At 38.0% G+C, this 131,787-nt stretch overlaps 1 long non-coding RNA gene across 1 annotated transcript; it reads right to left on the reverse strand.

The window, feature by feature from the left end:
- Positions 1–46,020: 46,020 nt before the first annotated feature.
- LOC125083187 (uncharacterized) lies at positions 46,021–119,454 on the reverse strand. Its single transcript, XR_007122209.1, has 5 exons — positions 119,260–119,454; positions 118,107–118,233; positions 95,350–95,872; positions 52,966–53,012; positions 46,021–46,657 (listed from the first exon to the last, which is right to left on the reverse strand). It is a non-coding gene; the product is annotated as an uncharacterized LOC125083187 (long non-coding RNA).
- Between the last annotated feature and the right edge of the window lie 12,333 nt (positions 119,455–131,787).

Below are 131,787 nucleotides of genomic sequence, written 5' to 3' on the forward strand. Positions count from 1 at the left end.
CGCTCTGGGGTAGAACGGTATAAAAACCATTGTATCCCCTCCCCAAGTCATACTTATGATAATGTCTTCTCACATAAATTTCAGATATTTTTTATTATATAAATTAAGCATAAATCCATCCCTGTCTATTTTCCTGTCATTTACCATTATTACAAGCCACAAATGCAGACCATTCCCAGTCAATTTCCTTACGGATTTTCCTCTTATCAGTGCTCTACAATTTCTATTTCTAGGAACTTGCCTTTTTCTTATTATTTTGTTTAGATCTTCAAAGATTTCCTTTGAACTGTTCTTCCTATACGCCCTCTCCTTTGGCATCTAAAGCTTTACATTTTCTCTTTTTCTCAGGTTCTGTGTTATCACCCCCCCCCCCATATTCTGACACCTAGTGAGTGATAGAGTCTTCTACTTTGGGCTTCTTATTCTTACGATTTATTCTTAAATTTTCTCCCATTTATGCATCTGGAATGATCTCTGTGGTTCCCATGTCTATACCTCTGAGGACTTAACACTAACTCTCTGACCATATGTTATTAATGGCTTCTTCTTCAACCACCCCCTGCCCCCACCAGATCCTCTACACAAGTCTTTGCACAGCAGTTTTGCAATTAATGCTTATTCTTATTTTGTTTTCCTTCTGCCTTTTCTTGCTATACAATTGGGTATCCTATTTTCCATAATTCTTCCTAAAGTGCCTTCTCACAGCCTTGCTTTATCTAACAGATAAAGAGATTGCACTCCAATCCTACAAATACAGGTTTCAAGCTCAAGGGAAGGATTGTTTTTCTCTGCTGCATGTTGTGTAAATACACATAAGCAATTTTTATCACTCTTCAGACATTATACACTCAAAATTTCCTAACTGCGTATTAAATCCAAAATAATTTGTATAATATGCTGATATATGAAAAGTAGCACAACACTAGTTAAAAAGTTAAGAAACTTGGACTTTAGTTCTAATTCTGTCACTAATTTTATGGATAGTTTTTGTTTTGTTTTGGTTGGTTTGGTATTCACCAGGGAACACAGTCAAATAAAATGGTTGATTTGTATAATACCTGTGCTCCAAGTGAATATGTCACCTATTTAACCTTCAAAAAATTATTTTTAAAAAAATAAACATTCCAATTCCCTAGAACTAGTTCCAAAGAAAAAGAAAACATTTTTTAATTTTTTAAAAGATTTATTTATTTGAGAGAGAGTGAGCATGGGGAGGGGAGGGGCAGAGGAAGAGGGAGAGAGAAAATCCCAAGCAGACTCCTTGCTGAGTGCTGATCCTGACCTAGGCCTCGACCCCATGATCCTGAGACCACAACCTGCGCCTAAACCAACACTGGATGCTCAACTCACTGAGCCACCCAGAAAACATTTTTTAAATGTATAAATGTCCTACAGGCATCTTTTGTAATTTTGTTCTGTGTACTCTTTTATATCCTGAATTCTATTGAAATTTATTAGTTATTTAGAAAATGAACTCTCTTATTTACTTTTGTAGTGGGCATGGAACCCTAAGAAGGTACCACTGCATGCTTATCATAAAGCTACAACTAAAAACACCAACCACATCAAATATTAGTGAGGACGTGGAGGAACTGGAACCTTCATTCACTGCTGGTGGGAATGCAAAGTGGTAAAACCACTTTGGAAAGTAGGTTGAAAGCTTCTTAAAAAATTAAACACATACCTGCCAAATGATCCAGCCAGGCCACTCCTACATAATAATGCAAAAAATAAAGTATATGTCCATAAAAAGACTTGTTGTTAATGTTCATAGCGGTTTAATTTGTAATAGCTAAAATACTGGGAACAATCCAGATGCCTATCAAGAGGCCAATAGATAATGGAGGAATGGATAAACATATGGCAAACACATAAACATCTCGGTATATCCACTCAGCAGAACACAACTCAGCAATAAGAAAGAATAAATTACCTGGTGGTGGGTATTAAGGAGGGCACGTATTGCATGGAGCACTGGGTGTGGTACATACACAACGAATGCTGGAACACTGAAAAGTAAAATGAAAAAAAAAAAAGGGAATAAATTATTCATACACATAGAAACATGAATGGATCTCAAAATAATTTTGAATAAAGGACTCAGACAAAAAAATATTATGCGAGTCCATTTAATAAAAATTATGGAGAATGCAAACTAATAGAAAGAATAGAAAGCAGGTCATCAGTTACCTGGGAAATGATGGTGAGGAGGTGCCTGAGGGGGAAGTGATAGAAACAGACTTTTGTGGATAGTGAAGTCTGTTTATTATCTTGATTGTGGTAATGGTTTCAGTGATATATAAATAGGTCAAAACATAACAAATCACACATTTTAAACATGTGCAGTGTATCACATATCAGTTATATCTCAATAAAACTTGAAAAAGAAAAAGAAATTGGAAGTGTGGAGAAACGTCATTTCACTCAACATTTGGAAAGTGAAATTTAACGTATATGAAGACATCATTCTGAGATAAAGGAATTTTTAGCTTGTTGAACTTAGTTAGATTTTATAAATTTAACTGTTGCTTTTTTTAGTATAATCTTGTCTTAGAGACAGGAAAAAATAATTAAAGCATATTTCTTCTGTTTTAACGAAGGTGAATATGATTAGAACCATGACATTTGCGGGGCACCTGGGTGGCTCAGTGGGTTAAAGCCTCTGCCTTGGGCTCAGGTCATGATCTCAGGGTCCTGGGATAGAGCCCCGCAACGGGCTCTCTGCTCCATGGGGAGCCTGCTTCCTCCTCTCTCTCTTCCTGCCTCTCTGCCTACTTGTGATCTCTGTCTGTCAAATAAACAAATCTTAAAAAAAAGAAAAAAGAGCCATGACATTTGCTTAAATAATCACGTTTTCTTGATTATGCGAAAACATTCCTTTCTGATCAAAGTGGTCAGAGGCACAAGAGAAGCTTGAGGACACTCTCAGCAGTTGGTATAGAGCAGGCCCCAAAATAGAGGTGGGTTTTCAGTTATGGGTGTCAGGAAACCAAAGGGAACAAGAGCCAGTATAACAAAGTAGTTGACAGTGTGGAGTCCACAACAAGATGTCCTGGGTTTAAACTCCAGCCCTGGGGCACCTGTGGCTCAGTAGTTAAGCATCTGCCTTCGGCTCAGGTCATGATCCCAGCCTGCTTTCTCTCTCTCCCACTCCCTCTGCTTGTGTTCCATCTCTCGCTGTGTCTGTCAAATAAATTTTTTTTTTAAAATAAAAATAAAAAAATAATAAATTCCGGCCCTGATGCTGACTTACAGTATAACTTGGCAGATTATGGAACTTCTCGGATCTTCAGTGAGCTTATCTGTAAAGTGGGTGTGATAAGAGTGCCTACCACACAGTGCTGTAACAAGGACTAAATGAGCGAATTCATGTATAACACTTAAGTATCTCACACTGTAAAGTGTTATTATTTGTCACTCAGAACGCATTACTAAACTACAAAATGATCACTTAATGTCACCCTGGAGCTGGAGTCAAAACAGTCACAATTCTATCAATTGAAAGTTTGACAAGGAAAACAATAACCTGAGTCTGAATTATAAAAAAGTTATTATAGGGAAAACAGACTTAAAATTCAGTTGGAAGAAGTATGTATGTTTATAAGCTTTAACAGATCACACTTCTTTTTTCTCTACCTCTTTATTTTCCATTAACTAATTTTAGAAGCTTTGTTTCTTGACTTTATACCCCATGTAATCATTACATGAAGAAATTCAATGTAGATATGAACCTTGGTTTAAAATGACTTAGTAGGGATGGCTGGGTGGCTCAGTCGGTTAAGCATCTACTCAGGTCATGATCCCAGGGTCCTGAGATCCAGGCCGGTGTCTGGCTCCCTGCTCAGTTGGGAGTCTGCTTCTCCCTTTCCCTCTGCCTCTCCCCCTGCTTATAAATCTAGCTATCTCTATCAAATAAATAAATAAAATCTTTAGAAATAAATAAAATAACAGTATACAAAACTGTTGATAAAACCTAAAACTATATGAAATAAAGTACTTTTTAATCTCTTCACTTTTCTCAAGTAACACCTGGTGATAAAAGAGTATTACCTTATAAATGTACTGCTACAAAGTGTTACTATAACATCATCATTTTCCTAGTGTATCTGTTAAGCTTTTTTGAATTTTAGTAAAGAAAGCCCAATCTCAATAAATAGGGAGGCCAATATCTGCATATACATGGAATGGAATTGAACTAGAACAAGAAAGCTTTCACTTTTATTGCCACATTCCCAGCATTTAGAACGGTCCCTGGAACATAAGAGAGTCCCTGTAATATTTGCATATTGAATGAATAAACAAGAATCAAGGTAACTCTGGGGACCAGGAACTCTGCTTTTATCTCATGATCTTCATGTGTTCTCTCTCTCTTACCTCAAATTGGCCCATTGTCCCCACATTCTCTATTTCCAGATTCCAGAAAGTGATCATCTCCTTATTGTAGCATTAGTATTCATCCCTGCTAAGCAACATGGGTACTAGTCAATCTAAAAGCATAGACCACTCTTACATTAAGTATCCATTCCTCGTTCACATTATGAACAGTAACAGTGAAAGAAGAGCCTACCGGTATTTTCTGGGGTAGGACACTGTAAGTGGAGTGGAACATTCTCAGCGATCATAACTACAATTCCAGTTTAGTGTGCCAGTATCTGAGAGAAGACGGACCTAACTGGCAAGTCATGAGGAAAGAATTTATATCGAGTCCTTGAAATATTCAATGTAACTCTGAACATCAAGAGAAAATATGATACAGTTACTGAAGAAAATTGTTAAGAGTAAGAGTTAGAAAGAAGAGTGCAGCTATAAAAAATATTCCCAAATAATCTGAATGACACCTACCAAAAAAAGAATTACAGGGCACCCAATCAAGATTGTCAAATGATTTTAACTTTTCAGTTTCAGTGTGTCAAATCTTGACTACTGACAGATTAGTTAATATTTTTACCAAATTGTCTGTCTTTTTCATACAAACTCTTTGAAGAAATGGTCTGGTCTTTATATTTACAAAGAACTGTTCAGAATACTATTACTGCATTCAAAAATGTGATGTTTATTTCATCCTGGGTTGTATGTCTTAAGATAAATAACAGCTCTAAAATGACAAGAGGAGAATAGAAATATACTCATAATTTTGCAAAATTTTAATTTTTCCCTAGGACAGATGATATTATAGCAAATATAAGTAATCTAAAAATGCCTAACTTACTGTGAAAGAGAATATAGTCATAGAGGGGGAAAATGACCTAAAACATATGCAAAATTAAGTTCTATTAAAAAACTTTTAGCTTAGCAAGATTGTCAGTGTCTTTATGTGTTATCCAGCCCAACATTTCAATTACATAAAGTAAAACTGAGCTTAAAAAATATTGATCATCCCTCTTTCAGTAATTGGTGGACTAGAGAAAAATTTGTACACCATCAACAACCTTGACCTTATTACAACTATAGAACACTATCCCTAACATTTGCAGACATACACACTTTTCAAGGACACCTGGTATATTCACCATGGAAACAATGTGTTCAAAAATAAAAATAAAATAAATAATGTGTTAAAGCAATTGAACGAGTGATACATAAATTTTAAAAACACAAATCATACAAAATATGTTCTCTGATCCCAATGCAGTAGAACTTCATTGAAAAAATTAATATATCCAAAATATTTGGAGATTAAATAATTCACTTTTATTTATTTTTATTTTTTTTTAATTTATTTTCAGCATAACAGTATTCATTGTTTTTGTACCACACCCAGTGCTCCATGCAGTCCGTGCCCTCTCTAATATCCACCACCTGGTTCCCCCAACCTCCCAACCCCCACCTCTTCAAACCCTTCAGATTGTTTTTCAGAGTCCATAGTCTCTCATGGTTCACCTCCCCTTCCAATTTCCCCCAAATGCCTTCTCCTAACTCCCCATGTCCTCCATGCTATTTGTTGTGCTCCACAAATAAGTGAAACCATATGATAATTGACTCTCTCTGCTTGACTTATTTCACTCAGCATAATCTCTTCCAGTCCCGTCCATGTTGCTACAAAAGTTGGGTATTCATCCTTTCTGATGGGGGCATAATACTCCATAGTGTATATGGACCACATCTTCCTTATCCATTCGTCCGTTGAAGGGCATCTTGGTTCTTTCCACAGTTTGGCAACCGTGGCCATTAGCTGCTATAAACATTGGGGTATAGATGGCCCTTCTTTTCACTACATCTGTATCTTTGGGGTAGATACCCAGTAGTGCAATTGCAGGGTCATAGGGAAGTTCTATTTTTAATTTCTTGAGGAATCTCCACACTGTTCTCCAAAGAGGCTGCACCAACTTGCATTCCCACCAACAGTGTAAGAGGGTTCCCCTTTCTCCAGATCCCCTCCAACACGTTTCCTGTCTTGCTAATTTTGGCCATTCTAACTGGTGTAAGGTGATATCTCAATGTGGTTAATTTGAATCTCCCTGATGGCTAGTGATGATGAACATTTTTTCATGTGTCTGATAGCCATTTGTATGTCTTCATTGGAGAAGTGTCTGTTCATATCTTCTGCCCATTTTTTGATATGATTATCTGTTTTGTGTGTGTTGAGTTTGAGGAGTTCTTTATAGATCCTGGATATCAACCTTTTGTCTGTACTGTCATTTGCAAATATCTTCTCCCATTCTGTGGGTTGCCTCTTTGTTTTCTTGACTGTTTCCTTTGCTGTGCAGAAGCTTTTGATTTTGATGAAGTCCCAAAAGTTTATTTTGGCTTTTGTTTCCTTTGCCTTTGGAGACATACCTTGAAAGAAGTTGCTGTGGCTGATATCGAAGAGATTACTGCCTATGTTCTCCTCCAGGATTCTGATGGATTCTTGTCTCATGTTGAGTCTTTTATCCATTTTGAGTTTATCTTTGTGTATGGTGTAAGAGAATGGTCAAGTTTCATTCTTCTACATATAGCTGCCCAGTTTTCCCAGCACCATTTATTGAAGAGATTGTCTTTTTTCCACTGTGTATTTTTTCCTGTTTTGTCAAAGATTAACTGACCATAGAGTTGAGGGTCCATATCTGGGCTCTCTACTCTGTTCCACTGGTCTATGTGTCTGTTTTTATGCCAGTACCATGCTGTCTTGGTGATCACAGCTTTGTAGTAAAGTTTGAAATCAGGTAACGTGATGCCCCCAGTTTTATTTTTGTTTTTCAACATTTCCTTAGCGATTCGGGGTCTCTTCTGGTTCCATACAAATTTTTGGATTATTTGCTCCAGCTCTTTGAAGAATACCGGTGGAATTTTGATTGGAATGGCATTAAAAGTATAAATTGCTCTAGGCAGTATAGACATTTTAACAATGTTTATTCTTCCGATCCAAGAGCATGGAATGGTCTTCCATCTTTTTGTGTCTTCTTCAATTTCTTTCATGAGTGTTCTGGGCTACAAGGATGGTTCAACATTCGTAAATCAATCAATGTGATAGAACAAATTAATAAGAAAAGAGAGAAGAACCACATGGTCCTCTCAATTGATGCAGAAAAAGCATTTGACAAAATCCAGCATCCGTTCCTGATTAAAACACTTCAAATTATAGGGATAGAGGGAACATTCCTGAACGTCATCAAATCTATCTATGAAAAACCCACAGCAAATATCATCCTCAATGGGAAAAAGCTTGCAGCCTTCCCGTTGAGATCAGGAACATGACAAGGATGCCCACTCTCACCACTCTTGTTCAACATAGTATTAGAAGTCCTAGCAACAGCAATCAGACAACAAAGAGAAATAAAAGGTATCCAAATTGGCAATGAAGAAGTCAAACTCTCTCTCTTCGTAGATGACATGATTCTTTATATGGAAAACCCAAAGACTCCACCCCCAAATTACTAGAACTCATACAGCAATTCAGTAACGTGGCAGGATACAAAGTCAATGTACAGAAATCAGTGGCTTTCTTATACACTAACAATGAAAATACAGAAAGGGAAATTAGAGAATCAATTCCATTTACTATAGCACCAAGAACCATAAGATACCTGGGAATAAACCTAACCAAAGAGGTAAAGGATCTGTACTCGAGGAACTACAGAACACTCATGAAAGAAATAATTCACTTTTAAATAATCCATAAAGTCAAAGAAGAAATCTTAAGAGAAATTAGAAAATCTTTCCAAATGAATGAAAATATATCAAAATTTCTTAGATGCAGATAAAGTAGTGCTCTGAGAAAAATTTAAGAGCTTTAAACCCAAAAGAAGTGTGGTATAATATCAATTGCCTACAGTTTCAACTTTGGAAGCTTGAAAAATACGAGCAAAGTAAATGGAAAATAAAGAGAAGGGATGAAAATTGTTCAAAATATAAACAACAGAAAAAAAGTAATACATTGAAATTTGTTTCTCTGAAAGATCAACAAAATTGATAAATTCCTTTCTAAATTGATTAATAGAGAACATAACTCACCAATATCAATAATAAAAGAGAGATGATCACTTCAGATCTTACAGATTTAAAATGATACTAAGAATATTTTCAACAGACTATGGACTCTGAAAAACGATCTGAGAATTTTGAAGGGGTGGGGGGTGGGAGGTTGGGGGCACCAGGTGGTGGGTATTGTAGAGGGCACGGATTGCATGGAGCACTGGGTGTGGTGCAAAAATAATGAATACTGTTATGCTGAAAAAAATAAAAAAATTTAAAAAAAAAAGAATATTTTCAACAAATTTTATTGCAAAAAATCAATAGTTTAGATGAAATGACAAATTTATTGAAAAATAAAGCATACCACTACCAGCAGAAGATGAAACACAAAATCTGAATACCACTGTCAATGAAAGAAATTAAATTGATTATTTTTTTTAAAGATCTTATTTATTTATTTGACAGAGAGAAATCACAAGTAGGCAGAGAGGCAGGCAGAGAGAGGAGGAAGCAGGCTTCCCGCTGAGCAGAGAGCCCGATGCAGGGCTCAATCCCAGGACCCTGAGACCACGACCCGAGCCGAAGGCAGAGGCTTCAACCCACCGAGCCACCCAATTCATTATCAAAACAAACCTCACAGGATGCCTGGGTGGCTGTCGGTTAAGCTGCTGCCTTTAGCTCAGGTCATGATCCCAGGGTCCTGGGATGGACTGCATAGGGCTCCTTGCTCAGCAGCGAGCCTGCTTCTCTCTCTTCCTCCCTCTGCCTGCCACTCTGCCTGCTTGTGCATGCTCTCTCTCTGTGTCAAATAAATAAATAAAATCTTTTAAAAAAACCCCATGAAGACCAATGCTAATATTTTTGATAACAGCAACATTATTACAAAAAAGACTTATAAAATGTTTATTGTTTTATGTTATATGATTATGCTATAATTAGTTCTGTAATAAAATTTGTTAATCATAAAATATGAAACTGACAAATTATTAATTATATATATTATATACAATGCACTTTTATCTAGTATATTACAAGTTGTTTATTATATACATAATGTTTATTATGTCCAGATAGTTTACATACAACATCTCATTTAATGCAACAATACTGTGACGTAGGTTGTATTATCTCTACTTTACCAAGGAAGAGATTGAAGAACAAAGAGGTTAATTACCTCAACTCCTACAACTAGTAAGAGGCAGAGTAGGCTCTAAAGTCCATTGTGATGGACTGAATTCAGAAGGCGGAAAGGAGTTTAACACTCAACTGTTTCCGGATGTGGTGACCAGTGTATCGTGGTGCCATTATCAGGTTTAAGAAAGAGTAATAACCACCCAAATTCCACATGTTTGTGGAACTCTTACTAAGTGTCACACAGTATGTTCTAAGGAGTTCACAACTGTCACTAGCTTTATTTTTCACACCAACTCTTGGATATGAGATAAGGGAGACCCGCAGATACAATGGCTAACTTACTTTCACTGGATGATGCAGCTAGCCAACAAAAAAAGCCAGGATTCAGATCCATGACTCCAAAGTCTTGCATTTTTAGCTACTCTAGTGAGAGGGAAAAAAGTGATTCCAGGTTAAGATATACTAAGATATCTAGGCTTCTGCTTCAAACCTCAGAAAGCAGTTACCCCAACCAAGCAGTCACTGATGCCATATTGAAAGGTGATATGCTCTGTTCTGCTTGTGTGGACAGAATAGCTGCCATTTTAGTTCTAGGAAAGTACCGTCAGTCTCATGAGAGCCCCTATTAAAGCTGGCACATTAAAGCCAGTCTTCAGAGTGGACACCCCAAGAATGCACATTCACCTCTAACCCCTCAGGTAGCATAATTCATGTTGAGAGTAAAGAGCTTCGTGATCTGCAAGCTTGGTTTCAGTGTGGAGAGAAGAAAGGGGATGATGTCAGAAGAGAAGAAAGATTTTGAGTGCTTCATTGTGTGGTCTCACCTGAATTGTGTGGACTCTGATCTGGTCCAGCAGCAAAACTCAGAACAGAAGAAAAAAGTGCATTTCCTCCCATCCCAATGCAGACAGTGAAAGATTGAGCTACTTCATCCCTGGTATAGGTGCTGACAGGAGAGGACAGCTGGTACCACACCTTGACCAGGACCAGGGCAGCTCCTGCAGTGACTGTGGATCTACACCCCACACAGTAAGCACCAGGGCATCAAAAGAGGGATCATGGGTACCTGTCTGGGACCCAGGGACCACTGATGGCTGTGCAAGGCAAGAGTCCATGGGAGTCTGCCGAAGCTCTGAGAGGCGGAGGAGGCTTGGTATCCCTACCAAGGAGGACATGGACAACAGAAGATTGCTTCTTGCTCTTATACCATGCATCTGGTTGACCTGTCCTGGTTGCTGGGGCCTGAGCAAACCCACATTAGCAATTGTTCATTCTTTCCTGTCTCTAAGCAATTTTTCTGAGCTCTGCATATCCATTTCTAGTCAGTCATTCTAAAACACGCTCCAGGAAACCTGAGCATCTAATTTAAAATCAGGATTCCTTTTTACATAGAGGGTGCCGAGTTAGTTCCAGATTTATATCGCAAGGTTTTATCAATGCTAGACAGAGGCTAACATTTTCCAAATTAGATTTATTGGTATATTTTAATGCCAAAATGATCTATAATTTCGCTTAGCTCTTTGTATTTAAAAAATAAAGTTATAGGGGCGCCTGGGTGGCTCAGTGGGTTAAGCCGCTGCCTTCGGCTCAGGTCATGATCTCAGGGTCCTGGGATCGAGTCCGGCATCAGGCTCTCTGCTCAGCAGGGAGCCTGCTTCCTCCTCTCTCTCTACCTGCCTCTCTGCCTGCTTGTGATCTCTCTCTGTCAAATAAATAAAATCTTTAAAAAAAAATAAAGTTATACATTGACATAATTGGATATGATAAATGCTCAGAGAAGTATATGATGAACATTAAAGCCTTCCACAAGCCCACACCCTGAGTCCCTCTTCTCAAAGGGAGCCAAAGAGCCACTATGAACAGATACTTATCTGTAAGTCCAGAAACAATTTCCATGAGTATAGCTACATATATATTTTTAAAACCTAAAAAATGATTGTACGATACTCACTTTTCTATACCATAATTTTTACTTAATCATTTATCTTGAAGATTTTTTTTAAAAGATTTTATTTATTTATTTGACAGACAGAGATCACAAGTAGGCAGAGAGGCAGGCAGAGAGAAGGAAACAGGCTCCCGGCCCAGCAGAGAGCCCAATGCAGGGCCCGATCCCACGACACTGAGATCATGACCTGAGCCGAAGGCAGAGGCTTTAACCCACTGAGCCACCCAGGTGCCCCTTGAAGATTTTTATTCAATTGACATATACATATCTTTGCTTCAACAGTGTCTGTTACAAAGCCTTAGTTACAGTGCCTTATTGTGATTAAATTGTTCTTATGAAGAAAGCCATAATCACATCAGTGTACTTGTACTTTAAAAAAATTTTTTTTGGGTATAGTTGACACACAACATTACATTAGTTTCAGGTATACAACCTAGTAGTGATTCAACATCTCTATCCCTGATGATGTGCTCACAAGTGTAGCAACCATCTGCCACTATACAATGCTATTATGATATCATTGACTATATTGCCTATGCTGTACCATTTATTCCCATGACTTAAGGAAACCTCTTTCTCCACTTCTCCTCACCCACCTTGCCCATCCCCCTACCCTCTTCCCTCTGACAACCATCAGTTTGTTCTCTGTATTTATAGGTCTGATTCTGCTTCTTGTTTGTTTACTCATTTGTTTAGTGTTATAGATCCGAGATGTGAATGAACTCATATATTTGTCTTTCTCAGTCTGACTTATTTCACTTATCTTACACCCTCTAGGTCCATCCATGTTGTCATAAATGGCAAGATGTCATTCTTCTTAAGGCTGTGTAATATTCCTCTGTGTGTGTGTGTGTGTGTGTGTGTGTGTGTGTGTGTGTATCTTGTCTTTCTTATCCATTCATCTATCTTTGGACACTTAGGTTGCTTCCATATCTTGGCTATTATAAACAATCCTGCAATAAACAGGGTAGCATATATTTTCTTAAATTAATATTTTTTGTTTTCTTTGGGTAAATACCAAGTATTGGCATTATTGGATCATATGGAATTTCTATTTTAACTTTTTGAGGAAGCTCCACACTGTTTTCCATTGTGGCTGGATCAATTTACATTCTCACTGACAATGCATGAGAGTTCCTTTTTCTCCATATCCTTGCCAACACTTGTTATTTCTTGTCTTTTTTATTTTAGCCATTCTGATAAGGTGATGTCTCACTGTGGTTTTGTTTTGCATTTCTCTGATGATTATTGATGGTGAACATCTTTTCACTGTTGGCTACCTGTATGTGTTCTTTGGAAAAACATCCATTCAGGTCCTTTGCCCCCCTTTTAATTGGATTGTTTGTCTTTTGGTGTGAGCTGTATAAAGTCTTTATATATTTTGGCTATTAAACCCAAGCCTATATGATCAATTAATCTATGACAAAGGAGGCAAGAATATCCTTTGGGAAAAAAACAGTCTCTTTAGTAAATGGTGTTAGGAAAATGGGACAGCTACCTGCAAAAGAATGAAACTGAACCACTTTTTTATACCATAAACAAAAAATAAGTTCAAAATGAATTAAAGACCTAAATGTGAGACCTAATACCATAAAAATCCTAGGGCAGAGGCAGTAATTTTTTTGACATCAGCTATAGCAACATTTTTCTAGATATGTCTCCTAAGGCAAGGGAAACAAAAGCAAGAATAAACTGTTGGGACTACATCACAATAAAAAGCTATTGCACAGCAAAGGAAACCATAAACAAAACAACAAAGGCAATCTACTGAATGGGAAAAGATATTTGCAAATGACATATCCAACATCAGTGTACTTACATTTTGATGTGCTTTAAATTTCAAATATTTAATATTTAATTAATATTTAATAATTAATATTATTAATAATATAATTAAATAATATTTAATTAATTTAATATTTAATATTTAATATTTAAATTTCAAATAAATATTGCCAGATTTCATTTGAGAATAGGTTTTGTTGGGTTCCAGTTTCACCAACAGTGTATGATAGGTCTTCTTTCCCTCCAGAACTGATGTTATTAACATTTAAAACCTTGTTTCACTGATTAAACCATTACTATATGGTAGTAAATAATACTGGTAATAAATAGCAGATATTTGATATTTTGAATATAATAAAAATAATAAAAAGATAACAGATGAATGTACCATGTTTGTTCATTAATTTCAAATTATGGTTCTGTGTTTCATGGGTTGTGGTTTTTTTATTTTGTTTTGTTTTGTTTGCCCCAGTATGATTTTGAGGTATTTAAAAAGGTGAGAGAAAAAAAATCATTTGGGATTCCTTTGAAATTAAATGAAAGAAGATACAGACTTTCTTCCTATTATGAATTGTGTATTTTCTACATCTCCCTTAACAAATCAGCATGGAATTATATAAGAACTCCAAATATTGAATTTTCTGGAAAATTCAATATTTGTCTTGGAAAGGAGAAATGATAGTCACTAAGGATAGTTAAATGAATTTACAAATAAGAAATACATTTTATCACATCATAGGATGTATCTCATTGACAAGAAGCTTTTATTACATTGATTTTAGGAAGTAATTTTTATTGTACATTTGTACTTTTCTGGCTGGCGTAGTCACTGGAGAAAGAGGAGTCAAGGAGAGAGGAGTCACAGGAGGGAGAGGAGGAAAGACAAGGAGAGTGAAGAAAAGGAAGAGAAAGACAGAAACGCACTGGTGTGAAATGGCCTATTTTCATTTCCTTGTGGGATTCCCTTTACTTACTGAAAGAGGTTTCTTTCTGACAGAGAAGATTCATGCTGAATAATCCCAATGAATATAACATTTTCTCCTGAATTTTGGTTTGATTTTGATGAAGCTGATCGCTGAGTAGACTGGGTTCACATGTGGGGGATTATCAGGTGTAAATCAGCAGAAAACAAAATGCTTAGATGAGAATGGATGATAACAGACTATATGCTTTAAACTGTTCAGCTTCAAAGAATTCTCATCCAGAGTGATCAAATATAAAACTAACAAAGACTTATTCACCATTAGTTTTGTTTTAAATGGTACAGGAGTGTTGTGAAAAGGGAGCATGGATACACACGCTACATGGTGTAAATATTAAATAATGTTTATAGGGTAAAAGCTTACAAACAGAGAAACAGCGGAGAACACTACACCCCCAATCCTTCATTAGTCCATAGAGATATATGCTAAGATGAGCCCAGCTGGGCTGGATGACTTACTGCTGAGGGCCCTGCCCTTCGAAAATCTCAAGTATTTATAAGAACCAGGGGGCAGGGGAACTTAGGCAGCTATACAACAATGGAAGCTCCCTTGTCTAGAAGAGAAATGGTGGGGGTGGGGGAGGGTGCTGGGAAAGGGCCTTCAGCTTGTTCTTCCACCAAACTAACCCAAATCAGTAAGCCAGGTCTTTACTTAACTGCCAACAAGCAGAAGGAAGATGTGCTTCCAGAGTCATCCAGATTTGTCTCTCTATTAGTCTGGATATTATTTCACTGAATGAAGGTCTTAGGAATACAAACCCTGCTACCATTTCACAAAACACAATTAACATGTGTCTTGGATTTGAATATAATGTAGGATAAACACAACCTAGCTTTTTTGTTTCTCCATTTATCTCACCGGGCATGTATTCAGTATTTTGGAATTCTAACTCTGCTCCTCGCGCTGTATTTATGACCTCGAGCAAGTTACTGAATTTCACTAAGCCTCAGCTTGCTCTCTTGGAAACCAGGGCTAATGATTCCTTTATCTGAAGATACTGTTTAAGGAAGAAATAAAATAAGTCATGTAAAATGCTTATTGAAGTACCTGTTCCTCCTCCCCCACCCAATAGAGAAGGAAAGAAACAGACTTTTCTAATTTCATTATACTGGAGAAGGAAAACCATCTAATACTAAAAGCCCCATTTAATAAAATTCTTACCTGAATAGGACATGTTAAATTGACATCTCTAAAAGTTGTTTCTTCCTAGTTTTTATATCTCAGTACATAACATCTTCTATTTTAAGAAAACAAAGTGGAGTCTATGAAATTCCTGAATCTTATGGAAGGGGGATGTTTCTGAATAGTTGTCCCATCTTTGAGACAACATGTCACAAATGGTATAAATGAAGCATAGTTCCCAAACTAATCTGAATGTCCAGTATAGTCATAAGTGCAGAGCAATTATTTCTCGTTGAGGACAATAGACTGAGGCTACCAGGAAAGCTGTGTTTATTGTAGATATTTAAGTACTAAGTAACAGAAAGGTCATGATTCTCATCTTCAAGCCTACAGTGTTGAAACAGAATTGTTTAATTATTTTAATGTGAATGACAAGGTCATAAAAATTAATCTCCAAATATCTCTAGTTTTAAATTCATAAAACTAAATTAAGCTCAAACTCTAATCACCTGAGAATTTTTAATTTCTTTGATGTAGTTCTTGGTAATTCTTAATATGGTTAATGTTCAAGCTCAGACCTGCTGTCAGCCCACTTCAGCTCATGAACACATATTCTAAGCAGAATAGAATGTCTCTTTGGTATTAGTTTTAGAGAAACAGGACATCAAATTCTTCTTTGGGTATACTACAAAGGGCTTTTATTTAAGAGTGTCTCAAGAATATGTTTGACCTGAGGCATATCTGAAGTGGAATAACAGAGACATGTGTCAAAATAGACTATTCTGTTACATGAAACATTTCCCCAAATCTCCCACTGGTAAAATAATGACATTTGGTTCTGAAAAGTAGGTCCATTCTGGTGGGAAAAGGCAGAGTCATCACTTCTGGATTTCCTAAAATCTTCAGGTGCCAGAAAAATGCCACATTTTTCCCATGTGAGAACTTAAGTTAAAATGCCTTCAAAAATAGGAAATAAGTGAAAACTTTATTGTCTTTTAGACTTGGGGCAAGAATACAAACTGTTATCTCCTTTTGTAATGTTTGCATCTATAGGATAAAATGGTGGTATTTTTGCTCACCTCGCATCGTCCATAGGCATTATGGAAACCTCTGAATTTGAGAGTGGCTCACAGACCACCTGTCCCCACTGGGCAAGCTAACGAGCCTCAGTTCCTCCATCCTGACTTCATAGATTTAAAATGAGGATTACATGTGGACATAAAGAGCATGACCATTGTGTAAGAACCTCAAAAAATGCAAGTTCCCTTTTATTTTGTGGAAAAATCCCAAAACTATCATCACACAGAGGCATAATAGAAGAGCAAATGGCTGATTCTATGCCCCACTTGCAAAGCCATAGTTCCTGAAATTCACTACAAGACGCAGTAAGTTTAGACAGTTGCATTCATCAGTTCAAATGGCTGGCAACTGGTCTCCCTGCCCCACTCACTAGTGTGACTGGAGTGACACAGTGTAGTGTTAAGAGCCTATCTTTTAAAGTCCAAGAGTCACAAGTTCGAACCATGACTCCACCGCTCAATTATGGCACCACTGACAAGGGACCTATACTCCCTGAGGCCATCTACAACATGAGTTAAGTGCTAAGCACACTGTTGTATCATACACTGTACTGCCTATTATAAGCACTCTATAAATATTATGTTTTCTCCAATGTTGCTTTTTTCAAAGAAAAGAATATCAGGTAATGCGTAGAGTTTGAAAACTCCTGCTAATCAAGAAAAAAAAAAAGGACATTAAACAGAGAGCTTTGAGCAGAAGAAAGAGAAAATAAAGGTATTAATTAGGTAAACACAGTAAAGAAACTGAAAACCACCTAGTTCAAAAGAAATATGTTTTCCTCTCCTATCGCTGACATTACAACAAAATGCTATGACATCCACACAACATCTCAAAATATCAGAGTGGGCACTTTATTGGAGGGTTTTTAAAAAATATATATATGAGATTCTTGAATTTGATTTCTAGCTGTCAATCAAAATGCTACCTTTAATCTTAATAGTTCCTGTCACTGAATTTTGACATGAATCCCATTAAATTTTATTGAAAAGCAGCCTTTATAAACAGTTGCCATCTAAAGCTAATGAATAATGCAACATATTGTCCATACTAATTGATAAAATCCATAAATAATGAGACATGAAATGTAATCAGTACATTTTAGACATCAATGTTAATCTTTAAGGATGACATGCTGAACCATATTCAATTGGAATTGTTATTTTGTTAAGAGATTTGCAATTTAATCCATATGACATCTGTATCCTGTGCCTTTTAGCTCACTCCTAGATAGCTAGCTGTCTGCCCCTAAAATAGCACGTTGTAGAATTAAACAGTGGTCATCCCTTATAGATGGTCTTCAGTTTTTACAAAAGACAGCTATCTCACAGAAAGTCAAAAGAATTCTAACCCCCTCTCCCCACCAATAAGGTATGTGCCAAGTGGAATATAATTCTCTCAGAAAATAATCACCTCCAGGAAATCCCAAGGGGAGAAGTTGTACACATTGTTCCATAGGCTCTGCATTGATTCAGCATAAGGTACCAAGAAAATTAAGAAAACCGGTTTTGTGTACAGAAGACACTGTCTTTCAATACTTTTAAATGAACTCATCTCATTCTTATTCATGGAAAGAAAACACCTACACACTTCTATGAAACCAAAGTCAACAAAAATATCCACATATCCAAGATAAGGATTTCTCTCAAAGAGGAGAGATGTGCTGAAGGTATTCCTAACATTAAATAACTTTGTATTTTTTTTAAATTTGACAATGTTTCTTCTGCTGAAATAAGTCAAAATGCAGCCTCTAAATTCATAAGCTATTTTTTTCAGAATCTACTCAACTGTCCAGAAGTATAAAATCTAGATTCCTTCAACTATCAAGTGAAAGACATTTATCCTTACTTATAATTGCTTAAATAAAAAGCGAAACAATATTAGAGAAACACTTTTCATTATAAGGAAAATGTTTTGGCACAAGCAGTATCAGCAAGCTTGTGGAGAAAAGAGTGCTTTGACATAGTCTTGGTCAGGATGCAAATTGGCACAAATGCTGTGGAGGACATTTTGACAATGTCTATTAAATAAATGATTTACAACCTTTCAAGTCAGAATCCTTTCTGTAAGAATGTACTTCTACACGTGAGCATGAAAATGCCAGTTGCCACGTTTGTTCGTAATAGCAAAACAGTGGGAGGCTCCACCACCAGTGAAAAATATATGACTACAAATTTGGTGGCATTAAGCAAAGATGTAAATCTGGTTGGGTTAAGCATTCAGTCACCCAAAGAATCTCAAATGGAAATATCCTCCTCAGTTGGGCTAGGAGACAGTGAGCCACTTTCCTAACATCTAATGGAAGGGGAAATTAAAAATTCTAAAAAGGAATGAGTTAATGAATGAATTACACTTCTCTAGTGCTGAACTAGTAAACTTAAAGTTATAAAATGCACAACAGGCTGCCACAAAGGATATTTCTATCTCTCCCTCCCAAGCTTTTATTTTTACAAATGGTGATCCTGAGCACTGTCATCCTTAGAGATATATAATTTTTCCTCAGGATAAAGGTTATGGAAATTATCTTCACAATTAATTTCAATTACATAGAAAAGCAATTTAATCTCAGGGCACTTGGGTGGCTCAGTCAGTTAAGCAATGAACTCTTAATTTTGGCTCAGATCATGATCTCAGGGTTGTGAGACTGAACTCTGCACTAGGCTCTGCACTGGGCATAGAGTTTGCTTAAGATTCTCTCCCTGTCCCTCTGCTGCCTCCTAAAAAAAAAAAAAATTAAAAAGAGCAATTTATCTAGTTCACTTTGAACTATATGTACTTGAATGTAAATTTCTTAATGAGGTGTAAGTTCCATGAAAGCTAGATTTTGTTTATTCAATGTTGTATCCTTAACCCCTAGCATCCAGAAGAACAAGTGACCCACAATAGGCAATCAATATATATTTGTTGAAAAATTAACAGGGTAATTCTTTTTCTTTTCATTCATTCATTCATTCACTCATTCATTCATTCATAGAGAGGGAGGGGGCAGAGGGAGAGGAAGAGAAAGAATCCCAATCAGGCGCCACACCAGTGTGGAGCCTGAGAGGGGGCTCGATCTCACGACTGATCCTGAGATCATGACCTGAGCCAAAATCAAGAGTTTGCCACTTAAATGAATAAGTCACCCAGGTGCCCCTCAATAGGGTAATTCTGATGAAGTTCTTCAATTGTAAATATTTCTGATGTAGGGTGGCTCAGTCATTAAGTGGTTGCCTTTGACTCAGGTCATGATCCTGGGGTCCTGGGAAAGAGCCCTCCACCGGGCTCCCTGCTCAGTGGGGAGCCTGCTTCTCTCTCCCACCCCGCTGGCTTGTGTCCCTCTTTCACTGTGTCTATCTCTGACAAATAAATAAAATCTTTAAAAAAATCTTTCTGATATAATTGCATTGTTCTTCAAAATAAAAATAAAAATAATGAAAACATCATCTTTGTCCATGATGCACACTGGCCATTACTTTTATATATTTGTCTTAAGAATCTTGGATCCTGGGGCGCCTGGGTGGCTCAGTGGGTTGGGCCACTGCCTTCGGCTCAGGTCATGATCTCAGAGTCCTGTGATCGAGCCCCGCATCGAGCTCTCTGCTCAGCAGGGAGCCTGCTTCCTCCTCTCTCTCTGCCTGCCTCTCTGCCTTCTTGTGATCTCTCTGTCAAATAAATAAATAAAATCTTTAAAAAAAAAAAAAAGAATCTTGGATCCTTTGGGTCATCCATGGATTTAAAGATGTCTAAGAACTTCCAAAAAGTAAAAGAACATCCAAGTAACTGGTAGTCAGTTTTACATGAAAATGGTAGAATCAATTTTCATTCTATAGATGTAGTAAGATTATGACATTAATGAAAAAAAAAAAACAGGAATATTAAAAAAAGACAACTTGTAAAAATGGCTCTGGCTTTGATTAGTTTTGTCATTTAATCATGCTTTTGAATCCTGGGTTTCTTTAGTTTTACCTGTAAAATTGCAGGATTGGTGTTGGGGAAACTCTGAGCTTCATTCCAGCTTTAAACTATTTGATTCTATGACTTCGCAAATACCGACATTAACAAACTGTACCATCAATATGGACTTATCCACAGAACATAGATGCCAGATAGAAATTCACCCGTGAGGCAAAAAACAGACAAAAACAGCTAACAATCTATTGTCATTTCCACTCTTGTGCTGCTGTGTACTTCCAAAGACAACCAGAAAAAATTTGTGACATGGATATTTCTCTATGCTCAGCATTTCTTTTCTCTCTCCCTTACCTCCACGCTTTCCACATTTCCACAGTCTACCATCTCCAAGTGAGAACTTGCTGATGAATTTAGCAAAGAGAAGAAATCTCTTCTCTCCATGGATTATTCATAGATCACTTGCTAATTGAGCAATGAAACAGATATTCACATACTGCTGTACCACATTTTGGTATAAAATGACAATATAAAAAGAAAGCTTTCAAAACATGTATAACATTTGATCTAATAATTCCACTTATTCAAATGTACTCTTTTAAATTATTTTGAGATAATTTCAGAGTTACAGAGGCGTTGTATAAATAGTTCAAAGAATTCCTGTGTATCCTTCACCCAAGTTATCCAAATGTTAACACTTTACCACATTGTCATTCTCTCTATGTCTTGTCTGTCTCTTTAGATATTAAAAGCTATTCACTGGAGCATGACTTTAATGGGGGAAACTGGTAGAAATCTAAATGACAAGCATCAGGGAAATGGTTCCTTAAATTACAGCGTATCTACTATATGGAATATTAAACAGGAATTAAGATGTTGAAAGTGATTATTGTAAAGTTCAGGCTTATTAGATAATGCTAAGTCAAAAGGAAGTTAATAAAATTTTAAATGATCATTATAAAGACTACAGAATAATGCTCATTAATATTGCCAAGTGAAAACTCAGGATACAAATTTGACAATATTTAAATAGATTCATATAAAAAAACAAGAAGGGAACATGCAAAAATGTAGTTATATCAATTTGATTAGGATTAGGAATGTGTTTTCTCTATTTTCTAAATAATATAACTTTTTAGGGACAATTCTTTAAGATCTTATGAGTGGCTGCTTGAAGGTAGGTGGGAGAAAATGCTGAATTTGGGAAATTAATCATGAGATTGTAGAAAAGAAGCTGTATAAATCACATACTATAAACTCTTATGTTTCATGGGAGAAACAAGAAAATGTGTCATTTTTCCCAAGGAGAAAATAAAGCGGAGTCAAAACAGAGAAGAGATTATTTGAACTGAGATTTCCAGAAAAATCAAAGTCACACAAGTTAGTGATGAATGTTTAGCAAACAGAAATGCTGAGTTCTGCTACACAGTGGTTTAATTTTTTTACCAAAGTACATGATACAATTGGATTGCTTCTACCCTGAAATTTCACTGAGACAGTTCATTCTCTGGGTATTACTACCAGATACATGCAATCTGACTGCCAGACTGAGCACAGTAAAAACCAATGAAACAGATCTTTTGAAGCACTAAGAATTTCTGATAATTAAAATCTAAAAGAAAAAGATGAGAATCTTTAGCAAAGATTTGACTTTTAGAAGTATATAACTTTTAGAAGTTTAATGGCATATGCAACACAAAGGGAAACATTTCGGAAAACAAAGTTACATGTCCACTGAATTCTGCTGTCAAGGTGACATGGGGTATAAAGAGATCTGTTTTGGAGATTTCAAGTTTAAGATGTTTATTAGTCATGCAAGAGGAAATAATTAAAATATCAAGTGGGCAGTATCAGTCATAATACATGGTGAATTTCCGACAAGAAACTGCTTTACCAGAAAATCTAGTCTACAGGGAGTAGAGGTGATCAGTCCCTTAGTAAGACAACCAGGTACACACAGACTGGATCCCTTCCCAACGTGAGACCACCTGAGTAGGTTTAACACTTTAGAAGCTGGTACTTCAAACCCAGATTCTATTGAAGAAAATATCTTTATTGTATCTAAGATAGACTTCATGGTGTGTTAAAACTTTGCTCAAAGAACACTGAAAATCTAAAGCTGATCATAACTCTAAAGGGAAACTCGCTTTCTTCTCTTTTTAAGAAAAGGGTGCTTTTATTCTGCTCACAGCTGAGTTTGTCATCTATTGTTATTTCACAGATGACATAATTCACAAGTTATTAAAGGTTTCACTGCAGTCTGAACCTTTTATTGCTACACATTCCAAAACACTTTCAATTTTTTCTAACTACTCTCTAAAGTAATTTCAGTCCCAAAGAATAGAGGAGGAAAAAAATATACATTGAACGTATAAAATAGAGGCAGAACACTGATCTATTATGACATTTATCTTTATGAAAGAAAAGACAGGATGACTGCTTGTGGCTATATTATTTATAAGTTCCTTCTTCTCACTCATCTTATAGACACTTGTTAAAGAGAGGTTAGGATTTCTTTACACTTTATACCAGCTATCTCTCTTTGGTTTTCACGATTTTCATAGCTGTCAAATTTCAAATACTAGAGGACAACTTATTTTTTTCAGAGTTATCCCAATAGCCTTCAACATACCCACTATTTAGGACTCATCCCGGAATAGAAACAGCCATAGCTTAACATTTTATATACAAAATCATATGCAAATAAAAATTAGTATCTATGAAATGCAAAATGGTATCCAGATCTGGTAATACTCAAAATAAAAGGGACTTTGAATCTCTTCAATGTGATATTTATTACAGTTTTAAATTATATAATACTAAAGTTTTGGTTTTACAAGGTGAATAAGTTCTAGAGATCTGTAGTATATCACTGTGCCTCTGGTTAACAATACAATATTGTGCACTTTAAGATGTATTAAGAGAACAGATCTTACATTAAATGCTTATAAATAAAGAGGTAATTAAATAAAATAGTACTATATCCATCATGATACACATGCCTATGTGAAAATATAAAAACAACAGCACATGTTTGTATATGCCTGACAGGAAATTATATAAACTAAACATATAAACATATATACTAAACAATTAGTAATGATTACTTTTTATTTTATACATTTACATATTGTTTGTCTTTTACAACAGGTAGGAGTTGTTTTGAAAAACACAAAAACACTAAGTTAGAGGAAGAATGAGAAATACATGGAATAAAATAAATATACACTAATCATAAGCAAATTTGCATTTGTGAATTTGATTCAGAAGCTTAATGCAATGTCAAAAATAATTACAAAAGATGCATTATATGAAAATAAAAATTAATTCTAGTTAGAATAATCAAGCTTATATAAAAATGGAAAAATAGATATACCAAAGAGATCACCCTCAAATTCTTTTATTTAATTTGGAAAATTGTTACTAAGCCTCTAGTATACAGAAGGATCCATGGAAAAATTTAAAAAGTTCTAGCTTTCAAAGTATATGCTACTATAACAAATATCACATTCATGTAGTCTGACAATTTAACTGGACCATACAGGCATTAATGTTACAAATTTGAATACACTATGATTTTGAATATAATTGATTATGATTTTGAATTTATGCCTATTATTAAAAGAAAAAATTCTTTCCCTCAATCAGGCTTTAAAATATCCTTGGAAAAATTACCTCTTAAGAAATTAAAAGATAAACTCTGGGTCAGTTTCTGTCACTAGGTTCTAAAACTTCTTCTCTCAATCATTCTCCAAATATTTTTCAAGTCTTTGTCATGTGTCAGAGATACTGACGTAAATAAACAAAATTGCTGATCTAATAAGTGTGCATCATAAAGGGAGGACAGAGAATAAACAAAATTAATAAGAAAATTTTATAGAGAATGTTACATTGTGATAAGGATGGGGAATAAAAGCAGAGGAGAGAGAAACAGGGATTGAGAAGGTGGTTATGAGGTCACAGAACCACTGAAGAGGGTGTGAGCGTCAGGATCAGAGAGACGCGAGGGTAGGAGTCAGACCACTACCTGGGGGAAGGGCTTTCCAGGCAGAGAGCGAAGCACCTACAAAAGCCGAAGAGGGTGCCTGCTTTTTACACTTAAAGAGCAAGGAGACCTGTTGTGAGGAAGTCAGGTTGGGGCTGATCTTGTGAAGCCTCCAAACTTATGACAAGATTTTGCTTTTACCTTGTGTAATACAGGAAGCCAACAGAGGGTTCTGAGTAGGGGGAAGACACATCTGACTTGAGATTCATCAGTATCCTTCTCACTGTTGTGCTGAGATTATTTTGAAGGGAGATAAGAGGGAAAGCTGGAACACCAGATAGGAGGCAATTACAAGAATTCAGTGAGGGATATTGGCTTAGAGCCATGCCTGCATTAGAGGTTAGAGCAAATACCATCAGTGCTTGGCTCATATTTCTTTTGTCTCTTTCAGTCCAATCCATCCAACTTCCAACTGCCATCATTTACATCTCTTTGCTTCAGGGTCTTCTGGGGTTGGAACTAAATTTTCCCGTACACCCAGAAACCCCGAAATACAAAGTTTGTCCTCTTGGTTAGACCCTCCACCGATGATGGACAGGAACTGACTTCTTAGTACCATAGCTTTCTCACCCATGGAGTAGGATGAACCTGAGGCATGTGTTTGACAAGGGGTCCAGAGTTCACCAGTGTGATTTAGGACCAGGAGCCTACTGTGGAAACTTGCTTGATAATGCACATTTTACCAGCTGTTCTTCCTTGCTCAGCTCATTCCCCTGCTCCCTACTGAAGTCTTCTGGAATTGCATTCAAAATAAATGACTAGCACTCAACTCATTGTCTTGGGATCTGATCTGATTCTGAAAGAAATCTAAACTAAGAAGTTGTCCTAGAAAGCAGAACTTCAGGGTAGAATTCTGGAATTTGACAACTCTCTGGTTGGCAATAAGGATACTGATGCTGTTATGAGTAGGGTGGTGATAAACCATGGATTGTTACAGCATAATAGTTCCTGAGACTCTCACTTGTGATGGACTGGGTGGAAAAGTGGAAGTGAATGCACTTGCTTTCGCAATAATGCCTGCATTTCGGATGCAGGGTCGATAGTATTTATTAAGGTCTATGTGGTTGGTTGGTTATTAAGTGAATCAAAGGGCTAAAATAAGAATACCTGGCTCACATCAGCCAACCATTACTTTAGGCACCATATATAAGCCAGAAGACCTCCATGAAAGTGTTTAAGCACTGTATCTCCTATGGCTGATGGTAGAGGATGCTGAAAATCAGAAGTAGGCCCTGGTTACAAGAGTACTACAATTACAAAGTGGGCTGAAATCACAACACCAGCACACCTATACACGAAGCAGGATCCTGATAGAGAATTCATACTCTGATGTCAGAAAAGGGATCATCTGAGAGGATGCATTTACAAACCCAGAAAACTCAGCTTCCCATGAATTTGCCGGAGAGTAGAAGTGGCCTACAACCTACTCCTTGCTAGAGGATAATAGCCTCACTTCTCTGGACCCATGCAAAGACCTCACTGAGGCAGATGGCCAACAAGATGATGCTTACCTTCCTCAAGATCTTTTATACCTCCTCACATTTCTTCTTGGTCTAGACCAATACATATAGTTAATACATGGGCTAATTGTGGAAGTACAATCTCTTCTGTGAGAGGAAAGAGATTACTCTGAACAGATTTACTCTGTTCGTAAACAGAGCTGCAGGACCTGGATAACATATTTGGCAGGAACTTGGAGAATGTGCTAGGCAATGGATCTGGAAGTTAGTGGACCACTGGAGACAGAATAACGAGCTAAATAGGGAATTTGTATTGATATTTGAACATAAAGGATGCTTTTGGAGTGTGATAAGACTACAGAATAATAGAGGTGGGACTATAATGTTTAACTGTCAGAAGGCAGATGGGTGTCAGTTACCATAATGAACCCCCCAAAAGTACAGAATAGCAACTAGAAGTTATGATCCACAGGGATCTAGGTAATGGTGGTGACCACAGTGTTCCTAGAAGTGAGAGAGCTGGGAAACCAATGCAGGCATTATTTGATAGACATAACAGATAAAGATCCAAAGTGGGTGGGCAGAAAGCAGATGCTCTAAGTCTAGCAATAGAGAATTATGATCCATTGGCTCAATTTTCAGTCTTGAGCCTGTTTTTGACCCAAAGGTCATCAACTGAAAGGGAGGGTAAGACCACATGGAGAAAGATCTTGCAAAGCCGCTATAAGGCACCATAATGATTACTCCATTTATTTCCCAGAGGACTGGGCCATTTATCAGAGTAATTGTACACTGTGGAGAAAAGAATATCCAAATCATTCGGGGAATGTGAAACACAGTGTATGAGCTAACACTGATGCCAGCAAACTCAAATCATCCACCCTTGACAGAATGGGGGTATACAGAAGCTAAGTGGAAAATGAAGTCCTCCAGATTTGTCTCACAGGGGAACCAATGGTCCCTTACTCACTATTTCCCCAGTCCATGAGGACACAATCAAGATGGATATACTGGCAGCCAGCAGAACACTCCTATTTTGCAGACTTTCATTCCCCAGTATACACCACTTCCTTTCCCTACCTCCACAGCAGAGTATGTTCGCTTTTGCCTTCAGACTTGTTTTGGCCAATAGTATATTAGCCAACAGGGTACAAGCCGAGACTTGAAATGTTATTATGTGGCTGGACTTACTTTTTTGCACCTCTACCAACACACTAAGAAAACTTCTCTGTGTTGCTGCTGCCACATCAGCATGAGCAGAAAACTGAACAAATACAGAATGGACCTCAACCCAAATAGTGTTGTGAGATCAAGGCCAGCCAGACATCCAGATTCAGAGTTTAACGCAGAGCGGCCCAACTCAGCCCAGCCTAACTCAGCAAACCCCCAGCCAACTTACAGAAAAATAAGCAAAAATAAATAATTGCTATGTTAAGGAGCTGAATGTTGTGGTTGGCTTGTTGGAGAACAACAGACAACAGATTCCTGAAACATGTGATATTAGTTTTGCAATATGACATTGGCCTGTGAATGAACTGCTCTAGGAGGCCAGGGGAAAAAAAATGGTGATGAAGCTGTCATATGAAACTAGAAAAATAGTGACCTGTATTATATACTGCAACATCTGGTAAAACCCTTGCCTGCAAAATATAGGCATAATGAACTGGAAGAACTGGAAGGAGGAATCAATGGGAACTTTTTAAAGGATGAGGTAGTTGCTGCTAGTACATCTGATAAGGTACCACAAGAAAGAGATAGGCTTCAAAAAGAATTGGATACTTTACAAACCCATTTTAGGGAGCATACTGAAACCCACAAACTGCAGTGTTGATAATTTAACTATTTTCAACCAAATAAAAAGCAAAGGCTTTATAACGCAACCTTACCAAATCCAGGAGCTTCCAGACATACCTTCAAAGTGGGACCCTTTGCTAAGACTTATGATGGAATTAGATTGGAGCCTTGTTAATTCTTTCACTAGACAGAAGAACATCTAGAATGATTTAGGGTGCAGTCTCACAGAACCCTCTCATGTCTAACCTATATACATAATGGAATGTAGGAGACATTTGTCTCAAAATGGAATTGTACGAGTCACTGAAATTAAGTAACATAAAAAATTATAAAATTCTTTTGTATCAACATGGACGGGACTGGAAGAGATTATGCTGAGTGAAATAAGTCAAGCAGAGAGAGTCAATTATCATATGGTTTCACTTATTTGTGGAGCATAACAAATAGCATGGAGGACAAGGGGAGATGGAGAGGAGAAGGGAGTTGAGGGAAATTGGAAGGGTAGATGAACCATGAGAGACTATGGACTCTGAAAAACAACCTGAGGGTTTTGAAGGGGTGGGGGGTGGGAGGTTGGGGGAACCAGGTGGTGGGTATTAGGGAGGGCACGGATTGCATGGAGCACTGGATGTGGTGCAAAAACAATAAATACTGTTACGCTGAAAAGAAATAAAAAATTAAAAAAATATTCTTGGGCGCCTGGGTGGCTCAGTGGGTTAAGCCGCTGCCTTCGGCTCAGGTCATGATCTCGGAGTCCTGGGATCGAGCCCCGCGTCGGGCTCTCTGCTCAGTGGAGAGCCTGCTTCCTCCTCTCTCTCTGCCTGCCTCTCTGCCTGCTTGTGATCTCTCTGTCAAATAAATAAATAAAATCTTTAAAAAAAAAATAAAAAAAATATTCTTGAGAAACCCATGTTTATAAAACACTGCCAACATAGACTAAATATGGTTGAGACTGAAATGTAAAGACCTCTTAGTCTATGACTTTCTATAGTCAAGAAAGTTGCCTAGCCACAAAGAGGGCATAATCTACAATGCTCTCTTCAGAAACAATTGAGGACAATAGAAAACAGCTTCAGAAGTCAGAGCCCTAAAGGGCCGTGGACAATAATAGACATGGAAGCTACTTTCAAGAAATGAAATTAGGCACTAAACAAGCAATATTTCCTATATCCTGGGGAAAGGGCTCTGACCAGTTTGGCTTAGAGAGCTATCAGAAATGTCATCCCTGGGTTACTTTGTCTTCCTCTTTTCCACTTTCCAAGTGGCGCTATTTCTTGGGTCTCCCCTGCCCCTTTTTCACCACAGGATATTGGATGTATGTGAGGCAGATCACCCTTTTTCTTAGTTCATGCTTTTTCAGATCAAAGGGTGCCACATCTGGACCATGAATTCCTGATGACCCTGACACCGTGATTAGCCAAGAGTTTGGGGAGTATTGAGGGGGGTGACTATTTAGCATTTGAAAGTACCCATATTTATGAAAAAAAGAACAGATGGTGAAAGATTCAGTTATTCAAAATTGTTCATTTGCTCCCCTCCCAATGCCTATCTCTACCCCTTGACTGCGGCACAGCTATGTGACTGGCTTGGTTAATGGGATATTATAAAACATGAGACTAGCGGAGGATAAGAACGTTGAGCTGTACTTCTTGTAACTCTGCCATCACCAGAAGAGGAGGCCTCCATAGGGAAGCTGCCATATCCACAAATCTCTAAGTTTAAAACAATTCAAACAAGAAGCTAAGCTGCCCCATAGAGATTTTTACTTTACATATGGGTCAGTGGTCCAAATTAACTGGCAGGATTATCAGATACTAGATTCCTCCAGATATGGTTCCCTCCAAGTGTTTCCCCATGGTTCTGGACTACCCCAAAGCAGATGGGTTACAGAGTAACTAGCACTTCAAAGATCTGTATCATGGTTAAAGGACTAAAAATAGGAGAATGTATTACATACTGGTAAAATGATTATATGTTCTTCTATTTCTACTGCTATTCAAATGTGTTTAGGATGAGGGCGAGGCAAATCTTGGTCATAGGAGAAAGGAGAGAATTGTACATATAGTATGTTACAGGGTTAGGCTTGGGCTCAAAATACTTAGAGTTGTCATCAATGATTTTGACACCATAATTTGATCAAGAGGTTTGGGTCAGGATTTGAAAGTGCACCATAGAAGGCTATAAGGAAAAGGAATCAGAAACGCTCAGAATGAAATTCATCAGTGATGAGCATGAGAACAGCATAATTCACTTGCGGGACTAAAACCATTTGGGAATCTAAGTTAGGTTCATTTCTATCAGGAGAGATTTAACATAATCCTACCTGAGGGCAGGAACTCTCTAAAATTTTTTCCAGTTCTTTGATACTAAGATCTAAAAGGAAACGGAAACTTTGAAAAACATGCATGTATGACTTGAAAGACTATGCATTTGGATTGATATTTAATATTACCCTCCCATTTCAAATGCAGTGTTTAAAAATGTAGTATCGATGGGAACTGTAAGGATCCAAACACTCAAACCCCCACAAATTAATTCTATAAAATGACCTTGCTTGTATTTAAAAAATTTCTAAGGGATATACACAAGCTTTTGGAGGTGAAGGATATGTTCATTACCTTCATTGTGTGATGGTATCGTGGGTATAAACATATGCCCATAAAACAAAACAAAACAAAACAAAACAAAACAAAAAAAACATATGCCCAAACTCAGCAAATTGTACGATAGTTTTTTTGTGTATCAATTATACCTCAATAAATCTGTTTACAGCTTTTCCTATGGATCCACACATACTACTTCGTAAAACTTTCCTCTATTCTTCATGCATTTCCTTCTTCCTTCTTCCTTTCCAAATGTCATAAAGACCAAGGAAGTCAGGGAACCATGTGGGCCAAAAGTGATTGATAGTTAATAGTCTATTTTAAATTTTTGTTTAAAAAAATAATCCATGGAAACATCTCTCTTTTTCAGCTTATCTTGTATCAGGAGGGCTACTATCTAAGTCAGTTCAGTTCAGCCTCATTCAACATGTGGGTTTTGAGCCCTCTTTTATCATCAGGCAGGCTGCAGAGAAGATGACAAGAGTTGAGAGTTCCCTGTCCTCAGGAAGCTTAAAGTTTGGGATAATGTTATTTGTTGTTGTTGTTGTTTTGTTTAGTTTATAATCCATCTTTATTTGATACCATATAAGTTATGTCAGGTGAATTATAAAATACAAACATAAAAGGGAAATTTAAAGTCACATTTAAACCCACCACCCAGAGAAACTACCATGATCAATCAGATACAGCTTTCACCTTTTTTCTATGCATATTTAGACACACCGAAAAAAATCATTTTGTAAACAGTATTTTGCAACATGCCTGTGTCAATATTTTGGAACAGTCTTTTCACATCAATAAAGTAAGTCTAGCATATTGATTTTGGTTGCTGCCTATTATTTCATGCTACATATGATGAATAAGCCTAATCTATTGAACTGTTCCTTATTTTTTGAAACCTAACTATGGTCAATATTTTTACTATCAAAAACAAGCATCCTTCATTAGTCCCACTTTTTAGTAAAAGTGAAATCCTGGTTTTAAATAAATGTACCATGTTTAAGGCTTTTAATATATCTTCCCAAGCTACACTACTTTTTTAGTAATATTTATAGAATTATCCAATCCTAATATACTTACCATAACAAAGGGAAAATTGCTCAGAGCAGTACTTCCTGAAGGATGTTGGACACATCTCTTCTGCCTTCACTTGAGGCTGCCCAGGAAAAGGGTTTGATTCAAAGAAGTTTGGGGAACATATTATTTCCCACACTTTGATATTCACAGCTCATATTAGCATTTCAAAGACTCTGAAAAGTCCAGCACTAAAGAAACATGTTCAATTTTGTTTAAGTCAACATTTACTAGCCAGGGAACACTGTTTGATGTAATCCTTATTGGCATGCTTTAGAACATCCCTTGCTGCTTGAGAAAATAATTTAAAAATGCCCAAGTTTAAATAAAATGAAAATGCACTGATATTTTTACTCAAAACAAGTATAATTTAACATGATTTATTTAGTGGCTAGCATTTGAAATACAATTTAAAATAATTATAACCATAAAGAAATATAATGGTAACCTTGAATAATACTATTATTGGAATGTCTCAGTCTCATATTGTATTCACATTTTTTTTTAAAGATTTTATTTATTTATTTGACAGACAGAGATCACAAGTAGGCAGAGAGGCAGGCAGAGAGAGGAGGAAGCAGGCTCCCTGCTGAGCAGAGAACCCGATGATGCGGGGCTCGATCCCAGGACACTGGGATCAAGACCTGAACCGAAGGCAGAGGCTTTAACCCACTGAGCCACCCAGGCGCCCCATTGTTTTCACATTTTATTGACTGCTATACTTGAGATCAGCACTTTATTTTTACTATGTCTGAATGCACACAGTAGCAAATTGTATTTTGATGAGATTCTATGGTATATCTAAGAATGAGATTGGGATCAAGGTTTGCTGTATATACACTTCAGTGGTTAAATATAGTTCTCATATATGATACTGTAAGAAGATGCTCTAAATAAATCCTAAAGTGAAATTAATTTCATGACCATTATATATTAACCCAAAAAAGAGATAAGATATTAATGCATAATCAAATACTCGCTGGCTATCTTTCATTTGCTTTCAGAAGATATCAACTTTTAGATGGAAATGTAAGGATATATTGATCTTTTTCATATGTCAATCAAATACCTAGTTAAACATGAGTAGAACATCATATCCATGTGGAAAAAACTGCCTTGTCAATCAAATGTCTTGTTATACACAGGTCTGACATCAGATTTAAGTATAATAAGGCATAAGATTGACAACTAATTAGTCAAATGTGAGAAAAATAAATTGTCCTTTGTTTTCCTTTTCTTTCTTAAGTGAGACAGTCCTTAGTTTTTCATTTACTCATTGCTAGTCCAAGTTGCAACATTTTGTTCTTATTGCACTGCTATGCCACAACTCCCTTTAATTTTGTGCCATTTTCCTTACTTCCACTGGCGTGGAGATATATGTGATCTACCTATGTTGATTACATGGTACTAATTAATGGATCAAGTATCCATGGATATACAGTTACATGGAACAAATTTTTTTAAATGAGAAAGCTAGAGCTTCACAGATTATCCTGAGGAATAACAACCACAAAAAATTGAGCCCCAGAGGAATATACAAACTTGGAACTCACTGACATTTACCACTAAATCCATAGCAGTCCTATGTGCCAACAAATGTCACTAAACTCTTTGGCTTAGTCTCCCTACCTCCCAGGATCTAGGACATTCCTGCCTAGGAGGATGAATCTCGTGTATATAGGAACTTAGTGTCCTACTATGGCTTAAAACTGCCCTACCAAGACCAAGTCAAAGGAACACCTGAGTCATCACATTGGTTCAGCAATTAGGTGACTGTGAACCATCAGTAATAATTCTTTAGGAAGGCATACATTTTGAACCAAGTTCAGCAATCTGGAAAGAGACCAAAACTGTCCAACCAAAACTGTCCAACCACCTTGGTCTTTTAACACTCTCAGGGTTTGAAGGGAACCATCAGTGTTTTGAAGCCAGAAGCATTAAGAGATATGCACTTAATGTCATGGGCATAGCACAGAATCAGAGCAGTTTCATTCAAATAAAAATATCTCAGGCTCTCCTAGTGTAAGACACAGTGCTAAATCAAAGAAGGTAAAAACAAAACAAAACAAAAACAAAAACAGTGGGGCGCCTGGGTGGCTCAGAGGGTTAAGCCTCTGCCTTCAGCTCAGGTCATGATCTCAGGGTCCTGGGATCGAGTACCGCATCGGGCTCTCTGCTCCGCGGGAGCCTGCTTCTTTCTCTCTCTCTCTGCCTGTCATTTCCTGTTTGTGCTCTCTCTTTCTGGCAAATAAATAAATAAAATCTTTAAAAAAACAAAACAAAACAAACAAACAAAAAAAAAACAAAAACAGTGTTGGCAATATACAATGACTTCAACCTATTTGCTCTAATCAGGGTTTGGGCATGAAATGAAGAAATTATAAAACAAAGCAAACCCTTCTGATGCTTTCAGAGATGCACAGCAAATACTGTGAGAGATTAAAGAAAGAATCCATATTTACAGCAGATCATGAAAAGGTACTACTTGACCCAGGTCTTGGGAGGAAGAGAAGAATTTTGACTCAGAAAAAAAAAAAGGTAGACAAAATATCACGGTGTGGAAGTTTACATGTCCTGATTTGGGCAGAACAGCAAAAAGTTCAGTTAGAAAAGGAGTTGAAAAACGGGAAGATAAATCGCTGGTCTCTTGTAAAGGGATTGAATGAAGCCAGGAGTTTATGTACCCAGTTCAATAGGTAGTTAGTAATCCAAGTTGAAAAATCTTACTGATTTTGTTCTGTTTTGGACAAAGACAGGAAGAGACAGAAAGACCATCTGGGAAGCTATTGCATCATTCTCAGCGAACGGCAACGAAAATGTAAATGAGAAAAGCCAAGAGGAAAGTCAAGGAGAAAATGGAGGTGAGAGACATTGCAATGGTGCATTGTAGTGAACTTTGCAAGTACCTGGAGTTGGGAAATGAGACAGGGAGACACTGCAGACTGCCCCAGCCACTGTAGTGATAACAAAATGAAGGTTGAACGGAGATTCGGGGAAGGAACATGGAGAGTTAAAGAGTAGAAGAAGACACACAGAGCAGAAGTAAGTTGGAGAAGCCGACTGCAGATGATGAAAGTTTAGAAAGGTTAAGAGATAAATGGACTGGAGACAGAGAAAGTTGGGGGAAAAAGCAAAATACATATGATCGAAAAATACAATGTATAGTGGGTATAATATCACACAGAAATGGAATAAAAATAAAGCTCTTCACAATCAACTAGCATTTCTTTGCACCTCTTGCTCAGGCACCACAAGCTTTAATCTAGAGTTAAATGGTTGCTTGCAGATAAAGGTGCCTCCCAGCTCCATCAAAGGGAATCATGCTCAACCATATGCTTCCTTTTACCCCTCTCTTTCTAGGTTCTGAAAGCAAACCCACAATGTATGAATGGCAGAACCAATCCCTCATTTCAGCCATATTCATTTTCCTCTGGCAAGATTCTTAAACTGAAAATGGAAGTTTTCAATGGAATCATGGAATAAAAAGCTAATCTCTATGGCATCTTATGATCATGACACCCAGACTATATTATGGTCATGAAAGACCTTTTCACACTGAACAAAGATGTGTTCTCTGTGCCCAGTCACACTTATTGTGATGTCCTGAGGCTGCATGTCACAAGAATATTTTTGGTAGGTAAAATCATTTTCTAACAGCTGTGTGCTCTAAAAACTCTTTTTGAAAGTTGGTACCTAAAAGAGAAGTTTTCACTTGAGTCTGGTAAGCATTACATATTAGCTAAGATATCTTCAAACGTACATATCATTTATTCTGGTTTATCTTGTATTAATCTTTCTTCAAATGAGGAGGCATTTCTTTTTTTTTAAGATTTTATTTATTTATTTGACAGAGAGAGAGATCACAAGTAGGAAGAGAGGCAGGCAGAGAGAGGGAGGGAAGCAGAAAGCCGGATACAGGGGTTGATCCCAGGACCCTGGGACCATGATCCGAGCCAAATTGCAGAGGCTTTAACCCACTGAGCCACCCAGGTGCCCTGAGGAGGCATTTCTTGAAAAACAAAATTATAATCATTGGATTTTTGATAAATGCATGACATGGTCAGATAGGGTTATTCTGGCAATATAAACAGCGAGAGAGAGGAGGAGGTCTGGAAAAGGACAGAAAGCAATAATTTATTCTAACATGTGACCTTATCAAGTTTTTAAGTGTCATCATGGTCACTTACACATCCTGTGGAAGAGATGGTATGCGATTTTAGGAGGTTGTTTTTATTTACTAATTGAAAAAGCTTTTGTTGGCCTAGTGGGAAAGAGAATTTACAGAAATAGGAAAGACACACACACACACACACACACACACACACACACACACACACACACACAGGGGTATCTCAACAAAACTACAAATTGAATCTTGAAATCCAAGTGCTTAATTGCCATTTGGTCGACTTCAGCACAAATTGAGGGTATGCAGTAACCGAACAGAGTTCTAGCTTGAAGAAACTGTCTGTCCAAATGTTAGACATATATCTTCACTTCTTTACATTTTTTACACTTGCCTTTTTGTTTGAATCAAATAATATGAGAAAGATGGAAAGAAATTACTTCTCCTTTTTGATCAAAAGTAACTCTTCTGTATCACTACCACTAGTCTTACATGCAGGCTAATGCAGCCATTTGACCAGGGCTTTACAAGATACAATTTGCATATGTGGAAAAAAAGCTAATTCAATATATGCATTTATTCAGAAATTTTGGGTAAAAAGTACCCCAAATTCCATGCACTACTTCTCGGCATTTTTCTACTGAAAGGCATTTTGACGTTAAGCATTAACACTGGTCAGATAAATACTTTGATTTGCTGGGCAGAAGTGGAAGTTCTGCTGAGGTTCATAAAATAACAGTCCATCTTTTTCATTTGCTCGAAATAAAAATTCCTAATATGCATCTATCTAGTAAAGCTATTTGGGGTGATTGTGGGACACCTATCAAATGATCTTGTTCCAGATTTACGCACGTATTCATGGAATACTTATCTGCCAGACTCCCTTCCAGGGAACAGGGATACATTTGTGAACAAAATAAGCAAAAATTCCTGTCCTTGTTTGAAGATGACAAAGTGCCAAGGTGGGGATGGAGAGTAGGAAAGGGGGAACTGGACAAACTCGGGGAAGGGCTTGGGGTGTTCTGTTTTGGGCTGGGCAGGTCCAACCACCTTGAGAAGGTCATCACTAGACATGGACTTAGTTGACAGTGCGGGGGAGGTCTGAGGAAACAGCCAGTGCAAAAGTGCTATGATTGGAACATGCCTGGCACATATAAGTGACAGGAAAGTGTGACTAAAGGAGAATGAGGGAGGGAAGGAGAAGGGGCATAAGAAGACAGGGAATGGGCACTAGATCCTGTAAAATCTTCTAGGCCATTGTATTCTAAGTGGAACGGGGAGCACCGCAGAGAGTTACGAGAGGGGTGACATGATTTCTCTTATGTTTTAAAATTTTCACCCTGACTGTTCTTTAGAGAATTGCAAGGAAGCAAGGTGGCTCTTTAGGAGACAATTGCTCTAATTATGCTACTTTGGGTAAAAGATGGTGGGAGCTGAAAAGGAGGTATAAGCAGTGAGGGGTGGGGGGCAGGGGAATAAGGCTGAGTCTGTGGATATATCTGGATACCAGAACTTGCTGATGGATTGGGTGTGCGTGTTATTGGGAAAAGAGAGGATTTAAGGATGATATCAAAGCTTTTGTCCTTGTACCTTGGAAGGATGTAGCTGTCATTCACTTTCTTTAAGAACATTTGCTTTCAGTATCTTCATAACAAAAACAAATTTAATACATGGGAAAATGATACTGCTTTGGGGCTATTCGTTGAAAATCTATTGATTCGGGCTCAACTAATTCAGAATTTATGATGACCCACCAGGATTAGATTGGCCAAAGACTTCCTCTGTATCCTGTATAAAGGAAATATTTGCAAAGAATATTAATACCGCCTACAAAATTTTAGGAAGGGGGGAAGGAAACTTTAACTTGGAAGAGAAACTCTGTGGTTTTTTTTGTTTTTGTTTTTGTTTTTTTCTTTTAGAAGTACCCATTTATACAGGAAGATTTTTGTCTGATTAGAAATCCTTAAAGAAAGACTGTGAAACCTGAGCTTGGCAACACATATTTTCGTGTTGCTGTGAACAGCTGCTTTGCCTGAGTCAGCCATGAAGTTAATCTGCTTCTTCCAAATACATATATGGGAAGAATAACCTAATGAAAAATGTTCAGCCTAGCTGGTCATTAAAGTCATGTGAATTTAATCAATAATGAGATTTTATATGACATTCCATCAAATTTGCCATAGTTTGAATTGTTTAAAAGAACATCTGATTTTCGGGTTCAGGACTGAGTGCACACATGTGTCCATCCTCTCAGCCAAAATCCCACCGAAATTAGAGTTGGGATGTATAGGATATATAATGGCAATAGCAAGGGCAGTGAGCACTATCAGCAGGTAAGGCATCTGACAAACTCCTAGAGGATGCGTGGCAGGTGGGATCACTTTTAAAGCTATGCCACAATAGAGACAGCCAGAGTTCAGCATGTGCACGAGCAGACTTTATCAAAGGTGAAAGTCACCATTTCCACTGATGCCCTAGAGAGGTACCAGCCTTGCAGTCAGCAGATTTGTAGAGCAGCCGTGAGCTGTGGAGCTGAAATCTGTACAGTTAGTAATGATGCTGTCGACGGAACAGCTGGAAGATTCCAGACAAAAGCACCTCCCTGTGCTCCTACAGAATGCTGGCCTGATGGCATCCGGCCTCCGAGCAGAAGCTGGAGCTAGAGCACTCTTCTTGGAAGAAACATGACAATCAATGGTGGGAGTCAGTGAGAAGAGGGAGTCTGAATACATTTAAATTTAAAATAAAGTCATATTCTTCTTTGAGAAAGGGCAACCAGGAGAGGGTTTTTTGTTTTACTGAACAATGTACATTTACCTCAGAAATATTTAATCTAATGGCTGTCCAACTTTATTATTCATAAAATAACATTAGGGGATGAACAATTCTCAAACTTAAGTGTTCATAAGATTACTGGAGGAGCAAATTAAAAGTAAAACCTCAGGATAGTCTCATTCAGTAGGCTGGAAGTGGGACTCAGGAGTCTGCATTTTGAAAAAGTACCCCTATTAACTCTGATGTAGATCGCAGAGAATAGAGTAAAAGGGAAACAGAGCAGGCACATTTGGTGCCCTCTCCTGTACTAACGTGTGTCCTCTTCATTCTCTTTTTACAGATGGCCTTCCCTGTTCCTCCATCTTTATTCCTTTCCTACCCGTATGTCAAAAATCCAAGTCTTTACCTGCTGCCACCAAAATCTCTTTCTCTGAATGCCTATACTGCCTTTTCTTTTCTTTCCATTTATAAGACAACTAATGTACTTTTTAAACATTACCGGTATTGTATCACTGAAATGTTATTGATGCATTTTATTGTTATTAATAGCCCCATGTTTCTCTCTTGTCTCACTATACAGTGTAACTTCACCAAGTGCTTTGAATACATTAGCAGTACCAATAATTATTCATAGATGATGGACTTACTTTCTTTATAATATAAATTAAGTTGATATTTCGCCCTTCCCATGCTTTCCATCATATTGCTCCACACCAAAAAAAAAAAAAAAAAAAAAAAAAGGGGGAGGGAGGGGTTGCTATTGCTGAAGGAAGAAAAGAAAGGAAACATAAGAAGCAAATTCTTGGAACTACATCAAAAATTTTAAATACATCATTTTAACTATCTCTATTGTCATTTAATGAGTTTCAAATTAAGTAACAGATATGTTGAAAGATAAATCCTTGGAGTCCTATGAACCTGGACTAGTCCACATGTTTTTCCAAAGTAGCTATTATGTATAGTATATGCAGGATACATATAACCGTGCCTGAAAGGAGCCTATAGTCAAATGGGAGAAAGAAAATAAACATCAAAAGAAAAATCCAACCATAAGCTCACCTACGCAAATTTAGAAACCTCTGGCAAAGCACTGGTATATTCTAATACAAATATAATCTTGAGAATCCTGATTCATTGGGTTTTTAGATCATTTATACTCATAATGATCCTAGTTTGAAAATATTTCAATTTTTTAAAAAATTGTTTAAATTACAGATGTAAAACATACTCATGTTACTAAACAGAGACACTGAAGACTAATAAGTAAAAGTGTTCCTCAAACACTCATCCCCTTCTCATTACCCTCCTCTTCCCAGGGCAAATTGCTTTGAACAGTTTATGGGAATTATCTCAGAGTAGGTTTCTATACAATCACAAAATAAAGGTGATGACATTTATAAAGTGTTTGTGCAGAACGCTGGGGCACATGCTTTACTCAGATTACTTCATTGACTCTCACAATGGCCCTGTGAAATACAGACCATTCCTATCTCCATTTCACCTGGGAAGGAACTGAGACTGGGAGGGACGAGCATAAATCAGTGAAACCGAGATTCAAACCAAAGTAGAAGGGCTCAACCTTTGATATCTTTGTACCATAAAATAGCTGCCAGTATAGGTATCGAATGATAGATGGGAAATTCATAAATGAGATATGCTTAAATGTGTACGATTTTTGTTACATAAATGAGATCATGCCATATGTATTTTGCTATGCCTGGGAAGACTAAACGGAATGGGCTCAGTGCCACGCATGGTACATGGTAGCGTCTCAAGCAGTCTCCCTTCTAACTTCTAGACACACTGAGGCATTTGATCTGAAGTTATTTCTGTTCACCACAGTACCTTTCACTTACTGGTGCTTCATAAATATTTCTTTGAGCCTTTTCAAACAAATTTGGCTAAGAACATTTTTTTAGTATGAGTTTACTCAAAATTAACTAAGATAAAACTCATTTGAACAAAACTACAGTAAATGGCTGGTGGGAAGATGGATGATGGAAACCTACTTGCCCCTTTGAAAACATCTGGAAGGTTTCTGGAAGACTACACTTCCATTCTATTTTGAGGAGGTCACTCTAAGTAATAGCCACTACTGTTAACTGGGGAGTGATCAGATATTTAATCAAAGAGGATTTCCTTTTAGTAGATTGAGTGGACTTAAATTTACTCACATGTATTATAGGGAATTTAGTCCATTTCAGAGTGGGGTTCATGGACAACCTACATCAGAATCACCTGCAGTGCTTGTAAAAAAAAAAAAAAAAAGTGTCATTTCCTGGGCAGATGCAGAATATCTCAAGTGTGATCTGGAAACTTGCATTTTTAATAAGCATTCCAATTGAAACTTATGTTCCTGAAATTTTAAGAACCAGTGATTTGGATTTTACAGAGTTATGTTGCTAGAAGCATTAAAATGCATTGAAAAATGCTTAAATTAAGCCAAAAATTTCCCAATTTTTAGTGTAAAAATAATAGAAATATATGACTTTTGCCAGGAATCTTCCTTTTGAATGAATGACTTCATTTAGATGCCTTTGTGTATGGATATAAAAGGGCGTTAATATACATTTTGATGCAACATGTCACAACTCCTCATGTCTAGATAATTTTGCCAGCAATAGCAAGTATAGCCTTCCTTTAAGAAATTAAATGTTAGATTTTTCACACTTTGTTTTGGTTTCCATAACAGGCATCTTTTTTTGCACAGGGCAAATTATCAAGTCTTCACTGGTTTGTGTTTTCCTCTATGATGAGAAATTGCAGTTTTTGCCTCTCTTACTTTAGAATGTGTTAAATCAAGTCCAAATTTTTTGAAGAAACAGTATACGAAATGAATTTGAACTGAGTCTATAAGCAGGGAGAAAGCCCAAATTGAATCAGAACTGAAATTACACTCTGATTTAGTTATCTCACTCTGCCCCCGAAAAAGTGTTCCACAAATGGTAGAAAACAATGCTCCCGACTTAAACAGGAAATAAAATAAAGTTCTGGTTTTGTGGCATATGGGACCACTGAAGGTTGACAGAGGAGAAGATAAACTAGAATAAATATCGATATTAATTGCACGCATAGAAACACTGTCCTGGAGGATATCCAGTACATAAGGCATGGTCTTTGGGAGTCCACAGTCTGTAAGTGGAAGAAAAGCATGACACAACATAGCAAGTACGAAATGTTATAAAGGAACATGAATAAAATGCAAGGGGAGTTTAGAGAAAAGCAAGCTTATTTTTGCATACAAAAGGATTATGAAAGCCTTCAAGTAAATGTGACATTTGGAATTTTTTTTGAACAATTAGGAAAGGGAATGAGGATTCAAGGTACAGGAATCCAACAACTCTTCCTACCACCCCTCACATTTTTGGGTGTGCCATACTCTCCTCAGTGGAAGAAAGAGCCAAGCAAATAGAAAATTGTCACCATGTTTTGCAGCCCAAGGCAGTTACAAAAATCCTTATACCTGGAGAACCAATTATAGTATTGCTCACTTCTGGGGCCTGTGCCCACCAATCAGTGGGCAGGGAGGTGAGGCAATATAGATATAGAAACATCTAGATGTTTACTTCGTCTGTGGGAGACACCATAAGGTCTACAGAAAAATTGCAAGCCCACAGGCTCAGGAAAATCAGTATTATAGACAACCACAACATTCTCCTAGGAGTTTATCCTTTGCCTAATACAGAATCTTCCCCTAAAGTCCTCCCAGACCTTACCTGAAGGCAGGGCTAGTTAGAGCAGGTTTTTTTTCCTTCTTGATTATTGTTTTATTTTATATACATATGGTTTAGGTCATCATACAATAAAAATAACCTGTAAAGAAGCCCTATCATGCGCAATGTTAATGCAACTCACTTTAAATTAATTGTATTACATGCACTATTTGTCAAACTCCACTGGGATCTTGGCCCATCAAACTCCCTTGGGATATGAATGCAAACATTTTTTCAGACTCCACCTCCACCTCCAGAACTGGTCTTCTCTTCTACAGTACCTTTCTGACCTGTACATTATCTCCTTAACTCCCACTGATTACATTCGTTAACCACTGACATAATCATGCTAAGTTACAACTAAGCATAGGACCTTAGTAGCATATAACAATGCACATTTATTTAGCTCATGTATCTGTGCATCAGACGGGTGTTGGCTGATCTGGGCTGGGCTCATCTGAGTACCTCTGCTGGTTTCAGCTAAATTTGATTATGCATCTCTCATTGTCCTCCTGGGACTAGAGATAAACCAAGGCATGTTTTAGCCATGAAATGCCAGGGGTACATGGGAACAAGCAGAGACATACTACTCTCTTTAAGGCTAAGGCTTAAAACTGACACACTGGCACTTCTAGTTCATTCTGTTACCAAAAATAAATCATAAATTCCATTCTCATATCAAAAGCACAAAGCCAAACCCAAATTCAAGAGGCAATGCCCCTTTAGAAGGAGGAACTGTAAAGTCAGGTAAAATGCACAGATATACCCCACACATGAATTAGGCCTTTCACCCCTGTATACTGCCTTGGCACATGGTGTTTACTGCTAAACCTAACGGTACAACATAGGATAGGGAACTTGTAATTTGCTTCTAGAAGATCTCTAGAACCTTGAAAAAAGTCCGATGTGTAGATACTAGCATTTCTTGATAGACAGATGGGAGGGAGGAAGGAAGCTAGACTCGATGAAGCCCAGGACAAAATTGCTATAAAGGGAGAGCATGACTATTTGCTAAGTTTTTTAGATCTGGTCCCAATTCTTTTTTTTTTTTTTTCTTTTTACTTTTCCGAGAGTAACTGAAAACAAATTCTTAATAATACCTGAAAGGATCAGAGATAAACACAATATACGCTTAAGTTTTTTCCCTTAGTTTCCTCCATGAAAACTTGGATTAAAGTACTCCCTCACTCCAAGAGTCTTGCGCAGATCTTGGAATGAGTATTATCAAGTCACTGTCAACGTCACTGGATATGTGGCACGGCAAGGAAAGGCACTCTCTTTATCACTTGGTAGTGGTAAGAAATTATATATTTTTAAGGGCCACTAATATAATTAACTTTGGGGCATTCAAAGGTCAGGATTTGTCAAGAGACTAGGACATTTAGGATTAAGAAATGTGGATTTCTTTACAGGTCTATTTGGGTAAGCTTCTTAAAATTAAACCTCCTTAACTCTCCTCCAAGCTTCAATTGATTCCATATGTATAGATTTTATTACTAATGGTGGTCAGTTCTTTGTGTTTATAGGATATCTTTTTTTTAATTCAAAGAGTTCCAATTACTTAATAGAAGCAGTGATTCCTAGGTAATTACTACTAACTAGTACTACTCAAGTCTAGGATGCTAATGGCCAAGAACTAGTGTGCCTGGCAAAGTGCTAGGGAATTTACATACATTATTTTTAATCCTTAAAGTAACTCACCGAGGAAACATCTTTTGTACTTTTTTTGTAGAAAAGTGAGGGTTAGAGAATTTGAGACATGCTCAAACCAACTCCAAGTAATGTCAGGGCCAGAATTTAAACACAGATCAATATGATTCTAAAGTCTGTAGGTTCTCTTCATAACACCTAGTTATATTCTGCATTTTTAAAACATTATTATTTATTTACAAAATAAATGCCTTCTTTAAACCAATAGAATAAAGAATAAAGACTTGAAGTTACAGGCAATATCAAAGTCTCTAACTTACTTCCCGTCTGACAACCTGTGGGTGCTAAGCCCATATGGAGTTGTTGATATTCAAACAAAATAATAACTGCTCTAATGCCCAATCTTTGGAGCAGAAAAGCAAAATTCACTGACAATACAAAATTCTCCTGAAATCTATGTATTAGATTATGTGGTACCTTGGACACTATCTCAGGATTTCAGTATTTTTAAAGATTTATCTATTTATTTGGGAGAGAGAGTCAGAGACGAAGACAGAGAATGCCCAAGCATGAGCAAAGGGAGGGGCAGAGGGAGAGGAAAAGGGAGAGAAGCAAACTCCCAGTGGTCAGGCAGCCCTACATGAGGCTCGATCCCATGACCCTGAGACCACAAACTGGGCTGAAATCAAGAGTCAGATGCTCAACCAACTGAGCCACCCAGGTGCCCTTTCACACATTTAATTCTGAAGCTCCAGTTGTGTTTATTAGGAAAAGAGGGGAAGGCATAACAGAATGAAACAGATCTGAAGAATATGATTTTACTTTAAATGGAAGATTAAGAAATCAAATGGATCATGACTTTTATTTATATCCAATTCCCCGAGTTGGCAGATGTCAAAAAGAAAGATCCCCTTCTCTTTTTCTCTGATACTCTGTCCCCTTCCTTCTTTTCTTTCCTTTTATTTTTTTCCTTTAAAGAGAAGGAACATTTATTAGATTTTTTTAAAATTTCTTTTCAGCGTAACAGTATTCATTGTTTTTGCACCACACCCAGTGCTCCATGTAATCCGTGCCCTCTCTAAGACCCACCACTTGGTTCCCCCAACCTCCCACCCCCTGCCCCTTCAAGACCCTCAGGTTGTTTTTCAGAGTCCATAGTCTCTCATGGTTCACCTCCCCTTCCAATTTCCCTCAACTCCCTTCTCCTCTCCATCTCCCCATGTCTTCCATGTTATTTGTTATGCTCCACAGATAAGTGAAACCATATGATAATTGACTCTCTCTGCTTAACTTATTTCACTCAGCATAATCTCTTCCAGTCCCGTCCATGTTGCTACAAAAGTTGGGTATTCATCCTTTCTGATGGAGGCATAATACTCCATAGTGTATATGGACCACATCTTCCTTATCCATTCGTCCGTTGAAGGGCATCTTGGTTCTTTCCACAGTTTGGCAACTGTGGCCATTGCTGCTATAAACATTGTGGTATAGATGGCCCTTCTTTTCACTACATCTGTATCTTTGGGGTAAATACCAAGTAGTGCAATTGCAGGGTCATAGGGAAGCTCTATTTTTAATTTCTTGAGGAATCTCCACACTGTTCTCCAAAGTGGCTGCACTGATTTTTTAAAGTTTATTTATTAGCCAGGCAACATTTTAACTACATTCATGGCTGTTGAAATAAATGCTGAAAATAATCACATGCAATCCTGTTTTCATCTCCCAACCCCTATTCAAGGTGAGGAGAAAATGAGACAACACAGGTAGGCTAAAATAAACACCAAATAATTATCTCAGTAATGAATCATTAAAGTGCCCAGAGAGGACAGTGCAAGTCAATGATCATCTTATCAACACATTAAAAAGGCATTTAAAAGGGAACTGTGATCTTTAGCCACTATTGCTTCAGAATTGCAAGTGGCAAGATCAAAAATCAAGGGCAGGGAATGGCATTAAATTGGAATAAAGAGAAAGACTGGCACTATGTTTTTGTTTGTTTTCATTTAAATCAGGGATGCCCTGGTAAGTGTGTAATGTGTGTATGTAGACACACTGGAGTCAAGATAGGATTAATTAGCATGTAATCAATTGTATTACAGATGCATTTCCCCACACACAAAGTCAGGAATCCACACATAAAATCCTAAGTGGTAGAGCCCCAGGTGGGAAAATCTGAGTGGCAGAGCAGTCGGGGACCAGACACAGGTCACTTTGCCACTTAGTGACAGAGTCCTCGTTAGACACCATAAAGATGAAGACCAAGTCAAGAAGCAGCAAATAAGCCCACGATTTTCATGTGTTACTTTAATCTTAAATATAATTCTCAAAGACACACATTTTTAAGCAAGAACATTCATATTTCTCCAAAGAGACAGCATGTGCAGCAAAAACAGGATTCTGGCTATTTGTATCTGACAGAGACCACCATACCTACACAACATCGTTACTCTTCTAGAACTTTATTCTCATCTGCCATTCACAACTCCTCATAAATGGATAATTTCTGCAAAATTTGTGATTGATGTCTTAGTTCCTTTACCCAAGAACATATTGGTAAATACTGCACACAGCGAATCTGACCCAAGTATGTAGTATCATCCTTGGTTAGACTGTGGCTGCTGATTGCCTGATTTGTTTCCTACATAATCGTTAACTTCTGCTCTAGAGTCAACATCACACTTCTTAAATATGAGATGAGAACATAGAATGGAGCCTGAAATCTTTTCTGTAAAAGATGGGTGTGTCGTAGAAATAATGATGAAAACAACCAGAGATGGAGCAATACACATGACTTGAGAACATAAAACGAGCTGTATACGTATCACTCGCCTAAAATCCAAAGGGTGAATTTTTTTTTTCTTCACAAGCAGAAGATAAAGGTGTGTCACAAATTTCCCAAAGTATGAAACACTCTGCTAGGAGACTCACCCATACCCCATAAACTCTGGACAGAGGTGATATTGTTCCCAGTAGACAGATGAGTATGGACTCCGGCACAAGTATGGGCACATGGAAAATGAGTATGAGAGAGGCTCATAAGTTGCCAAGGTCACTGAGCTAATAAGATAGAGAACTGGGGATTCCTGAAACAAAAATATATAATGTAACAACACAAACTTCCTGTGAAGGAGCTACTTCTGTTGTCCAATTACAGGTGTGTTGGGGTCACATACGCTATATTCATATATGATATTTTATTTTATTTTTTAAAATATTTTATTTATTTATTTGTCAGAGGGAGAGAGCATAAGAGGGGGAGCAAGGAGCCTGATGTGAGACTTGATCCCAGGACCCTGGAATCATGACCTGAGCCGAAGACAAACGCTTAACTGACTGGAGCCACCCAGGGTCTGCATTTGTGAAATTTTAAATTTAATACAGCCACACCAAAATGAGAAAATAGATTCTGACACCCAAATTGAAAATTTAAAAAAAAAAATGGAAGTAAGAATAATCCCATCCTTTGGGATATCTTTCTTTAATCTCCAGATTGGTGGAGAATTGAGTACCCCTCCACCATTTTATTCCTTCATCATAGAGCTCACCACATTACACTGAGATCATCTGGTATTTTGCCTTTGCCTTTTTCCTTTTACCAAGTTGTGGGATCACTGAATTTATTATGTTACTTAGCTAAAATGTTTTCTAACATATGGGCATCACTACATAAAGACTTATTGTCTGAACTAGTTGAATCGTCACCATTGGGGTCTGCAATTTCACCAGCTTTCTAGAACTCTTCAACATGTTTGGTCCACGACATGCCGGAGAGCCTGTGACATATTATTCATCTAGCAAAATGGTAGCCATCTATCCAGTGGGAGCGGAGCCATCTATCCACTGACACACTTAAAAAAATAAAAGGCAGTAAGAGAAGTTAGGGAAGAGAGATTGTCATGCATACTAAGGCCCCCTTCACCACACACAAAAGGGGCTTTCTGCACTCTTTGGACAATGGGGAATAGGTACCCTGTGCCTGCAGTCATCAAAGCCTATCTCACATAATCTCTGCTAAGTCTCTTCAAAAACCTAAGAAGATACAGAGCCTCAAGGTCTCATCAGAGACAGATGTGAAATATAACTACCAGCCTCCTGAAATAAGTTCATCAGCTCAGAAAAGAACAAACGAGACTTGACAACATTCTTGTCAAGAGAATTGATAGGAAAGGCCAGGGCTTTGCCACATGAGTACACACTGATTGTTGCTCGGGGCTTAGAGAATGACGAGCGAGCGGAGGCTCTTCGCTGGGAACGTTAGCCATGAACACTCAGAGAAAGAAAAGGGTGATTAGAGCGAAAAGTTGTGAACTCTCAGATGCCATTGTACCTGAGAACAAACTAACTTTTTTCTCCCTGAGTTTCTGGAAGCCAAGCTAAAAAGAAGAAAAAGAAAAGGAAAAACCTGCACATTTTTTTTCCTTTTCATTTGTGATAATGTTTCAATGCCAAAGAGAAAATGTGATGAAAATGCCAAAGAAAAGAACTGTGGAATCTATAGCATTCATTGTGTTTATATAGAGATTATGCTTCTGGTTAACAGCCTCCAGAAGGTAAGCAAGTGCTAGATCTATGCATTTAAAATAGAAGAGAGCGGGCACAGTTCCCACTTTTTTAGTAGAGCAAAATGATTTGGGGGCTGAATATAATTTCCTTTTCCATATAATAAAAACTTTATAAGAACTTACTCTCTAACTCAGAGTTCCTGTATTTTTTTTTCTTTGCTTTCTAAAATGTCTTCATGACAAAAAGCCATGTCCACACAGTTTTGATATTTCCCAACCTGAAACTGTGAGGCAATCAGACTTGCAAAGGATTAGCAGTCATATATTCTTGCTCATGTCTTTATCTGCTCTGATTACAGTCAAAGTTACTCCCAACCTCTACCCCCATACCACACGTGTACATATCGGAACACACACACACACACACACACACAACGTCAGGCTGGACTATAAGTTTATGCTCAGTGCATTCAGAGCAAAATAGAATACGTTCCATTTCTCAGAGCTGCAAATAAATCAGGTTGAGAAACGCAGAGAAAATGCAGATATGAATAAATTATTCCAAATGACTCCATTTACAGTATCGCCAATATTATTGCATCAAGAAGGTGCAAAGTGTATTGGTTACATGAATGATAGCACAGGCAATAGCCTACTATCAAGACCATTAATAATGAGGTCTTGGAAGAATATGTAAAGACTCTCAAAGATGTCCATGATATATTGTTGGCTGAATAAACAGACTACAAAACAACGCCTACAGTTTAGTCCCAATTTTGAAATGACAAAATAGGATCATTTGACTACCAGTCTAGTCTGCATTTAATAGCAAAGAAAAAATAAATAGTCTAACCTGAAGCCCTAGAATGTATTTTGGAAAAAAAAAAAGAAAAGATGGAAAGGAAAACATTTCAGAAAATGTTGGGTTTTTTTCCCCTCTGAGCGGTAGAATTTTCTCTTGTTTACTTATCTAGTAAACTACACAAAGACAAATGACAAACAAGAAGATGACCTGCCTTTTTCCGAAATCAGTGAGTTTGAGGAGTTTTGAAAAATAGCCTCACAAATAAGGTATCAGTGGCTATTTTTTAATTGAGCTATCTTTCAATGAAGAGAAATTGCTTACTGATCTCTCAACCTTAAATAGTAAAATGATGAAATACATAACCTAGCCGGAGTCCCATTAATCACCATCAGTGGGACTGTGAAAATTGCACCTGAGAATGTAGAACTTTCTGTAATTTGGAGCTGTGAGTAAAAGGGAGGGGAATTGGAGGCAAACAAAAATTAGTAAAAAACATAAATAAATAAATTTATCTCCTTATAATCTCTCTTCCATGGTTCTGCTTCTCCATGAATATTTTTAAATAAAATTGTTTCAAAATTACATGAAACACAAAATGTAAAGGTAAATCATTTATGGCTCATAATGTTTCTCCTTTCATCTGGTTCTGTAGGTAGGCTGGGTCTTATCCACTCTGCTTTTCCAGGAAGATCACTGACCACTCAGAACTAAAAATGATTAATATCGCTATATAGCAGGAAGGAAACATTATCTGAAACTCAGTTCTCCATTTTTTTTTCCTTTGATAAATTTGAGTCTGAATTTAAGTTAGTTCTTATGCTTATTTAGTATTCTGTGGGCATTAAAAGCCAACTCTATGATAACAATAAAGCATCAAAACAACAAGAATAATCAAAGCTGCCATGTACTGAGACTTTACTGGGCTAAATACTTTATATGGCTTATAAATACATATATGTATGTATATAATCTTCACAGATTTTTAAAATTATTTTTAAAAAAAAATTTATTTGTTTGACAGAGAGAGAGAGAGTGAGAGAGAGCACACAAGCAAGGGGGAGGGAAAGAGGGAGAAAAAGACTCCCTGCGGAGCAGGGAGCCCAATGTGGGGCTCGATCCTAGGACCCTGGGATCATGACCTGAGCCGAAGGCAGAGGCTTAACCCACTGACCCACCCAGGCACCTCTAATCCTCACAGTATTTCTGAGGTACTCTTATCCCTACAGTAAGCATTTTGAAAAGACCCAAAAACTTGAAATTCAGACTCATCCCAATTCACCCAAGCCCAACCAACAACCCAGCACTGGAACCAGAATCAGAAATGCAGGTTTTACACATTTCACAGTGCTTTCAGCAGCACATGCCCTCCCCAGTGTCCATCACCCAGCCTCCCTATCCCTCCCACTATCACAGACCTGTATCCTTGAAACAAATAATACATTATATGCTAATTTTAAAAAAGATTAATATGATAATAGATTTTTAAAATAACTTTACTGAGCTACAATTCATATACCAGAAAATTCGTGTTTGTTTGTTTTTTTTTAAGATTTTATTTATTTGACAGAGAGAAATCACAAGTAGGCAGAGAGGCAGGCAGAGAGAGAAGAGGAAGCAGACTCCCTGCTGAGCAGAAAGCCCGATGTGGGGCTCGAACCCAGGACCTGGGATCATGACCTGAGCCGAAGGCAGCGGCTTAACCCACTGAGCCACCCAGGCGCCCCGAAAATTCGTGTTTTTAAAGCATATAATTTGGTAGTGAGACTATGCACAGAGTGTGCAGCCATCCACATGATCAATTTTAGAACATTTTTGTCACTCCAAAAAAAGCATGTCCCCATTAGCAGTTACTCCCCACCTTCCTCCCCCAGCCCTTGAAAACCTCTAACCCTGGTTTCTGTCTCTATAGATTTCTGGTAAATTCTGGTGATTTCATAAAAATGGAAGCAAACACTGAAAAAAAAGAAAAGAAAGTGCAGGTTTGTCCAATTCATAATCAGTGCACCAGATACTGATTTTATACCTCACTTCTGGCTAGTTCTTTAAACACAGATATTTGGTCAGTCACTAACCCACCAAAATGTTTTTGTTTGTTTGTTCCAAGATTTTATTTATTTATTTGGGAAAGAGAGTGAGCATGAGTGGCCAGAGGGCCAGGGAGACTCTCCGCAGAGCGTGGACAGACTTGGGCTCGATCCCAGGACCCTGAGATCACGACCTGAGCTGAAGTGAAGTCAGATGCTTAACCCATTGAGCCAGAGCCACTCAGGCGTCCCACCGAAGTGTTTCTTAAGTTTAATTAATGTTTCTCCCTTGATGGGAAGACGAAGTTACACAGAGGACGCAACTGAATGCACATTCAAATTACAACAGGCCTAAAACCACAAGTAAATGGGAGGAGGTCAGAGGGCTCGTGACCCCGTCTCTCTGGTCCTAATCCGTCCTAAGTAGGTTCAGGTGAGCACGAGAGTCTGGCTTTAGAAATAGAGCACAAGCCACAGTGGTACTAAGAGAGTCTAATTAGCTCTTTTAATTGTGCATCTCTTTAAATACATTTGTATTTAAGGTGGAGAAATGGGGATACAGCTATTTATGCTTTGGGAGAAAGGAAAGGAGAAGAAAAGTAAAGATGAGGGAGGCAAAGAAAAGAAGAGACAGAGATTCAGACATTATTTTTTCCCTCTGCTTATAGCATCTAATTCATTAATCTAAAGTTTCTGAGATGTGATCAGTTCTTTAAAAAACTCGGATTGTCAAAAGTACAAAATAAATCAACACCGATGTAACAAAACGAGTCAGAAAATGAGGGAAAAAATGACATCTTTCAAGATCAACTGTTCCACAGAGTACAGAACAAGCTGGCAGTGTGCCGAACATCATATATTAACTAGCATAGGCACATACACAAAAAAAATCTGACAGTCAATGCATATCAGAGTTAGGAGGCAAAAGAACCAGTCCTCCCTGGGGATGGATGTGTTGTGATATCTCTGACAAGAGGGGTTTCTTAACCAATCCAAAGGTCTTCTACTTTATTGTGTCTATCATGAAACACATTTTTGTGTGTCTCTCTTAGAATCCACAGCCACGACAAAAAAAAATCACATAGAAGAAGATGAATATGAGTTTGAGATATCCAGAAAGTCTGAAAGTGCAAATCACTTCCTCCATTTATGGATACTTGAATGAATGAATCAGTAGTGGGTATTATAGACCGGGATGTCAGGTGGGGTGGAGGAGAGGCTTAGAAACCAGATAAAACTTAATGAAAATGATTACTTATGTGATGTTTATTCAAAAAGCCATCTCTTGGGGCGCCTGGGTGGCTCAGTGGGTTAAGCCGCTGCCTTCGGCTCAGGTCATGATCTCAGGGTCCTGGGATCGAGTCCCGCATGGGGCTCTCTGCTCAGCGGGGAGCCTGCTTCCCTCTCTCACTGCCTGCCTCTCCGTCTACTTGTGAACTCTCTCTGTCAAATAAATAAATAAAATCTTTAAAAAAAAAAAAGCCATCTCTTATTTCTTCCCTACTAGACAGTCTTTCTTGGCATTAATTCACTTTTTGGTGTGTTTTCAATGAATCTGTGTTAGTCATCTAGTAAACATTAAACATTTTAATACATATTAAAGCACCAGAGATGTCAAACTAAATTTAGATTTTACCTCTAAGGGACTCAGCCAAGTTAATTTTTTTTGGGGGGGGGGACATTGATTAATCTTGTAAGAGTAAGGTGTCTTAGAAATTTGGGGTCAATAACCACTGAATGAGAGTCAAGAAAAAAAGAGTGAAGAATGCAGTGGGAGCTGGCGAACCTTGGAACAGAAGGAAAGGAAAGGGAAGAATAAGGCATGAGAAATAGAACTATGCAGAGGAACAGGAGGGACTCGGCATGGACAGAATTGATTAAGAGAGGATCACGTACTGGAAACTGACACAGGGAGCCTTCATGAGGGAACACAAAAGGCATGGTGAATATGTTCGAAGAAACTAAGGAGAAAGAAAAGGGTGAAAGGAGTGAAAAAGGAAAAGTTGAAGAAAAAGGAATACTGACTGGAAATGAGATAACATGAGACAAAAGCATCCTACCAAGAAGTCGAACTGGCAAGGTTCTTGGCTCTTGTTCTTGAGGCAAACTGCAGAGAAATATAGAGGGGATTCAATTTAGGGAGGAAATTTTGAAAAGCCTTGTGGAGAGCAGAGGTGGGTGGGAGGGTGGGGTAGCTGTATTAATTGGTTTATCTGAAGTGGTGGCTGGGTCTGGGTCTGGAGTAAAGGCAACCCAACACAGCTATGGGAAGATAAAGCAGACTTGTTAGCATTCGTTCTTGCTTTTCTTCCACCATTGCCTTGGGATAAGGAGAACTTGTTTCTACAGTAACAATTCGGACCTCTAGTACTATTGCAAATGTGAGGAGGAGAAAAACCAGGAAGAATGAGTCCTATGTTATGGAGGAGTTCAGAGAATAAAGGGAAAGACCGGACTAGGGCAGTTCCTTCCCCACTGTGTCTTCTTCAGATCCCCAGGGCTGAGAGGTGCCCCTTAACAAGTCTGCTTCTCTAATGGTGCTTCTGCCTCATACAGCTAAGGATGGAGCGAGCCCTAACCTGAGTGGTTCTGTGGGGTAAGGGCTGATTGAAAGTCACGTTCAAAGGCCAGATTCTCCCCTGGGGCACATTCAACACCTCCCTGACTCTGCTCATCTAGTTGAAAAGAAGCCCCCAGCTTCCTACGCCTACACTGCCTGCAGAGTGGACAATGAGCCCAGGAGGAAAGGGGGTTAAAGATCTTAAAAACTAAGACATTTGAGGGAACAACTGTTTTGAAATAAAAACCATAAACTGGATTAGACAGTTTTGTTTTTTGACTTTTCTTGACAAAGTCTAAAACTAGAACAGGTGCACCAGAATTTAAAATGAGCAATTTATTTTTCTTTTTAATTAATTAATTAATTTACTTACTCATTTGACAGAGAGAGAGAGATCACAAGTAGGCAGAGAGGCAGGCAGGGGGCGGGGTGGGGGGGGCAGGCTCCCTGCTGAGCAGAGAGCCTGATGCAGGGCTTGATCCCAGGACCCTGAGATCATGACCTGAGCGGAAGACAGAGGTTTAACCCACTGTGCCACCCAGGTGTCCCTATAAGGAGCAATTTAAAGACAAAATTGTAGATTCTCCTACAAGAAAAAAAAGTAAAGGAAAAAGAAACAGATAATGTGTAAACAATACTAAGGGAAAAAAGATTAACAAAAGTGCTATCATCCAGAAGATAGGACATTCAGAAAGAAAGAATATAAAAGTGGAGAGAAGGAAATATTTGAAAAAATAATAAATCCCTCATGATTAAAAAAAAAGATGAAAAACAGATTTAATGGTTCCATAAAATGCCAGAGCATGAATATTTAAAAAAAAAAAAAAAACTCCCATGTAAAAGAGAGGAAATTTAAGACTATTAATGACAAAACTTAGAATTACCTTAATAATTTCAAAATGACAAAGCATAGTATATACAAAGAAATCAGAACAGTGGATGCAAGAAGACAATGGGGTATATTTTGAAATACTGAGAATAAGGAATCTGAACCAAGAATTTTGTATCTGGCCAGACTATGATTCAAATATAGGGTAATGATTAAAAAAATATTCCCAGCCATAGACACCTTCAAAATTTTACCACATAAATACTTGTAAGACAGTCTTGAATTAAGTCCTTAAGAAAGAGGAAACATAAATACAAATGCTGTATGAGATGTAAGAAGCAGAAGTGACTAAACATCTAGTAGATGTTTGTTGTGATCTTTTCAAAGTAGCTAAGAACAAGGGAAAGAAAAAGTAGGAAATATAGGCATTAAAAACCCCAAATTAAAAAACAATTATTAGCACTATGGGACGGGAAAGAAGACCAAGCTAGGAGCTTTCTCAAATTTTTTCTTATTATTGGAAAGTTACAGATTTTAATTTTTTAAAAATAAGAGAATGGAGAGATTTTAAAGAAATAAAGTGATCACTTCCTCTAAAACTCAACTAGGTAAGGCAAAGTGATGCTCATGTTGAGAACCATGTGGACGATGTAGATTTTAACATTTTTTTTGTTTTGTTTTGTTTTTAAGATTTTATTTATTTGACAGAGATAGAGAGAGATCACAAGTAGGCAGAGAGGCAGGCAGAGAGAGAAAGGGGAGGAAGCAGGCTCCCTGCGGAGCAGAGAGCCCGATGCGGGGCTCAATCCCAGGACCCCGGGAACATGACCTAAGCTGAAAGCAGAGGCCTTAACCCACTGAGCCATCCAGACGCCCCGACGATGTAGATTTTAAATCTGCTAAACGATACTGCCGAGCTGAACAGGCAGTTAGAAATTGCAGGGCCAAGATCTAGAAGAATAAAGAAATACTAGGCACTTGGCAACCATTTTTACTCTGGGAAGTTTCTGTCTACTTGAGAAAAGGAACCTGAGAGGCTGAGAAGCTCAGCAGAGAGAATGAAGTCTACACAGTCCAGGGCCCACCAAGGAAGGTCAGGTGCCTAATAAAACCTCATCCTTTGAGTTGGGGACCAAAAGATCTTCATTCTAGGTTTGAGCGTGAATGGAAATAGACTAGAGAGCCAAGGGACCAAATCTCCCAAATAATTTTCAATCCCTACTTGAAATAAGGCGATCCCTATTTAAAAGAAGCATTGATTGTCCTCCTTCCCTCCAGCCAAACACAAACTCAAACTTCTTTCATGAAAGATACAGGAACCCATGGTCTCTACAATTTTTAAGGACCATATCCAGCACACAGTGTAAATAATCAAAGCTGTGAAATTAGAGGTCAATAAGATCATAAAATGAGAGGAACAACAGAAAACAGAAAATCACCCAAAGGGGATCTAGACTATAGCATTATCAGACACAGGATCATTAAAAGGATAAATCTAAAAATACGATCTGTAAAAGGCCATAATAATAACAAATAATAATAACAGACGTGATTAAAATATATAAACCAAATGGACAGAAACAGAAGAGTAGAACAGAATTGTCTCAAGTCCTTATATTTTCTGGGAAAATGTAGAAGTATAAATTTATATTAAACTCTAATAAAGTATGCAGGCTATAAGGAAATTATTGAAAAAAGGATACTAATTATAAAGGACAACTGGAATAAAAATAAAGCATAGTATGAAAAGAGGAAAATGTAGAAAAAAAAGATGGAAAACAAATAATAATAACATGACAGATACAAACTCATCAAATCATTGTTAATATTGATAATGGCGATTATATGTAAATAAACTAAATGCTCCAAACAAAAGAAAGAAATTATCATTTAGAAAAAAAAAAGAAAAAATTTCTTATTACAGGAGAAAGATTTAAATCTAAAACTATTAAATAAATAAATAAATAAAAATAAATGAATAAATAAAATCCAAAACCAAAGAAACTTTGAAAGGAAAACTCTATATACCCTGCAACCATTAGTCAAAAGAAAACTGGTATAGTTCATTTATTAGTATAAGTAGAGTCTTTAAAGAAAAAATTTACGACTACAGGTAAAGTGAAAAACTTGACTGGATGTAATAACTCTAAACTTATTTGCACTTAATGTAAATGTGTAAATGTGATATCAAATCAGAATTCCATAAAATGTGAAATGTGTAAATTCATAATCTCAATGGGAGATTTTAAAATAAGTTTATCAGTAACTTTAGCTATAAGCAGACAAAAGAAATCAGACCAGAGGCCAAATATATGAACAACATAACTAACAAAATTTACCCAATCAACTAAATAAAACACTGCACTTAACCACTACAAAATGCACTTTTTTCCCCAAGCACAAGTGTACCATTTCCCAAAATTAACCACCCACTGGTCCATAAATCAAGTCTCAACAATATTAAAAAATGAAATTATGGGAGGCACCTGGGTGGTTCAGTGGGTTAAAGCCTCTGCCTTAGGCTTGGGTCGTGATCCCAGGGTCCTGGGATCAAGCCCTGCGTGGGCTTTCTGCTCAGCAGGGAGCCTGCTTCCCTTCCTCTCTTTCTGCCTGCCTCTCTGCCTACTTGTGATCTCTGTATGTTAAATAAATAAATAAAATTTTTTAAAAATGAAATTATGCACATTATATTCTCTTCACAGTAGTCCAAACTTAGAAATCAGTATCCAAAAGATTAGAAAATCTCCATCTGTTTAGAAGCTATACACTTTTATACAACCAACAAATCAAAAAAGAAATCACATTGGAAATCAGAAAAAAAAAATTTAACTGAATGAAAATGAAAAACTGATAAATCAAATTGTTAAGATAAAATTATAGGGACATCTGGGGGGCTCAGTCAGTTAAACATCTGCCTTCAGCTCCGGTCATGATCTCAGGGACCTGGGATGGAGCCCTGTGTTGAGCTCCCTGCTCAGAGGGAGCCTGTTTCTCCCTCTCTCTCTGCCTCTGCCACTCCCCCCCACAAACCCTGCTCATGCTGGCTCAAATCTTTTAAAAAAAATAGAATTATAGCAATATTTGGGGCACCCAGTTGGCTCAGTCAGTGAAGTATGCGAGTCTTGATCTTGGGGTTGTGAATTCGAGCTCCATATTGGGTGCAGAGATTACATAAAAATAAAATCTTTTTAAAAAAGAATTGCAGCAATATTTAAGGGAAAATATAAAGCTGTAGATGTATAGAAATATATTTAAAAAAATTAAAAATACAGGTGCCTGGGTGGCTTAGTCAGTTAAGCTTCTGACTCTTGATCCCAACTCAGGTCTTGATCTCAGGGTCATGAGTTCAAGCTCCATATTGGGCTTCATACTGGGTGTGGAACCTACTTAAAAAATAAAAAATTTAAAAAAGTGTTAGATGTATATAAATGTATACACTTGTTTCTGGAAAACATACCTATCAACTTCATTAAGTTTGCTTCTATTCATTTGCTAGGAGATTCTTAATGGAAACATTGTTCAATGTTAAAATTTTTTAGCACTTATGTTCACAATAGCTTTTTCACTATGAATCTCTTTATTTTATTAACAAGTTGCTTAAGGCTGACCATTTCTTACACTCCTGGGATACACACTAAATATTCAAGATATGATAATTTTTAATGTACAGTTACATTTCACAAGTTGGGTGTTTTATTTAAAATTTCTCACATATGAAGCTAGCCTACAAGAATGTTTTCCTTTTGTGTATTTTCTTTTAATAACTATAAGCTATCCTTTCACCAGTTGGTGATTAAGAAGATAATGCTCTCTTGGAATGACCTGGGAGGCTTTCTATTTTTTTTCTTTTCTGGAATAGCTCTGGAGAATTATAAGCTCTTTGAAGAATTATTCAACCTTACTTCTGGCTGCCTTTGGTGACAGTGAGGGGTATCATTATGTATCTACGTCTGGACCCCATATTGTTCTATTGGTCTATTTGTATATTCTTGTGTAGCTAGTTGCCTTTAGTCATCTAATGGAAACCAGGTATCAGATGCAAATCCCTTTTCCTCAGTGGCACTGAGGATAATGTCTACGTAAGAGATTCCTTTCAGCAGCCCCACAGAAAAGAAGCAGTCCTGGGATAGAGCAGGGAGAGCCGAGATCTATACATGAGATTTAATCACATTCCAAACTCACTAGAGAATTTGAAGCCAGCACAGGATTATAAGAAGAAACTTTGCTCAAAAGAATCAACCCATCTCATTCTAAGAATCAGAAAACCAGTCGAGAAATAAGTAACTTTGCTTCATAATATCTAAAGTACAAAATAATCAAACAATCATTGCCACTTACTAATTCAAGCTATCTAGATGCCCAGGTATATATTCTGCCTCTTGGAAGTAAAGGCATATCCAAAGGGTTCTATGTTGTTACTTCTATTTACACTTTTCTTGAAATAAATCTCAGAAATATTTACATAAGCTAAAACTGACACCATAAACTTTGGTCCTCTTATAGCTTCCACACGTAGCTTGATAGTTTTTCAACTTCTAAATTTGCAGAACTAGCACTTTAAAATGATAGGTATATAGAGCCACCACTGTGACTCTGTGACAAGCCCATCCTTCACTCAAAACATAGCCAAGGGAAGTATCATTGTGACCCAAAGTTTATGCTTGTCAGTCTGGGCATATTTCAGAAACACATCTTTCCCAAATACTAGTTTTAAAAGAACAAGTTTCTACCTAAAATCAAAGAAAAGCAAGAAATGAAGAAACCATCTAAAGCTATTTGGGAGTAATTGCTCTAGTCAGTATAGGCTTGCATTTTCTTTAGCCTGGGTTTTCAAGACGGCCATTTCATTCACTTGTTTATTGTAGTGATTGTGCTAGGTCAAAACACAACTCAGATAGGATCCACCAATATAGTATTAACAAACACACCAATCGAGGTAATAATGAAAATGTGGAAATGTGTAAAATACAAGTGGTATGAATAAGTTTAGAAAAGTTGGGGGGGTGCCTGGGTGGCTCAGTCATTAAGCATCTGCCTTTGGTTCAGGTCATGATCCCAGGGTCTTGGGATCGAGCCCCATATTGGGCTCCCTGCTCGGCGGGGAGCCTGCTTCTCTCTCCCCCACTTCCCCTGCTTGTGTTTCTCTCTCACTGTGTCTCTCTCTGCCAAATAAATAAATAAAATCTTAAAAATATATAAGTTTAAAAAGTCTGTACCAATCAATGAGGAGGAGATAACTGGATACTATTTAAAAAACAAACTTGAGCTCCTGCATTACAAAATACTAAAGATAAATTTGAAATGGATAAAAATCTAATTACAAAACAAAATATTAAAAGAAAATTAGTCAGTAGTCTTAGAGTTCTGAAGTCAAGGAGACCCATCTAATCATGATGCCAAACACTTACTGATAAAAGATTGACAGGCTTCACTATACAAAAAATTACAACATTCTTAAGAACAAAATTCCCATCATAAATTAATAAATCTAGTTAGTAAGTTAGCCAGTTAGCTATTCAGTTAGAAGTGTCTTCATACCAAATAACATTTGAGGAAACTCAAAAATATATATGTGTGTCTAGTAATTTTCACTATTTTTTAAAAGATTTTATTTATTTATTGGACAGACAGAGATCACAAGTAGGCAGAGAGGCAGGCAGAGAGAGAGGGGAAGCAGGCTCCCTGCCAAACAGAGAGCCCGACGCAGGGCTCAATCCCAGGACCCTGGGATCACAACCCAAGCTGAAGACAGAGGCCTTACCCCACTGAGCCATCCAGGTGCCACAATATTTCACTATTTTAAAAAATATCCCAGAAGACTGTAGAAATAAGAAAGTAAAGATTGAAAATATGATTTTATAAAGTCACAAAACCACAAGGACAGACTAGGTGTACTGCACTGTCCTAAGCTCTCCAGTACTTCAATAACACCCAGTTCCGTATTGAAGTACATGTTTTAAATGATCCCAAATCTCTATTGTGACTTAAGAGAACTTACACTTAAGAGGTCCAAGATAATACTTATATTTACATCCTTGAAACATGTTCAGTTATGGCTAAAATGGTAGCACCCTTTCAAAACATGTTTTATGTGGGTTTACAGAGTTCTTCTGAAACTAATATCCACTGGGGAGAAAGTAAGTGTGTTTATCATTTGTTTTGATGAAAATAATGATAACATTTTTGACCTTAAGAGGTGGAGTAAGAAAGACTGCAATGAGAGATCTCAATAATTTTCAATGAATTATTTCAATTGTTTGCAGATAACTGGACAGTTCTCAGATACTCAAAGTGCCCAAAAAGTTCTGGGTATTTTGTTTTATAAAAGTATATTTTCATTATAAAATAACACAAATACATTATATAAAACTAGAGAAAACAAGGGGAAATTCCACATAATTCCACATCAACACAACCAATATCAGACATTTCACTTCTTGCCTTCCAATAATCTCCTCCTTTTTTATCTGCTTAGATGTAAGAATTTGACCTCCACTTGACTATCTCTACAATGAACAAAAGGATTTCTGGAGCTAGTACCAGCCCCATTAGAGTAATCACCAATTCTAAATCAAGATAAGTCCAAGGTAATGAGGTCTTCCAATGACACAGAGGAAATCTTTGGCCCCCCAAGTGTAATACTTTTGTATAGTAAATGCTTTGTAGGATATAGTGAGCCAATAGCATAAGTTAAAGTAGTTTCAAATACAATAATGTTACTTACTTCATGGCTCTTTTTTCTTCTCCTGCATCTTAGCTCTATTTCTGTCTGTTATTAAAGAAATTTATTTTTTTACCAGGTAGCTACGTGGATTAGTCACCTATTCAAGGCCAATCCAAAAATCAATTCTTATGTTTTAAGTTCAATCTATTTCTTCTGTTTGCCAAGTTTTGGGTGATATGTGATTAACGTGAACCTTTTAAAAATGTGTATAGGCAGGAGAATCAAAGCCTTCTGAAACTTTTGGGCATTTGAACAGAATTCAGTCATCTGTGTGTGAGATCTGCATATAACTAGTAGTGACATTTTACAAATGCAACATGGTCCAAATGTTATAAAAACTGATTGTAAGGCTGTGTTAGTAAAATATTCAACTTGGTGTGAGTGAAATAACATGTTTTTCCCCCCACATAAAAATATAGTTACACATCTTCCAATACATGAGGAACTACTATATGCTAATTTCTGACTTTGAATAGGAAAATACATATTTCTTATAAAAATTGCTATTATCTTCTACCTTTCCATCATGATTTCACATGTACATACACCAGGGAATTGTACAAATCAAGTTAATTTGTCTTGGTATTTCCTATAAATTTACTCTCCAAATTTTACATTATTAAATTCCCAGTGTTACCAACAAATTAGCTGAAAAATTTGTTTTTCTATTACTAATAAAACAATTCATTCTAAAACTTCCTGTCATATTTTAGAAACATGTATCCTGATTGATTTGAAAACGCAATCAACTGAAAACCCAAAGACTAAATTAAAATACCAAGCCATGCATAAGTATGAAAATGCAAAGATGTCTCGCTAACATAATTCCTTATTCATAATCACTAGGAACCTGGCATCAAAAAGAACAGAACCCTGGCTAAAAGTTGTAACCACACTTCACAAGGACTTGCTGGGGAAAAGATACCGGTACATTGTGGCAATGACATCACAGGACCTGGTAGCCTTAGTCCCACCACTGACTATCTGTTTATATGACTTTGGATTAATCCTTCTGCTCTCTGAGCTATGACTCCATGAAAAAGTGCTTAGGACCACAGAGATTCAAGAACAGTTCAAGTAAAAGAGATAAAAAATCAACAAATATTAATTACACCAAGAACTCTGAAAAATGAAAAGTCTACAGTTTCAAATATTTTCTGGGTAAGCTCTCTGTCAAGTAAAAGATGCAGCTGGCTATTTTATTTTTATAAGCAGTTCTTGAAGATGAATGGCTGAAATGAAATGAAATGGCTTGCCAGTATTTTTCTTGGAGTGGGGGCGGGGGATTGTCTCCCAATTCTAAGGTAAAAATCTTTCCAGAAATTACTTCCGTGGCTTTTCTTATCTTGACCCGGGTTCTTCTTTTTCTTTTATTTCCCTTTACTTCTCTCTTTTTATTTTTTTTTAATTATTATGTTATATTAGTCACCATACAGTACATCATTAGTTTTTGATGCAGTGTTCCAAGATTCATTATTTGTGTATAACACCCAGTGTTCCATGCAATATGTGCCCTCCTTCATACCCATCACTGGGCTCACCCATCCTTCCACCCTTCTCCCCTCTAAAACCCTCAGTTTGTTTCTCAGAGTCCACAGTCTCTCATGGTTCGTCTCCCCCTCCAATTTCCCCACCTTCACTTTTCCCTTCCTACTCTTAATGTCCTCCATGCTATTCTTTATGCTCCACAAATAAGTGAAACCATATGATAATTGACTTTCTCTCCTTGACTTATTTCATTAAGCATAATCTCCTCCAGTGCCGTCCATATTGATGCACAAGTTGGGTATTCAATCCTTCTGATGGCTGAGTAATATTCCACTGTATATATGGACCATATCTTCTTTACCCATTCGTCTGTTGAAGGGCATCTCTCTTTCTCTTTAAAATCACTTTTACTTCATCTTTTTCCCCCTCTCTAACTCGTCTTGGTAAAAAGTATCTACTAAACCTCTCTTCTCTGAAGCCTAATCTTGCATCCAGGCTCACACCCCTGCCCACTTTTCCCTGCATGTTGAGGGGCCAAAGTTCCGATTCTGACCCATTTGGAATAACAAAGATGGAAGGGTAAGTGAGATATAGGGAGTGAATCCTTCTAGGACAGTCCCTACCTTAAGTATTGTCTGGATACTTTCCTGATATTTCCATGTTATTTTACTTGACAAACAACTCCTCTCCCCAACCCCCTCCCAAAAGAAAGAAACTATATGAAGCCGTCAGCTTCTCAGAGCTTGAAGAATTATTCGTGACAAAAATGGAAACCCCATCCACCCAATTTTCTATTCATCATTCACTGAGATTCTGTGGGCAGTAGTAGAGTTTCTCAGAACGTACTTCAGAAAATATGCAGGTAATTTCTTCACATTCAATACCAACAATTAGCTCTTATTTCAAAATGGATTTTCCTGTCCTCCAAAAAAACCAATGCCCATTTACTTTGATCTCTTTATAGTTGTCCTTCCTCTTTAGCTAGAAAGTCTTCCCTTGATGTTAAGTATCTGCCAACTTGGAAAGCTAAAGCACCCGAAACTGGCAGAGAGACATTATTGTCATCCCTATGTTTCATTTTCCCAGAACCAGCCATAGGGGGAAAGAAATTAAAAAAAAAAAAAAAATCCTATTTTCACATGCAACTGACACTAGCTCAGTTGCTGAGATTAGCTTGTGAGGGTGGGGGAAACGTGTACCAGTTCCCTTTCATATATGTATCCTTTTTATCCTCTTCCATCTGCAACTCAATGGAGAGAAAATGTGATGGGTTGGAGAAATCTGTTCATTCTGGTAAACTGTTTGGAGGTGTCAAGGCTAAGAATAGTCATGGGCTGACATTAAATAGTAGGGACACATGCTGAGCTGGCTCACCCAAAGCTGGTGTCTACAGCAGCACACTAAATTAGAATTTAGATGGGAGACCTTTTTTAGAATATTCTTGGGTCTGATCAGAGGCATTTCAATTTAGAGATGCAATGGGGCCCTTGGAGGCATGAATTCCCATGGACAAGATCGGGCCAGGTGCTCTTAAGAACGGTCTTGAAGCCAGAACACAGAGGTGAAAACCACCACAATAACCTCCCCTCTATCACGCGGGAGGAGAATTTTCCCTGAACAAAGAGGCAGAACTCATAGAAGGCAAGCAGGTTAAGTAGGAAAGCCAACCCAGAAGAAATTTGTAACGCTTTCTAAAATTATGGAACAATCCTGTTTTTTGACGTTTTCCAGCTTGCAGATTTGTCTCTGAACTTAGCTGATTCACATCTTGGCAACACCCGTAGCCAGCCTAGGTTAAATATATGTCTAAATCTATGTCACTGTAAATGTCACGATTACAGCAAAAATATCCATTTCCTTTGAAGCTATTTCCACTTCCAGTCATTGTTCCTTTACGTCACTTGTACATGTTTACACTTGGATGCCCAAGTGGTTAAACCGGTAGATATGGAACAGAAGGGTCACTCTTTAGAGCAAGTTTGGGAAACGATTTGTCTGAGATTTATTTGACATAACCGTTCTACTCTGGAGAATTTTCCAAGTTCTCTATTAGAAATGGATCTTTCAGGGCACCTGGGTGGCTCAGTCAATTAAGTGTCTGCCTTCGGCTCAGGTTGTGATCCCAGGGTCCTGGGATCGAGCCCCTAATCGGGCTCCCTGCTCAGTGGGGAGTCTGCTTCTCCCTCTCCCTCTGCCCCTCCCCGCTGCTCATTCTTTCTCTCTCTCTTAAATAAATAAATAAATCTTTTTAAAAAAGGATCTTTCACATGCTCTCAGATTTTCCCAACTACTCTTTAAAAGTCTGTTTTCTTTCACAAACTATCAAACAAGTTTGTTCAAAGAGATGTGTTAATTCACAGACTCACAGGGCAAGGAGCCTTAGGCTTGAAAGCTCATGTGGCATTCAAGTACATAATTCTGCCTCCAGGCATGGCCCTCCCAAAACCCTGTCAAGAGAACTGAAAGTGTAACCCGTCTCCTAGAGCTAGAGGAAAGAAATTGTCAGTGATCCCAATGTTTAGACACCCCATGTCGCCTACCTCTATGCCTAAAAGGGATCCCCATTTGGTTATTTAAAACTATTTCTTCATATTGTGTTCGCCAGAGTTGGAACACATATGCTAATAAGCCTAAGAGTCATGCAATTCCATAGACATTAGGTCAACAAATACCCATTTCTCTTTCCTTTTCCTCACAGCTCCACATATTAATGTTTTAGTCAACACCAATGTTCTGTGTTCTTGCATTACTATGGGAAAAAATACATTCCTCTACACAAATAACTTGCATTCTGGGTTTATTTTTTCATGCAACATTCACTGAAAGCTCCTATGAGTTGGACCAGTTCTGGGGGTAAACAAATCATACAAAACCCTTGCTTTTTTGAAATGTAGAACCTTGGGTGGCTGGGTTGCTCAGTCTGTTAAGCATCTGCCTTTGGCTCAGATCATGATCCCAGAGTCCTGGGATCAAGTCCCACATCAGGTTCCCTATTCGTTAGGGAGTCTGCTTCTCTCTCTACACCTTCCCCCTGCTTGTGCTCTCTCTCTCATGCTCTCTCTCTCTTAAATAACTAAAATCTTAAAGAAGGAAAGAAGTGTAGAACCAATCCCATGGGGAGAGTAGACAATCAACAAAGTATTCAGGTAAAAGAAAAGAAATGCAGATATAGATTATAGTCTTTTTTTTTTTTTTTTTAATGAGAAAGGAAAGCCCATGACAAGTACAGATTTAGGAGACAAAATCTGGAATTTGGGTTTGGACATACTGTTTGAGATGCCTGTGATTTTTCATTACATTTGTCAAACAGACAGTTGGACATATGATTCCAGAGTTGAGAAGAGATATCTAGGAATCCCCTGTTGACTCCAATTTTACTTAGGATTAATTTCCCTGTCTTATTTATTTTGTGATGAGTAGACTGTCATTTGCCTTTCAACCCATCTCCCCACCCCGTACTTCTTTATCTTTTGGTCAGAACAACTGCTTCATTTCATCAAGTGTTATTTCAGTTTTCTAATACAACTTGACAAATATCTACTTGACTATATTTGATTTCTAAGTTTAATGAGAAATCTCACCTTCTCCCAGATAATACTTTACCAAAAGTTATTAGGTGTTGACTTTGTGCTTTGTACTTTGGTAAGCATTTCATATATATCCTGTCATTTAATTCTCCAAAACCTTTATGAAACAGGTATTATTACAATCTATGTTTTGTTAATGAACAAACTAGAAAGCAGAGATATTTAGCAAGTTGCCTCAGGTGACACAATCAGTGCCTTAAATGCCAAGTTATTACCAGCTGCGCAGTCTCCTGATGTCTCCTGACACCAGGCTTTTCCACACTGTCAGGATATGTATTTCAAGTCTACAAATATCCACTAAGCACCTGGGACTGTGATGCAACCTCTAGAGAACTGGGCTCAAGATGAGCTGGGGTCCAAGAAAGACCTACACTGATGTTTATGGAAATGAGGGCGGGGGAAGATGGGGCATTGCTAAGTGTCTTTGCAGAATTACCTTTAGTCTTCACACCAAGAGTTAATGTTAATTAAAGCCTCAGGTAAATCAAGGAACCAGCCCAATTCTTAGAAAATGTTAAAGCCAGGACTTGACTTACAGCATGGCTTACTCCAGTGCCATACCTTTCCACTGTGAGAAGTTTCTGAACCTTTAATTCTTCTCCTGGAAGAATCCAAACATTGAGCTTGGTTGAGTGTGTAGATTAAAATGTTTTCTCCCCACTACTGCCATGAATTTGTAATTAGATAGCACCTGTGAAATAATAAAACCTATCTGTCTATCTATCTATCTGTCTCCTCTCTCCCACCCCCCTGCCTGGCACAGAGCTCCTAAAACCCCAGTAATTTCCTAAGTGATAAGAATATCTCTTGGTCCTTGACCCTGTCTCCAACACAGGGTTTCTAAAACCTTTGCAAGTTTTTAAGTGATTACAGCACTAGGAGCATCTTTTGTTCTACAGAAGCAACCGTGGGCAGGCTCCTGGATGGGGACCACTTACCAGAAAGATAAAACCACAATTAAAAACTTAGAATTTTCAGCCTACCCACCCCCATACTTGAGAGAGGAGAGGGGCTGGAAATGGACTTAATAATCAATCATGCCTACAGGAGAAAGCCTCCATAAAGTCCCAATGGTACCAGGTTCAGTGAGCTTGTAGGTAGGTGAGCGCACACACATACCAGAAGGGTGGTGCATCCTAACTCCAAAGGAACAGAAGCTCCTGAACTCAGGACCCTCTCAGACCCCACTCCATGTATCTTTCCATCCACTTGTTCATCTGTATCCCTTATTATATCCTTTAATAAATTGGCAAAATGTGTTTCTCTGGGGTCTGTGAGCCACCCAAGCAAATTAATCAAACCTTAGGAAGGGGTCGTAGGAAGCTCAGATTTACAGCCATTAGTCCAAAGTGCAGGTGTCAGCCTGGACTTGTGACTGGCCTCTGAAGTGGGGTGGAAGGAGCACTGTGGGACTGAGCCTTTCACTTGCACGGTCTGATGCTATCTCTAGGTAGACAGTGTCAGAACGGAGTGAAATTGTAGGACACCCAGCTGGCTTCTCAGAATTGTTTGGTGCCAGAAAAAAGCCACACATCTGGTGACCAGTAGAGTCAGAAGTGGTGTGTTCTGTGTGAATAGTAAAAGACACGCACAGGAAGAGAAAGGCTTAGGTTTTCCCACTCAGCATTACCTGTCTGTGAATGATGGAAAATAGCTATCACTTATTGGGGAGATAAGATACATGTACTCAACTAAAAAGAAATCCCAAATGAACAACAACGACGTGATTCACCCAAAGCTGTCCATAAAATTAAGGGCAGGACTTAGAATCACACAGATGTTCTGCTTTCAATCCTGTTTTCTGTGCTGCCATGTACGTATACAAGAGAGCCTATTAAGTCAGGTTATGCTGTGAGACAGAAAACCAGGAGAACCAAATCAATTAATCTTATTCTCTCAAAGCCAATATTTGCCTCTTCTCCTTGCCTTGATTCAGTCCTCAAAAAAGCCAGGAAAACAGGTTCATTTCTAAAAATGAATGAATTTGGGACGCCTGGGTGGCTCAGTTGGTTGGACGACTGCCTTCGGCTCAGGTCATGATCCCAGAATCCCGGGATCGAGTCCCACATCAGGCTCCCAGCTCCATGGGGAGTCTGCTTCTCCCTCTGACCTTCTCCTAGCTCATGCTCTCTCTCAAATAAATAAACAAAATCTTAAAAAAAAATGAATTAATTTGTGAAATTTACACCATGTAACAAAATGATTTAGAGTGTGAAGTCACTGTTTCTTCTTCCTCCACCTCTTACACTTTCTTCCCCAAATAATTAGAATAGACAGATTATGTAATCCCCCTAAATTATCATAATGCTTAGAATTGCTATATTGCTGGGATTCCTACAGGGAAGACAACTTCCAGGGAGGTTTATTTATAAGGAGGTCATTTTGAAATTTTGGTAGCTTGGATGGGCTCCAAAAAATACCTGCCTTATGATGAATTTTTCTCTGTCATGAATAGAATCCCAGAATATAGCAAAGTTGGTTCTAATACATACCTAGTTCAAGATACAGAAAGAGATGAATTGAGATTGAACTTTCATATGATAACTAGGACCAAAAAATTTCCTCCGAGCTGTGAGAGAGCAAAAGAGAAATTGATTGTGGGAACAAAGTCTCTTCTAGAGAAAAAAGTTATGAAAGTCTATAATAACTTATAGCAATTTCTAACTCCAAATATTTTTATTGCATATTCTAATATTTGGTCCTGACAATAAGCAGTTGAAGTACCGGTATATTCAAAGTACGAATGAGGAAAATGAAGCTAAAGACCAGGTGGTCCACCAGGAGGCAGGGCCCAGGATAGGAATAGAATTTCAAGACATTTATTTACAGAGAGAGCAGGAAGAGTGAGGAGAGCCCTCAGATTGTAATGTGGGTCTGACACTTAATGGGAAAAGAGAACGAAGGAATAAGGATGGGGCAGAAAAACTCTTGGACTAAGCACAGTTGCAAAAAGTTTCAGCCAAAGACTCTTAAGCCCATTGTTTTGCCAGAACAGGCCTGTTTTAATATCTCCACCCTGCCCAGACTTTGGCTGAGAGCAGCCCACAGGAATCATAGCCTCAAAGTGAACAAGGCAGGACGTCCAGAGGGGTAGAAGCTGGGGATGTTCACGTTTACTCTTCACAGCTGGAGAGCTGACCAGAACATTTGCATGACTGCCACAATCCCTTATGACCACCCAAATAAGTATAATCATACAATGTTTGCAAGGAAAAATTGATGTTAAACTTTTGCTCATTTTTATATTGTTATTACTATCAAAACCAAACTATAGAGAATAAATCATAATTATATTCTCAAGATAACACTTAAAATACTATATAGATATTAAAATGGTAGATGAATAGCCAGGTGGGTAAAGTATGCAAAAAGGAAGTAAATACTTTTAATATATTTCTAAGTCCCCCAAATAACCAAAATTTTGAAAAATACTGACTCATATTTCATGCGAATAGAAGCACAAAAGAAATGACAAAGCGAATATGGCTTTAGGAGTAAGTAAACTCTCTTCTCTCTACTAACCTCGAACTTGTGTTGTCTTAATGTGCCCAAATATAGTATACTATTAAAATTTCATCTATGGAACAAAATTGACTAGCTGCATCACAAGTTTTGTAAACTGGAATACAGTAGCTTTAATTTGGTAAAGGTTGCAACAGCATAATGTAAATAATCTTGTTTTATTTGGCTCAGTATCATATAGTTTATGCATCAGTATCTTACTAGATTACAAACCTCTTGATCTTAGCCCTCCTTATAAAGTGCCCAAAGGAGGGCCCAATATCTTAAACATGTATCAGTGCCTGTTATGTACATCAAATTCAAAATTTGAATTTGATAAATAAAATTTGAAAGGGAAAATAAATATCTTGAAAACAAATGGGGGAAAAAATCAGTTTGTGGGTTCCTTTCTGCCAAATAGAAGCTACCATTTTGTCTTAATATAGCCATACAATGTTTCATCATTTGGTCTGTCACCAAAAAGCATTCATTTATAGAGCATTAAGCTCATCTGAGTTTAGGTTATAAACCTAAAGTCACAGTATAGAAAATTGCTGTGTCCTGCATTCTGATAATATTCTTGCAGAAGAACAAAGCGACCTGTTATAAGGAAAAAATCAAATCACAAATCTTTCCGGGAATAAAAATAAGGAAAATGCTTTATATTAATTCTTGAGTAAACATGACTCAGTGCAGTTATAAGTTTACAGATTTCAAATGTGTTTGTATAGAGAACAGATTGTTATATGTTGGAAACAGACTGTTATATATTAGGAAAGTGACGTGGAGTTGGATAAGGCAAATCCTTATCCATCATTATTTACCTGTGTGACCTCACACATATGCCTTTATCTCTCAGGTTCAGTTTCCTTTTCCATGGATACCTAGCTCACAGGGTTTTTTATATGGAACAAATGAGAGAATGCTTATTACACCCATGTTAACTCTAAACTAGGATACTCGGAAACAGTATTATGCCATGTTTATAAATCCCACATAAATGCATAGACACACGGTATTCAAGAGAATTAAAATATATCCATTACATGAGCATATGTGCATTCCACAAGTAGCGCCGTGTCCTAGCAGATTGCTGTCACATTGCATTTGTATCTGTAAGCATTAGTGCCATTTTCGCATACCTGTTAAGCAATCTTCTGTTATTACTTTGCAACACATCATTTATGTCTCTCTCTTTACTAACATAAGACCATTATCTTGCCATTCAGCAATGACAGATGATTCATCCAAGATTCCAAATGACACCTTCTTGATATATGGGGGGGGGGGGGGACCAACAACTTTGCTTCTTCAGTTTTTTTTTTGTTTTTTTTTTTTTAAACAGACACATTATGCATGTGCCTTGGATTCAGTTCCTGAGAGAAAGGCACAGAACATATATGATAGCCCAAACCCCAGGAATTCATTGTATTATCAAGGCATAGAGGACAAAAGATCTACTTTCTTTGCCATTTACTTGTAAATTTTAACCCTACAGACTATATTCCACATGGAGAATCCAAAATGGTGGGAGACTGGCATAGGGGAGGGAGTAGGAGAAAGAAGTGAAAAATGATTAACTCAGTAACACAAAATAAACTCATGGCCTGTTTTCCCAGTCTGTCATCAGTGCAGTATTGGCATGGAAAAGAGGCAAACAGATTTTCCTACAGTCTTTGATAATGGTGATCTTATTTTCTGTCCCAAGTCAGGATTTGCTGAGTGATTTTTTCCCCTTTGATTTGTAAATGTATAGATTAATATTTTATTATCAATGATAGCTAACTTGTATTGAATGCTTACTATGTGCTATCCATTATGTCATCTCATTTAATTATTAAAACAACTTTGCACAGCAAGGAGATACAAACAAGCCTTAGGTCATGTAGGGAATTAGTGAAAAAGCATGGATTTGAATCTAAGTGTACCTGAATCCAAAAACCTCTGCTCTTAACAACTACTTTATCTGGCCTCTGAGGGCTAATGGAAAGACGGTCATGGAAAGGCATGAAATTAGTTACCAAATCTCCTTGATTGAAGAGTTTCTTTTCAAAGGGGAGGGACCTCCTTGTTACTCCCATTCCTTTGTAAACATTGACCTAATTAGTATTCTCTGTCGATAGCAAGTCACCCTCCACTAGGACAACTGTGTATGCAGGAAGACACAGCTGACAGTCTGACACCGGCAGTGAGCAGAGCATGTTCAGTTTCTATAGAAGCACAAAGATGGCCTCATTGCCTGGTAGCACTAAGGATAGACTTCCCTGAGAAAACCCAGTCCAGAATAGAATTTTGAAGGGAAAATTTCCCAGAGATGTGGACTAGGAAGGGGAGGTCTGAGAAGGGTGAGGGCACTTAAGGCAGAAGAACAGAGCATGCGGAGGAGCGGAAGTCTGAAAAAAACAAGATGCACTTACGTAGCATGAAGGGCCCTCACAGGGGAGTGAATGGAAATGGGATGGAAAAGGAATCTGGAGCCACACGGTGGCCTTCTATGTCACATTAAGACTTTGGAATTTAGGTTTCAGGCCAGATGGAGTTACTGAAAGATTTTAAATAGGCAATGGATTGAACAGCCTTGCATTTCAGATAAATTATTTAAGTCTTAGTCTAAAAGCAGAGGAAATGAGATCAGAGCCACAGACAGGAAGACAAGGTGGCCAAAGTCGCCCAAATGAGGCTTTTTAAAGTGGATAAATTCTTATACAACTGAGAGATCCAAAAAAGAATAAAAAATAATTTTTCTTCTTAGTTTTTTAAGCATATAAAGTACAATCTTATAACCAATTATCACCTCAGAACCCTGTTATTGCATTTATATTTTTCATGTCAAAATGACAAGAATGGTCTCAGGTACAAACCCATATTTGTATTCTTTTTTACCAGTTAAAATAAAATTCTCCTTTGCCATTACAATTTAGCGTTAAAAAACATTTTTCATAGACTAAAGCTTTAGTTTCTTAAGTTATTTAATAAAATGAGACTTAGATTTGTTATCACAAGAGTGATGTGATAGAGAGAAACAACTACTTTAATTGTTAAAGGAAAATAATAAAAGAATAAAGACAGATTTTTAAGTGATGAATTTTCAAATGAGAAATGGTGATGGAAAATTCTGATTACCACATAGCACACAGTACTGCAAGTATAATAAACTCAAAGTTAGCAGCACTGTAGCATCAAAAGCACAATTTCTTTCATCAGATGTTGCAATCAGAAGGTTATCAGTAAATAAGCCATAACAGAACTTTTCACTACATCTACATGCTAATGAATCTGTGATATGCCATTAAGGTCACAGACCTATCCAAACAATTACTTAGTTGTTAAAATACCATTGTTAAAAAAGAAAAGGACCTGGGACTCCTGGGTGGCTCAGTCAGTTGAGTATAAGACTCTTGATTTCAGCTCAGGTTATGATCTCAGCGTGTGAGACTGAACCGCCTATGGGGCTCCACACTCGGTGTGGAGCCTGCTTAAGATTCTCTCTCTGCCCCCTCCCCCTGTCTCTCTCCCTCTCAAAGAAGAAGAAGGAGGAGAAGGAGAAGGAGAAGGAGAAGAAGAAGAAGAAGAAGAAGAAGAAGAAGAAGAAGAAGAAAAGGGTCACCATGATGGTGACTAGCCATAAATGATAGTTTATTATATTTAGAGTGAAAAGAATTAAGCAGACAATAAATAAAACAAAATTCAATAATACATTTTTGATAGTAATCTAACTTTCGCATCTTGATTTCTATAGGAAAAATAAAGGGTCTGAGACAACTCCTGTCTCAAATGGTATCGTTTTGCTGTTCTGCTTGTATTTGCTTCCTAAATTTGTGTGGATTTGAGGTTTAATTAGAAAGTATAAGCCCAAGGAGTTTATACCTAGTGTTATATAGTGTGATAAAAATAATTTCAAATGAATACTTGGCATTTGTTGGATTTATTTTTCCTAAAAAGGGACACATACAGAACAAAAGTTTAAGAAACACTGGCTTGGGGCACCTGGCTGGCTTATTTGGTAGATCATGTGACTCTTGATCTCAGGGCCCTGTGTTCAAGCCCCATGCTGGGTTACTTAAGCTTACTTAAAAATTAAAAAAAATAAATAATAAAAATAAACAAGAAAGAAAAAGAAAAAAAAAAGAAACGAAACGAAACGAAACGAAACACTGGCCTGCATGAGAAACGATGAGGGTTTAAACTAAGACATGCAAGGAAGAGTTGGAAATGCTTCTCTATCAGTGCTTTGGAAATTAAGTGGATAAATCTACTCATTTATTTTCAGTGAAAACGTATCTCATTGGCTATCCGCAGTAGCCAATATAGGCTATCCGCAGTAGCCAATATAAGCTACCGTCTTCAGTCTGAAGGATACGGAGATAAAAGCCATAGTCCTGCCTGAGGGAACATGGAAGCCCCACACTTTGAGTGAATTACAATGTGAAGCTCAACCAATATAGCTCCAGGATTTTATCCCTAGGTTGCCTCAGAAATCCCAGGTGGTGAAGGCTCAAGAGAATATTTTCATCATTTCTCTAAATCAGGGAAAAAATTTTACCTGCCAGTCACCATTCCCTTTATAATATTAAAAATACAAAAGGTGATCGCCTAAAACAGCCTTGAGGCAAGCTGAAATATTTACCAAGCCCTAACACTTCCTCCAATCTTAACTATTCCTGGGAGATCCACAGCTAGCCACGTACAGAAAATCACCGTGCTTCCTTATTCACCTTATTCACTTGGCTCAGAGAAATGGCTAGTTGTCTCAAAAACTGTTCGAAGTTTATGCTAATATTTAAGTCGCATTTGTGTGAAAACAATACTTTCAAATGTATTTGGGTAAGAATTATTTGTCTTTTCTCTTTTACTAAATGTGCACTCTGATAAACATTTTTAATTATAACAAAGGAAGGAAGAGAAGGAAGAAGGAAGGAAAAGGAGAGGAGAGGTAGAGAGATGAGGATGGAGAGAGGGGAGGAAGGATAAAGTGTATTAGGAAGAAGTGCTTAAATCGAGACAGACATGTCTTAAAACTGTAATAAGATGAAATCCCATCTTCATCTCTGGATTGGCAAGGGGAAGAGGAGCACGGTGATTGCTTTCAAGCTATGACTTGAGACATTTTCTTGAAGCTCACAGTCAATCTTATCCCAGTTCTGCTACTATTTCTTGCTCTTAACATCTCTGTTTTCAGTTTCCTGATGAGAAAAATGCACAAGAAAAGGACTACCTCGGAGGGAGGATGAGAGGATTAAAAGAACAATGTATGGGACTACTTAGAACTCCACCCGGCACCCAGGTGGCAAACGCTAAGTTTGTGTTTATTATTACCATTATAGGATTTCCTGGGCGTCCACTGTGAACAGAACACCATCCCCCAGTGGCTGGGTTGAGCCGCTAGAAAACTGGCAGTCGACAGTTCAGCCCTCTGGAGACAAGACACACTGCTTTGCAACCAACAGTGTGATGAACGTTTTAGAGGGGAGCTCTAGTTGAACTAATTACCACCTACATCCATCTGTGCCTTTTGGTTCCTAGCCAAAACCTTATATGTCATTGTGTCGATAGGGGCATGTTCTTTCATAGGTTTGATGTCTAACAGTCATTCTCCGAGGCTTCTTTGAAAAGTAACTGCATCAAAATCTCCTGGGGAACTTAGTAAAAGTATAAATTTCTAGGTCGCACCTCCAACGAATATAGGGCTTGAATCCTTCATGATTGCACGAAAACGCCATTCGTGTGCATATCACCCATCCTCAGATACAGAGAATACAGCATAATGGGGAGCATTTCAATTTACATGCCGAAGAACACCTAGAACAGGCATTAACATCATTTATTTGGAAAGAAAATGACTCCGTATCATTGAATGATACATGGGGCACTGCCTGCCCCAACACCAAGAAGCAGCAGCTTGAACGATCTGCAGCCAGGCAGAGTGAGTTGAAATCTGGCTCCTTGTCTTAAGAGCTGGGTGAACTTGGGCAGGTTACCTACCCTCTCTGTGCCTTAGAATCTTCATATATAAAAGAGGTATTACAACCGTCGGTCTTACTCATTGGTTATTATGAAAATTACCTACAATAGATGTAAAATACTTGAAACACTACTTAGCATACAGTATGTACTCAGTAAATGTCAGTTATCATTATTAGCATCGGAAATTATTGTTAATCTACATCCACAATATAGAATCGGTGAATGCTGGAGCATTAAGGGGTTTTCCCTCTTCTAATTATATTCTCAGTAATTCATTGAATTAGAAGTCTTTCTTTTGCAGTTGTCCATGAAAGTAAGCTTCCCCCCCCCAAAAAAAAACAAAAACAAAAACAAAAAAACGAGTTAAGATGAAAAATAACATTTCAGTAGCTCAGGAATTAATCTTTCCAATGCCATGAATATCTTTTTAATTTGGCATGTTTTAATGCAACACAAGGAGAGAGAAATGCTTAGCAAATTCTGAGCAATTATTACAGGCAATTTCAAAAAGTCAAAAAAACCCCACAGAGATATGTATCTATTGGGGTGAAGGGAGAGCCAAAAATCAAAAAAATCAGTGGAAATGGAAAGAAATTAATCAATAAATCACCCTATCATGTGAATTCCATTTCTTCCAAGTAGATTTGTATGAAAACCAAAAAAAGTGAAGTAAATAATCTGTTCACTGAAACCAAGTCCTACTCATCCCTGTCTAATAAATTCCAAAGAAGTCACAGATACCCTGTTAATACAGAAAACTAATAAGTTAGTCTCTGCCTAAGTTAACTAATGTGAGTCAGAAATCTGGGGTTACTTCTGTGAGATTACACTCTCTGTGAAAATTTCCTTCGCAAACACCCTCCACACTACAGGCCCATAAATTATTAATGTCTGTTATGGTTGTTAGGGGCAATGTATGGAAATTTATCCAGATTCCAAAATCCCGAATAAAAGTAAATGGTTAAAAATGAAAGAGAGAGAAGGAAGGAGACAATTATATTGGTTTGGAGAGAGCTGGAGCATTTCTACTACTCCATCAGCATTGATTTTAAAGATCTAAATGACATACAGACTGATGAATAATTCAGATTTCATTTATTAGTCCACTGACCCTACACATGGCTTCATAAAAATGAAAATAATGTTATTCTCCTGCTTCATCCTCCGTAGAATGGAATATGCCTATGTAGCTGGGTAGGATTTTTCTGATGTAGTTTGCTCTGGCACATTGTATACACATATATTTGCATGTCATACATTTGGAAGAAATGTTGAGATGAACAATTTCAATAACATGTATAAAGGAGACCATTTTGCCCCCTACTGGTAGATGACTTAGGTCTGTAAAAAACAATGCTGATTATCATGTAACAACTGGTTACCTGGCAACTAAAAACTAGACAATGCAGCAATAGATATTCTATGTCCTCAGTCTAGGATTGACACAAAGGGAATTGCCACCAGTGCATCTGCAGGGCTATATCCTAGAAGATTACGAATTTTCTCCCATGGCCTCCCATCTCTGTTCTAAGAAGTTAAAAGCACCACACCAAAGTCCCTGCTGCAGAGACAAAGCAAAATAATAAATTTGCAAGAATGAATTTCAGGTTAATTCTTCTGGTCTTTTGACACAAAATTTCAAGAAAATGTGATTCCAGACTTTAAAGAGTTAGGCTTCGACTTCTAAGAACTTAAACTTGCAACTCCATTTTGAAGCTTTAATTTCACCCTGGAAAATCTATAGATCTTCTATAATAACATAATATATATTATATAATATATATAACCTATAGAAGAATGAATTTGTACTAAAATCTGGTGTACTTCCATATATTGCTGGCCTTAAATTGTTAGGATGACTTAATATTTGTCATAAACTTACTGTAAACTGTGTCGACCTATACTGGATTACGTACCTGGGAAGCTTGTAATGATAACTGAAGACGCAATGAATTTTCATTCCTGAGGACAGTGAGACCTTGATAGGATTTAATCAGTACGCTGTTCTAATCCATTTCTAAATTTTCTGGAGGCAAAATTCATACCAAAACCAGCAGTTCAAGGAGGATAGTCAGCATTCCATATTATTAGGGGAGACAACGTATGCAAATGGAAGCAGGACTTGACAGACTTAATATTTCAGACAAATGGGTTAAAAGAAGCAGGAGCTAAGAAAGTAAGGGAACAGCTCAGGCGAGACCACTTAAGGAGACCACTTCCCCCCTTTTCTTCAAGTTTTCATGTGGAGTCACTCTACTCAAGCAAAATTGACCCTTTGGTTGATGAAAGATAGCCATTGGCCCATCCTTCTCAGTTTCTAGGACTGAATCTATTCAAAGGTCAAAACATCAATAGTTGGGTCTCTTTCATTCCCTCTCTGCCTGTGATTATGAGAAGGTGACAATGGATAAATGTATCTTCTCTGCAGAATCAAAACGTCCCCTGGATAGGCTTTGTCTACAGCTAGAGCGGGAGTAAAAGGGAAGAGGGGATTGCTAATATCATCTGTTCCTTACCTCTAAGCAAAAGCAAGAGCAAAACAAACCCCCCAAAATGAGAAAATGTGTCCCCACCAGACACGCAGGAAAAGAAATGGCAAATGGAGTTCCCCAGACAGCAGAAAAATGACTCCTAGGGGGAAACATGGAAATTCAGGAAGAAACAACCAGAAATGGAGGTGGTAAGCACATGGAATAAGTCAAAATCTATCAACTTAAAAAAAAGGCATCACAATATGTTTAATATGCCCTAATTGAAATACATGGCAACACAAATTGTGAGCAGCAGGTGGTAAATGAAGTTAAAGTGTGTCAAGTCCTAACAATATCAAGCAAGTGGTCAAAGTAATCATTTTCATTAGACTCTAATAAGCTAAAATGCCTTTTATAATCCTCAGGTTAACCAGTTAAATGTTAGGAATGAGAGCAAAACCAAAGGATCTCTAACAAATTAGTCAAGGAGAAAAACAGATTGATAAAAATACTTAAATACTAAACATGTCAAGAAAAGGGAACATAAAACAGGTGGGCTAACTGGAGATAAATAATAAAATGGTAGGAACAATAAACACATATAGAAGTAAACTAAATAGTCAAGTAAATATTATAACTAGATTGGATAAAAAAGGAAAATGTTGTTACACGCTGCTTACAAGAAAGCCACCTTAAATCTACAAATACCAAAAAGTTGGGAATAAAAGGGACACTTTGGGCGCCTGGGTGGTTCAGTCGTTAAGCTTCCACCTTAGGCTCAGGTCATGATCCCAGGGTCCTGGGATCAAGCCCTGCCTCGGGCTCCCTGCTCAGCAGGAAGCCTGCTTCTCCCTCTCCCACTCCCCCTGCTTGTGTTCCTTCTCTTGCTGAGTCTCTCCCTGTCAAATAAATAACTAAAATCTTAAAAAAAAAAAAAAAAGAAAGAAAAGAAATGGGACACCCTTAACCAAGCAAGCAGATTTGAGACAATAAATGAGATAAAGGAAGATATTTCTCAATGATAAAGAGGAATGGTAAACCAGGAAGATACCATTTTCAATAGCATCAAATAAACCAAATACATTGTAATAGATCCAACAAAAGATTCAGAAGACCTCGTCACCTAAAGTTAATATTGGGAGGAATTAAAGAAAATATAAATAGAGGGACATATGTTACCCATGGATTAGAAGGCTCATTATAGAGATATCTATTCTCCAATTGATTTGCAGATCCAATGCAATCTCAATCAGAATCCCTGAGAGATTTATTTTTGTGTAGACATTGACAAATTGATTTTAAAACTTACATTGAAAATGAATGATCAAGAATAGCCAACATGATGTTGAAAAAGAACAAAGCTGTAAGATTTATCCAAATATCGAAGCTTATTATAAAGTAATAGTAATTTGGATAGCAGGCTGCTGCTGAATGGAGATTAAAAAATAGACCAATGGAACAGAGAGAGAGAGAGATGAGAAACAGACATGAATGATATAGAAGAGGAAGTACAGGAACAGACCCGCATAGACTCAATACTCTTGTTTATAATGTAAGTGACGCTCCAGTGCAGTAGAGAAAAGGGGCTCTTTTTAATAAATGATTTTGATTCAGTTGGTTAACCATATATCAAAACTAAATCTATCTCCATGCTATACACATATATCAATTCCAGACGGACTGGAGATCTGTGAAAGGTAAAATGATCAGCATTTTAGAAAAATAAAATATTTCAAAAATTGCATTGGCTAAAATTACTTAATAAGGATGCAGATCACTAACTATAAAGGGAAAAATGATAAATTGAACTACACTAAAACTTTGAAGTCTTATTTATTAAGACACCATCAAAAGGGTCAAAAATCATTCCATAAGGTAGCAGAGAATACTTACAAGACATATACTGACAAAAAACCTAATATACAAGAGCGCCTGTGTGGCTCAGTTAGTTAAGCTTTTGCTTTCCGCTCAGGTCATGATCCCGGGGTCCTGGGACAGAGCCCCACACTGGGCTCTCTGCTCTGTGGGGAGCCTGCTTCTTCTCCCTCTGCCTGCTGCTCCTCCTGCTTGTGCTTGCCCTCTCTCTCTCTAATAAATAAATAACATATTTTTAAAATTTAAAAAAAAACCTAATATACAAAAATACATAGGGTTCCTATAAATCAATTAAGACAATGGCAGAGATTTGCAAAAGGCTTCACAAAGGAGTATCTCTAAATGGTAATAAAGTATACGGGATAGTTGCTAAGTATGATGACTTGCAAGGGAAAATTAAAATAAAGCCAGAAAAAACACAGAAGCATTTACTGCAATTGACTTTCAGCAGTGGTGCCAAGACAATTCACTGGGGGAAAGAATGGTCTTTTCAATAAATAATGCTGAAATAACTGGATATCCACATGCAAAAGAATAAATTTGGAAGCTTACTTCACACTATATCCAAAGGGGGAAAAAAAGCTCAAAATTAATTAAAGAACTGAATGGAAGAGGCAAAACCGTAAGATTCTCAGACAAAAATATGGGTGTCAATCTCTATAACCTTCAACTAGGCAATGGTTTCTTAAATATGACACCAATAGCATAAGCCACTAAACAAAAATTTGATAAATTAAACTTCATCAAAATTAAACATATTTGTGCACCAAAGAATATCACCCAGAAAGCTGAAGACAACTCATAAAAATGGGGAAAAAGTCATGTATCAATGCAAAGCATACATCCAATAAAATTCTAATATACTGGCTATAAAGAAATATTACAATTCAACAATAAAAAGACAACTCAATTAATAAACAGGCAAGGGATTTATATAGGCATTTCTCCAATGAAGATATGCAAATAGAAAATAAGCACGAGAAGATATTCATTAGCATGAGGCATTAGGAAAATACAAATCATAACCACAACACAATACCAGTTTACACCAACAAGGATAGTTATAAACAAACTGTAAGATTCCCTTTATACAGAATGTCTAGAATAAAGTCCATAAAGACAGAAAGTACTACAGAACGTAGTTTTCAGGGTCTGGTGTAGAGGGAAATGGTGCTTAGCTGCCAAGAGGTGTGAGGTTTCCTTTTGGGATGATGAAAATATTCCAGAATTAGATAACGAGACTGCCGTGTAACATCATGAATATTGTAAAGTGCACTGAATTGTACATTTTTAAACAGTAAATATTATGGTATTTGCATTACACCTCAATTCTAAAAATATAAAATAAAACAAATGATGCCATAACACATCCATCAGAATGTCTAAAATCAAAGTGGCTGCCTACCTTACGTTGCTCAAATGTGTAACAACTGAACCTCTCAAGCACTTCAGGTAGAATTACAAATTGCAACAATCACCTTGAAAACTCCTTAGCTGTTTCAACTCAAACTGAAAATATGCACACCCTATGATCTTGCAATTTTCTCAGCATAGCCACTACAGAAGTATGTAAGTATGTTCACACAATTCACATCATGAGTATTGCACGGATATTCACATCAGTGCTATTCATATCCCCAAGCTGGAAACTAGCCAAATGTCCATCAGCAGTAGAACACATTAAATACATTGTGGCAATGTTTGTGCATTGTTGCACTACAAACAGCCATGAGGATGAACAAATTATTGTTCAGGCAACAAGAGATGAATCTCACCAATGCGATGCTGAGCAAAATAAGCTGTGTACCAAAGAATACCAACTATATGATGCCATTGATATAATCTTGAGCAATAGGTAAAACTCATCTACTGTATTAGAAGTCAGGGGCATCTGGTAATGGGAAATGTGTAGCATGAGAGACCTTCTGAAATCCCGGTAATGTTTTCTTTTGCTCTTGATGCTGGCGACAAGGGTGGCTTAACTTTATGAAAATCATGGAGTTATATTTATGTGTAGGGCACTTATCTGTATATATATTACACTTCAATTTATAAAGTTTATAAAACTAACATTTCAAATCCTCTGATGACACCTCTGGATTGGAGACAGTAACAATAAGATTTATGGGAAGATCCACTAAAGACTTTCCTCCAATGGGGTGCCTGGGTGGCTATGTCAGTTAAGCATCAGAGTCTTGATTTCAGCTCAGGTTGTGATCCCAGGGTAGTGAGATCGAGCCCTGTGTCAGGATCCTCACTGGGCATGCAGCCTCCTTGGCATTCTCTCTCTCCCTCTGCCCCTCCCCTGCTTTCTCTCTTTCTCTCTCTCTCCAAAACCAAACCAAACCAAACCAAACCAAAACATAACAAAAAACAAAAAAACCCCAAAAAACCTCCCCTCCAAGTTGGAGACCAATCTAATAATACACTCTTGTAATAGTTGATAATTAATTTCAAATGTTTATAAAATACTGGCAATACTTTCCCATTTCCCATTTAATTCTTTCATTGCTACAATCATGATATTCCATAGCACTGGCCTTCTCCTGCTACAAACTTAGTAGCGTCATCTCCAAAAAGGAAATGAGAGTAAGAGATTTTTCTTAGTGAAGCTATCCCGGTCCCTAGGGATTATCATGGTCTTTTCCAGGTTTTCTCATTATAGTGTAGAATATTCAGGAGGACTGAGATCAAGTCTATTGGCCTACAGATTTAAGAACCTATTTTATCCAATTTGAAAAAGTATAAAAGAATTTATTTATCTTCAGTTTTAGGGGCATTTCCATGATTTCTCAAATAGTAATATTCAGTATGATTTCATGTCAATTTATATATATGCAAAGGAATTTAAAATTTCATTTAATCCCAATCTTTATAATTAGCTACTACTCCTGATCATTCATGCTTAGAGTAAAATACATAATTTTGATATTTGTAGTATTACAAGCCATGCATCTCCTTATTGGGAAAAAAATTTTTATTAGCTATTAAATTTTTTACGCTTGTAAGAGTCCACAACATTTTTCAAGGCTGAATTCAATTCCAATTCCCTGCCTTCACATTAAAGCCTCCATAAACTACTCCATATGAATAGTTATTTAATATTTTATTAGACCTTTTAATTTTACTATCCCCTCAGTAACTTATTCCCTTGCTTACAAACCTTATGGTCAAGAAATTCTTCCCAAGAGCTAATATGAATTTTCCATTCTGCTTTTCCCAGCATTCTAAAAGGCTTGTTAAACCTTCCTACCCACCACAAATTCTCCCCTAACAACACAATTCCTTTTTTGTTCTGCTTCCATGTTCCAATGCCAACTCTTGTAATATATTGGCTCACATAAACAAGCTGCCTTAAATAAGTGTAGCATATAGGCTAAGGTCATCAGTGTAGGATTGGAAAGCTTTCATATTCTGAGTGTAACCTTAACTAAATTATTTAACTTCTGTCAACCTCAGTTTCCTAATATAATAAATCAAAATAATAATAGTTATCTACCCACTAGGTTATTGTGAAGATTATACGACATAGAATATGAAGTAAGCCAATGCTTGCTTATACTGAAAGTTCAATCATGTTATAACTGACTGTAGTTGTTAAGATATTTTTGGTCCCAAGTCAATGAAATGGCTAGATTTACTCAAAAAAGGGAAAGCAGGGCAGAGTACCTGAATGACATTTGTAGAAGAATTCAAGAATCAATGCTTTGGATACCCAGCCATTGGGGTCATTCAGGGGGACTGCTGCATGGGTCTAGCACCATCAGCATTAATGGCATACAACACCAAATGTGCTCTCGCTCTCTCTCCATTCCAAGTTCCAAATTCAAGAAAAGAACCTTAGAGCAATAGCACTGACAGAGGGCCAAATAATATGTACAATTTTATCCTTCCAGAAGCATAAAACTCATGTCAAAATAATACTTAAATTTTTTCTTCAAAAATGTCACCACTGCATCTCACTTGATTCCGTAATAAGAATGCCAAATAGGGAAAGAGGATAAAAGTTTAAAGGCATAGATCAGACAAGAGATTTGCTCAAGGCCACATGGCAGTCTATGGTGAAGTCAGAACCAAAGCCCTGTCTCCTGACTTGGCCATGTGCTAGAATGCATGCTTTGCCTTAGCTCCAGGAGGGATCTATTCCAGGTCTGGGGTCCTTGCCACACATTTGCCCTTTCATCTGTGCTTGAACATCAGAGAAGCAGCAAACACAAGTAGGTAGGCACCCAAAGACACTGTGTTCAGAGCAGATGCAATGGGTGACGTGGATAAAAAACCAAAATGAAGACTGTGGAAGTAAAGAACACCACTAGCGTACTGAGTAAAGGAATCTCAACAAAGGCACAAACCAGGAGAAATTTACTTTGGTTTCAGGGAAAAGAAAAAAGAAAAGACTGTGTATATGGAGGAAAACAAAAACAAAAACAAAACAAAACAAACAAACAAAAAAACTTCAAACATTGGTGTAGCTACCCTGCCAATGCCGCATGGGCCAATCGCCTGTGTTCTGATGCCTTTGCTTACCACCCATCGCATCCAGTCTCAACGGAACAGCTAAGTTACAACTAGAGAAGCCAATAGACTCAAGGTGCCTTCTAGATGAAAACATATAGAATGGGGCAATGAAGAAGAAAAAAAAAAAAGGAACTAGGCTGTTTTCCTCAAAATATTTATGGAAACCATACTGCCAAGCTCCCAAAGAAAAAAAATAAAAAAGGATTACTATGAGGTCAAAGGAATCAAGGAAGAGAGAGAAAGGAATATAGGAAAGAAAGGCCTTTCACTGAATTTGTACTGAGCCTGTGAACTTATTTTATTCAGAAGCGTGTTGCTACAGAAACCAACAGGGGTAAACTATTATTTATCTCTGGTTATTAGCCAAGCCTAAATTGTGTAGCAAAAATAACAAAGGATTTTCTTTACATCTAATTAGACATAAAGGCTAGAACAATGTTCTTGTGAAAGGATGCTTTTAAGATGCTTTTTTGGAATTGAAAGAGGAACAACATTTGTTTTGTGTGGTAAACAGAAGCCTTTTGGCAGTACAGTTGCTTTCATTTGGAAACTGCCAAGAATTATTTGCTTATCTATGGAATTTCAACTACTTTCCCTGCCTGTGAGTCATATGGATGCTAATCTAGAATAAAGAGGGCTGCCTAGGAGAATGCTGGGGCTTACTGTGGCCTGCAGGCAACAGCCCTCCACACCAGGAGGCACAGTCCGGTGCTCACAGTACCCCACAGGGGCCAGAGGGTGGAGCAAGAGAAGAAGACAGAGAAGACAATGTAAATGGAGTGAGAGAAGACAGACCCGGAAGTCTTTACCACCCCTAAAAGAAATGCGATAAGGGAATGATGGACAGGAGAGAAAAGCAAGAAGAGTGAGAAAGGATGACAATTCCTGAAGGCAGAATCATGGAGGCAGATGAGAAAAATGTCAATAAATAGATAGATAAATACAAAGGAAGAAAGAAAAGGGAGAAATGGGAGAGGGTTGGGTAGACAGAGTAAGAGCATAGAAAGTGAAGGGAATAACAAGGACAAAATAGGAAAAGGCATGGGAAGACGTTGGGAAACAAGAATAGCCTAATATAATTTGGAAGGACTGCAGAGTTGTCTCAATGATAATGGTATTTGACAGTTTGATATGTATTTATAGCTGTTTCCAGCTCTCTCTGAATACTATATAGGATTATCCAGATTTTCTGGGGTTTATCACCACAGGCATGTAGGATTAACAACCCAATTAAGTAAAGAATCATTGTCCAATCCTGTTCTTGGACTCATATAGCACTCTTCTCAGATTCTCTGAGGATGGTACACAAAATATAATAACCAGAAGAAAGGTAGGAGAGAGAGAGAGAGAGTGTGTGTGTGTGTGTGTGTGTATGTGTGTACACATCTATCAATATGTAATATTTTTCAAAATCTAGGTCAGAAATCTCCAAAAGTACTAGGTTTTAGAGAAAATCATTACATTAGCAAATATTATTTACCACAATTCAGTGAGGGGGAAAAAAAAAAAAAAGACACAGTGTCCACCACACAGAGCTGAGAGACCAGAGTGGGGAGAATGTGGTAAATGGTGTGACAGAGGGGGTAATACAGAATGATGGTGATCATGTAACCAGAGACCCAACTCGGCCCAAGTGAAAAGTAATGCATGAGATGAAACTTAAAGATGATGGAAAACTCACCAGGTTTAGTTAGGGAGGAGTGTTGCAAGGAAACAGGAAGGGAATGCTGGAAAAATAACGGGAAAGAATAACAGAACAAAACAATAGTCTTTTTTGCTTTACAATTAATCTTCCCCTAGCCTCTGAGCCCAGTGGATGATGATCATGTTCAAAGGGATTTTGCAGAGGAAAGCAGAGCCATGTCACAAGGGACTTACACATCTGCAATGGATTTAGGGTTTCATAATTTGGGCAATAAAATGCTACTGAGATGTTGTTTGGTGGGGGAGCTAACCCTATAAAACTTTTATTTTATAAATATCACTTTGTAAAATGAATGAAAAGTGGAAAAGACAGGTGTCAAGAAGTTCAATTAAGAAGCTCTTATAAATAACCTGTATAAGAAAAGACAGTGGGCTGGACTAAGTTAGCAGAGTGAGATGGGTGACATGGGTCTAGATTCCTGAGACAGTAACGTGCAGAATCAATGGAATTAGATGATTGACTATATTTGGAGAGATCCAGGTGATACCAAGAATTCAGTCTGTACAAGCTGGGTAGATGGTATTGCTTTTTACTTATCTGAGAGTAAGGGATCAGAAAAGAGTTTCAAGTCCAGAAGTTAGAGGGATATCAACCTCCTTGACACCAAGACACATGAGTCCTTAGCAACTCTTTGTTGACTGAACTGAACAGATCCTTCTCATCACTAAGCATGGCAAATCTTACACTCAAAATGGAGTGTCTCCCAGTTTCAGGGAATCTAGTACTTGAGAGGTTAAAGGGAGAGCAAACATAAAATCTGCAACAAAAAAGAGTCCCAAGGCTTGAAAACTTCATTTAAGTATGCAAACCCAGAGAGAGGCAAGATGGCAGAGGAGTAGCAGACTGAAATGACATCAGAACCTAGGAGTTCAGCTAGATAGGTATCAAACCATTCTGAACACCTACAAACTCAACAGGAAATAGAAGAGAAGAAGAGCAGCAATTCTAGGGACAGAAAATCAACCACATTCCGAAAGGTAGTCCTACCTTTGCAGAGAAATGAATCCAAAGTGATGGGAAAATAGACGGGTGGGGGGGGCGTGCGGCTCCCAGCAAGCGGTGGAGCAGCGGAGCACAAAATCAGAACTTTCAGAAGTCTGCTCCAGTGAGGGACATCGCTCCAAAGGCTAAGCGGGGGTAGAGCTCTTGTGGGGACAGTGTGGTCTCAGGACCCACAGGGTCACAGAAAACTGGGGGTGCCTAAGTGTGGCAGAGTGCCCAGGTAACAGAGCGGAAGCTGGCTGAAGAGAAGGAGCTGGAGACGAGGAGTGAACTTTCAGCTCCAGGTTCCTTAAATCATGATCCAAGGCACTGTTGGGCCACTGCTCTTCAAGCAGGGACCCCACAAATGGCACATCCAGGGATACTCACCTTCCTGCTCTGGTAGGAGCAGCATGGCAGGAATCTGCTGGGTTTGGAGACTCCGGGCAGGGCTGTGTGACAGAGATAGAAATGCTCTGTCACAATCTGGGTGAGCTCGGAGTCCAGCCAGAGACCAGGGAGACAGGAGAGATTGACTGCTTATCTCTGGGGGCACACTGAGGAGTGGGGCCCTGAGCTCTTGGCTCCTCTGGGGCTAGAGACTGGGAGGCCACCATTTTCATTCCCATCCTCCAAAGCTCTACAGAAAATGTTCAGGGAACAAAAATTCCTGAGAGCGAACCTGGGCAGATTACTTAGCCTGGTCCCTGGCAGGGGCGGTGCAATTCTGCCTTGGGCAAAGACATTTGATAATCTCTGCAAGAGGCCCCTCCCACAGAAGATCAGCAAGAACATCCAGACAAGACCAAGCTTACTGATCAAGGAGAACAGCAGAACTCCAGAACTAGGGGAAAGCAACGCATATAATTCATGGCTCTTTCCCCATGATCCTTTAGTCTTGCAAAGTAAAAATTTTTTTCTTTTATTTTTTTCTTGTTCTATTAGCTTTTTCTCTTTCTTCTTTTAATTTTTTAAACTACTTTATCTTAACAATACCTTTAAAAAAAGTTTTTAAACCTTCACTGTTATAGTCATATTTTATCCCTTCATTGTATTTAACCTTATTTTATGTATAAATATGGGAGTTTTTTTTTCTAAAAAATTTTGGGATAAATTTCTTCTACTAAATCAAAATACATGCTAATCTAGTACATGGCTTTGTTCTACTCTCCAGCCTGAGCATTCTCTCCTCTTTTTTTTTCCTTTTTCCAACCAACATATCAATTCCTTTTTTAAGAAAATTTTTTAAGCTTTCATCTTTACACTCATATTCCATCCTTCATTGTGCTTACTCTTATTCTTGTATATATATATAAGTTTTTCTTTCTTTAAAATTTTAGGAGGTAGTTTCTTCTAAGAGACCAAAATACCCCCAAAATTATGTGGGTGACTCTGTTCTATTTACCAGTCTATTTACACACACACACACACACACACACACATATATACATATAATTTTTTTAAAATTTCTTTTTTACGCCTTTCTTCTCCCCCTGGTTTTGGGTCTCTTATGATTTGGTTAGCATACATTTTTCAGTGGTCTTTGCAACCAATTTAATATTTTATTCTCTCATTCATATATTCTTATCTAGATAAAAAGACAAGGCAGAAAAACTCACCACAGAAAAGAGAACAATAGGCAGTACTGAAGGTGAGGAACCTAATCAATACGGACATTGGTAATATGTCAGAACTAGAGTTCAGAATGACGATTCTCAAGGTGCTAGCCAGGCTCAAAAAAGGCATGGAAGATATTAGAGAAACAATTTCTGGAGAAATAAAATCTCTTTCTGGAGAATTAAAAGAACGAAAATCTAACCAAGTTAGGTTTTAAATTTAAAATTTTAAAAAAGCCATTAATGAGGTGCAATAAAAGATGGAGGCTCTTACTGCTAGGATAAATGAGGTAGAAGAGAGAATTAGTGATATAGAAAACCAAAAGATGGAGAATAAAGAAGCTGAGCAATAGAGAGACAAACAACTACTGGACCATGAGGGGAGAATTCGATAGATGAGTGATACCATAAGATGAAACAATATTAGAATAATTGGGATCCCAGAAGAAGAAAAGAGAGAGAGGGGGCAGAAGGTATAGTGGAGCAAATTATAGCAGAGAATTTCCCTAATATGGCAAAGGGAACAAGCATCAAAATCTAGGAGGCACAGAGAATTCCCCTCAAAACCAATAAAAATAGGTCCACACCCCGTCATCTAATACTGAAACTTACAAGTCTTAGTGACAAATTGAAAATCCTGAAAGTAGCTCCGGACAAGAAGTCTGTAACATACAATGGAAGAAATATTAGATTGGCAGCAGACTTATCCACAGAGACCTGACAGACCAGAAAGAACCGGCATGATATATTCAGAACACTAAATGAGAAAAATATGCAGCGAAGAATACTATATTCAGCTAGGCTATCATTGAAAATAGAATAAGAAATAAAAAGCTTCCAGGACAAACAAAAATTAAAAGAATTTGCAAACACCAAACCAACCTTACAGGAAATATTGAAAGGGGTCCCCCCTAAGCAAAGAGAGAGCTAAAAGTAGTACACCAGAAAGGAACAGAGACAATATACAATAACAATCACCTTACAGGCAATATAATGGAACTAAATTCATATCTATCAATAGTTACCCTGAATGTAAATGGGCTAAATGCCCCAATAAAAAGATACAGGGTATCAGAATGGATAAAAAACCAAAACCCATCAATATGCTGTCCACAAGAAACTTATTTTAGACCCAAAGACACCTCCAGATTTAAAGTGAGGGAGTGGAAAACAATTTACCATGCTAGTGGACATCAAAAGAAGGCTGGGATGGCAATCCTTATATCAGATAAATTAGATTTTAAGCCAAAGACTATAATAAGAGATGACGAAGGACACTCTATCATACTCAAAGGGTCTGTCCAACAAGAAGATCTAACATGCCCCTAACATGGGAGAGGCCAACTATATAAACTAAATAATTACAAAATCAAAGAAACACATTGACAATAATACAATAATAGTAAGGGACTTTAAGACCCCCTCACTGAAATGGACAGATCATCTAAGCCAAAGATCAACAAGGAAATAAAGACCTTAAATGACACACTGGACTAGATGGACATCACAGATATATTCAGAACATTCCATCCCAAAGCTACAGAATACACATTCTTCTCTAGTGCACATGGAACATTCTCCAGAACAGATCACATCCTGGGTCACCAATCAGGTTTCAACCAGTACCAAAAGACTGGGATCATTCCAAGCATATTTTCAGATCACAATGCTCTGAAGCTAGAACTCAATCCCAAGAGGAAAGTAGGAAAGAACTCAAATACATGGAGGCTAAAGAGCATCCTACTAAAGAATGAATGGATCAACCAGGAAATTAAAGAAGTGAAAAAATTCATGGAAACAAATGAAAATGAAAACATAGCTGTTCAAAAATTGTGGGACACAGCAAAGGCAGTCCTGAGAGGAAAGTATATAGCCATACAAGCCTTTCTCAAGAAACAAGAAAGGTCTCAAATACACAAACTAACCCTACACTGAAAGGAGCTGGAGAAAGAACAGCAAAGAAAGCCAAAACCCAGCATGAGAAGAGAAATAATAAAGATCAGAGCAGAAATCAATGAAATAGAAACCAAAATAACAGTAGAACAGATCAATGAAACCAGGAGCCGGTTCTTTGAAAGAATTAATAAAATGATAAACCCTTGGCCACACTTATCAAAAAGAAAAGAGAAAGAACCCAAATAAAGAAAATCAGGAGCGAAAGAGGATATATCACAACCAATACCCAAGAAATACAAACAATTATAAGAACATATTATAAGCAAGTATATGCCAGCAAATTTGACAATCTGGAAGAAATGGATGCATTCCTAGAGACATATAAACTATCAAAACTGAACCAGGAAGACATAGAAAACCTGAACAGACCCATAACCAGTATGGAGATTGAAGCCGTCATCAAAAATCTCTCAACAAACAAGAGCCCAGGGCCAGACAGCTTCCCAGGGGAATTTTACTAAACATTTAAAGAAGAATTAATACTTATTCTCCTGAAACTGTTGCAAAAAATAGAAATGGAAGGAAAACTTCCAAACTCAATTCATTAGGCCGGCGTTACCTTGATCCCAAAACCAGATGAAGACCCCATCAAAAAGAAGAATTACAGACCAATATCCTTGATGGACACAGATGCGAAAATTCTTACCAAAATACTAGCCAATAGGATCCAACAGTACATTAAAAGGATTATTCACCACGACCAAGTGGGATTTATTCCTGGGCTGCAAGGTTGGTTCAACAACCACAAATCAATCAATGTGATACAATGCATTAATAAAAGAAAGAACAAGAACCATATGACACTCTCAGTAGATGCTGAAAAAGCATTTGACAAAGTACAGCATCCTTTCCTGATCAAAACTCTTCAAAGGGTAGGCATAGAGAGTGCATACCTCAATATCCTCAAAGTCACCTATGAAAAACCCACAGCGAATATCATTCTCAATGGAGAAAAACTGAGAGCTTTTCCCCTAAGGCCAGGAAAATGGCAGGGATGTCCACTATCACCACTACTATTCAACATAGTACTGGAAGTCCTAGTCTCAGCAATCAGACAACAAAAAAATTAAAGGCATCCGAATTGGCAAAGAAGTCAAACTCTCACTCTTTGCAGATGATATGATACTTTATGTGGAAAACCCAAAAGACTCCACTCCAAAGCTGCTAGAACTCATACAGGAATTCAGTAAAGTGTCAGGATATAAAATCAATTTACAGAAATCAGTTGCATTTCTATACACCAACAGCAAGACAGAAGAAAGAGAAATTAAGGAGTCAATCCCATTTACAATTGCACCCAAAACCATAAGATACCTAGGAATAAACCTAACCAAAGCGGCAAAGAATCTGTACTCAAAAAACTATATAGTACTCATGAAAGAAATTAAGAAAGACATAAAGAAATGGAAAAACGTTCCATGCTCATGGATTGGAAGAACAAGTATTGTGAAAATGTCTATGCTACCTAAAGCAATCTACACATTTAATGCAATCCCTATCAAACTATGATCAATTTTTTTCAAAGAAATGGAACAAAGAATCCTAAAATTTATATGGAACCAGAAAAGACCCCAAATAGCCAGAGGAATTTTGAAAAAGAAAGCCAAAGTTGGTGGCATCACCATCCCAGACTTCAAGCTCTATTACAAAGCTGTAATCATCAAAACAGTATGGTACTGTCACAAAACAGACACACAGATCAATGGAACAGAATAGAGAGCCCAGAAATAGACCTTCAACTCTATGGTCAACTAACCTTCAACAAAGCAAAAAAGAATGTCCAATGGAAAAAAGACAGTCTCTTCAACAAATGGTGTTGGGAAAATTGGACAGCCACATGCAGAAGAATGAAACTGGACCATTTCCTTACACCCCACCCAGAAATAGACTGAAAATGGATGAATGACCTCAGTGTGAGAAAGGAATGCATCAAAATTCTTGAGGAGGACAAAGGCAGCAACCTCTTCAACTTCAGCTGCAGAAACTTCTTCCTATAAACATCACAAAAGGTAAAGGAAGCAAGGGCAAAAATGAGCTATTGGGACTTCAACAAGATCAAAAGCCTTTGCACAGCAAAGGAAACAGTCAACAAAATCCAAAGATAACTGACAGAATGGGAGATGATATTTGCAAATGACATATCAGATAAAGGCATGGTATCCAAAATCTATAAAGAAGTTATCAAACTCAACACCCAAAGAACAAATAATCCAATCTAGAAATGGGGAGAGGACATGAACAGACATTTCTGCAAAGAACACATCCAGATGGCCAACAGACAAATGAAAAAGTGCTGCACATCACTCAGCATCAGGGAAATACAAATCAAAACCACAATGAGATACCAACTCACACCAGTCAGAATGGCGAAAATTAACAAGTCAGGAAATGACTGACATTGGAGAGGATGTGGAGAAAGGGAAATGCTCCTACTCTCTTGGTGGGAATGCAAGCTGGTGCAGCCACTCTGGAAAACAGTATGAAGGTTCTTCAAAAAGTTGAAAATAGAGCTACCCAATGATCTAGCAATCACACTACTGGGTATTTACCCTAAAGATACAAATGTAGTGATCCAAAGGGGCACGTGCACCTGAATGTTTATAGTAGAAATGTCCACAATGGCCAAACTATGGAAAGAACCTAGATGTCCATCAACAAATGAATGGATAAAGAAGATATATATACAATGGAATACTAAGCAGCCGTCAAAAGAAATGAAATATTGCCATTTGCAACGACGTGAATGGAACTAGACAGTATTATTTGATCAATTATTATATGATCTCCATGATATGAGGAACTTGAGAGGCACAATGCATGGCTTGGGGGTTAGGGAAGGGAAAAATGAAACAAGATGGGATCGGGAGATAAACCATAAGAGATTCTTAATCTTACAAACCAAACAGAGGGTTGGTGGGGGTGGGGTGTGGAGAGGGTGGTTGGGTTATGGACATTGGGGAGGATATATGATATGCTGAGTGCTGTAAAGTGTGTAAGCCTGACGATTCACAAACCTGTACCCCTGGGGCAAATAGTACGTTATACATTAATTAAAATAATTAATAAAAAAAAAAAGATTGCAAACCCAGGGGCACCTGGGTGGCTCAGTGGATTGAACCTCTGCCTTCAGCTCAGGCCATCATCTCAGGGTCCTGGGATCAAGCCCCGCATCGGGCTCTCTGCTGGGTGGTGAGCCTGCTTCCCCGCCTCTCTCTCTCTGCTTTGTTATTTAACAATTAGTTTAGTAGGCTTTGTAAAAGACAAATAAGGTAGCAAAATGGTTTCATTTCACCCCTGGAATCAGAGCTCTCTGGGAGTTTTAAGATCCAAACAGTGAAAACAAACAGCAGGATCTAATAAAAACTAATTCTTAATTTGCTGTATTTTAGCACCTCTTTGCCACACATAGAGGATCAGCCATGTAACTGGTGGTAGAGAAATGGACACCAGCGACTGGATATTAAATCAACCAACCATCACCTCAATGAGCTCTTCTGCCTTCTGCAGAAACTCCAATGCAACTCAGAGAAACTCATTTCTCACTCAACTCAGTTGTCAGCCTGTTTAATAATTCAGAATGCAAACAGCCCTAGTACTAAAGGATAGGATGTTTCAGGGGATGGCTATATCAGTATGTAAAGGAAGAACTTCTAAATCTGTAAGAAAAGGGCAAAATCTTAGGAGCTCACAAAGGACATGTGACTCTGAGTGAAAAGCAGAATACCATTTTTCTTATAGTTAAACTGTCCTGTTAATTTCCGTATCGGAATAATTTTTTATTAATGCTAAAATTCCTTTCTCTGTTGTTCAGAACTCCAGAAGCAGCCACATTATTTCCTAAATTATTAGTGATTGGAGAAACTTTCAAAACACAGAACCTACAAAGTATGGATCCCCTTTTTTCATTATGATACATTATTTACCCTGCACAGACCTTTTCCTCCTCATCTTTAAATGGGGATAATAATTATTCGCTTTGGGGATATTGCAAAGCTTAAATGATTTAGCACCCATAAACATTTAAAACAAGATGCTGACCCACATGAGGTGTGGGACAAAGGCCAATAGAACTGACACTTTAAAAAAAAAACAGGTCGAACTCTATAGGAAACCAGCCAGAAATATTTTTTCCTCCAACCACTTCCTTCAGACATGCAGAGATAGATATCTTTTCTGGTCTGGGACAACCCTTTCAGTGATTCCTTCTGCCTTCTAGTCCCTTCATTTATGAGAAAAAAGTCACACTTTGGAAATTGAAAGTGGCTTTCAGATGTTACAAAGCCTAGTGTACACCAACACTGCGATTTCATACCCAACTCAGTCTATCATCACATCAATTTACAGATGACCCACGTTCAGAGACATCTGTGGGGAAGACGGGCTTTCACTCTTCCTTATTTCACTTCCCCTTCCCTCCTCCCCTTATTTTGCTCCTTTTCTCCCTCTCTGAGGCTGTGTGGTCTTCTTTCTCTCCCACTGTAGTAGCTCCGAGGGGCAGACATGGGGTGGGAAATAGGACAGAGCACTTTATCATCTGATCTTTTGTTCCTTCAGTATGGCAGATGCCTACACACTCCCTGGCTTGTGGACCATGTTCACGGCTCTTCCATAGGCCCTGCAGTGACCTTCTTACCCTACTATGTCCTCGAGCGAGCAAAACAATACCCACCTGACCTCTTGTGGCGCTCCGCCGTTCATCTCCGGCTACTGGCAGGTATCCTCTAACTTCATGCTGCTGGGGGCTTCTCACCTAGGCAGGCGATTCCCCTGGGCATGGGCCCACCAAAATATCTTGAGCCCAGTGACTTTTTAAGGTGCTCAATTAGCCCAGAGAAAACTCATCTATTCTTGTCAGACTGAGAGTTGAAGTTTCCACCTGCTGGTTACTGGCCCCCTCCTTGGGCCGCCTATCACAGACCACTCCAGTCCGTTTCTCAATTTTACAATTCTCCAGGCAGCCGTCAAGAGACTCCATAGCAGTTTCTTTATTCGTGTATACTCTAAAACTCAGAATGCATGTCAAGCACTTCTGAGAACTCTCCATCCTCGCCTTCCTCCTGTGTCAGAATCAGGTGAGGAGGCCGGTCTCTGCCAATCAGCGCACTTCCAGTTACTGTGAGAGAACATTCTCCCATCTTGCAGCTGCCGCCTTCAAATCCCTGAGGGAGTCTCTTGGAGCCATCCTCACCTAACTTGAAAGTAAAGGAGAGGAGAAAAACAAGCAATATTTATTCTAAGCCGATTAAGCCTCATTCTTATGCATTTCTTTCTTCATTTTCTATCTTCTGATGATACAGGTTGCATAGTGAGAGCAGAATTCAAAGGACCTTTCTGGAGGAGGTTTCTTGACCACAGCATCATTAACATTGTAGAGAAGATCCTTTCTTGTTCGAGGAGGCAGGGTTGGGCCTCATAGGATCTTTAATGGTGTCCCTGCCCTCTACTCACTAGGTGCCAGAACATTCCCTTCCCTTCAAGGTATGATAACCAAATGTGTCTCTTGACGTTGCCAGAGAGCCTGTGGGGGCAGAATCACTCTCAGCAGAGAATTCGCCATGGTTAGCTACAGAAGGTGTTCTGTATAGAACTTGTCTAAAAAAGACGATGCATAGTCTTCACCTCATTTCTCTCCAAATTTCATAAGATACATGCAAGTGGGATGATCTCTCAGTTATGTTTTCAGGAAAAGAGCATATTACCAACTCAGATTCTCAGACTAGCACCCTGACTACCCAACAATAAAACAATAAAATTTAAATTACCTCTGATGAGTTTGCCTAAGCAGAATCAACCTAAAGAAAGAAAAAATTTTATCTTCACCAGGCCCTTAAAATGACAGAAATTTTAAAAATAAATACTAATTAGAAATTTAAGAAGCTTTTATTTTAAATAATACAGCAATTGGGCAGCACTTGTTAAAATAATCAGGTTCCAAAGATAGTTTAAAAATATAACTCAAGTGGCCATATGACTGCTTAGCTTAAAAGAAAATCTGTTTAATGGTACTAGAACTTGAACTACTTCTTCTTCCTCCCATTGCTCCCTTTATTTGATTGTATTCTCTCAAATTTTAGATCAGGTAGGTTAAACAGAAAATCTTTGTTCATTGGAAAGAACCTATTATCTCATTATCCCCTCACTCCTCTGCAAACCATTCTGCAACTCTCTAGTTGGTTCCTTCATTCTCTCTCTCTCTCTCTCTCTTGCTTCTGTTGAGATGTATAAGAACATTCTTAGGAGACTTGTAGCCCTAAGTTCCTATCTCAAGGATACCCAAGGTAACCATGAGGTTACTCTATAAACTCAGGCAAGTCCTTCTCTAAGATATCATCTCTCTAAAGTAGGGGGAACATTTTCCTTACATGGTTGTTATGTCAATTAAATGAGTTAATTAAAGGGGCACATAACAACAAGCACAGAATTCGTCTGAGTCTTTCCCAGTCTTTTCTCCTGCTGCTAAGTGACTTAGTAATAGGAGATATGAAAAGCATGATACACCTGCTGTGTACTTACCGTTATATGTTAAAACAGTGAAGGTAAAAAAAATAGTTTTTGATGCACTGCAATTTAAACAATGTCAAATCAATAAAACAATAAAAATGCATAAATATGAATAGAGAAGAAATATAAGGATACAGTTATTAAGAGTGATTATTTTAGATGGTGGAAATATGAATAGATATTTATCCTTTTCACTGTTCTCGGTTTTCTCTGTATGATTAATATTTAATTTCCTAATGAAAAGCATAAATAAACTTCATGGGAAAAGAAGAGAAACTTTTTAGAGTAAAATAAATTTCAATGTTCTCATTAATGAAAGAAAAGTTTACTGGGCTAACTAGTAACTCAGAGAAATAATCTGCACACCAAATAAGATAATGTTCTTTCATTTCATATTCCTCCCCGAACTGTTTTCCTGCCTGTATGATGAGTGAATTGAACACCAATGGGTCTCACTTACTCTCAGACTCTTGTCAACAGCAGTGATTCTGGGCTTTATTTTTTATTAAAAAAATGTGGTATTTTTTTCAAGTGATTCTAGCCATTATCATGATAATAGCATTAATCTAATCAGCTTTTTAATAGAGCAATTATACTTATGCAGATTAATACTAAATAGTATGATAATTACTGTGGCTTAGGCATGTCTTTTTTTTTTAGCACAGAATAAATATCAATAGTTAGGAATATCTATTCACAACATTTCAGCTCAGTTTTGTCTTTTATCTGATGACTTATGAGTTACACAAAGTGTTGACATAGCACTGCAGTGTGAGTCTAATCCAGGCCCCATGTCACCATTTTAATTCAGAACCACCTAGACCCCAGGTAAACTCCTGCCTCTTTGCCCTGCCACCCCCAGCTGTGACCTTCAAAGGGAAAAATGACTTCAATCAAGAATTGTCTTACTCTACTGTAAATAGTCCCACATTTATTTTCCTATAATACTGTGTTCTCCTTGAAGACAAAGGCAAGTTCTGATCTTCTCTGTATTGCTAAATCAGTTGCTAAAACATAGGACATGTTCAACCATAAATACGTGATGAATTAATGAACGAATATTTGAAATGGAAGGAATCTTAAAGATCAGATAGCCCTAATGTCTACTGACTTTCTTTTTTTTTTTTTAAAGATTTTATTTATTTATTTGACAGACAGAGATCACAAGTAGGCAGAGAGGTAGGCAGAGAGGCAGGCAGAGAGAGGAGGAAGCAGGCTCCCCGCTGAGCAGAGAGCCCGATGTGGGGCTCGATCCCAGGACCCTGAGATCATGACCTGAGCCGAAGGCAGAGGCTTAACTCACTGAGCCACCCAGGCACCCCTTTCTACTGACTTTCAGAACACTTTCCATAGCACAAACAACAAACAGTCTGTCAGACCTTCTTTGGCTCTCATTATCCTGTGACCAGACGCTTGGGACTATAATCCACCTGCTTTCAGAATCCAGGTCCATCCTAAACCTGGCTTTAACTGAAATGTGTGATTTGTGGATTATTCTTCATGGGGGCTTCTTTTATTTGCCTGCCTTCTGATTTTCTAAACATGACACACTAGTGTAGCTCTCTCTAAAGCTTCTTCCAGATCATAATTCTAAAGAGCACCATTCTGAACATATCTCATCCCTATTTATATTGGTTTCAACTGTCCACAAGGCAATATTCAAATTATTTGATCTGCAAATCAGGAACCAGCTGCCAGTTCCCATCTCCATGCCTTGCCACTTATTAATTTATTCTTATAATTGTTATATACTTATCATACATCTACTCTGTTCTTCATATTATGCTGGATCCTGGGATGTAAGAAATAATTTGACCTGCCTAGAGCATAAAGCTCAATGGACAACATGTAACAATATTTTAGAATAGTGTTCTTCCTGGTTTCACTTCAACTGAGAAACAAAATACATATGAATTTACCAACATAAATATAAGACAGTTATTCCCCCACATGCAGAATTTATAAAGAGGCTGAAGAACCACTCAGTACCTCACAGATCAAGGATATTTTAAAAATAAGACTTCCACTTCTGGCCATAATAAAGTCCACCATAAACAACACAAGAATGGAAAACACTATATGAGGACTGTTCTTAGATATTGGATAACAGGTAGCACAGGACTTTGATCCCCAAAGAAGGCAATCAGATAAAGTGAGCCCTATGGGCACATCAGCATTATGCTTTCTTTTAGGCACTTTCTAGACTGCATTGCAGGGAGAGAGATTGTGACCAGAGAGAGAACCGTGGCCTGAGTTAAGGAGACAGAGATCAAAGTGTGGGGTAGCTGAGGTGGTTAGAATTTGCAGGGTAAAGTACCAGAAAGGACTCCAGATATCTACATAGGGATCCTCCTGAGTCTTTGGTTGAATATTATCTGTGCTTATATAAGGTAAATCTCTATAAGGCAGAAAAAGAACAACCATCAGAGAGACTGGAGCTGAACAATGCCCAAAGTTCACATGGGCCTGGGAGAGAGGAGCACTGTGAATAGCCACAGGAGAGAGAACTTGTTGTTCAACAGAAACTCCAGAAGGGTCATGTATTAATAATGGACTGAACAGCCCTAGAATACTCTGGAAACATCAGAAGGAAACTTAAAAAAAAAAAAAACAAAAACTTCAAAATGATCAAGCAGAGCCTTAAATTACTTAGCTGTCAGAAAAACAAATTTCAACACTCTTTTTTTTTTTTAAGATTTTATTTATTTATTTGTCAGAGAGAGAGAGAGAGGGAGAGAGAACACAAGCAGGCAGAGGCAGAGAGAGAAGCAGGCTCCCCACTGAACAAGGAGCCTGATGTAGGACTTGATCCCAGGACCCTGGGATCATGACCTGAGCCGAAGGCAGCGGCTTAACCCACTGAGCCACCCAGGCGTCCCTCAACACTCTTTAAAAGAAGACAACAAGGGCGCCTGGGTGGCTCAGTGGGTTAAGCCCCTGCCTTCGGCTCAGGTTGTAATCTCAAGGTCCTGGGATCAAGCCCCACATTGGGCTCTCTGCTCTACAGGGAGCCTGCTTCCCCCTCTCTCTCTGTCTGCCTCTCTGCCTACTTGTGAACTCTCTCTCTCTCAATAAATAAATAAATAATCTAAAAAAAAAAAAAAAGAAAAGACGACAACAAGGTGAGAAAATCAACAATGTGAGATTCACAATGTACAGTGTCCATAAACAAGTAACATTGCTTCTATCAATGAAGGAGTAACTAGTACAGAAATGTCCTCCTACAGGAAACAATTAGAAATTATGATAAATATATGATTTCCAGGTAAAATATGGGATGCTAGGCTAAATTAGAATTTCAGACAAAAAATGTCAGTGAAAGTATGTCCCATGCAACATTTGAGACATATTGATACTTAGAAAGTATCTGCTCTTTACTTGAAATTCAGGCAAATAAAAATTTAAATTTTTAAATTACAGGTGCCTGTATTTTTATTAGCCCAGTAACAGTCCCAGCTTCAGATTAGAGGCAATTCTGGACATGGTTCAGGGTAAGGGAACCCAAACAGATCCCAGAAAACTAGAACCAAAGTGAGCATTCAAATAAAAATTGGAATTTAGGGAGGCAAAGATGGCTAAACTTTATAAATCAGAGTGCCACAGAGAAGAGAGTTATGTAGAGACAGATGTCTACAAATTCAATATCCATTGAGTCCTTGGCTGTGATTGCTTAGGATACAATTTCATGAGGCAGGGAAAACAACAACTTCCAGAAAAAAGAGGGGGGGGGGATCAAGGCATATAAATCAAGGCTACATAACTCCCAGAGCTCATATAGGACTAGAGTCTCTCTATACATCAGAATGAGAAGATTCCATTAAGTATGCAGGACTTTTAGTAAAGACTCCAGAAGGGGGTGCCTGGGTGGCTAGGTGGGTTAATCATCTGCCTTCCACTCAGGTCATGATCTCAGGGTCCTGGGATCCACTCCCACATTGGGCACCCTGCTCAGTGAAGAGTCTGCTTCTCCCTCTGCCTCTGCTGCTCCCCCTGCTTGTTATCTCTGTGTGTCAAATAAATAAAATCTTAAACCAAAACCAAAACCAAAACAACAACAACAATAACAAAACAACAAAAGACTCCCAAAGGATGAAGTCTTAATAGTCAGGACAAAATAGCTCTAGAGTTATTCTAACTCTAGATATATCACAAAAAAATACACAACAAGCCTCAAAAGAATCAAACTCACATACAAATAAGTGTCATTGGCCAGACCAAAGACCAACCCCAAATACCAAAAAATTTACTCAGCAATGTAAAATTAATAATCTTGAGCATCCAATAAAATATTTGCAGCCACAAAAGAATCAGGAATATATTATCTGTTACCAAGAGAAAAAACCATCAATAGAAACAGACTGAAAAAATGATAGAGATGAAAAAAAAAATGACAGAGATGATGCAATTAGTAGCAAGACTTTTCATGCAGCTATTGAAAATATGTTCAATCTGTACACAGCCATAACATTAATATGATGGGACAAGACATGGAAGGTATTTTTTAAAGAACTACACAGAATTTCCAGAGCTGGAAAATACAGTGCCTGAAAAGAAAAAAACAAACATCCCAGATGTGCTTAACAACAAATTAAAGACAACAGCAGAATTTAAAAGACTTAGCAATAGAAAATAATCAGCCATGGAGGAAAAAAAAAAAACTGGGAAAAAAAAAAAAAGATACAGTGACAGGTGTAACGATATCAAGCTAACATTGTTAGTAATCGGAAAAAAATTCTCCCAGAAGGAGAAAAGTTACGAGGTCACAGAAAAAAGATTTGAAGAATGATTACATGTGTCCAAATGTGATTTAAAATGTAAACCTGTAGATCTAAGAAGATCAACAAACACCAAAGAGAACCACAGAGAATGCCACATTTGGACACATCATAATCAAATTGCTAAAACTCGGTGATAAATAAGAAGTAGAAACAGGCACACAGTACATAGCAGAAAGCAGATCAGAGTATCCCAATTTTCTGTCAGCAAAATGAAGACCTAAGATAATGGAACAACAACCTCAATATGCTGAAAGAGAAAAAAAACAACAAACTTTCATCTCAGAATTCTAAATCTCAGGAAAAAAAAATCTTTCACAAATAAGATAACCAAAGAATTTTTCAGAAATACAGAAGATAAGAGAATTCATTATCAACCTTAAAACATAAAGAACATTCAACTTCTTCAGGTCATTAGACCAGATATAAACTCAGATCTACACACACACACACACAAATGAAGAGCACTAAAATGGTAAATATATGAGTAAACATAGACAATGTCTTTTCACGTTTTAATTTTCTTAAAAGATTAATTGGGAAATGAGACCTCCAGAATAGCAGACTATCAAATCTTCTCCACAATAAAACTTGATAAAGTTGTCAAAAACAGTAATTTCAGGGCTCTGGAAATCAACCTCAGGCACACAACAAATTTGAAAGTGTTCATTCAAGAAAAGCTACTGAACCTTGGGTAAGAACAATAAGAGTGTGTGGTGTTTTAGCCTGGGGGCTAGTGTACAACCTTCCCCTGGCTTCATCAGAATGGTAATTCTACCACAAGAAAGTACGCTCTGCAAAGCAGACTTTGCTGCCAGAGGGGGCTGACTTGATTTTTAAGTAGACCATGGGAAAACAATATCCCATAGTTGGGAGCCAAATGGTAGGTGATGTTACACCTAAACTGAAATGGCTGTTTCGATTGTGGCAAGCAACAGATCAGCTAAATAGGCAGAAATATAAGTGGGTAATAATCCATGGAACAAGAGCGTCGCAGTAGGCTTCGAGGAGCTCCTATATACTCTGGTGGTCTGAAAGGCTGTGTGCATTTACAGAGCTGTGCACAAGATCAAGAAGAGATGGAACGGGAACCAGCCAGATACACAACCCCGAGATGAAAACTTGTGCATGCTCAGAAGAGACATGAGAGTGGAAAGAAAAAAAGGGGGGGGGGTAAATTTATAAACTGCCTCAACTTTGACTGCATTCCCCAATCCAGACACAGATCCACAAGCAAAGAGTAGAATACTTACTGATTCAAATGAGGTTGTATTTTAGAAGATATTCTGACCAATTAATGGCTAATCACTAAGTTATGCTGACAAAGGGATTTTATTTTTTTTAATTTGAGCACATATACCAATGTCCATATACCATCATATATCATGAGGGAGAACATGTCCACAGATTTAGTGCAAGTTACCAAACAAACAACAATAAAAATAAACCTGGGAGGATTCTAATACAGAGTTGCTCTAATGTATTCCCTAAAATATCCAGCTTTCAGCAAAAAATTGTAAGTCATGCTGAGAAGTAAGCAATATGACCATATGCAGAAAAAGAGTAGTAAAAAGAAACGAAGGCACAGACTTAACAAAGTCTTCAGAGGAGCTATTATAAATATGTTCAAAGAACTAAAGGAACTCACATCTAAAGAGTTAATGGAAACTAGGGCAACAATGATCCAATAAATGCAGAATCAACAGCGACAGAAATTATTAAAAAGACTCAATGTACACAGTATATTATATACATATATAATAATAATAATAATAATAATAATATGTACTTAGATCTATTGCAATTCCTTCTATCAGCATTTTGTAGTCCTTCACACAACAGACTCTATACATATCTTATCAGACTTGTATCTAACTACTTTCCTTTTTGGAACTATTATAAATGATTTTTTTAAAAAAACTATCAAATCATATATGTTATTTGCTGGTATATGGGGTCAGAGTTTATTTTGGGTCATTGGTCTTGTATCCTGGAAACTTGCTAAACTCACTTATAAGGTTCAGAAGTTTTTGATACATTCTTTGGTATTTTCTATATCCAAATAATATTATCTTTGCACTTACTTTTAGTTTGTTGTTGTTGTTGTTGTTGTTGTTGTTTTTTACAGTTTTCCTGAATATAAAATTCTTGGTTTACTTTTTTTCTTTCAGCACTTGAATGTTATCTCACTACTTTTCGAACTTCATCATTTTGGATGTCAGTTCCTCATCATATTGTTTTCCCTCCTGTATGTGAGTTTTTCTCTCTTTCCATTTTCAAGATGTTCTTGTTGTCTTTGGCTTCGAACAGTTTGATTCTGTTTGTAGATGTGAGCTTCTTTGTGTCTATCCTACAAGTTTGTTGAACTTTTGGAAGTCTAAATTATTTTCTTCATATATGGAAGGGTTTTAGCTATTATTTCTTTAAATATTTTTTCACCCACTTTCTATTTATCCTCTTCTGGGAGCCCATTATGCATATATCATGGTATACCATAGATCTTCCTTTTCTTCTTCTCTATTCCAATTTTGTTTTTAAGTTTCCCGACTTTTTTTCTTCTACCATCTGAAATCTACTGTTGATACCCCTAGCAAATTTTTTATTTTGGTTACATTTTTTCATTTCCAAAATTTGCATCTGGTGCTCTTTAACAAACTGTATCTCTATTGATCATTGCAACTTATTATATTAATAGAAAAAAATGAAAAAAAAATAATCCTTTCAATAGACACAGAAAATATTGAACAAATCTAATACTCATTTAGGAAAAAGTTTAAGCCAACTAGGAAGAAAATAAGGGATTTCCTCTACCTGATAGAAGAGCATCTGTGAAAAATCAATAGCTAATATTGTATTTAATGTGAAATATTGAGTGATTTCCCCTAAAACTGGGAACAAAGCAAGGATGATCACTCTCATCATCTCATTCAACCTTATACTAGGGGTCTGAGAGAGTGTAACAAGGCTAATACTAAGGAATCCATGTAAAAAAAAATTAGAACATAGGAGTTCAGTAAAGTCAAAAGAGCCAAGATAGATATGGAAACATCAATTAAATATCAGCAATGAGCTGCCCACATATGAAATTAATAATTGAATTCACAATAGCCTCAAAAAGTGAAAAAAAAAAAGCCTATGCTGAATTTTAATAAAAGAAGTACAAGTCTGGTACACCAAAAACTAAAAGACATTGCTGAGAGAAAGGAATGAAGATATAAATAAATTGAGAAGTAATCTATGTTCAATAGTGTTAAGAAGGCAATTCTCCTCAAATTGATCTATAGATTCAAAGTAATCTCTATCAAAACACCAGCGAAGGTGTTTATTTTTGTAGAATTTCACAAGCTGTTTCTGAAACTTATATTAAAATGCAAAGACTTGAGAATACCCTATACCATTTTGAAAAATAACAAAATTAGGGGACTCATATACTTCCAATTTCAAAACTTACTATAGTGATACAGTAACCAAAATAAGGTGGCACTGGCTCAAGAAAGAGATGTAAAATCAAAGGAAAACAACTGGAAATCCAACAGTAAATCCACACATTTATGGTTAATTAATCTTTGATACATGCCAAGGCAATTAGAAGGGGGATAGAAATAGTCTTTTCAACAAATAGTGCTGAGACAATTGGACAGCCACATGTAAAAAGATGAATTTAGACCTTTATCTCATATCATACACAAAAATTAACTCAAAATGAATGATATACCTAAATGTAAGAGCTGAAATTATTAAAAATTTAAAGGAACTTGGGATGCCTGGGTGGCTCAGTTGGTTGTCTGCCTTCAGCTCCGGTCATGATCCTAGGGTCCTGGGATCGAGTCCCACATCAGGTTCCTTGCTCAGCGAGGAGCCTGCTTTTTCCTCTGCCTGCTGTTCTCACTGCTTATTCTCTCTCTCTCTCTGACAAATAAATGAATAAAATCTTTAAAAAAAATTTAAAAGAACTCAAAGAGAGGATAGCTTCATGATTTTGGGTCAGGCAGAGTTCTTAAACACTATACCCAGAGCACGATCCATATAGGAAGAAACTGATAAATTGAACACCATCAAATTGAAGCTTTTGTGCTTCAGAAAATACAACTGAGAAAATGAAAAAAATAAGACACAGATTGGAAAAATATTTTCAAATAATATATCTGATAAACACCTTGTGTCCATAATATATAAAGAACACCTACAAATCAAAAATAAAAAACACAACGAAAAAAAATTGGACAAAAAAGAATTGAAAAGATACTGTACCAAGAAACACATATACATAACTATTAAGCCATTCCCACTTTTGTAAGCTTGGATACCACATTCCTCAAGGGTCTCTTCTTCAAAATCTGTACTTATTTCCCATATCATTCATTTAACATTTACTCTCAATCATGTGTTGTTAGATGCCCTTATATATGCATGCCTTAACTATTAATCTGATCCAGACATTTGGAAATATCAGTAAACAGCATGTTATGATTATGTGAGGAGCAGAGATTAGTATGGATATTGTTGTTGCACAGAGTATCTATTAAACTGTGATGTTTAGAGAGACAGACTATAAGAGACCTTTCATATAGCTTCTTCTGTGGAAGTTGGAATGTAAAAACTTCCTAACTCATACTTACTTTCCCCCTTCATATCTATAGGAATTTTTCAGAACTTCCTTTGACAAGTAAGTCTCTTTAGTGTTAACAACTCTCATGATCGACCAGCATTATATACAATTGGTCTAATACTTTTTTAAGTTTTATTCCAGCTTCCTTCCTTAAAATAGCAGTTTAATTTGGTCATTGGAACAAGGTTAACGATCAACTTCAAATTCTATTCTACTATGCCAAACCAGCTGAGACTACCTTCATTAAATTCACAAAGACTTCAGTAATACTAGACAAGAACTATATACTCTTTAAGTACAATATCTCAAAGATAATATGACATCCTGGGAATTCTTCTATTGGTATGTCTAGGTGTGTGGTCTATCAAATTGATAATTATTTCTCAACCTGGTCATTTTCTGTCCATTGGTTTGTTGTTTTTTTTTAAACAGTAAAAGATACTGCCTCCCTGAACTGAGTACAAATACAAAAAAATAAACTAATCGTTAATTATGCATGACATTATATACCAATTATTTATGAAGAAGCCTGAGAGTGTTATAAATATAATCTCATTAGTTTTCTCAAAATTTCCACAGGCTTTAAAGGTAGACATTGTTATCTCTATATTTAACATATTACTCTATTAATAAAAACTACAGACTCCTTTACATTTTACAAAACACACCTACATTTATCATTTCACTTGCCCTTTTGTGAAATTGACACTATCATCTTTTTTCCAATGAGAAAACTTGGGTTTAATCACTTCCAAGATCTTTGTAATCATTAATATTAATGCAGGCTCACCTTTACCACCGAAAAAGTGCCCTTATTCAAAGGACCACCCTCATATAGAAAAGAGCTGGGAATACCTGGTTTGATATTAGGAAATGAGACAGTAAGGGCAGAAAGGGAACCTTTAAGGACCAAGACTAAGTGGTATTAATTAACTCTATTGCAGTTAGGGTCTAAAATTTGTTTTGCCATCACTGCCTTTGCTCCTAGGACATTCCCATCAAAATTTGAACTCATATGTTTAATCATTTTTCAATTAATTTTTTAACTTAAGAGTCATTAACACCCAATGTTACATTATTTTCAGGCACACAACTTAGTGATTTGACAAGTTTATGTTATGCTCACAAGTGTAGCTACTGTCTGTCACCATACAACACTATCACAATATCACGGATTTTATTTTCTAGGCTGTCTTTTACTCCCATGACTTATTCATTCTGTAACTGGAGGCTATATCTCCCACTCCCCTTTACCCATTTTGCCCATCCCCTTCCCCTCTAGCAACCATTAGTTCTTTGTATTTACAGATCTGATTCTGCTTTTTGTTTGTTTACCCATTTGGGGTTTGGGTTTTTGTTTTGTTTTGTCTTTTTATATTCCACAGATGAGTAAAATCATATGGTATTTGTCTTTCTCCGTCTGACTTATTTCACTTAGCATAATACCATCTAGGTCCTTCCATGTGTGCGTGCATGTATGTATATAAAAATCTTCTTTATCTTTAGTCTATCAGTGGACTCTCAGGTTGTTTCTGTATCTTGGCTATTGTAAATAATGCTGCAATAAACATTGGGATGCATGTAACTTTACAAATCAGTGTTTTTGCTTCCTTAGATAAATACCTAGTAGTGGAATTAGTGGATCATACAGTATTTCTGATTTTTAATTTTTGAGGAAACTCTGTACTATTTTCCACAGTGGTTGTACCAATTTAAATCCCCATCATATATATTTAATCCTTAAGAGAACATTCTAGAGAAGAAAAAAAATATAAGAAAGCAATAATGTTGCAAATAGTTACTGATTATAGGGCTCATATAACAAGATTTACAGCCTTCAAGTTCCCTAAAACCCTCTATTCTTCTAGGTAGCTAAAAAAGTTTTCATAATTGCCATTAAGAAGTCAGGCCACTTTAGAAAAATGTCTATTTGGTTCCTCTGTCCATTTTTATTTTTTAAATTTTTGAGAGAGAGAAAACACAAGTGGGGGGGGGAGCATAGGGGCAGGGGGAGGGGGAGATGGAGAATCTTAAGCAGGGAGCTCAGCAGGGAGCCCAACACAGGGCTCGATCTCATGACCCCGAGGATCACAATCTGAACTGAAATCAAGAGTCAGCCGCCTAAGGGACTGAGCCACCCAGGTACCCCCTTCTAATTTTTTAAATCAAATTGTTAGTTTTTCATTTGTTTGTTAAGGTGTATGAGTATTTTATATATTTTGGATGTTAACTTCTTTTCTGATTTATGGTTTGCAAAAATTTTCTCCCATTCAGTAAGTTGTCTTTTCATTCTATTATTTCTTTTGCTATGTGGAGAGCCACATGGTGAGATGCTCAATATCACTAATCAGAGACATGCAAGTTAAGGCCACAGTGAGACATCACCTCTCACATGGTAGAATGGTTGTTGTCAAGAGGACAAGGGAAAACAGGTGCTTGCAAAGATGTGGTGCAAATAATGTATAGTATAGTACTACTTATACATTATTAATGGGAACGTAAGTTCATTCAGTCACTGTGTTAAACAATATAGAGGTTCCTCAAAAAATTAAAAATAGATCTACCATAGGATCCAGCAATTCTATTTCTGAGACTATACCCAAAGGAAATGTAAACAGAATTTTGACAAGATACATGCACTCCCATGTTTATTGCAGCATTATTCACAATACCTAAGGTCGGGAAACAACCCAAATGTCAATCAATAGGTGAATGGATAAAAACAATGTGGTGTGTGCATATAAAATGGAATATTATTCAGCAGTGAGAAAGGATATTTGCTGTTTGAGACAACATGGATGGACTTTAAGCACATTATGTTCAGCAAGATAAATTAGAGGAAAAACCAATATTGTACAATATCACTTATCTGTGGAATCTAAAAAATTGAACTTTTAAGAAAGAGTAAAAAAGCGGTTACAAGGGGAAGAAGGGTAAGGAGACAAGACTGATGGTGTTTGAGGATACAGATTTATAACGATCAGTAAATAAGTTATAAAGATCTAATGCACAGTATAATGGATACAGATAATACTATACTGTAACTATGTAATGTGCTAAATATCACTACAATGCCAATCATATAGTACAATATATAAATGTATCAAAGTAACACACTGTATACCTCAAATTTATACAAGGTTACATGTCAAATTATTTCATAAAAACATACATGCACACTGCATTCCAAAAAATTAATTCAAGAGGGAATTCAAGAGGGAAAAAAAAGTCAAAAGGCTGCTGTCGTACACTCGGACTTCTGGTGGCAGATAAAAACAGATGCCACAGGGGCACCTGGGTGGCTCAGTGGGTTAAGCCTCTGCCTTCGGCTCAGGTCATGATCTCAGAGTTCTGGGATCGAGTCCCACATCGGGCTCTCTGCTTGGCAGGGAGCCTGCTTCATCCTCTCTCTCTCTCTCTCTCTTCTCTCCTCTCTCTCTCTCTCTCTCTCTGTGCCTACTCGTGGATCTCTCTCTGTCAAATAAATAAAATCTTTAAAAAAAAAAAAAAACAGATGCCACAGAATGCCACTGGAACAGGCAGCTGAGGTTGAACCTAGCCACTAATAACTAGCACATCTGTCAATGAGTAGCTCCCTCCTCATGTTGCTGACTTTTACAGGAAGCACCCTAACACTACTGTTACATTATAACACAATGCTATATTGAGGTTTTTAATGTTTGTATTGGGGTATTAGTTGTTCAGGCACCTGATAATTATTATAGCTAAAAAAATAATGAAGAAAAAGGAAGAAGAAGGAAGAAGGAAGGAAAAAGGAAAGAAGAAGCAGCCAACAATCTGATGGCATGGTAATTTTTGGCCAAAACAGCCTCTAGTTGTGCAAATACAAAAACCATTGTCCAAGGAAGAAACTGAGGAAAGCAGGACAGGCGGTATTTTAAGAGCTCTGCTTCTAAGTAACCGTGGGATTGAACAAACCACAATTCCTTAATCTGTAAAACAGTAACTCTTGCTAACTACTGACTTCATTTAAAAATACCTGGTATATAGAAGTTCATCAGAAGGAAGGCTTAGAGGGGCGCCTGGGTGGCTCAGTGGGTTAAGCCTCTGCCTTCGGCTCAGGTCACGATCTCAGGGTCCTGGGATCGAGTCCCGCATCGGGCTCTCTGCTCAGCAGGGAGCCTGCTTCCCTCTCCCTCTCTCTGCCTGCCTCTCTGTCTACTTGTGATCTCCCTCCGTCAAATAAATAAATAAAATCTTAAAAAAAAAAAAAAAAAGAAGGAAGGCTTAGAGGTAAAAGTCCGGTTTGAGCTTCCGCTGTGCTACAACTTGTCACCTTGTGGTCTTTCTAAATCTCAGTGTTCTCATATGAAAAGTAGAGTTAGAAATGTCTACATACTGGAGTTAAGTGATTATTTTTTATTTTGAGAAACAAGTGAGAGAATGCTAGCAAAATAACTTTATTGATAATTTTAAAATTAACTATAAAATTTTTAAGAATTTGTTAAGCTCTGGGTATACGACGGAATCTCTCACACCCAACCAAAGCCTTAGGCTTACTCCCCTCTGTCCACCACCATCCTTAAAACACTCTCAGTGCCGTTCTGGTCACCATATCTGGACAGAGGAGGTGTCCTGTCCATTCTCAGGGCCAATCTCGTCACCATATTTGGAAGAAGAGGTGTCCTGTTCCCTTTAAGTCAGGGACAGATATACTATACTAGTATACACCTATACTATAAAGTCATCATGGAGAGCCAGGGAAGCAGGAACAGCATGTATATTAGAAGATTTACCTTGAAGTAATTATTTCCCACACACTGTACTGCATTCATTACACTCCATTCAGGTGACCACCATGCCTTTATCTATACCTTTGTGCACTTCGGGGATTTACCACATATACCAAATATTGGGCACAATAGATTTGCAAATGGGTGAGTATCTTTTATGGGATTTTGTAAAGTACTGTCTAAATTCATGCGAACGTTACTACCTCTGATAACTTCACTGAAATGTTTATAACATGATTTTGAGTCACGTTTCGCCACCAAGGGGGAGAACTTTCACTTGTTCTTTCATACACTCAAGATTATTTTTGAAGCACTTATTGTGTCATGCCTTTGGTCACTTACTAAATACCACTGATGAATCAAATAAGCATGGTTCCTGCCCTTACAGATTTAATAGTCTAGTGGGAGAAAGATAATAAAGAAATAAAGCAAGCAAGTCAGCATATGCACTGGTCAGGCTGGGCAAGATTACGCCTTGTTGATGAGCACCCCCCAAATCTCAATGGCTTCATACCAGCGAAGCTTTTCTTCCCTCCACTCACGCAATTTGCTCAATGCAAGTCTATGGGAATGGTCTGCACATCCCTGTCACTCAGAGAATCAGACTGATAGATGTTTTCCCTTAACAAGTGCTTTCAACAGTCTCCACAGCAGTGGAAAAGGAGTGTGGCAAATCCCACAGTGATCTTAAAGTTTCTGTTCCAAAGTGGCTCGTATCCTTCCTACTTGTGTCTCGTTATGCAAAGCAAGTCACATGGTCATATTTAAATTTGAAGAGAGTGAAGAAGTACAGCACCACAGTGTGCTCAGATGAAAGAAATGCAAAAATATTCAGTGAGTAATTCCAATGATTACCACAATATGAAATTTCAAATAAACGGGAGGGGGCACCTTACGTGGGATGTCTGAAAGTTCTCTTTAGACACGAATAGATGAGAAGAACTCAGTCCGATCGTGAGAAGAAAGAAGTCCTGTCAGAATGAACATGGGTGGAAATTCCAAGACTGACAAGAGCTAAGCTGTTACAAGGAACAGAAAAATGACTGAAGCATGATCAGTGAGAAAGGCACTGGAAGGAAGGGCTGGGATGAGATCCTTGAGATCTTCATCTGCCACAGCGAGGAAGGACTCTGACGCCAAGGAGGGCTTTAAGGCAGGGAACAGTGTCATCTGGTTTCCAGTCGCTGTGTGGAACACAGTGGTGTGGGTCAGGAGTGGGAACCATGATGGTGCAGCGTTATTAAAAGTGGAAGGAAATGCACCTGCACCAGAGAAAGAAAGAACAAACACATTTCCAGATATACTTTGGTGGTGGAAAAAATAAGACAGCCAGATAGAGGAGCTATGGGACTTGAGGAAAGGATGACTCAAGAATGACTCCTGGATTTCTGCTCTGAGCCACAGCGTGGGAGGTGTTATCATTTATAGAGCTGATTAAGACAGGCAAAGGACTGGTTTTGTTTGATTATTGTTTCGTTTGTTCTTTTTTTTGGGGAGGGGTTGGCTGGCTGCAGTGAAGTTTGAGAGTATGATTTAAAAGTTAATTTTAGTAAAGCTGAGAGATATTCCAATGCAGATCAAGGAGGAAGTGCATAGTCACGTCTGGACTCTGTAGGTGGCCTAGCTGGTTGGATATATTTGGAGGTTGTCAGCATGTATGAGGCAATTGAAGCCAAAGAAATAGATAGTATCTCACCTAAAGAGCGAATTTAGGAAAGAGACGGGGGCTCAGGATGGAGTCCTGGAGAGCTCTGACATTTGGAGGTCAGTAGGACAAGGGCTAGCACAAAATCCAAGGAATAGCCAGGGATGAGACAATCTTCTGGCTTTGTTCCATTCCTTCATCCAACCAGTATTTATTCTTTGCCTCCTGTGGACCAAAACTGCTCTAGGTGCTCAGAATATGGTGGTACATAAGCCAGTCAAGGTTTCTGCCTCCATGAAGCTTACATTCTGTTGGCGCGCACAAACAACAAACAAGCAGACAAATAAAATGAGATGATTTCCGCAGTGCAGGTGCTGTGAAGACAGACAAATGCTGGGAGTATTATTAGGCCAACTGAATTAGGTTTAAAAAGAGAAAGGGGACATGAACATGCCTCATAACATGTAATTATAATCAAAATGTTTCTCCTTGAGTTGAGTAATGGCAAATACGATTTGGTTTACAACTTCAAAAACAATGGGAGCAGAGACCGTACTGGGAAATACCTTCACCAATGGGAAGTGAAGGCGACATCTATGGTGCCAGCTAGCACGGGTGCTCACTCTGTGAGGAGAAGAAAGGAATCCGTCAAGGGCAGTTCAAAGCATTTAGCAGGGCTCTCTGGATTCTAGTAACTCCACAGGATATTTCTACCATATCACAAGCACTGCGGGCTTTTTCAGATTGATGTTAACATGTTTTCTATCAAATATTTTCTAAGAGAAGCAAATATATTTTCTGTGTCATCTACAGTTGTGCTCCATATAATTAAGATGTGTGACAACTGTCTATATGTGTGTGTTCCAAGAAGGCAGTCTGCCAGGCAATGCAAGAAAGAAAATGTCATTGATTCTATACTCTGACCATACCCCTCCTCCCCAATTGACTGTTTCTGTCCCTGCTCCAAGGAAGGCATTCAGTGCACAGGAGAACCTGGAGTTACAGAGAGATGGAGATGTGGCTTTATTTCACTAAAGAGCCAGCAAGAGCTCCTTCACTGGAGCTAGTTTGCAAAACTTTTCTAATGACCACGAAGCATGTGCATGCTTTCCAGGTACCTCAAGCTAGGCAAGTACTCTTCTTTTCTTTTCTTTTTTTTTTAAAGACAGTGCTTGTCATCCCAGAGCCATCTGTGTGAGAGCTGAGTGTAGGGCAATAGAGTTCTTATAGGAAGCCTATTCCAGACCACGACCTGAAAGTAGCTATGGTTTGAATTCAAATCTGCACCAATTAAAATTATTTCTCCTATCTTCTTCAGAATTGGACCATGATAAACTTATCTGCCATTTAGACCCAATCAACTTCAAATCTTTAATTTTCTTTATCTATTAAAAAAGCTAACTAGTTATAACCTATACTTCTTATGGTCTCAGGATTCTCACCTTCCTAGAATAGATAACTAAGGTGTAAGCAATGTTAGTGTTTGTCTGATCCAATATGGTTGCCTATGCAGTAGAATATAAAATTCTATAAAATTACTGCCAAGATATTAAGAAATACCTAGTCCTTATGGGAAAGAATTGAACACCGAAAGGTGCCTGGAGCTCATGAGGAAAACACGGATGGGGACATGCTAAGATAAAAAATATTCCAACGAAAGTCAAAGTCATTCACTCCTCTCATCCCTCGTACAAATATTTTCCTCCATGTCAACAGCCTCTCAGGTAACAATGTTGGCTGGAGACTAAAAGACTTAAGTAATGCTAATTTAAGAAGTGATTTCTGTGACCTATATGTGTCTTCTATTCAAGATACATAGCTTTGAAATAATTTTAAATTATCTAATTGCCTGCCTCCCAGGAGGCTTGTTGGCTTCACAAACAGTATAAATTTTCTCACGTTCCTGAAATCCAAATTGGTCTTTTTCTTTATTAAGTTATCCCAGAAACTCAAAAGAATGTGAACAATGAACTGAAATTCTCAATACCAGATGCTGAAAGTTATCCATTTCACCTAAGACCAAATCTGCATATCCCGGCCAGGGTGGGCAGGGAGAGGAAGGTGTGGGCAGAGCAGGGAATATGAAAGGAATGAAGTTTGCCATCAGCCTTCCTCTTTTCATCTCCCCACGGATGACAGCTCCCAACCAGCTCCTTTGAAAATATGCTGTCATCCTACCCCAACCATGAGAAACCCACGGCCTAGAACTATTTTACATCTCATTCCTCTGGACCCTAAGTTACCAAGTGGTGAATGTTGTCAACTCAACCATGTACTGTGAAGAGAGAGAGAGAAACCCACTACTAAACAAGGACGTTATTTCTTTTTTTTTTTTTTTTTTAAAGATTTTATTTATTTATTTGTCAGAGAGAGAGGGAGAGAGAGCAAGCACAGGCAGACAGAATGGCAGGCAGAGGCAGAGGGAGAAGCAGGCTCCCTGATGAGCAAGGAGCCCGATGTGGGACTCGATCCCAGGACGCTGGGATCATGACCTGAGCTGAAGGCAGCTGCTTAACCAACTGAGCCACCCAGGTGTCCCAAGGACGTTATTTCTATTTGTATTATGACCCACTAACAAACTTCAAGCAAGGTGAGAAAGGGACCATATCAAGCAAAGCAGAACGCTTATGAGCAGCTTAGAGTCCAAGCAAGGAATCTACCTTATGCGTGACTGGCTGAGCTGGGAACAAGACCAACAAGCCAGATGCCTCTTAGTAAATCATCTAGGTCACCTCAAAATTACCTATTTAAGTTGATCGATATTCTACAGGGCAGCAGTGATAAAATTACAAACAACTCGATCAATATGTGTAGTTCTCTAACTTCACAGATCAGTCCACAGGATAAACAACAAGGAGTGAGGAGATCTCACTGCCCTACAGTGTCTTCTCCACACTGCCTGAATAGGTCTCTTTCCCTCTGCTCAGGTGTGAAATTCTACCAAATCAAGATTCATTTGGGTTAATGAGCCCATTTTGAAAGGTAAATAACTCTAAGAGAATTAGTTTAACAATTAAGTCCTTTATGGAGAATGCACTGGCTGCTTTAAATTACTTCCCTCCTAAACTCCAGTTGAGATATCCCCAGAGTAATGAGTACTTTAATAGAGACTTAGAAAACAGAAGAGTAATTTTGGAATATGAGGAGAAGGGCTTTAGGTACAGATATGCTTAGGTAGAACTTAAACGTGGACGGTCCGAGCAGCCAGAGGCACGATGAAGTGAAGAGCAGGGGTGAGGAACGAGAAGTCTGAAGGCCCTGACCACAACAGATAAACACTTGCAAAATGTGTCCTGGACGGGGCATGCTCCCAGTTTTCCATGTAACATTGCCTCTTAACTACTCAGATAGGAGAAGATAAGGGTCCAACAGTCTCTACTAAAAGAGAAAAGTCAAAAGCTGCCTTAATCGCGTCACACTTCGTAGAAACAGATCATCTTGAAATTCAACTATGTGACTAGAAAAAAAAAACCACCTCCATATATCTCTATACTCCAAATTTTGGTAACAGCTAAAAGGAATAAAATCTTTTTCTGATATTTTTCAAAAGCCTTACTGACTTAAAAGAACGTATGTCAAAAGGCACCATCAGTTGATGGCAGTGGGTTGTCAACTGTGGGAGTCAAATGTAAGGCATTGTTTCAGTTCCCTCATGCTTCTGTTTCTCAGACCTTTATTCTAGTCAGCCAACGCTGGGGATGAACATATTTTCACTCAGATACAAACTGCCTTTCCTTGAATATTCTAGGGGTTTGGAGGGCCTCTGGAAAAGTCATAAACAGAGTAGAGAGGCGCCTTTAGAAAACCAGTTTTTACCAGACTCCAGAGTCAGATGAAGGTATCTTATATCTTAACTCTATTACTTACTGTCCAGCTCAGATACTTGATGATTTGTAGTTGTGGACACCAAATAGATGATCTATAAACCGCCTGTGGCCAGAGCTGCTCGAAGAATCCCAAACCTGGCTGGAGGGAGCTGCGCGGCGACGCCCGGCAGCGCAGTGACTCGGTGGGCCCCGGAGGACTCCAGGGACCTCTGTTTTCACACCGGCTCTACCCTCCCAGCCTTGACGCGTGACCCCAGGCAGGCTTTTAACTTGTTCCCCCTGTACTTCTTTCCACAGTCTGTGAGTTAATCAGCAACCCTTGGGAGGAAAACCTAATTTAAATGATTTGTAAACGAAAGTTTTATGGAGTACAATTAATAATAAATAGCAAGGCGTTAAGCCCTTGATAGCGCAAGTGAATCAGTTTCCGAGCCCTTCCATCCTCTGCCGGCTGCAATCGGCTGGCAGTTTTTACAGGATGCTCACATCTGCTGTCGGACCAAACCTTCCCAACCCTGCCCAGCTGGAAAATCTGAGGACTTTAAATTAGCACCTGAGCCTCTGACGGAACCTGGACTGGATCCTGACGGAAGAACCAAGCGGCATAAGGAGGCTTTGGAGGATCGGGGATTTAACACCAGCGGGCTCAGAAGAGGCTGTTCTCCAAAGGTCTGAGCTCCAAGCTCAAGGAGGGAGGGTAATTTATACCTTTCTACTTCCGCACACATGGTACTTCAGGCGCCCGCAAGAATGGGGTAGGGAAGAAGAACCAGGAAGTCCCCTAGGACAATGGCCAGGAACTTTTGGCCACCTTGGGTACAAATTTTCCCTTATCAAGCCCATACCCCAAGCCCACCTAACAGGTAAGATCTTGAAACTAACTTTTTTTTTTTTTTTAAGATTTATTTATTTGACAGAGAGATCACAAGCAAGCAGAGAGGCAGGCAGAGAGAGAGGAGGAAGCAGGCTCCCTGCTGAGCAGAGAGCCCGATGCGGGGCTCGATCCCAGGACTCTGAGATCATGACCTTAACCCACTGAGCCACCCAGGCGCCCCGAAACTAACTTTCTTTTAGGGCCTGCGGACAGCGGCCCCTTCCTGGCTTCTGTGAACGTTAGCTCCAGAGTCAAGGAGAGCCAGACCCAGCAGCCGATTGGACTCCCCTACCTGTACAAAGCGAGATCTGAAAACAGTTCCAAAGCTGATGTTCTAGGGCTGAGGCAGGAATTTATTCTTTAGTGTCCTGGGAAAGCCCTGGAAACACATTGGAAAGCCAGTATGACCTTCAGCATATGTGCCCAATATAGCAGACTCACCATTCAACCCATGATCTTGACTTAAATCCTAATCCGTGCCAGTCTTTCATCTGCCTTCATGGGTCCCCAGCTTTGGCACTGGGCCCTTGCTGCTTCTAATATCTCTACCTTTTCAGCATGTAGCTCTCTGAGAAGAAAAAGTGTTAAAAAAACAAACAAACGAACAAAAACTAGAGCCCACCTAGTTTATCCCACTGAAATCCAGAGCCTTGATTTCCATCAGTCAAGGTTGCTCAATCCAAATGCCCATCTATATCAATCCAAAAGCTTGTGGTTATTATTTATGGTGTTGTTGCTTTTAACGGACTTTGTGAAAGGATGAAAATACTTATTTAAAGGTGTTTTACTCATACTATGAAATGAAAAGTATATGCAATTTATTGTAGAGCTAACTTGAGTATACTCACATGCAATTATTATAGCGGGAGGACTTGAATACATAGGCAGTTCCTCTCACTAAAACGTTAATGAAAATCCTTTGTTAGGGTATTAAAAAGTCATCTCAGTTCTAATCTAGCATGGTTTCTTCTCCTTGCAACATATAGTCCCTGCTAAACCCCTTTTATGGGCCCCATGTTGTGTATATTGGTTCCAGCCTAGGCTGAAACAATGTTTTCTTTTATCACCACACTTATTCATAGTCTCTTCAGGAAAACTGCTCTGAGTTAAATACTGGCTTTAATAATTGCATTTCTAGAAAGCCTTTACTTTCCTCAACACACTCCGAAGAGTATCTGCCACTAAATGGTCCTCGTGTTGTTTCTGTGATGCTACAGCTGGGCATGAATTCTGCATGATGCCTTGAAAAATAGAGACCTGCTGGGATGGACTCACTCACTTTGTGGAAATACAATTTCATCTCTACACCATCATTAATATCCACACCAATTCTCCTTCTGGCTCATTTCAACAATAAAACCAATTCTCCAACTTCTCCCTGGATGGAGCTTGTATACACATCCAGCACCCCAACTTTTGTGGCTGCCATCCAACAGACAGAACCCTGTGCCACCTAGCTCTAATAGTGAATGGGGCTCAGCATTCATATCCCACAGGAATACAGTAAGTAAAAAAAAGCAGTTTTCACATATGGGCACACATACTATTTCCTCCTGGCCCAGCACATATGGGTAGCCACACCTTGTCCCATCACCTGTGAATTCTCTGTGAACTTCGGACGTGGGTGTGGTAGGCTACTGGTCACTCCTAGGGAGTTTGGTTTTTGACTTTGTAGTTCCTGCCCAAGTTCATTCTTTCCTTGAGGAAGTTCAATGCATGGATTATTACCCATTAAGGACTTTTAGAAATAGTCCAGATTGTTCAGAATTTAAAAGCAGCTATAGGGCCTCCTGGGTGGCTCAGTCCGTTGAGCATCTGACTCTTGATCTCAGCGTTGTGAGTTCAAGCCCCACATTGTGTTCCATGCTGGGCGTGGAGCCTACTTTAAAAAAAATTAAAAATAAAATAAAAGCAGCTGTAATCAAAACCTCACAGATGTTTACCTCACTCAAGGTTTCTTTCCTTCTTTTTTTCTGCCCCAGGCTGTTATACCATCTACTCATCTTCTTTTAACCCTTAATCTTATTTGCTCTCCAGCAGAAAAAGACTTTCTCCCCCATGTCTACCCTGCTGGCTTCAGGTGAAAACCACTGACATCATAGCTGTCTACCATCAACGAGTGCATAGTGCCCTCAGCTCTTAGCAATTCTAGCCTCCATGATGCTTTTCCCTGGAGACTTGATTCATCATTCTTGCTTCAGGTCAAAACTCCTCAATTTATAACTCCCTTCCATTCCTCAGGCCTACCTTAACTCTAGCCCTCGGAAACTCCTACCTCTTCCCTCTCTAGTTTGTACTAAATTCATGAAAAGTGTTTTAGATTTCCTGTCCTTCTATCCTAATATTTGCCTGAACTAGAAAGAAAAATAGTCTATACAGTGCCCAGGAAAAGTACACAAAGGGGGGGGGGGGGACATTTATAAACAGGTTGTTAGCCTCCTTCAGGAAAAAGCCAGTGAGCCTGGTTGGGTATTTACCATTGATTTGTATCACTTGAGAACTCCCTCCCAAGTTATCATGCCCTCAAGACTCCAGCCATTTGAATTATATCACTTTTTCTGGTTGTTCCTATTCCAGTTTACTATGAAGTTGTCTGAATGGGGCCTGTTTCCATAGCTTTTCCCACACTGAGTAGATCAGCTGACAAAAGTATACCAATTTGCTTGGAAGCTACATTTCTCATTATAAATTTATGCTTTACTCTGGTTTGCTCATCCCTCTCATATGAGTCTGGTTAAGGTAGCTCATCCCCTAGAACATCACTTTCAAAAAAATACAAACATTCAAATTTCTGAACATGAAATATTTTGGCTCCAATCTCAGACTTTTAGAGACTCAGGAAAAAAAACTAGGGTTAAATGCTCAATTCCACTATATTCCTGGGAGTTCCTTAACTCACAGCTGGGCCCCTGGGTCCTTTAAGTCTCATTTTTAACTTTAATTACCACAAAATTATACACAGGCACACACAAATGAGTATTATATTACTTTCATTGGCACTTCCGAATGAAAATGTCTTTGAATTAATCCATTCTGAGTTCTTCATTTATAGCTAGTATTTGCATTTTTTAAGTCCTGGGTTATTTTACTTTGCCAGGAGTTTGATAAAATTGCAAAAGTCTCAGTTTCTTCACAAAGTCTAACATGTCCCCAAAATTTTGAGCCAAGAACTCTTCTGAGGAGCCCATTAACATATTTAGGAGAAATCAATGCAATGTTTCCCACTAGCAAGTATAATATATTTCTTTTTTTTTTTTTTAAAGATTCCATTTATTCACTTGACAGAGATCACAAGTAGATGGAGAGGCAGGCAGAGAGAGAGAGAGAGGGAAGCAGGCTCCCTGCTGAGCAGAGAGTCCGATGCGGGAATCGATCCCAGGACCCTGAGATCACGACCTGAGCCGAAGGCAGCGGCCCAACCCACTGAGCCACCCAGGGGCCCCAAGCATAATATATTTCTAATTATCTTTTCTTTTTTCTTAAATCTCCTGTCTTTCTCTTCAAGACATCACAAATTAAGTTAGATTGACCTATCTTAGCAGGCGTCATTATATTTGGCTTTTCCTTCCTAGCTGTGGATTGTTTTTCTGATCCTACTACATTTATTGATTTCTTTCCACAAAGAGTCTTCTGGTGAACTTTAGTTCATAAACATTTGAGCCCTTTGTTGAATTTTAGGAATTACCAAAACTGGAGATTATTATGCTTGTATAATTCCTGTTTGACTATTACAACCTTGACTCTATTTTTAAATACTTCATTTTTGTCCCTCCTCTCTGTTCTTGTAGCTCTAGTCTGCTCTGTGCAGTAAAAGGCAGGCAATAGGCATCAGAGTCGTAAACTTTCCTTGAGAGAGAAACAGCAACAGGTATGGTATGATGCCTGAACCATTTTCTCCTAGGATACACATATACCCCCACATAGAATGGAAGGGAAAATGTAGTAGAGAAGTCCCTGAAGGTAGCCCCACTCCCATCCAGATTGTAAGAAGGCTGTTTTTACCATCACTGTGTAGACTACATCAAGTTCTCTCAAATTGTCTCTGATGCATTCTCCATAATGCCAGAGTGATCTTTTTCAAAGCACAGCTCTGGCCTTGCAATACAATGATGACTCAACTCCTGACTCCCCTTTCTATACAGAGTGAAACTCTCAGATAAGCACAAGCTCTTCCATATCTAGCCTCTCCCTTTCTCAAGGCCCCTTCCTTTCTCAGGAGCCCCTTCTCCCAGGGTCTGCTTACCACATATATTCAAACACCACCAAGCTACTTGAGTTCCCAAATGGGCCTATGCCTTGCATTTATTGTTCCCTATAAATACAACTCCCCTTCCCTTATTTCACCCAAAAAACTTACTCATTTTTAAATATCAGATACTCATTTTAAAGTATATTTTTCCCAACCATTAACAGTCTCTCTTCAATTCCCCCAGTGATCAAAAGCATTCATTACTCAGGTCCTTGGCAAAGATTATGAATGGGGTCAAGCAGCAAAGCATGTCCAAGTGGTCTAGGTGACCCATGATCCAGCCCTAACCCTATGTTGTCAGCAGCAGAGCAGTGTGATGCACGACGGTCGACACACTAACATCTCTCTCACATGCACACGCACGTACTTTCCAGGCACAGGGTCCAGATTGGGGTCTAGATATAAGGAGGATCAAGAATAAAGGGTGACTTTTTGGAACTCCCTTCAAGCAGTCAGAAATTTTGCCCAAAATCTTTGGCCTTGCCCCACTCTCAGTTAGATTCGAGCTTGACTATAATCTTTTTAAAACCTATTTATTGTCTTTAAAATTACTGAACAGTAATAGGATCTCTGGGAGGAAAGACAGTGTTGTTTCCATCTTTGACTCTGACAGAACTAATAGTATGCTTGTGTATTATGTTCCATGTACATTTACTGACAAAATAAAACACATGATATATCTCATTACCACTTTCATAGTTGAGCACTGCCATTGATATTTATGCTGCTAAGTGTAATGCAGATATTCTGATAAATACTATTAACTGGAAGAGAACACCAACAAAGACTAAACTCAATTATTTTTTCTTTACTATTTCAAATGTATTTTTGTCCATGGGCATTTAGCATAACTTATTCAGTATTTATTATATCACTTAAGAGTTTATTAAATTACGTAGGCTTTCCTTATGTATTCATGGCATTTTACCCCAGAATGGGGTATTGTCAAAACATTCTTTCTTTTTCTTTTTACTAAAAATTGTCAGATTTAAATGACTTGATTGCCAAAATTACTTGCCTAAGTATTTTAAGTTATTTGGAGACGTTAAATATAAATTAGTCAAGTAAATAAAATTAGCTATTGCATTACAAAGGCAGGTTTTGCAAATCCCCAGGTGGAATATGTCCGACTTGTAGAAACTGATATTTATAAAACAACTCCCTGATCCACTGAAATATATGTAATTGAATTAGATAGATTGAAGGGTCAGTTGTGAAAACAGAGGAATTTCTCTAGGCATTTCAAAGAAGAAGGAATTTAATACAGGGAAATAGTGCTTATAGAACTGATGAGGGCTGAGGGGAAAAGACTGTTGGGTTTTAGGAAATTAGGAAGCTGTGGACAATTAAGGGTATTGCCATGGATGAATTCAGCTGAAAGTAGCAGTGAAGATGAGATCTGCCACCTGCCCACCATCGTCAGGTACTAAAAATGGCCTCTCTTCCAATTTCCAAGTATCATGCACATGCTTCATTGTCAGAATCCAATCTAGAACCCTGTGACACAGGACTTATTATTTTTATTTTTTTAAGATTTTATTTATCTATTTGACAGAGAGAGAGATCACAAGTAGGCAGAGAGGCAGGCAGAGAGAGGGGGGGGAAGCAGGCTCCCTGCTGAGCAGAGATCCTGCGGGCTCAATCCCAGGACCCTGGAACCATGACCTGAGCCAAAGGCAGGGGCTTTAACCCACTAAGCCATCCAGGAACCCCAGGACTTATTATTATTCATGGCAAAAGGACCAGAAACAAATGCATAACTTGTCCTCTGAGCAAGTCTGAGAAAGCATTGACTAAAAAAATACGTTTTTGTTGTTGTTTGTGTTTGCTCTTTAATGTACAGACATAGCTGGGGTGTTTTTGTTTTTGTTTTATGGCTACAAATTCTTTGATACTTCTCTCATCAAGAGATGTGGTCTCTGTCCTCTGCCTCCCCTAGGTTCATATAGCACTTAAAGCTGCTCAGAAGACAGAATATAAAAGAAGTAAATATATGTGACTTGTGCGGCTGGGTAGTAAAGCCAGGAGCTTCTGCCTGGTTCTCTCGGAATGCTGGGCCTCAAGGCTCTCCCTCTAAGAACCCAGCCACAGTGCTGAGAGAAGCTATAAAGACAGTCCCGGCCAAGCCCAGCTTTGAGTCACCCCTGCCTAAATATCAGGTAACAACAAGTAACAAAGCCTCTAGATGCTTGTCCCCATGGTTCCACTAACCCCTGGCGAGCATGAAGACTGACATACTGCACAGCAGAGACGGGCCATCCTGTGTTCTCTTGTCTGAATTTCTGGCCCACAGAATCTGTAAGCTTTATAAAATAGCTACTTTACACTACTAAGTTTGGGGTAATTTATTGCTCAGCAGTAGTTACTTGAACAACTTGTGAAAACATGAGAAGAAAAGCTAAAGAAGTGGATGGAGACTTAGAGACTGTGGTACGCAACTTGAGTATGCAAATCTGAAAAGTTGCCCCAGTAGACTACCAGGTGAGATTTATCCACAAAGCCATGCAATTTGGCTTACAATCATCTGCTATAAACCTGGAGGATTTTTCTTCTTCCATTTTATTCCTTCTCAGTTATGTGATCTTAAGTCTGGAGTCTGAAACTTCAGAGGGAAAACATCTGGTAGGTTTGGGTCCTCTTTACCATCCCCATACCGTCATGCAAATCACACAGATGTAGTGCAACGGGTCTTTCAGAAGTTGAAATTTTCAAAGACATTGTGCAATTTTACCACATTCATTAACTTTCATCCACACTCCCAGAGGAAAAGAAGGAACAAAAATTCCAATTACCAAATCCATTTGCTAAGGAAACTGAGTTCCTTGTAAGTGGAGTCTATCATATTTTTCTAAACCTTTCCCTTGAGTTTGGCAATCCACAGTTACAGAACATTCTTATGGCTAAGTTTCTCTTCTGTTGCTCCCTCTCACTTTCTATCCAGATGTTCTCTTTGATTTTTATCTTTTTGTTCATTTTGCTCTGCTATCAGGAGTGATAGTTGTTGTAAGCTCTTCTGTGGCACTGTATGTTATCAAGCACCTCGGGGATTAGATCTATTCATTATTCTGTTCTGAACTCATTATCACCCCTTTCTCTATATTTTTGAGTGTCCAGTGTGTATAAAACCATAGCTTAGTCCTAGGGCAAGTGAAAAAAGTACTGGAAGATATAGTTCCTTGTTGCAAAGAACTTATTTTCTGATGAAGACAGGAACGGTGCACATAAAACAGAATAGGTTTCTTAATGAAAAATAAGAAAGAAAACCAAATTTGCTGTTATTTGGAAATAATAAGAATAGTTTTATAACTTGGCCAGGCCAAGTTATTTTTATTTATATATATTTTTTTTATATTCATATATATATAGTTTTATAACTATAGCTGCAGGCCATAGTTAGAACTGTGATGTCAATGATTGGCCCAAGAAGGATTGTGCTTGGATGCCCCATGTCTTTTTCCCCACCTTACTAAGCAACTAATGTATGCCAAGTAGTATGTTAATCAGTTTACAGTTTTATTAGAGATTAGATTTCCACTTATAATGTTGGGCAGTGATTCAACAGATCAAATTAAGACAACAAATTTGAGGGTTTTCAAGACAAGGGAGGTTCAAAGCCGACCAAATGTGGAATGGCAGTGCCAAAGTTATAGATGATCAATCCATGAAAAGCAGAATCCTAGTCAAGTCTTTCATATACTGGCCATTTCCCATGTAATAGAAACTGTGCTAAACCTGGAGATAAAGAATGGTTAAACCCTTGTCTCTGCCTGCAACCAGTGTATGTATCACAGGAGAAGTATACGTAAGGCCAAGTGGGGGCACAGAGAAAAGTCTGGCCCCAGACGGGATGTAAATAAGTAAGGCAGGCATAGAGGATATCCAAGGACCTGGGCAACTGGGTTACAGTTTAGGATGGACCTTTATTCCCCAAAAGTAAACTAGCCAATCTAAAAACAAAAGACATACTGACACAAACAACATACATGAGTATCAAAATAGTATCTTTGACAAAATGAGAAAGACGTAAATGAGTACATGCTCTATGATTCCACTATAAGTAGTTTGAGAATAGGCAAATCTAATCTGTGGTGAAGGAAATCGTAACAGTAGTAGCTTCTGCAGGGTACTGACTGGAACAAAGCACAAGGGAATTTCCTGGGGTGATGAGATATTCTATATCCTGTTTGAATGTTGGTTACAAGATAGTATGCATTTGTCAAAACTTATTAAATTGTGAACTCAAGGTCTTCTCAGTATTTTAGTCTGCGTTATGCTTAGCTTCTCCGCTTCTCAGCCCCCCAGTCCTGGGTACTTCTACCTCAGCAGATTCCTCAAGGGCAAGAATGGCAGAGAACATCTGGTTCATCTCAGTACATTTCCCTGCTTTCCAGTAACTGGGACCCTTGTGTCCCAAGTTACATGTCCCAAGGACATGACAGCTCAGCGGTACCTGCAAACAATTCATTTTGTACGATTATCATTTTTATTTTGCTGTTTCTACTTTGTCTTATCAATACACAAGCTAGTACATTCTGTACAGAAGTCAGGGTCTACAGTAAATTTTTTAATAGTGTTTTGCCGACTGAGAAGCCATATGGAGTAAGAGAAAACTGAATCTGTTCCTCTTCACACTGCGCACCTGTAAGAATATCAAGTGGATCAGAACAAGAAACCACAAACATAGCAGGAAAAAACACAGCTGTGTTCTTTTATAAGCCACGTGTGGATAAAAATTCCTCTAATTCAAAATCTTGAAGCAGGTCAGAAACAACTTGATATTTTTTACTACATAAAAATTAAAGACAAAAAATTTTGCATCACAAAATACTATATACAAAGTAAAAAAAAAAAGAATCAATGAGCTTTCTCCTCATGCTGTATTCTGTAGACTTAATTTTAGTACTAACACTTCTACAAAACATGGTGGATCTTCTCAAAACTTGTTGGGCTGTCTATAAAAGGATAGCAAGCACCAGCATCACAAAGTAACACAGGGCACGAAAGGCAAGAATTCTCTGTATGCCCGAGAAAAATGCCATGATGACAGGGAACAGAGTGGTTATGGTGGACAGGCTTAGCCAGTTTTTTGGGAAGAAGCTGAAACTACAAAGAAGATGGTATTGAGGCTTGAAGGTGTTGAGCCCAAACACAGATGGAAGAGAATCCTGGCCATTAAAAGATGCAAATATTTTAAACTGGGAGAAGTTAAGAGATCCAATTCTAAGCTTCATCTTCTATTTTATTATGAGGACAATAAAATCTCGAGGTTACATTCACTTCTAAAAATAAGCAAATAAGTGACAAACTGAGGAAGATGTTTGCAACTTACAGCACAGGGTTTGTAATACTAGGTTTAAATACAGGTTTAAATACTAGGATATCCCTAGTATTTAAAACACTCCCCATAATTGAGAAGAAAATGATCAAGTACCTAATACAAAAACTGCCAAAAGACAGGAAGAGAGAGCACAGAAAAATTAATTAATTAATTAATTAAGATGCATCTGAGGTGTGTGTTTGTAATGCTCATTTCTCGTTCATAATTAGGGAAACAGAAATCTTAAACTATATTCTGTAGACTTAATTTTAGTACTAACACTAGTGTTTCTATTTTTAAACTATTACCAGTATATTGTAGGATAAAGTGAGCAAGTAATTCTGTTAATGTCAGCAGGAACAAGGATTTTTGGGCTTCAGAGAAAAAAAAAAAAGTTCAAGAAGTAAAAAAAAAAAAAAAAAAAACCTTACATCTTAAAATTGCATTAGAAATATTAATGTAAAATTCTTTTATCTCCCTTGTTTAAAAATACATATTGACTAGTTCTGCCTACCATGTGCCTGGAAGCGGTGGCAAGTCCGGAGCCCTGAGCACTCCTAGAACCCAGAATGCAATCTCTGATTCCCATTCCCTCTGAAAAGGAAGGGGAGTTCTTAGGGAAAACAGCTGAACTCAAGTCCACCACAGATCGTAACTTTTTTGACCTAGCCAGTGAGTGGCAATTTTTCTGTCCTGAATAATTATAGCTTACAAATGCATGAAGAATGTTAGAATTAGAAATTCATCATTTTACAAGGTCTAATGAAAAAACCTTTTGAAGCTACTGTCATAAATGTACACGAACACTACTGGGAGAAAAGCTGAAGCGGTCAGTGATCATTCAGCATTAACAAACGTGAGAAAACCAGACATTCTATGCCTCCAACGGAGACTCAAATACACATCTATGAAATTTAGAAAAAAAAAAATTTACTGTGCTCTAGCAAGCCTTAGAGAGAGTCCCTTCTTCAGGAATGTAGAGCATGAGGGAACGAGGAAGATTATGCCACAAGAAGCGAGTACAGCATATAGGAGATTCTACAGGACAACTGGGCTGATTTCTCCAAGTCAATAGCACATGAGAAAGAAAAGGAAGGAAGGACTATTCCAGACTAAATATTTAAGAAGATGCTTAAGAGATACAGTAACTATAGGCAATGAGTGGACCTTATATAGTAAAAGCAACTCTAAATACACAATTTTTATACCACTGAGGAAATTTTAACATGAAGTGAACATTATATTAGAGAATTATCATTAACTTTGTTAGATATATAAATGGTATTGTGGCTCTGTGAGAGAACAGATTTTATTTTTTAAAGATTTTATTTATTTATTTGACAGAGAGAGATCACAAGTAGGCAGAGAGGCAGGCAGAGAAAGAGGAGGAAGCAGGCTCCCTGCCGAGCAGAGAGCCTGGTGTGGGGCTCGATCCCAGGACCCTGATATCATGACCTGAGCCGAAGGCAGAGGTTTAACCCACTGAGCCACCCAGGTGCCCCGAGAGAACAGATTTTAAAAAATAAAGATATACAGAAATGGATTAAAACAATAGGTTGTAGTTATTGTCAGTGCTAAATATTGTCAGTCTCATCACATCGTTTTGAATGAATTAAAATTTTAAAATGTTTTAAATTATGTGCTAATGATTAATATAAATATCATTCTTTTATGATATATTTATTTACACTGACTCAATTTCTAGCTAATCTTGAGGTGGGGTACTTTATAGTTCTGAATAATTAGTTTACAGGAGGCAGGAAACAGGTTTACAAGAAACTCTTGTTAGGATGTGAAGCATGATCCTTTTTTATATCATATTCCCATTAAATAATTCACCTCTAGTAACTCTTTAATTCATAAATCATTGTATAAGAATGAAAAATGTTGCTCCATCTAAAAAAAGGGGCAGTGGAGTATGCTCATCTTTAAACCAAACCACACCAAAACAAAACAACCAAAGAACAAACCAAAAAACCCTGACAGTTTCCAATGGATGGCATCAGAACCCTGGGATAAATGGAATAGTCCCCAAGAATGGTCAAAAGTGGCCTCTGCAGATGGCTGCACAAGATGGCACTTCATGAAACATCATTTCTCTGCACCTCTGGTGCTTCAAACATATTGTTTATCTCATCAAGAGGAACTGGTTCTAAAGGTAAGAACTGAACAAGGGTCATTGCTGAGGAAACAGAGCAGATGGCCCATCTAGGACAGTCTGTCTTCACTTGAGGAGAGACCGCTCCAATCCCAAGCAGACCGGGTGCTAATTAAAAGAGCTCTTGGCTGAGGGACACCTGTCCTTTCCTGTGACACAGAATCAGTGTGGCCTTTTTTCTCAGACTCTGCCCACTGCCCTGCTCCATCGCCACCCTTTCCAGAAAGGAAGAGGTCCCTTACGGCCAGTTCTGTGGGACAGTCCACAGATCCTTACTGTGAGTGCCTGGATTTCTCCCAAACATTTCATCCTGGTTCCAGGCTACACTGTATTTTCAGACCCTTTCTAGCTTCATCACTGACAAAGAAATGTGTCCATGCTTTGTAAAGAACTTCAAAGACACGAGTTAAACATAAGAGAACTGTTTGGACTTCCTTCTTCTACAGAAATGGGCTTTATTAACTATTCTTTCTAAACACATTTTAGGTGAATATAATCCATTTAAGTTTTTACAAAAACAGGTGTAACAGATACGATGAACAGGCATGTTTTAACTTTCAAAGTTCAGGTTCCTGAGCCCTGGCGTTGTTTAAGGAAAGCAATAATAGGAGTCTGAAGACAACCGTCAAGATCAAATGTCTAGAAATCTCGGGGGAATCAAAGTTTTCTCTTGTAAAGGAACTTAAAATATTCTGATCCTCTGTATAAAAAATTTTTAACATGGTATTAAGAATTAGGTCTTTAACTTCTTTTCCCCGTACTTCATAACAGCTTTCAACATGATCTCCCTGCCTCCAGCCTTGATTCTCTGCACTTCAACTGCCGCACACCTCCAGCATATCCTTGCTAAAACTCAGATCTGATTAGGTCACTGACTCTTCTATTCCAGAATCCCTTCGTGGCTCGGGACTCATGCCTTCCAATGGAATTCAAACACTGTTCCTTCATGTCCTTTCCCCCCAGATCCCATCTGTGTACCATCCTCCTGCCATTCTGCAGGGTTCCCCAGTCCCGAACCCTTGCATACCTTTGCTCTTACTCTTTCTTCGGTTATATACGCTCCTTTCTTCCTTTCCATCCTGGCAGGATCCAACTCCTATCAAAATCGAGTTTAAATGCCACCTTATCTGTGAAGCTTTTCTTGACTCATCCAGATAGAATTAAATCACACTTTCTGGGTTCTTATACCTTAATGTGGAGTGAACAGATGGAAGGGAAAGCTTTAGAGGCAGAAAGATCTCATTTCCATTCCTGATTCCTCTGCCCGCTGTGACCTTGGGCAAAACACTGAAGATCTCTGAGCCTCATAATTCTCATCTATGAAGTGGGTATAATAGTATTAATATATCAGGGTCCCTATAAAAATGAACTGTGATTACCTTTACAAAATGCTGTGCATAGGTCTTGGCTCCATTATAGTAAAAACTCGAAGGAAGGTATTTACTTTTATCATCACTTGCTCATTTACCACAATCTGACTGATAGTATAGGTCATGGAATGCCTGCCTAACCCACAAGGTTTTCAGTCCCTAAAGGTGGCCCAGTGCGCTTCATATCGCTGTCCATGGTGCCGAGCACAGAACCTGACTCACCGATGCTGCCAGTGTATTGCTCATTGAGTAGAAATCCACCAGCATCTGATGCAGTAATTTCCTGAGCTTTGCTGAAAGAATGTCCACTGTATCACAACTGTTGACTCAAAGGCACCAAAACATGAGTTACTTTAATCATATAAATATATATGGTGCTATATATTGTTCTTTTTAGAACTTTGCACATAATAATCCCTGAAAAAAGGTAGCAGGACAGGGACTATCTCTTGTCGCCTCCCTTTCATCCATAAGTGTAAAATTAAAATGACTTTGTAAGGCTTATAGAAAAGAATACATCAATTCACCTCTAACCTGTATTTCCACTCACATAGCTGCTGGAGGTAGCCTGGGCTGAAATTGCACTAAAATTCCTGAATGATTCAGTTCACTCAGTTTAATTACTATTTCAGCATGTGCTATGCCCAGTTCATTGGAAGGCAGTGTGCAACAAGACAACACGAAAGGCTTTCTTTCTCGTTCAATTAAAGTAAACAATGACATGTGCCCTCTTGAAATTACAACTGAACAATAGCATTAAATCCACCCCAGATACCCAAATGGGAAAAGATGCGTAATACAATTGTCTCAGGCTGACCAGATCATGTCTGTCCCTGGCCTTCAGTCCCCAGGAAAGAACGCCTATTCTGCCACCAGTGTGAGCCTTCGGCCGTGTCACTGCCCAGCTAAAATTCTTCCACAGTTGCCCATTTCTGACCTGCAGCAAATAGTCCAAACCTTGAACCTGGCACAAAAGGCTTTTGGAAAAGTGAGACCAGACCTATTTCCCCAGTCTTGCTTCCCTTCCC

This window comes from Lutra lutra, chromosome 13 (assembly GCF_902655055.1).
Source record: "Lutra lutra chromosome 13, mLutLut1.2, whole genome shotgun sequence".
Classification (NCBI taxonomy): domain Eukaryota; kingdom Metazoa; phylum Chordata; class Mammalia; order Carnivora; family Mustelidae; genus Lutra; species Lutra lutra.